Consider the following 104,135-nt stretch of genomic DNA (forward strand, 5'->3'; position numbering starts at 1 on the left):
GGATGGTGTGAGGGCTCCAACGCATTCTCTGCCATCCTGCTCCTTCCTCTCAGCCACACTTGCCTTTGCATCACTTCCCAGCTAATTTACTTAGAGGTCATCATCTCTAGGTCTGTTTTGCTCACCACTCCCAGTGCCCACCTCAGAATCTACACTTAGTAGATGCTCATTAAATAGTGGTTCAATAGGACAGACATGAAGTGATGTGATCCTGGGGACACAGGTGCAAAGTAGCAGGACCAAAATCCAAATCCTAAAGTGTCTCACTCCGAAGACCCTCTGTCAGCCACGGCTGTGCTTCTGGCCCACAGATGTGATGGCCGGAGCACCTGCAGGCATCTTGGACCATGAGGCAGCAACAGTGGAGGTGGAATCCATGTGGAATCCAAAGCAGAAAGGTGGAAGGCATTATTTGTCCAAAATGTCATAGCTGGTAAGTACAAGAGGCAGGATATACCTTCAGGCAGTGGCCACTGAAAGCTTCTGAACAGGACTGTTTTTTTAAAAAAAAAAAAAATTTTTTTTTTTTTTAAATTCATGTCAGAGAGGATGGGAGAGGGAGAGAGGAATAGAAACATCTATGATGAGAGAGAATCACGGATCGGCTGTCTCCTGCATGCCCCCTACTGGGAATGGAGCCCACAACCTGGGCATGTGCCCTGACCAGGAATTGAATCAATAACCTCTTGGTTCCTAGGTGGGTCGACGCTCAACTGCTGAGCCACATCAGCCGGGCTCTCCCATGCTGACCTTTAACCCCAGCGCTGGCTTTCCTGGGCATGCCAGGGAATTCTGCCAGGTTCACAGGGCCCAACTCAACACCCCTCCACCCCCATCTCCTCTCCAGCCCCCTGAGATCAGGTGGGGACAGACCTCATTTATAACTTTTATAGGAATTACATGCTAACATGGAACTATTTTAGATATATTCGGTTACAGAAAATATTATGAAAATCAATTTCACATATGGATCCTCTTAGTACTCTGAGTTAGAGGCATTCCCAGGCCTGGGACCGCTGGCTGGAAGAGGATGTAAATTTAATTTTACAGGCTGTTGCCAGGTTGCTTTCAAACAAATGCCACAACAGTTCACATTTCAGCAACAATTTTCAGAAAGCCCCATATTGGTACTTATTTTTATCAATCCGCTAGGTATAAAGTGATAGGCTGTTTCTTAAATTTGCATTTTTCTAACTACTAACAAGTTTAAGGGCTTTTTTGTGTCGATCATTTCGATTTGCTCCTCTGTGAACTGCTGTGTTAACTGGATTAGGTTTAACTGAATATAGCAGAAAACCCCAAACTAGCAGAGACCATGTTTGTTGTCCTCAGCCCTCGTGTGCCAAGACGGCTGCCATAGCGCCAAGCATCACATCCTCATTCCAAGCAGCAGGCGAGAGGCAGGCACAAAGGCGAGCACACTGCCTCCCTTTAAGGAGACTTCTTGGACATTACACGTAATATTTCTGCTCGCGTACATTGAGTCAGGACACATGCCTGGATTGCAGGCTTCATCCCCGGTAGGGGGCACCTGATCGATGTTTCTCTCTCATCGATATTTCTCTCTATCCTTTTCCCCTCCTCTCTTTCTAAAATCAATAAAAGTCCAACATCCTTTCATGATAAACACATTTGACAAACTAGGAATAGAAGGGAACTTTCTCAACCTGATATATGACATGAATGGAAACCCCCAAGCTCACATCATACTTAACGAAGAAAGACTAAAAGCGTTCCCCTTAAAATTGGGGACAAGACAAGGATATCTGCTCTTGTCACTTCTATTCAACATTGTAGTGCAGGTTCTGACTGGGGCAGTTCGGCAAGAAAATAAAATAAAAAACATTTAGATGGGAAATAGAGAAATTCATCTCTTTTGCAGATGACATAATATATGCAGAAAATCCCCTGCCAAATCCATAAGAAACTATTAGAGCTAACAGATGAGTTAAGCAAGGTCGCATAAAACACACTTCTATATAGGAAAGAAATCTCGGATGAATGGGCGAGCCATAAAAGAAATATTCCACATATAGCAATGAACAGTCTGAAAATAAAATTCCGAAATAATTATACTTACAATAGTAACAAAAGAGAATAACATACTTAGGAAGACATTTAACAAAAGAAGTGGCAGACTTGTATACTGAAATCTAAGGAATTTAAAAGGACCCCAATAAATGGAACGACACCTCACATTCATAATAATTTAATGTTATGATGGCAATTCTCCCCAAATTGATTTACAGATTCAGTTTAGTACCTCTCACAATTCCAACTATCTTTTTATTACAGATATCGACTAGCTCATCTTATAATTCATACAGAAATATGAAGGACCCAGAGGAGCCAAAACAATTTTGAAAAGCAAGGACAAGATGGGAGGACTCAAAATTTCCAATCTCACGCCTTCCTACAAAGCAACAATAATCAAAATGGCCTTAAGAAGAGACGTTCAGAGGAACGGAATAGAACCGGCAGCCCAGGAAAATCCACACGTTAAAAGGCAATGGTTTTGGACAAGGGTGTCGAGACCCTTCAATGGACACGAACACAGTCTTTTCCACAAATGCCACAGGACAACAGAATATCCACATTATAAAAAAACTTGCATCACTATTGCATGTCATTAAAGCAGCGGTTCTCAACCTGTGGGTCGCGACCCCTTTGGGGGCCAAACGACCCTTTCACAGGGGTCGCCTAAGACCATCGGAAAACACATATATAATTACATATTGTTTTTGTGATTAATCACTATGCTTTAATGATGTTCAATTTGTAACAATGAAAATACATCCTGCATATCAGATATTTACGTGACGATTCATAACAGTAGCAAAATGACAGTGATGAAGTAGCAACGAAAATAATGTTATGGTTGGGGGTCCCCACAACACGAGGAACTGTATGAAAGGGTCGGGGCATTAGGAAGGTTGAGAACCACTGTATTAAAACATTAACTGAAGCCCGGTCGGCGTGGCTCAGTGGTGGAGTGTTGACCTATGAACCAGGAGGTCACAGGTTCGATTCCTGGTCAGGGCACATGCCCCAGTTGCAGGCTCGATCCCCAGTGCGGGGCGTGCAATGATTCTCTCTCATCATTGATGTTTCTATCTCCCTCTCCCTCTCCCTTCTTCTCTGAAATCAATAAAAATATATTTTTAAAAAATAACTGACAATGAGTAAAATCTAAATCTAAGAGCTAAAACTAAAAAAATCCTTAGAAGCAAACATGGGCCTGAAAATGAGTGACCTTGGGTGAGGCAGGTTTTCTTGGATGTGACACGGAAAGCACAAGCAATCAAAGGAAAAACAAAGTGGATTTCGTCGCAAGTACAAACGCTGCCCGTGCAATAGCGTTTGCAAGGACGTGAAAGGACAGCCCGCCCACGTGGTCCAAGAAGATCATCGAAAATCATCTCTCTGACAAGCATCTAACCTCCAGACTATACAAAGAGTTCATACGACTCAACAATAAACAGACAACCCCTTAAAAATGGACAAAGAATTTGAGTAGACATTTCTCCAAAAAAGACATAGAAATTAGCAGTAATCGTTAAGCACATGTAAAGATGTTTAATATCCCTGCTGACCATTTGGGGTTGAATGCACGACATTGTAGATAAACAAACAAACAAAACAAAACAACACCGAGAAAACGGCACAGGTCATTTGAGGCTCTGACTTATCACACCTGCATTTTTCTGCAGGCAGCGAGGCCGGAGACAGAGGGAGGGCGCCCGGCCAGCAGGGGGCACTGTGACGCCATCGTGGGTCCAGCCTTGGGCTTTCCCTCCAGATCGCACAGCTGGGGAGGGGCAGAGCTGGGATTTAAAGTCCTGTCTCTTTAATGCCAAAGCGCATGGTTTTCCTACTGTCAATCACCCAAGATCACGGTGCCGGGAGGGATGTGAGTGCAGGGATGGATGGGGCCCTCCTTCTGCCTTGCCAATGACTACCTTCTCCCTGTACCCTCACAGGTAGAAGATATATATATATATTACGTATATATGACATATGCACGTGTATATATATGTATGTATATGTTTATGTATACGTATATTTGTATGTGTGCATACAACACACACACACACATCTCACCAAGAGAACCCCCCGCTAATTACCTCCAATCGCCCTATCGGGGGTTAGGGCTTCCACATACGAATCCTATAGGGACGCGACCTTTCCTCCCAGCGCCAACGCCTTCGACATTCACTGACCTGTGCAGTGCCCTCCGCCAGCGCCCTGCGTCTTCGTGCGGATGCACGTCGCCTTGCCGCCCTCCTCTTCTGCTTCCCTGTTCCTTCCTCTTCACTAAGGCATCTTCTCTCTGCGCTGTGCCAGGCATCCTTTATTCCATCCTGTGGGCCTGTGAGGGTGTCACTCCCTGTCTGTGCAACCGGGGACCTCTGCCGCCTCCCAAGGTCACGGTGCCCAGGCCGAGCCCCAGAGCGTCCTGAAGGCATCTCTTTCCTGAGCTACAGGAACAACATCCACTTGGGGAGAAACTGACTTTCCAAATGCACCGTATGCTGTTGCTTCTCTCTAGGAGGCTGGGGCAGTAGCCTCTACCTTGTCCGAGTAACAACCTCTACTGCACAGAGGTAGCCACCATTCAAGAAAGCAGTTGTGCCAGCCGGTGTGGCCCAGTGGTTGAGCATTGACCCATGAAGTAGGAGGTCACGGTTCCATTCCCGGTCAGGGCACATGCCCGGGTTGCGGGCTCCATCCCCAGGAGGGGGTGTGCAGGAGGCAGCCAATCCATGATTCTCTCTCCTCATGGATGTTTCTGTCTCTCTCCCTCTCCCTTCCTCTCTGAAATCAATAAAAAAAATAAAAATAGAAGAGAAAGCAGTTGTCCCCTGGGGCAGATGGTGGGCGCCAGGAGGGATGCTGTAAGTCAGGGTAGACTTAGTAATGGGTTTCTGGTCGGAGGAGACCACCAGGGCTGCCCATTAACACCACATTAGTCAGGCCATTGTTCACGAACAAATCAATCACGAATCAGAGCTTGAGCCACGCATGATTAATGGGTGGCGCGGTGTCACCATGAATCACGCCCCGGAGTGCTGAGGAAAGCCCGAATCGCGAGAAGGTGAGGGTTTGGGGTTTCCTGAAACAAAGCTCAGTCAGTGATATTCATGAGCGGATGACGTACTGTGCTAACCAGGCCTTGTTATTAGTCCAACCCCATTAGGGATCCCAGGGGCTGCAGGGCTGCCCAGCTGCTGAGCTTTCTGGAAGAGAGGGATTCGTATGCAGCCTGTGTCTGGGGAGAAACCATATACAGCCCATCGTGTGTTTTCAGAGCTCGACGTGGAGAGCAAACGAGAAAGGAGAGGTTTAAGATTTCCAATTAAATTCAAACGTCGCATGAGGCCGGGGAGAGGCCAGATGTCCTTGCAGTTGGGGACGCAGGTCCTCAGAGCCCCATAGGACTGGAAGCCGACCCCAACGTGAGGGTCAACTTTGGTGGAGCAAGACGCAAAGCAAGCTGGGAGTTGCACACTGCTAAGGCGCTTTTAAAAAATATATATTTTTATTGATTTTATTATTATTACTTTTTAATCATGGACACGATGCTTGTGTCTGCTGTCAAGCATACCCCCTCAATGTTTAAAAAAATATTTGTAGTGATTTCAGAGAGGGAGAGAGAGATAGATACTTCAGTGATGAGAGAGAATCACTGATCAGCTGCCTCCTGCACGTCCCCCACTGGGGATCGAGCCCGCAACCCAGGCATGTGCCCTGACCAGGGAATCGAACTGTGACCTCCTGGTTCATAGGTCAATGCTCAACCACTGAGCCACGCTGGCCAAGCTATTTTTATTGATTTTAGAGAGAGGAAGGGAGAGGGAGAGACAGCTAGAAACATCAATGATGAGAGAGAACCACTGACTGGCTGCCTCCTGCATGGCCCACACTGGGGATCCAGCCACAACACGGGCAGGTACCCTGACCAGGAATCTAACAGTGACCTTCTGGTTCATGGGCCAGCGCTCAACTAAGATGCTTTTTCATGCTATTGGTCTAGCTCCTATTATTGTCACGAGCGAGAATAATACCAGCTGCCATCTCTTGGACCAACTGTGTGCCAGGCTCTGCCTCAGGTGCTCGGTAGACACGAACATACGTAGCTCTGTGTTGGGAGACAAGAAGGCTGTGTACCTGCGATGTCGAGCACACAGAATCCCGGGGTGTGGAGGCTCCGGAACCGTCTTATTGCTCTGCTTGCTTGTCCGGTACGTCCACTCTGTGGGCCGGGTCTCCCCTGTCCGTGGATGACAGCTGTGGCCCATGAATTCCCTGTTCCCTCCTGGGTAAGAAAAGCAATTCCCTGGTCACTTTCTCAGGTCAATTTCAGTTGCAAGCTATGATCTCTATTCAGCAATAACTAGTTCCATTAAAGGATCTAAATTCTGAGCTTATTTTAAAAATTGATATATATATATTTCATATACATTATACAAAAAATATATTTATGTATATTCTATATATCAGTTTCAGAGCAGACGGAAGGGAAAGAGAGATGGAAACATCCATGATGAGAGAGAATCATGGCTCGGCTGCCTCCTGCACGCCCCCGCTACTGGGGATCCAGCCCGAAACCCGGGCATGTACCCTGACCGGGAATCGAACCGTGACCTCCTGGTTCAAAGGTCAATGCTCAACCACTGAGCCAGGCCGGTCGGGTCAAACTCTGACCTTATTTAAATTTGAGACCACTGCTCCTTCTTTGGCTGAAGCAGGAAACCTGCTTGGGAAAGGGGTCCCTGATGAGCCTCTTTTGGGTTTTCCCCACCATGGCCTTCTTCCTCCTCCTGGACAGGGTGGACAGGAAAGGGGAGCACGGACGTTCTGAGCTGCCAGCTACTATCGGGTACAGGCACCGCTTCAGCCCTTTCATAGGTTGTTTGAAGACAGACCCGCCCCCAACCCACCCTGTCATGTGCTGGGGGCTCTCACCTGGAAGGCTGACACGGGCGACATGCTTCCCTCCACTGTGGTCGCGGCTCCTTCTGCAGCTCCTGGGATCATGGCTGATCACGGCTGGACCCTGGCTGTGGTCCCCTCCGAACACAGTCCTCTCAGATGGTGACCCAAGCCCCCTCCATTGGCTCCCTCTCAGAGAGCCCACACATTGGAACACAGGTCATCCTGGGGCAGTCACCGCCCCTTTGTTCTGCCAACAAAGCACCCAGGCAGCCAGCTAGGGACTGAATTGAGCCCCCCTGGTCAACATGTTGCAGTGCTAAGCCACAATGTTACTGTATTTGGAGACAGGGCCTGTAAGGAGGTAAAGAAGGTTAAATGAGGTTGTAGCGGTGGGGCCCTGATCCAAGAGGATTAGTGTCCTTGTAAGACACCAGAGTTTTCTCTCTCTGGGACACCAGCTTTCTAGCACCAGAATGAGGGGTTGGGAATGTCATAAAGATTCGGGGGTCTCTAGGAGGGGTTGAGGAGGTCTGCTGGGTGAAGGGAGCCTCCATGGGGTACAGCCAGGAAATTCCCAGGGGGATGGCCCAGGCCCATTTGCACGGGGGTCCAGCTGACATCTCTCCCTGTTTTGTTCCAGACATACCTGAGACATCTGCTTTCCTGTAATCCCACCTGGTCCCCAAAGGAGGTACTCACCGGAGGATGGAACCACAACCACATTGCTGCCAGCAGGCGGCAGACATCGGAGGGAGCCGCTACCATATCTCAGCTGCTGAAGGAGGGGAGCCATGCCCAGGGCCCAGGTGCAGACAGGGCCTCAGTCCATGGTTTGGTAGATCAACCCTGGCCCTTGACCCCAGCAGAAAAAAAAAATGCGAGAAACATGGATCGGCTGCCCCCTACTGGGGATCGAGCTCGCAACCTGGGCATGTGCCCTGACTGGGCATCGAACCGTGGCCTTCTGGTTCACGTGTGGGTTGATGCTCAACCACTGAGCCACGCCAGCTGGGCGACCCAGTGTTTTGTTTTCATCTCAATGACTCTGTCAATGCTGAATTGCCTTGCTGGCCCTTTTTCCTATTTACTTGATTTTGTGTCAAGATTTCCTGTTCGTTTACAAATATTTGCTCCTCCTAGATTTGCCTTTTGCCGTCCCCAAACAGCTGTGAGAATCCAGCTCATACCTGAAAACGGCTGTGTGCAGACGGACACACGTCCATCAGCCTGCATGCAGGACCGTTCAATGAGGTCCGACCCATGGACCCACTTGGAAAGCACAGGTGATGTCATTATGATGTGACATTGGTGATCACTGTGGGAGGCCCAGGATTCACTGGAGGCTGCTAGGGGGTGGTACTCAAACGTTGAGAACTTGGCTTTGCTGAGTCCCAGCCACCGCAAAGCCAGCAGATCCTATTCCCCCCCCCCGGGCAGAAGTGTGTTTATCCTGACTCCGGAGCCAACAGCCCTATTAGTTTTGAGCTGACTTAAATATTTTTCCACATTTGGGCAGAGCCACTGTGAGCCAAGAGAAGGGCATGGCCACATATTGTTAAGATTCTCTGAGGATGGGGACTGTGCCTGGTTTATCCTTCCTTCCACCCTGCATCCACCGCTTGGCTCAACAAATGCTTACTCCCCTGGCTGGTGTGGCTCAGTGAGTAGAGCATCGGCCTGCAGACTGAAGGGTCCTGGGTTCGATTCTGGTCAAGGGCACGTACCTTGGTTGGAGGCTCAATCCTGGGCCCTGGTTGGGGTGCGTATGGGAGGCAACCCATCGATGTGTCTCTCCCCCTCCCTTCCACTCTCTCTAAAAAATAAATCAATGGAAAAATATCCTCGGGAAAGGACTGACAGCAACAAGAGCAAATGTTTACGGGCTCACACTGTAAAATGGTCATTTAACAGGAGTCATGATATGAAGGACAGCCCGGCCGGTGTGGCTGAATGGTTGAGTGTGGACCTATGAACCGGGAGGTCATGGTTCAATTCCCGGTCAGGATACATGCCCGGGCTGCAGACCTGATCCCCAGTAGGGGGCGTGCAGGAGGCAGCCCGTTGATGGTTCTCTCTCATCATGGATGTCTCTCTCCCTCTCTCTCCTTCTTCACCTCTAAAGTCAATAAAATATATATTAAAAAGAAAAGAAACATCAATGATGAGAGAGAACTATTGATCGGCTGCCTCCTGCACGCCCACAGTGGGGATCGAGCCTGCAACCTGGACATGTGCCCTGACCGGGAATCGAACCACGACCTCCTGGTTCATAGGTTGACGCTCAAACACTGAGCCACGCCGGCCGGGCCCCATCCAGGGTTTGCAACCACACAGGGAGGAGGCCCAGGACGGAATGGTTGGTTAGCACTTGCTCACTGGGGGAGACACGGCCAGAACCGCATGGACCAGCGCCCCCTGACACTGTCCACAGCTGGCCGGCAGCCCCCAGCTCCCCGCAGACAAGCCCCGCGACACCCCGGGAGAAAGGCACACCGCCTCCCTCTTTCAGCCTTGAGGACTGGCTTTGTCTCTTGCTGTACAGACAGCTCACGACTGTTACAGGAAAAACACTTTATTGAACATATTCAGCTCGCTTCCAATGAAATGATCAATCTTTCATGTACAGTGGTGTCCAATGTGTGTCTTCTATTGTATTTCTTTTCTATTTTTTCTCTGCTTCTTCTTCTTTTGAAAACCAGCACCAAAAAAGTCACACAGAATAACCCGGGGACAGAACGCAAAGTGAGTTAACTAATGGGAACTATATACATTTGACTCCGGAGAGAACAAGACATGGTATTACTGCCACTGAGATTGTGCCCTGTGGGCAGAGGTGGCCAAGCCATGGTCAGCCGAGAGGGTTGCATTTGCACCAATGAAAACAGCACCATGAGCCTGGCCGGTGTGGCTCAGTGGTTGAGCGTCAACCTATGAACCAGGAGGTCACGGTTCGATTCCTGGTCAGGCTCGATCCCCAGTAAGGGGCGTGCAGGAGGCCGATCAATGATTCTCTCTCATCATTGATGCTTCTATCTCTCTCCCCCCCATCCCTCCCTCCCTCTCTGAAATCAATAAAAATATATTTTAAACAAATAGCACCATGAGATCCTAAGACGGTAGTTAGCCGCGCATGTGTGCGACCGCGTAGGGACAGCACTTGAATGACAGTACAGGGTGTTGTTAACCATTAAGACACGCCGCTGCCGCTGTGGCCATCACGGGGTATTCGTGTCTTCTGAACAAAGTGGGGCGATGGCTGCACCGAGGTTAGTCGTTGCTGGTGAATTGCAGATCACCAGTGCCACGTGAGTGGAAGGAGCACCTTAGGGAAGCAATGGGGTGTTTCTTAACAACCGAATCAGCCGTTTGCACTCTGAGGGTGTGGGGCCCTTGCCAGGGGCGCGCAGTTGACACAGAGGTGACAGGGAAAGGGCTCAGCCAGGAGCCCAGGCTGCGACCCATGCAGGCGTGCAAGCTAAGCTGCCCCGGCTTCCTTAGCTGGCCTCCCCTCGCCAACCCCCCTGCTCCGCGCCCCCGGCTTTGTCCATCTGTGATGACCTACAGAACATTTGGGGCTGAGGAAAAACGAAATCCTAGTGCCCCAAGATTTAAGAATGTTGTGGGTACAAGAGCCGGGGGGGGGGGGGTGACATTAGAGGATGGGCAGCCCCATCCTGGCATTCTGTCCCTTCTCTCTGCAGAGCACCGGGCGCTGAGCACCAAAGGAGGGTTCTCCACTCCTCACTGATTCCAGGGGCTGGGGGTAGGGGCAGCTGCCAAGGGGCTGCAGCAAGTCCCGGCCACCCCCCTCCACTTCCCCCATCCCTGGAGCAGGCTTGAGAGAGCAGAGGGATTTGTTGTTTGTCATTGTGATTGAAGCTGACCTGAAAGTCGTGACATCCACAACACAAACACAGACCACAGACACAGCGCCAGTAAGCGAAAAAGCACCCGGAGAAGACCCCATGCACATCCTCTGGGCTAACGGAGGAGATGGTGGGGTCTTCATGGCAACGTCCTTGAACATGAGCACCAACCCAACTGCCACCACGCTGGCCAGGGAAACGGACATCTTGGCATCCAGGGCCCGTTCCCAGGCTGGGGTCCCTTCCTCCCAGCTCCTGGGAGGTGAGCGGTGAGCGGCCTGTGCGCCAGCAGTGCTGTGGGTTGGAGGATCCTGGCTGCAGGACTGTTGCGCCCTGTTGTCAGGACTCATCTGTGCCCTCAGAGGGGTCCCCTCCCCGGGCTCCAGAGAGGGCACAGCTCTGTGTTGAGGGGCGAAGAGACTGAAGGTGGGAAAGACCCTCTTCATGCTTTTCTGAGTGTCCTTCTTGCCCCACTGGGAAGATGGTCAACAGGGACATGACAAGGTCTGCGCTACAGGAAGGCTGGATGGCCGGGCAGTGGTCCCTGGTCCCGGCCAGGCAGCTCTCCTCCACTAGGTGGAGTGTTCCCTGGAGGAAATCTGCCCATGATGGACGAAGCGGCCAGGCTTGAGCCTGAATCTTCTGAGGTTCTGGAGATAATCAACTTCAGGCAGGTGGCCAAGGTCACTGGGAAGCCATCTACAGGTGCCAAAGTTATGAAGTCCTGGCTAGAATAGAGGCCCCCCCCCCCCCCCTGCTAAGTAGAGTAGAGGGCTCCAGAAGGCAGAGAGGAGCCCCCACGACCCTGACAAGGCTGTCCTGGGCTCCCCCGTCTGCCAGGAAGCGATCCCAGAGCTGCTCACAGCACCTGGAAGAGAGGGTCTTCCATTTCCCTGGGTGGACAGCAGAGATCTGACAATTAAGCACCTCCCCAAACCTAAACCTTCCAGAATCTTCTCCCCAACACAGCTGATGCAATGCGGCGTGGCCCCGGTCTCCCATGGGTTCACGCAGATCCAGCCTTGCAGAGGGAAGTCCTCCAGGCCAGGCCCAGGGTCCAGAGAACCTGCTCTCAGCGCTGGGCAGACGGCAAAGTTCCTGTGCTGTCGCGAGGCCCCTCCGGAGAGGCCGCCGGCATCTGTCCTTCCACCCAGGGTGCCGCTGGCTTTCAGAATAAAGCCCGATTCCATGTCCACGGTCCCGTTTGGGCTACTCCACCCCGTGATACACGAAGCACCGGGAATTCGGACGTCAGAAGAAAGCCGAGGCAGAGGCGGCCGACGACGTCTTGCTCTGCTGTCGGTTGTCAGAGGTGCCCCCGTCGAGGTCCAGAGAACCTTCGAGACTGCCGATTCTGTGGCTCAGGCCTATTTCCCCTTACTGCAGAAAGCCATCCAGTGGCTCTGAACAATATATTAAGTATAAAAGCACCAAGGGCAAAGGTCAAGTCCACACTTGAGTTCTACGGGGACTGGATTCTTGGGACGGCCTGTGGGGGAGGGCGCTGTGCTTTGGAGGATCCTGGCTGCAGGACTGCTGTGCCCTCAGATGGGGGGGTGCTCAGCTGGCCCTGGAGTGTGGCGGGACTGCGGGAGCGCGTGTCATGAGCTTGGTGAGGGTGGGGGCAGCGGCCGGCGCATCTTGTTGGCGTAGAAGTCCCTGCATGTCTGGCAGCAACGCTGGTACCACCGCATGTCCTGGCAAAGGTTCTTTTCCCGGATGACCCGACAGTACACGGTCCACTGGTCCCGCGTGCACTTATAGGTCAGGGCAGCTACGGGGACAGTGGAGAGAGAAGGCCTGGGGGTTACGGATGGCAGGGGGTGATTGTGGCACACGCCGGGAGGTGGCCCATGGCCCGACCCACACTGGGCCGCCCTTACCGTTGCCCCGTGGAGCCTGGTGGAGACTGAGGAGGTATGTCCCCTGCTGGGGACACTGTGGCTGCTGCTTTCTTCTACGGGGGACGCACCCCTGTGTCCAACGTGACCACGTGGCAGAGTCTGGTGGCCTGGCTGCCTCCTTGGGATGGGGGCACTGCCCACCCTGCTTCTGAGCTAAGTGGCGCTCACTGTTATTTTGTGGCAGGAGACCTCGTCACTATGGGCATTTATGAAACATGAGGACATGGGGCGCTGCAGATCAAAGGGCCCACACAGCTCAAGGTCACAGCACAAACAAGGGTCATGGTTCTGCAGAGAGGAGGCCCTGCCTGAGAGACAACCCTGGGGGACTCCGTGGGGCTGGTGCATACAACAGCCTGGGGTGCACTTCCATAAGCTCACTCACCCTCGCCCCACCCAGCGCAGCCACAGAGAAACGCCCTTCATTCCGGTGCCTTCCAAGCGTCAGGGAAAGGGCTGTGGGTGGGACATATTCCCTGGGGATGTCTATTTGGGCGCCAGTGGACCAGTGTTCAGTGTTTCTCACCTTGCACCCCTGCTGGCCCGGGGCCATGCCCGCTAATGGCCGAGTTTGGAGCCTGTGGGGCCAAGCTGCTCACACAGAAGGTCCCCGTTGAACGAAAGACCAAACCCACTAATACCTCTCCCGTTTTCTCGAGCTCGGCTTGAGGAACATCCCGTGCAGACGTCCCTGAGGATTCACGAATGGCGCCCCCACCGCCTCCATTTGCCCCGCCCCACCTAGGAACCCTAGAACATTTGGAGGGATTCCCTCATGTTCCCCAGGGGTGGGCAGGGGGGTCAGCGGGACACTGTGTTTGAGACGGAAGTCAGCCAACAGCTTTCTCATGACAAGGACTGGAATCCCACCTCTGATCTGCTACAGAGGTGGCCCACGTCGGCCTCTCCGGGGGCGGTGGGGGGGTGGGGGGGGCTGGGGGCAGGGAACTCACCGAGGCGAGGGGAGGTGATGGTGTTCACATTGATCTTGTCGTTGCAGACCTCCTGGTGGCACTGCCTGTAGGCCGCGGGCTTCGAGAGGGTGGGGCACTCGTTGCCATGGCGCCCGGTGACCTTGTGCATGCACTGCACCACGCGGGACTGCAGGCCCTTCCCGCAGGTGGAGGAGCACTGTGGCGGGGGAGAGGGGGGGACAGGGCAGCCTGAGCAGCCACGCCAGGCTGGGCGCCGGGAGGGGCCAGGTGGCATCTGGACCACGTGCCTCCCGTCTCTTCCCGGCAGGCCTGCCCCAGGCGTCACCAGGCACAAGCACCGTGGCACCCAAGTGGGTGCCCTCTGCTCCCAAGGGCTGTGTGCGCGAGGTGGGTACCTCTACTTCTAGATGGACAAGCAGGATCATGGGGTTTTTGTTTATGTTTTTAAATAAATATTTTTATTGATTTCAGAGAGGAAGGGAGAGGGAGAGCAAGAGAGAGAAACATCGATGATGAGAGAGAATCATGGATCAGCTGCCTCCTGCACGCCCCCCACTGGGGATCGAGCCTGCAACCCGGGCATGTGCCCTGACTGGGAATTGAACCGTGACCTTCTGGTTCATAGGTGGACGTTCAACCACTGAGCCACACAGCCAGGCTTGTTTTTTTTGTTGTTGTTTTTTTCCCACTTTAGAGGGATAAAGGGACACAGAGACCATGGTGCTGTGGAGGGCCCCGTCTTTTCGAGTCACAAAAGAAGCGGAAACCCCCCAGCGACCCCTCTGTGGGCCTGGCCTGCTCAACCCAGAGGGGCCGCCTCCAGGAGCCTAGGCCCCGCTGTGCGCCCTGTGCCACATCCCATCTCCCGGCCCAGGGCCCTGATGCAAAGCGAAATCCTGTGAACACAGAACACAGTCATGCCAACGTCCAGCCACAGCAACACAGAGCAGTCGCGCCAACACGGGGCAAAGTCATGACAACAGAGCAAAGCCATGCCAACGCAGTGCAAGGTTATGCCAATGGGTGCAATCCTATGCCAGCGTGGACCATCTGATGCCAGTGCAGTGCAAGGCTATGCCACTGGGTGCAATCCTATCCAACATGGACCATCTGATGCCAACACAGTGCAAGGCTATGCCAACGGGTGCAATCCTATCCAACATGGACCATCTGATGCCAACACAGTGCAAGGCTATGCCAACAGGTGCAATCCTATCCAACATGGACCATCTGATGCCAACACAGTGCAAGGCTATGCCAACGGGTGCAATCCTATCCAACATGGACCATCTGATGCCAGTGCAGTGCAAGGCTATGCCAATGGGTGCAATCCTATCCAACATGGACCATCTGATGCCAACACAGTGCAAGGCTATGCCAATGGGTGCGATCCTATCCAACATGGACCATCTGATGCCAACACAGTGCAAGGCTATGCCAATGGGTGCGATCCTATCCAACATGGACCATCTGATGCCAACGCAGTGCAAGGCTATGCCAATGGGTGCAATCCTATCCAACATGGACCATCTGATGCCAGTGCAGTGCAAGGCTATGCCAATGGGTGCAATCCTATCCAACATGGACCATCTGATGCCAACACAGTGCAAGGCTATGCCAATGGGTGCGATCCTATCCAACATGGACCATCTGATGCCAACACAGTGCAAGGCTATGCCAATGGGTGCGATCCTATCCAACATGGACCATCTGATGCCAACGCAGTGCAAGGCTATGCCAATGGGTGCAATCCTATCCAACATGGACCATCTGATGCCAGTGCAGTGCAAGGCTATGCCAATGGGTGCAATCCTATCCAACATGGACCATCTGATGCCAGTGCAGTGCAAGGCTATGCCAATGGGTGCGATCCTATCCAACATGGACCATCTGATGCCAACACAGTGCAAGGCTATGCCAATGGGTGCGATCCTATCCAACATGGACCATCTGATGCCAACACAGTGCAAGGCTATGCCAATGGGTGCAATCCTATCCAACATGGACCATCTGATGCCAGCGCAGTGCAAGGCTATGCCATGGCCTATGAGTGAATCGCCAAAGACAGCAGCACAAACACATTCAGAAACAGGCGGCACTCCATGGGCTCAGCTGGCAGTGCCTGGGCACAGCCTGGCGAACGGAATGGCGGCGCAGGAAGGGGGGTGATGAGGGCACAGGCAGACACCGCCATGGTCAGGCTGCCCCTTACGGAAGCGCTGCTCTCCCACCGGTTCTGACCCCTGGCCCCGCATGAGCGGCAGTGTTATCCGGCCCAACGTTATCGTGCCTGTGAGACCGGACACGGCATTATTTCTAATGTAAACCTATGGCTTTAACTGTGAACGCGGAACTTCGTGAATGAATGACGGGTTTTCAGCTGGCGTTTGACGAGCCCCCCTATGCTATTAAAGACCTTTATGTCTAAATTGGTCATAAAATAAAACAAAAACCCTGCTGCCTGAGAAAGCGGGGTTTCCATGTGCTTGAGGGCCTGTTTCTGTGACCATGCAGCACGGACAAGACCGATGAGGAGAGACAGGGACCCAGCAGCGCCCCAACATCCTCCCTTTCTCATCGGATCTGGACTCGGACCTGGGGCCTGGCACCACCTCCTGCACGGGACACGCCCAGAGGAAGAGCAAGGTTGTCTGTTGTTGGTGGTCCTCAACCAAGGATACTTTTCCAGTGATTTTTAGAGAGAGTGGAAGGGAGGGAGGGGGGGAGGGAGGACGGGCAGAGAGAGAGAGAAACATCGAAGTGAGAGAGACACATCGACTGGTTGCCTCCCGCATGTGCCCAGACCAGGGCCAGGGATGGAGCCTGCAACCCAGGTATGTGCCCTGGACCCAAATCGAACCTGGGACCCTTCAGTCTGTGGGCCGAAGCTCTATCCACTGAACCAGACCAGCTACGGCTTAAAAAAAAAAAAAGTTTATTGATTTAGAGAGAAAGGGAAAGGAGAGATAAAAACATCCATGTTGAGAATCATGGATCAGCTGCCTCCCACACGCCCCCTACTGGGATGGACCCCTCACGTGGAATCGGAGGGTGACCTACTGGTTCAGAGGTTGATGCTCAATCACTGAGCCACAGCGTCCGGGCAAGAGCTAGGTATCTCCCTAGGTCAGTGATGGCGAACCTATGACATGCGTGTCAGAGGTGACACGCGAACTCATTTTTTTGGTTGATTTTTCTTTGGTAAATGGCATTTAAATATATAAAATAAATATTTAAAAAAAGTCTTTGTTTTACTATGGTTGCAAATATCAAAAAATTTCTATATGTGACACGGCACCAGAGTGAAGTTAGGGTTTTTCAAAATGCTGACACGCCGAGCTCAAAACGTTCGCCATCACTGCCCTAGGCCCTTCTTGGAGGGATATGGGGCAGGTGGCAGCTGGGTTTCTAAGTCCCTAGGAGACTGCACCGGCTGACGGAGAAGTCGCCGCAGTATGCCTGCCTTACTCCCATGGCGCCCCTGCCACCAGGTAGCCGGGCCCTGCCAGCCGGGCAGTGGCCTGCCTAAGTCACTTCCGGGCCAGGAGTGCCAGCAAGGGTTTCCCTGTCTTGTGCAGGTATGGTTATGAGGCCTGTGAGAAACCAGGCGAGGCCTCCATCCTGTGGGCCTAGCAAAGCCAAGTGCAACATTGACAAGGTCTCTGCCCAGAAACGATCAAGGGCCCTCGTAAGACTTAGCTTCCACCTGGGAACCAGGTTCGATTCCTGGTCAGGGCACATGCCCGGGTTGCAGACTCGATGCCCAGTGTGGGGCGTACAGAGGTGACTGGCTGCCTCCTGCACCCCGCCTACTGGGGATGGAGCCTGTAACCCAGGCATGTGCCCTTGACCAGAATGAAATCTGGGACCTTCACTCGCAGACTGCTGCTCTGTCCACTGAGCCACACCAGCTGGGCCAGCAGCGCTATTATTATTAACATCAGCGGAGGGCAGGGCTGACGGGGAGTCTCTGGCCTATTGTTCAGCGCCCCCAGGTGGCCGGGCCCGGCCTCTGCAGGCAGGTGTGGCCGGCACTGACCTGCTGACCTGGCGGCTCAGTCAGGTGGCCTCCGGGGCACAGAGGCCGAGATGGCCCTGGTGACGGACACGATTCCAGACAGGTGTGCGGCTCGCTTTTGCACGGCCTCCTCCTGTCACCTGAGCTCCCCACAGTAAGGACGACAGAGACTCAGGCAAGGAATTCCATCTCCGTCCTTCCCCCTCCCCCCGCACCCCGCACCCTATCCCACCGGCCTTGGCTTTAATTGAACAGCGAGGAGGCTGCCCACCCGTGCAGCCTGATAGCATCGGATCAGCACCAAGCACAGGAGGGAAGCCATTTTTCAGGCTTTTAAAACGCAAGCAAACGGATCTATAAAAGACAAAGGAACGGATCTGGTCTTGTCTGAAGCCCTCCTTCCCTGCTGGGTGGTTTTCTCAAGTCGCTCGTTACACGAACATTTCATGGGGCTCCCCAGACACCGGAAACTGAGCAGCCAGGGAGAGGCCCTAAATCCACCCAACAGCTCCTTGCCTGGGGCTTGGAGGCTGTGCCAGCCCCTCGTGCTCCCTCCCAGCACACAGGGCCTGGTGACCTGCCACCCCTCCCAGGGGCCCGCCCCCAGCCAGGAGGGGGCGCCAAGACATTTGGGGTGTGAACTCCACAGGAAAAGCAATCTATATATATAAAAGGCTAATACGCAGTGTCCCCTCAGGAATTCGACGTGTGCTGACTACCAGGTGGCAGCGTAGAAGGAAGGCAGGCCCTGGCCAGCAGCCGGAAGGAAGGCTCCGATCGGCCCCGATCGCTGGCCATGCCTAGGGACCCTACCTGTGCACAAATTTCGTGCACCGGGCCTCTAGCATTGAAATAAAATAACTTGCCCTTGCCAGTGTGGTTCAGTGGTTGAGCATAGATCTATGAACCAGGAGGTCATGGTACGATTTCTGGTCAGCGCACATGCCTGGGGTTGCTGGCTTGATCCCCAGTAGGGGGCGCGCAGGAGGCAGCCGACTCATGATTCTCTCTCATCATGGATGTTTCTCTCTCTCTCCCTCTCCCTTCCCCTCTCTGAAATCAATAAGAACACATTTTGGGGGAAAAAATGGTAATAGCTACAGGGCCCAACTTCTGCCTGCCTACTGTGAGCGAGGACCAGGCCTAGTCCTCTCTAATCCTTACACGAACAGCCACGGTGGCATGCATGGCTGCGAGCACAGTAGGTGCACAATAAACGCGCACCAAATGCATGAATGGTGCCCCGAGGGGCGGAACGTGAGGCTCAGGGCCTGCGTGACGGGGCCTCCCACCCGGGCCTGCCCTCCCTGAGGCCCCCACTTCTCCCAGCCACACACACCCCTCCCCCCAGCTGGGAGGGACCAGGTCTCTGTCATCACACGGAGCCCAGACCCTAACGACAGGCTCCACTAGGGCGAGACGCCGTCTCTCCGGCCTGTAAAGTCACGACTATAAAGAACTCCAGATCCCAGAGGGATGTTTTGAGAATTAGCGAAAGGAGGTTGTAAAAGTCTCGGAAGAGGGACTCGCTGCAGGAATGTTACAGCTGTGCGTGCGTGAGCCCGGGTTCCGGGCTCTGGGGGAGCAGGGGACTAGGTGGGGGTGACAGGACGCGAGGTGGACCCTCACTGCCCAGCGTCACCCCCGTGTGGTCACTGGGCCATTCTCTGAGGGGCCAGTCTGCCTGGGGCAGGTTTGGGTAACAAAGAATGAGAGAGAGAGAAAGGAAGGGAGGTGGGGAAAGGGAGGGAGAGAGGGAGAGAGAGGGAGAGAGAGAGAGAGAGAGAGAGAGAGAGAGAGATGGGGGAGAGAATACCCTACAGTAACTCTTTCTTCTGTTTGTGCCTGGAAGGCACTTGCCTGGGAAAATGTCAAAAGCATGTGTGACAGATTCCCCCTGACTTGGCATGAGCACCACAGCCTCGGAAGCTGCTGGAACCTGAGCCAGCAGGTTTAAGCAAGAACGAAAATCCCCTGTCCCGGCTCCAGCCCGAGACAGCAGATGCTATCTTAGACGCCCCCACACACAGCCCCCCACACCCCAACACACACACACACACACACACACCTACACACACACACACCACACACACACACACACACACACACCACACACACATACACAGTCCCCCAACACACACACCCTCACACACAGTCCCCCACACCCCAACACACACACACACAGCCACCCATACCCCCACACACATCTACACCTACATACACAGTCCCCCAACACACACACCTACACACACACACACCACACACACACACAGGCCACCCACACACCAACACACACATACACAGTCCCCCAACACACACACCTACACACACACACACCACACACACACACAGGCCACCCACACACCAACACACACATACACAGTCCCCCAACACACACACCTACACACACACACACACACACACATACAAACCTACCCCCCACACACACACACACAAACCCACCTACATACATCCCCCCACATCCAGCCATCTCCCCCACCCCCGGTCTCTCTGAGTTGCAGACTCCGGTTGGGACATGGCAGCTGGGGAAGCAGAGAGCTAGGGTGACCCCAGATGGGATTCTGGTTGGCGAGCAGGGAGCCAGGAGCATGGGGGCTTGCAGGGGGCGCTCTCCCCGTCTCTCTAGTTTGGTAACTGACCTCGTCACCAGGACAGTTCCAAATCCCCTGCACCCCTGTAAGAGCCTCCTTGAGCTTCTACCCCAGGGACAGGGGCCCGCCCGGCCTGGGGCGGGAGGGGCAGGGCACAGCACAGAGGAACAGAGCCAGGCGCCGCCAGACCAGAGCTGCCCGCACCTCAGCCCACTTCCTGCTGGCCACTGTGGCCATGGGACCCGCTCTTCCGTACTGCGTGCGGCCTCTGCCGCTTGGTCCCACCCACACCTGCACATCGGCCTCCAGATGACGTCATTGTGCCTGTCGGACAGGCCCCCTCTATGTCCTCAGCGACCCGTCGGGCACCACGGGCACTCCCAGGGAGACGGAGGTGAGTTGCCACCAGTTTGAGTTCTGATCAGAAAACAACCACAGCCCGGCCGGCGTGGCTCAGTGGTTGAGTGTAGACCTAGGAACCAGAAGGCCACGGTTCGATTCCCATTCAGGGCACAGGCCCGGGTTGCGGGCTGGATCCCCAGTAGGGGGCGTGCAGGAGGCAGCCGATCCATGGTTCTCTCTCATCATGGATGTTTCTATCTCTCTCTCCCTCTCCCTTCCTCTCTCTGAAATCAATAAAAAAATAAATACATAAGCAAATAAATAAAAACATTGGTGAGGGTTCTGTGGCAGGACTGTCAAAAGCCACGGGCTCGAGGTGGAAAAGGGGCTGTCCCTTTCCAATGGCGCACGGGGTGGGGTCACCGGCGGGCGCAGCGTTTGCAAAGAAAGGGCGTTTGCCTGGTCACGCAGGGCCCGCCTGGGTGACAGCGGCCGGGCGGCCGGGAGTGCGGGCGCCGGGCTCACCTTGGACCAGTCCCCGGTCCTCCACGCGTAGCAGCCGGAGTAGTCCTCGCACGCCTCCTCCGCGCGGGGCCGGGTGGACGCGTCGCACTTCCCTTGGGAGTTGGTGCAGGTCACGGTGCGCTTCTGCGTGCCGTGGCCACAGCTGGCGGAACACTGCAAAACACGGCTGGTGCTGAGGCCGGGCAGCGCCATGCGAGTCCCCCCACGCCCAGGGAGGCCCCACCCAGGGCCAGGCCCGGTGCCGAGGATGCAGGGACCAGGGGCCAGGCTTCTTGTTTTTTGTTTGTTTGTTTTTTAATATATTTTATTGATTTCAGAGAGGAAGGGAGAGGGAGAGAGAGAAACATCAACGATGAGAGAGAATCACGGATCGCCTGCCTCCTGCACGCCCCACACTGGGAACCGAGCCTGCAACCCGGGGACGTGCCCTGACCGGGAATCGAACCGTGACCTCTTGGTTCACAGGTCAACGCTCAACCACTGAGCCACACCACCCCGGCCCTAACTTCCTTTTTCATAGTTGCTTGATTTACCTAAAATAAGGGGACGATAACAGTGATGTTCTTCAGCTACAACAAAGCTGACTTCGGCAAGAATGCACAGAGGACACATGCTATTCTTTGCATTTCTGTCCTTGACATTTACCCCCAAATGCTATCTAGCCTTATTTTTCCGAGGCATGCAGTTTAGCTCTCTGTCTGAAGATCTCAGGAGGTTGTCTTTCTCTTGCTTTTGGAAACTGAGGTAGACCCGCTTGTTTTAGCAGAAATCCACGGGCCGTGGCGTCACTCGGGTGTGGGGGGGCGGTGTTTGTGACCTGCCTGTGAGGTGAGCGGCTGGTTTCAGGGGACGCCAGGGTCAGGCTAAGGCGGGCTAGGCCCACAGGGCGGCCCGGGCAGGCGGGTGGCTGCAGGGAGCCCTGGGTGACTGTGCTGAGGGGTGGTCCCCTGCTCTTCCGAACGGCCATGGTCCCCCCATCATTTCAACTCCGGCAACCTGTCAATAACCCATCTGAACACAAGTGTTTCCAGGGGAAGAAATGTCAGAGGGCTTCGGCACGGGGCAACGTGGTAGAAATACGTCGGGGCCCGGCCGGTGTGGTTCAGTGGTTGAGCACTGACCTATGAATCAGGAAGTCATGGTTCACTTCCCGGGCAGAGCACATGCCCGGGTTGCGGGCTCGATCTCCAGTGTGGGGCGTGCAGGAGGCAGCCGGTCGATGACTCTCTCTCATCACCGATGTTTCTCTCTGTCTCTCCCCCTCTCCCTTCCTCTTGGAAATCAATAAAAAATACTTTTAAAAAGAAATAAGGAAGAAAGACGCACTCAGCTCAAGCCTGGGCTGCGCCCTGGGGGATGGGTGGGTGCGGATAGGGTTTCTGGAGGCGGCTCGGGCGTGATGGGGCCCATAGATGGATGGAGACGGAGATGGAGATGCCTCTATAAATCTCGTCTCCGCTGGCTCACGCCTCCCGAGATGGTGCTCTTGAATCCGATGCTGACAGCTGATAATGTCAGGCTGGGGTATTTTGGGAAAGAGCATGTCTATTTCTTCCATATAAGAAAGAATCTGAATGGAAAATGTATGGTTTTGATCTGATTAAAGTATAAATCTTGTTTGGATCAAGACCCAGGTGATTAAGGCCCTATGGCTCCTGGGAGGTGGGGGAGGGGAGAGAGACTACTTACCTGCCCCTACTATCCCTGCAACAAGTACCGCCCCCCCTCCCCCCGCCCCCGAAAAAGGTCCCTGGGATGTTAAACGTACAAACCTAAGTCCATCTTAATAAAAAAAAATCAAGCAAAATCTTTAAACTCTTGGCCTGGTCGGCATGGCTCAGTGGTTGAGTGTCGACCTAGGAACCAGGAGGTCACGGTTTGATTCCCATTCAGGGCACATGCCTGGGTTGAGGGCTGAATCCCCAGTAGGGGGCGTGCAGGAGGCAGCCGATCCATGATTTTCTCTCATCATGGATGTTTCTTTCTCTCTCCCTCTCCCTTCGCTCTGAAATCAATACAAACATATTTTAAGACAATTTAAATTCTCTTCTTTTCTTAAAATATCATAAAGGGTAGGTTCCACACGGAGGCCCTTCAATGGGTACACGTCAAGGTCTGTCTGAAAAGGAAGCTTCGTTTTAGAACAGCCCTGGGCAGACTTTTCATTCATTAAGAATGGGCCGAATGCTTTCTTATTCTAAATAATTCCAACTGTTTGGCAATAAAGAGGAACTTTAAAAATATTTTCCACACTGAACAGTGTCTTGGACGGAGCCCTCTGACTTTCCTAGAGCACATCTCAAGGGGGACCCGGAGGAAGCTGGCCCTTCATCCAGCGAGTTTGCTGTTTTGCAGCCAAACAATCAAAATCGTGAAGCTTCAAAGAATGCTGTTACCGAAGAGAAAGCGACATGGGCACGAGCAGCCTTCAGAGTCAAACACCGAGGGCTTCACTGACCTCTTTCCAAAGTGGCGATGGCACGAGAGGCAGGACCTGGACAAGCTCAGCGAACGTGGGCCCTCCCAGCAGCCGCCTGCCGCTGGGACGCACAGCCTGCCTCGGGGCTGAAGGGAAGCTTGTGAAACCTCCTTCCCAGTCTGACACGAAGTTCAAATATGCCCCAAGGGTATTAAAGGCAGGCCTGCACATCTATGATCTATCTGTGGGTGTATCTTTGTATCTACCTATGTATCTACCTATGTATCTATTTATGTCTATGTATGTATCTATGTATGTACGTATGTATCTAAGTATCTACGTATCTATGTATATACCTATGTATTTATCTATGTATATATTTATGTAACTATGTACTTATTATCTATGTATTTATGTATCTATGTACCTACGTATCTATCTATGTGTTTATGTATCATCTATGTATCCATGTATCTATTTATACTAGAGGCCTGGTGCACAAAATTTTGTACACTGGGGGGGGAGGGGATCCCTCAGCCCGGCCTGTGCTCTCTCACAGTCTGGGAGCCCTGCAATCAATCACCCCAAAGAGGTAGGCCCCGCCCACCCGGCCAGGGCTCCACGATGAATGGCCCCTGCAGAGGGAGGCCCAGGCTACCTGCTGCACTGCCGCCGGCCGGATAGCCTGGGCCTCCCTCTTTGGGGCGATGGTGGAGCCCCCCAATTGATCGATCACCCCACCGGCCGGGGCCTGGGCCTCCCTCTTCAGGGCGATCATGGGGCGATGGCTGGGCCCCCGTCCAATCGCATCGCACCCACGTTGGCTGGCCTGGCGCCAGTGGGTGTCACAGTGTGGTCGTCCAGATGGTCATCTGGATGGTTGCTCCACTGTTCAGCAGTCTGGTCGATTTGCATATTACACTTTCATTATTATAGATATCCATCTATGTATCTATGTATTTATCTATGTATCTATCTATGTATCTTCCTATCTACCTATTTACTTATCTATTTCTCTGTCTCTCTCTCTCTATTCATGTGTCCATCCATCTCTATCTACATGAGAATTTTCACAGGAAATGGGACGTAAAAGTAGTGTGGTATATGTTATCAGAAAGCAACTATCCATGATCAGTAACACGTTCCCCATGTGTTTTAGCCACGTTGGTATCTCGGATGGACGTGAAGAGCATGTGAGCGCCCAGACAGCTCTGAGTTGCTTGGGGGGCTGGCGAGGACTGTGACACATGAAGCTGTGTCATGAACACGACGCAGGAAAAGGGACCAGGCGGAGGTCCCTGTGGACAAGGGCCAGCGGCCCTGGTGGCGGCCCGGGCACCCACCTGTGACCACTCGGACGCTTCCCAGATGGACAGGCAGTCCTGGCCCTCGCAGCTCTGCACGGGCGCGGGCCGGGCGCCCTGGCAGTAGAGGGGCCGCGTGGTGACGTGGGTGCCGTTCTGCAGCTGGTACACGCAGGTCACCTCCCGCTGCTGGACGCCCTTCTCGCAGGTCGCTGAGCAGGGGCTCCACGGGCCGGCCACCCACCTGGCCGGGAGGAGGAGAGACGGTGAGAGGAGATGCGGGCGGAGAGGCCAGCCTCCCCGAGGGCCCTGCCCCCGGACCATGGAGCCTGGGGCCTTCGGGACACAGGGGGGAGGCAGAGCAGAGAGCTCTGCGTGGACTCTGTCTTTTGTCCTTGTTAATTCTCACCCGAGGATATTTTCCCATTGATGTTTAGAGAGAGTGGAAGGGAGAGGGAGAGACAGAGACAGAGAGACACATCGATGTGAGAGAGACACATCGATTGGCTGCCCCCCCCACACATCGAGCCTAAGCCTGCAACCGAGGGACGTGCCCTTGACCAGAATCGAACCGGAAACCCTTCAGTCCACAGGCCAACACTCTATCCACTGAGCCACACCGGCCGGGCGCCCTCCTGATTTTAACATGTTGGCCATGAACTCCAAACCTTAGACACCTCTGTGGGCCCAGCCGGGTCTGCTGTGGAATTCAGCTCCACACCTCCAGTCTGGGACTTCACGCTTTCACATTTGGGCGGTGGGGGGGCAGCTGTGCCAGACCTGAACCGACGTCCAAGTGGCCATGTGTGTATTTTCCTCTCGCTCTCGCCTACAGAAGCCATTACTGGGCACCAGCGCTTGTCACATGGGCACCTCAGGCATTGCTTTCTCCTCCGCTTTGGTCCCCACACCCCTGTTGCACACACACGCATATGCACACATGTGCACAGACCCACACGCATGTACACGTGTGCACACACATGCTAGCCCGTCTTTTGGTCGCCTTCACAGATGCGTCCCAAGCATCTTGTCTTCAGACAATGAGAAAGAAAAGGCTGCTCCAGGGGAGTAACATGGCGTGGTTCTCCCGAGACCCCAGCGTGAGTGGGACCAGCCCCAGGCACCCCTCCGTCCGCGACCACGCGGCTGCTGCGGAGAACACAGGGGCTTAACGAGCACCAGCAGGCGCCCGCCCGCTCCCCGCCGCCCAGCCCCACCGTCATTCCAGGTGAAACGGCGCCAGCAGGCCTCCCTGCCACGCCGCCCGGTGCCCCGCGCTGGCTAGGAAAAGGCTCGGGATTTCTCAGGGCCCTGCCTGCGGACCGTTCCCAGGGGAGGGACCCAGGGCCGAGCGAGCCAGCCGGCCTCTTCGGGAAAGTGTGCGGAGGGGACGGGCTGCACGGGCCTGAGTGTTCGGAGGCCCAGGCACAGGGCTCCCTCAGGGACCAGCCGGGAGCTGGCTGCCTGCGCCCGAGCTCGCCCGCCCTGCGAGGCTCTGGCACGCGGCTTTACGAGTAGGCAGTTTGCAGTTCTGCCTGCTCCCACCCGTGACTACCTTTATTATTATTATTATTTAATATATTTTCACTGATTTCAGAGAGGAAGGGAGAGGGAGAGAGATAGAAACATCCATGATGAGAGAGAATCAAGGATCGGCTGCCTCCTGCACACCCCCTACTGGGGATCGAGCCTACAACCAGAGCATGTGCCCTGACCGGGAATCGAACCCAGGACCGCTCGGTCCCTGGGGCAATGCTCAGTCCACAGAGCCACACCAGCCGGGCTTAGCCGCATCTTGCCAAGGCCGCCCACCTCCTCCTTGGGGGTGGGTCTCCCCGAGGCAGCGTGTTCCGAGGACACTGCAGACCTCGGCTCTGGCACGTTGGGGAGACACCGCGCATTAACACCGCAGGCGAAAGAAACCTGGGAGTTTCCTATAAAACGTTACAGCGGGATCCGTCACCGAAAGATACTCATGCCCTTCCGTTCACGTCCCAGATGATCCAGGCATCCCGAGCACATGGTGTCACAGCAGATGCTGGGCAGATGCTCCTCTGGGAACAGAGACAATAATTAGTCTCAATTAAGTTCCCAATAAATTATGGAGCGGGGGCGGGGGGGGGCCCTTTGGCGGCTCAGCCCTGTGTGGCTTGTTGGGCTCAAGTCAGTGAACCTGGTCCAAGTCTGTTAGAAACTCTGATGGCTCTGGCTAATTCACGTTCAGAGTAAACTGCATACAAGTCTTGGCATGAGAGGGAATAATGAATCCCATAACCACTTGCAATTGGAAATAATAATTTGTTAATAATTTTAATAGCTAATGAGCTACAGAAACCATGTCCAGGAGTCCTGCAAGTAGAAGGGAAAGAGATCCGTTTTATTTCTGGCTTCCTTTCCCTTCAAATATATTTTATTGATTTTGAGAGAGAAGAAGGGAGAGGGAGGGAGAGAGAAACATCGATTGGCTGCCTCCTGCACGCCCCCTAGTGGGGATCGACCTGGAAAACCAGGCGGGAATGGAACCGTGCCCTCCTGGTTCATAGGTCGACGCTCAACCACTACACGTGTACCGGTTAATAATGCACATGGTAAGCCACGCCAACTGGGCAAAAACTCTTACTTGTTTAAAAATATTTCTCTAAAGCCTCGATACTTGAAGGACAGTTTTGCTAGATATAAAACCCCCGGTTGCACAGTCTCCCTCCTGGTCTCTGCTGTTGTGTAAGGACGCCCCTCACACCCACGTGACGACGGGGACCTGGGAGTCAGGGTGGCAGTCACAGAAACCACCAGGAGCGTGTGGGCACTGGAAGGGAGGAAGAGCAGAGGGGGTGCCCCAGTTCTCGAGGGGCTCCGAACCTTCACAGCCATGAGTTTGCCTGGAGCCTGCTGATTCCGTGGCCGCCCCACCATGGAGCCTGCCCAAAGCTGTCAGGACTGGAGGGTGACAAACTCCACGGGCAGAGCTGCAGTCAGACCCCCCGGAGGCCTCCCTGGACAGGATCACAGGCGACCTGGGTCTCGCTGCCACTCCATGGTAATGGGCCATGGGACTGCTTTTTGTTATTGTTCGTTTGTTTTTTAAACAAACCCATTTTTATTGATTTTAGAGAGGAAGGGAGAGGGAGAGAGAGAAACATCAATGATGAGAGAGAATCATGGATCGGCTGCCTCCTGCACGCCCCCCACTAGGGGTGGAGCCCACAACCCAGGCATGTGCCCTGACCGGGAATTGAACCATGACTTCCTGGTTCACAGGTTGACACTCAATCACTGAGCCACACTGGCCGGGCCCATTGGATTGTTTTCCAGCTCAATTAGTAGAAATACCACCGACACTTGCCAAGTGCCGCTGATCTACTGTCATCAAGGCCACAGTCAAGTGTGACGAGGGGAAGGAAGGGAGAGCTTCCTGCAGGAGCTGATGCTGAGAGCGTGGGAAGAGGAGGGCTCCTGGGCAGGGGCAGGGTGGAGCCAAAGCCAGAGTAACAAATGCACCGCTTCTATTTCAGCGGGAAGCAGGAAAGAGGAGCTTCACGGGTCAGACTACCTAGAAACGGACGCGATCATGGCATCTTTTCAGATTTTGGCTGTGCCTAAGGATCCACATGTTCTACACTTAATTCTTAAGTCATGATCACACGCATGCACACACACGGACACACACACATGCATGCAATACTCATGCATATATGCACACATGCATGTGGAATATGCTGCCATAAAAATAGAAGGGATTTCACTCAATCTTAACCCCAAACCAGGCGAACCTGGTTAAGATATCTCAGCAAAGAGGACACATTTCAACTCCAAACTCACTTCCTCACAGATGACTATTCGGGGTGCTTGCCAGGAAGATATTTCATGTTCTTCTCTGAATCCCCCAAATTCAACACGCAGCACAGTATGTGCCGCCTGGAAGGGGTCCAAGCCGTAACGACTCTGGGGGAATAGCTAATAGCTTGGCAGTAACTTCTCAAGTGGCCAATAAGCTCTAAAGGGCTGAAGAGACATGAGCTCGGTGACGCTGAGCTGCTGGTCCCAGCAGGCGCCCAGGTCCCTCCCTGTCATACCCCCTCCTCGCTCCAGGACGACGTGGGACTGGGCCATGAGGGACAGGCTCGCCCCTTCGCTGCCAGGTGACGGCAGGGCCTCTGTCCTGTGGACAGCAGTCAGCACGGGGAAGGCCGCTGGCCGCAGCCATGGCAGCTGAGCGGATCTGCAATTTCTGCCTCGCCTGCCAGCGTCGGGGCCAGGTTCGCCGATGTGTTTGTGTTGGTGCGGGAGGCTGGAGGGAGACCATCTGCTGTGTGTGTCAGATTCCAGATTCCAGATGGTTAGGGCGGGGTTTGGGAGCGGTACCCACGGGGCGGGGGGCGGGGGGGGGCAGGGTTAGAATAAGGAGGTGCGAATGGCGTGCAGTCTGGGAGGGAAAGGCAGCTTGCTGGGACCTGGATGGGAAAAGAGGGCTGAAGAAAATGGAAGGGGGGGCCGGGGAAATCGAGGAAAACATTCGGGATAAAGACAACCATCCCCCCGCCCCCCTTTTGAATTGATTTTTAGAGAAAGAGGAAGGGAGAGGGAGAGAGAGAGAGAAACATCAATGATGAGAGAGAATCATGGATCGGCCGCCTCCTGCACGCCCCCTACTGAGGATCCAGCCCACAACCTGGGCATGTGCCCTCCGTGGAATCCAGCTGTGACCTCCTGGTTCCTAGGTCGATGCTCACCCCCTGAGCCACGCCCGCCTGATGGATTGAACATTTCCATCCCAGTTCCGGCTTAGCAGCCAGAGGTCCAGTATTCCCAGCACACAGACGCCTCAGCAGCGAGGGAAGGCGGCAGAGTGGCCTGTACCGACTGTATTGCCGCGCCCCCGAGGGCCGGCGCCGGAGATGCCAGCTCCTTACCGTGCCTGGCATGGGTGTGAGTTGCACCTTCGGACCTGGGGCTCCGGGCGGCTCGCTGGGGGGCAGTCGCTGTCATTCACCAGCGTCGTGGTCTTGTTCACGATGCGCGTGCAGGACACGATGGTCCTGCGTTCCCCTGGAAACCAGCGCACAGGGAGCTGAGAGGCTGTGGCTGCCACCTCGGGAGGGGCTTGAGGTCCCGCTATGGAGGGGCCTGCAGGGGTGTCTTCTCATCGGAGAGTCATTAACTGACTGCAGTCAGGGCAGGAGAACTATCAGCTCGGCCAGGAGGGTGTGCAAGACATGGGCAGGGCAGTGCGGGGCAGGAGAAAAATTCTAGACTAGGACCAGAAAGAGGCAACTGCTGCCCGGCCGGTGTGGCTCAGTGGTTGGGCGTCAGTGGTCCGGGCTCGATCCCCAGTAGGGGGCGTGCAGGGGGCAGCAGATCCATGATTCTCTCTCTCATCGATGTTTCTCTCTCTCCCTTCGTCTCTGAAATGAACAAACACTGGTTATGTGCCCAGCCTGTCCCCCTCTGTGCCCTGACCACAGAGTGTCCGGAATCCACGCCTCCTTCCTTCAACAAAACCCCGCACCCGTGGGCCGGGACCCCGGGGCTCACCTCCTCCACACTGCACGCTGCACCCCTCCCAGCCACTGTGGGTCCAGATGAACAAGGAGTCGTGGGGTTTCTCGGGCTCGCTCTGATTCTCAGCCGTGGCGTTTACGGGGATGGTGTACTCATAGTGAATTCCGTAATTCTGGTCATGAAATAACAACACCTGGGCAGGAGGCAAAAGAGGCTGCTTTGAAACCACGCAATAGCCCGAGGAGAGCCTCGCTGTGGGGTCTCCCTCCCAGTGGGCACGGGCTTTTAAAATAGCTTCGACCTGCCCAGCCGGGATGGCTCCTGGTTGAGTGTCGACCCAAGAACCAGGAGGTCAGGGTTCCATTCCCGGTCAGGGCGCGTGCATGTCAGTGTTGTGGCTCGACCCCCAGTGGGGGGCGTGCAGGCGGCAGCCGATCCATGATCCCCTCTCCTCATTGATGTTTCTCTCTCGCTCTCCCTCTCCCTTCCTCTCTCTCTAAAAATCAAACAAAAAAAAAACAACCCATATTCAACTTAACGTTGCAAAACAAGGCTTCATGTAGGACTTTCCAGTGGCCTGGCTGTGGGGGGGGGGGTGTCCTCAGGGCAGGCCTAACACCAGTGGGTCCTCCCCGGGTCGAAGCCACCAGCAAGTTCACTTCCAGGCCGGGAGCTCCAGGAGAGGTGCCATCGGGAGCTCCAGGCAGACCATGCATGGCCCACCTGCCTAGACGGGGGTGGGGGGGGGGGTAGGTCAGGTGGCAAGTGCCTGAGACGGAAGCCTCCTCCTCCCTCCCCGGGGCTCCCCCTCCCCCGAGGGCTTGAGTGGGTGGGGGGTGGGGGTGGGGCGCCCCAGCAGCATAAACATCCACTTCTCCAAGGAACGCATTTGGAAACCTGCCTAGGGTGGAAAAGAAAGTAAAAAAAAAAAAAAAAAAAAACCTCTTTAAAAGAGATCTTTATTATCTCAGTCTGGGAATATAAGACTGGTGAATGGGGGATCCATCTGAAACCAATTTCATGCAATTTCGCAGCCACGTATACTTTGTGGGCAGGTCCCCGTGGCTCCCCAGTGCGTGCGTCCTGGTTTGGGGGACAGTGGCTTCTATGGACAGCCAGAGGGGCACCTCTTGTTTCTAATTTGCAAACTGGAAGTAACCGTCATCGTTCGCGAGAGAGAAGCGATTCACATTAACGAGGGCTGGGCCCGGGGCTGCAGCTCGCTCTCTCTCTCTCTCTCTCTCTCTCTCTCTCCTCTCTCTCCTCTCTCTCTGAGTTTTGTTTCTCGTGGTCGGAATGGATCCCGGCTGTGCCTCGGCCTGAACGGGCTGGCGATGCGCTCGGGCCATGAAAGCTTTGAGAAGAGATGGGAAATAAACCCATCCTGGCGCCTGCTACAGGGAGCAAATGCAAGGGCGGCCGGGTGACCTGAGGGTGTCCTTGGCTTCCTCTTCCAGGCCCTCTGCATAACTGCTTTTATTTCATTATGATCATCATTACTTTTAATCCTCACCCGAGAATGTTTTTCCCATTGATTTCTAGAGAGAGTGGAAGGGAGAGATAGAGAGAGAGAGAGAGAAACATCGGCCTGAGAGAGACACATCGATTGGTTGCCTCCTGCACATGCCCCTACCGGGGCTAGGAAACCTGCAGTTTAGGTATGTGCCCTTGACCCGCGACCATTTGGTCTGCAGGTGGATACTCTCACCACTGACCAAACCGGCCAGGGCTGCGTTTATTTTGTTTTATTTTATTTTATACATTTTTGTTGCATTCAGGGCTCACAGGCAGAGCTGTCCCTGCAGTGCTTTGATATTCTTAAAAAGGATGCATCAGCCTAGCCGGTTTGGCTCAGTGGGCAGCGCGTCAGGCACAGACTGAAGGGTTGCGGGTTTGGTTCCGGTCAAGGGCATGGATCTCAGTTGCAGGCTCCATGCCCAGCCCTGGTTGGGGCATGTGTGGGAAGGAAACAATCAAAGTGTCTCTCTCACATCGATGTTTCTCTCTCTCTCTCTCTCTCTCTCTCTCTCTCTCTCTCTCTCTCTCTCCCCTCCCCCCTCCCTTCCATTCTCCCTAAAAAAATCAATGGAAAAAATCTGCAGGTGAGGATTAACCAAAATAAAAGGATGCATCCGCAGGTGGTCCGCGGGTTGAGTGACATCCTCCCCGACAGGTAAGACAGGACCCCACAGGTGTCTGAGACCACCCGGGGAGTCGACATTCCCGGAGAACCTGGGCCTCCCCCACCCCCAGTTCCCGGATGCCTGTTGCAAGGCGAGCTTGGAAAATCTGAGCACTGCTGGTTTGGAAGGAAGCGGAGTCAACAGCTCCTTTCCAAAAGGTAATTTCCAGTGCGGACACACACCGAGGGGCGGACCGGTGCCGTCTGATGGGAAAACACAGACTTCGCGCGGCCGGCTGCTGAACGGGCCAAGTCTCCCTGGCGGCCCCAGGGCTGCGCGGCTCCTTCCTGGAGGCAGTTCCCTTTAAGAAGAGGTGGGAGTCCTGCCAGCGAGGAGCAGGGCGACGGTTCTGAGAGGGGGGAAATCCGAAGCATGCCCAAAGGGATGAGATAAGAAAAGATGGAGGCCGGCCGGTGTGGCTCAGTGGTTGAGCGTCGACCCAATGAACCAGGAGGCCACGGTTTGATTCCCGGTCAGGGCACATGCCCGGGTTGTGGGCTTGATCCCAATAGGGGGTGTGCAGGAGGCAGCTGATCCCTGATTCTCTCTCCCTCTCTCTCTCTCTGTCTCCCTTCCTCTCTGAAATCAATAAAAATATATTTAAAAAGAAAAGAGAAGATCAAGGGCGAGCCTGGAGCTGCAGGGGGCCAGGTAAGCCACCAGGAGCCGGTACACCTGCCCGCCACCCACACCCCCAGGAAGAAGTAGACTGGGGATCCTCTCCGAGCCTTACCATCAAGTGCAGGGGGATTTTGGTCGGTCCCTTGGCAGAAATCTTCTCCCACAGGCCCCTGCGGACGTAGCGGACCGTGGTGCCGGCGATCTGGAACTCTCCGGGGAGCTCGATCTTCCAGTCGCTGTTGATGGACCTCCGGCTGGAGTCCTTGAGGGCTGGCAAGAGAACGGGACAGCATGGAGCCGAGGCCACGCAGAACACCTGTACAGAGCAACCCGCCGACCCAGCCTTCCCTCTCCTGGGTACGGATCCCCCCAAAATTCCCAAACGAAAAAAAGTCAATAAAAACATTAAAGAAAAAGAACACAGGGAATTCTGGAGGGACCTGGTTCTGTCTGTGATGGATGTCTGAGGCTCTGATTGGCTGGGAAGAACAATTTCATTTTCAGGCTCCGCCGGGGTCAGAGGTCAGACGTTTGATTTGTATTTATTTTTTAAATATGTTTTTATTGATTTCAGAGAGGAAGGAAGAGGGAGAGACTGAAACATCAATGATGAGAATCATGATCGGCTGCCTCCTGCACGCCCCTTACTGGGGACTGAGTCTGTAACCCAGGCATGTGCCCTGACCGGAATAGAATCTGGGCCCTTCAGTCCCCAGGCCTCCGCTCTATCCACTGAGCAAACCAGCCGGGGCAGGTCGGATGTTTTAAATCGCTGCCTGAAACACAGCAGGGCCTTTGTGTATTTTGCTGAGGAGCCATTAGGAGCCTCTGAATGGGGAGAGGAACTTCCCACAGAAGGGAGGGTGGGTCCCTGCTCTCCTCACCGCCCTGGCAGGGCAGACAAAACCTCCTCCAGGGCCGAGAACCTGAGGTCACGTGATGCATGTCTGTTCCCAAACCGGGCCCTCCTTTCTCCGTGCAGATATTTACATGTTGTCCGTGGACGCCGGGCACGGAGGGAAAGCTTGTGAGCCATGCTGGGCAGTGTGGAGGGGCATCCCTGGCCGGGAGGGCAGGCTCCTGGTTAGCGCTGGCTGCAGGCCCATGTGGGGGTCTGACCCCGTCCCCAGGCCACACCCCCCGCACCCGTGGGGCTGTGCAGGAGCGGGCTCCTCGGGTCTCTCCCCGCCTGGGTTGCACTGGGAAGACTTGACCCGCAGTCAACCCACTTCTAATCCTGGCGCCGCGTCAGCGCCTTTTATTTCCACCCGGAGGCCCGCCAGGGCTGTTCTGAGCCGTGGATGCGAACTGCAGAGGCATTTCCTGTTCCAGGTGGTTTCGAGCCGCGAGCCAGGCGGCGTGGGCTGGAGGTAGGTGGGGTGGAATTCCTCGGGAATCGCTCCCAGCAAATGCGAGGGGAGCTCAGGGCTCCACGGGCTTAACTTCCAGAGCGCCCGGCCCTGGTGCCAACATGGCTGGGTTGCACTAAACTTTGGAAACGTCACGAGCGTGGACCACCTCCGGGCTTGCCCAAGTGCATACCCCAGGCCCTGGAATCCTGGGGTTCTGATTGGCAGAGGAGATGAGGGGACCAAGGCAGGCCAGGCCGGTGTGGCTCAGTGGTTGAGCACTGACCTATGAACCAGGAGGTCACAGTTTGATTCCCGGTCTGGGCACATGTCCGGGGTGCGGGCTCCATCCCGTGTGGGGTGTGCAGGAGGCAGCCGATCCATGATTCTCTGTCATCGCTGATGTCTCTCTCTCTCTCCCTCTCCCTTCCTCTCTGACATCAATAAAAGTATATATTTTTGAAAGTCCATTTCATGTGGGAATTAGAAGCTGAGCGATCTAGTGGACCCTGACATCCTGCTGCCCTTTTCACGTTTCCAGGGAAAAGCAGAGATAATGTCCCCCATGTTGCTCGCTACCCGGGGCTGGGGTCAGCTGCGCGATGGCGCTGGGAAGTCCCGGCAGCCAGAACCATGAGTCTTTCTATCACGACACCTAAGGTATGAGTTTGACACCGATGTCCTGGGAGAATGCTGCTGACCCGATGACCGGCCCGCCCCGTCCTCCGCCTCCATCCTCAGAACAGACATCGCGAGTCAGATCATTGTTTTGGCGTTACCTAGGAAACTGTGGGCGGGTTTGTCCTCCACCACGCGGATCCTCCGAGCTCCGGCGGGAATGACAGCGGCTTCGATATAGCCTGTGGTGACGGATAACATGGGTGAACCACTCTTGCCCCATCTCCCACCAAAGTCCCCTCGCCCCTCCTCCCCCATAGAGATTTCAGAGCTGGTGGGAGGTACAGCTATGGCAAGTGTCAATCACAGAGCGTTCTTGTATGGCCACAGCCCCTGGGCTGCCGAATTCCAGAGCAGCACTTACTTATTTGCACGAGGGATGGGTTGAACCGTATCCCGCCCCCCACCCCCCAATTCACTGGTTAAAGTCCTAACCCCCGGGACTCAGAATGCGACCTGATTTGGATTCGCGTCACCGAAGATGCAATTAGTTCAGATGAGGTCTTTGTTATATTTTTAAAAACAGAATAGACTGTTTAAGAAGGTTTCTCTTTCAGAACAAAACGCAAAGGGGTGCAGAGCTCATGGGTCACCGTGGGGGGTTCCCGTGGACACCAGTCGCTGGCGCTAAGGCCAGTGCGGACTAAAGGCCATAACGTCAAAACGGCGATTTAATGAATGAAGTGAAAGCCTCGTACCGAGAGCTTCCAAAACACCCCATTCAAACCACTTCGCTGTGCCAACTCCACCGAAGGCTGAGCCCACCCCTGAGGAAAGCAGTGTGATGGCCAATTCGAGCCAATTCCTTCACAGATGAGTTGCCCGGGGCCTTGATCGGTTCAAGGCTGGGAGGCGACAGGCCAGAGGGTCATACTACCTCCACGCAGCCCTCCAGGACACGAGAGGAAGGCATCCAGGAGGACATAGACGCTGTCCCCGTGGGGGGCTGCTCAGAATTCCCAGCTTCAGTATTGAAGGTAAGAGGACCCAGAGGAGGTCAGACAGGGGTCAGGATTTCTCAGAACTGGGCAGAAAGCCTGCGTCCGATCGCTTTTCATCTCCGGGATGGTATTTCTCTGTGATAGTCACCCTCGAGGGTGATAACATTCCTCCTGGGCGCTGGGCAGAGATGAAAGGTGCCTCCCTATCAGAGCTGACAGAATCGGCCGGTCTTTCAGCCACACTTGGCGCCACGGAGATGTCACATGACCTGGGGGAATCATACTATTTCGAAGTTGGGTTCCTCCTTCAACCTGAAATGCCCTGCCCCACCCCCACAGACAGTTAATCTCTAGTCGCCCTTTTTAAAAAAAAAAAAAAAAAAATTATTGATTTCAGAGAGGAAAGGAGAGGGAGAGAGAGACAGAAGCATCAGTGATGAGAGAGAATCATGGATCAGCTGCCTCCTGCACGCCCCCTAGTGGGGATCAAGCCTGCAACCCGGGCCTGTGCCCTGACTGGGAATCGAACCGTGGCCTCCTGGTTCATAGGTTGACGCTCAACCACTGAGGCACACTGCCTGGACCACCTCTCCTTGTTCTTTAGGGCGTAGGGGTGCCCTCATCTGCCCGCAGCCCTGAGGGAGGCGCCCTGCAGCACCCCCGCTGAGCTGCCTCCCCCTCATACATGCACTCAGGCTGTTTGCCGGGTTCCCCTCCCCTGGACTTGGTGACAGCTGCATTTTCCTTCTGCAAACCTCCTGCCTCTAACATCGTCGTCACGCTGAATCAATGTGCACTGGATGAAAGGCTCATGGGCGACTGTGGCTCAGTGGTGGAGCATCAACCTATGAACCAGGAGTCACGGTTCGATTTCCAGTCAGGACACATGCCCGGGCTGCGGGCTCCATCCCCAGTAGGCGGTGTACAGGAGGAAGCCGATCCAGGAGTCTCTGTCCTCACTGATGTTTCTCTCCCTTTCCCTTTCCCTCTCCCTCTCCCTCTCCTTTCCTCTCTCTGAAATCAATAAAAACATATTTTTGGGAAAAAAAATCAATGGAAAAAATGTCCTTGGGTCCCGAGGATTCACAACAATAAAAACATCTGAAGCGGCTCAGTGGCCAGTGGCTATGAGACTGGACGGAGCCGCCTGGATTCTCACACAAGCCGCCTGCCTGACAGACTGGACGCCTGCGTCACTGTGGATAAGACGCCTTTCTCTGCCTTGCAGAAGCTGTGACTCTGAGTCCCAGGTCACCCTCTCAATGGCCCACCAGCCCTTCCATACGAAACGCAGGGAGGGCACGCGATCGCTGGCTTGGGGGCCAGGGAAGTAAGACGTCCGTAAAGCACAGGCTTGCGCCCCGCGCTCACCTGTCCCCCGGGAGTGGCTGAAGTCGCCCTTGACCACGCGGCAGGTCTTGCCGTCCCCGCTGCACACCCCGCACCGGTCCTCCTTGGCCGCCGACCCGATGATGCCGTCGCAGCCGATTTTCTAGAAGACCAGAGAGCTGGGTTAGCCTGGGCTCCCGTCTCACAAAGGTCTGTCACGTGACGCTGGGGCCCCCATACTTTCAGAGGCCCGAGCAAATAGGCTAATTTATTTTAAGACCAGAAGATCAAAGAATGAATGGGAGCCAGCTTGCGTTATGTTCGGCAGGATAACCACCTCACGGCCGAATACAATCTTTCGTGTCTGACAGAGAGAAGGGGGCCCAGGAAGGCAGCAGTGTTCCCAGCCTGGCCGGCGAGGCTCAGTGGGCTTCATTTTTCTGGCTGGGAGGGAGAACACGTGCTTTCTGTAACGTAACAGCCATCTTGCAATGACAGCCGCGTTCTCTCTTCCATCAGAGGGACGCCGCCGACTCCTTACTTTCATTTGGACTAAAGACTTTCAGGCCGGCGGCACCAGCCCTCGACCCGGCATTTTCTGGGCTCCCGGTTAGTTCTAACAATTCACAGCCCTCGCCTGTTTTTTTTTAATGTATATTTTTATTGATTTCAGAGAGGAAAAGAGAGGGAGAGAAAGAGAGAGAGAAACAACAATGATGAGAGAGACTATGGATCGGCTGCCTCCTGCACGCCCCCTACAAGGGATCGAGCCCGCAACCTGGGCCTGTGCCCTGACCGGGAATCGAACCGTGACCTCCTGGTTCATAGGTCGACACTCAACCACTGAGCCCGGCCGGCTGGGCTCGCCTTCCCCTTCTCGACTTTCCCCTTGTTTGGTTAAAGGCCACGCCATCTCTCCGAGAACGGGCGCCTGGAAAAGAACATTTCTGAGTTCTCCCGTATCTCAACGTTCCTTTATTTTGCTCCCACGCTTGGTTGCTGACTTGGCAGCAGAATTCTAGAATCCTGCAGGAGTCTATAATTATCTCCCCTTCTTCTGCCAGGGTGCGTTTTCCTGTGTGTTTTTCTTGGTCTTTCTCGGGCCGGCTGCTGCTTTTCTTCTAACAGCAGGTCATCTCTGGTTGACCGCTCGCATTTGAGAAGGAGGCACACAGGAAGACCAACCCGGGGAGCTAGACTTGAGGGCGGGGGTGTCGCATGGGGGGCTTCCACTCAGGTGAGTGCCGTGCTCAAGCGCTGAGCCCCGCGGGCCGGGCCCTCCCTCCTTTCTCTTTCTTTGTCTCCTTCCGTGGCATTTATCACTGTTCCAGTGAGTCACAGACATGCAACATCAGGATGGGTTTGGGGACTATATCCCAGTGGGTGGGGCAAGTCCCCAAAAGCCAGGCATCGGTACCCCTGGGGTACCATTTGCCAAAGGCACCAGCTTCGTTCTGTATCTTTTGTCTCGAACCAGAGTAGAGCTTGTCCAAAAACATACGCTCACCTACACCTCCCACCCTCACCTGGGCATCACTCTTCCCTTTGTCATCACGTCTCAGGTTGTTCAAACATTTTTGAACATTTAAACACTACGAGACACCTACTCTTTCAGCCACCTCGACTCCTAGGTGGTAGCCAGGTGAGCCTGCAGGAGCGGGTACCAGTCTGAAGGTGGGAGGCAGCACCCTGGCACCTTCTTAAGAAAACCCATTCCTCTGCCCGGCTGGCGTGGCTCAGTGGTTGAGCAGAGCGGTCGACCCATGAACCAGGAGGTCACGGTTGGATTCCTGGTCAGGGCACACACCCAGGTGGCGGGCTCCATCGCCAGTGTGGGGCATGCAGGAGGCAGCCGACCCATCAATCGATGTTTCTCATTGCTGTTTCTGTCTCTCTCCCTCTCTCTTCCATGCTCTCTAAAATCAAGAAAATATATATTTTTAATCCTCACCAGAGGATATTTTCCCAGTGATTTTAGAGAGAGTGGGAGAGAGAGTAAGACAGAGAGAAATATTGATGTGAGAGGGACACATCGATTGATTGCCTGCTGCACACTCCTTGACCAGGGCTGGGGAGGAACCTGCAACCGAGGTACGTGACCTTGACCGGAATCGAACCCGGGACCCTTCGGTCTGCAGGCCGACGCTCTATCCACTGAGCCACACCGGCCAGGGCAATAAAAAAACATATTTTTTAAAAAAAGAAAACCCACTCCCCCAGGTCTCCCCGGGCCTCCGCCCACGCCGAGCCCCTCTGAGGCGAGCCGCCCCGCCAAGGACACAGAGAGCACACGTCACCTGGCACCTGCCGTGCACGCAGAGGTCGGTCTCGTAGGGCCCGCAGGGCGTGCCGTCCAGGACCCTGTCGGCCACCAGCAGCGGGGACTCCTTCCCCAGGGGCGAGCAGTACAGCTCACACGGCTTATCTGGGGAGGGAAGGGGTGAACGTTGGCGTGAGGAGGGCCATGCGGGGCGCGGGGAATTGCTTTGCAAAGGGACCGCGAGAGGAACATGGATGCCTGCGTGCTCTCTCCACCAGAGTCTCCCTAGGGGGCCTCCCGGGGGCCTGGGAGCGAGGGTGGAACTGACGGGGCCACAGAGGACTGGACACTGAGCTGGAGGGTTCCTGCTACAGCAGATACGCTTGCACCAGCGCCCGGGCTTTCGTGAACGAGTGACGGTCACTGAACGACCACTATGCTCAGCTGCTTTCCGTGGCTGGTGTCCCGTGGCACCCTGATCCACGCCCCAGTGGGAAGGCTTGTCTTAGGAGGCTAGAGGGGAGTGTCCTAAGGTTATAAGGAAGAGTCCTTTGGCTAAAGCAGTTTGAAAACAGTGAATTTTAATTTTTTTTTTTAATTTTTATTACTTCCAGAGATAGGAAGGGAGAGGGAGAGAGAGAGAGAAACATCAATGATGAGAGAGAATCATGGACCGGCTGCCTCCTGCAAGCCCCCTACTGGGGATCGAGCCTGCAACTCGGGCATGTGTGCTGACTGGGAATCGAACCGTGACCTCCTGGTTGATAGGTTGCAGCTCAACCACTGAGCCACACCGGCCGGCGGGCAAATTCTCTCTGTTTTGTTAAGCAGCTCCAGCTGGCTTCACTGAGCTGGAGTGACAGAGCCCTCACCATCACACCCGCCCGGTCCCCTGCAGGGGCTCCGACCCGGAGGGGGTCAGCCGTGCCGGGGAGACGGAGCTGGAATGTGCCTCTCGGCCTGTGCCAAGCCCTCCGACGCCTCGGCGGGCGCGTGGCCTGCTGGCCCGGCCGGGGACGCCTGAACTCTGCAAGGTCTGCGCTGCGATGAGATTCCACGGGGAAGGCAGAGACGGGGTGGGCTGGGCCCCGGGCCACGTCCACGGTTCTGTGTGAAGGCTTTTCCACGGAGAAGCCGTTTCTAAGGAGAGTCTTTGTCTCCTGCGGGAGGCGGGAAGGGCTGTGGTCCCAAGTCCTCCCTTGGAAAATCTACCTCTGCAAGAATTTCCTTGTTTTCTTTTTCCTTCGTTCAAGAAGAGAAAATAGAAAAAAAATACAGCTTCTCCCTCCCTGAACTGTGCGTCACCGGCCAAAGAATTCCGCCGCGATAGCAGAGCTATGAATAGGGCGGTCAGGACGGGCTCCGCAGAGCCGGGGCCGGGCCGGGCCCTGTGGAAAGCGGCTTTGGAGAGGAACGCTGACACGCTGCCCTCCCTCCCTGCTCTGGGTCGGCCATTGAGGAGTTGGTCTTTCTCCTCTGAAACGCTCCTCTACCAAGGGCTGGCTCCTGCTTCTGTCTGAGAAGGAAATGAAACCGAGTCTGCGGGAAGGCCTGAGAGTCCCCCCCACAGGGGAGGCGGCCCCCGCAAAGCCCTGAGCCCCAGGTCTCTCTGTCCAAGGCGAAATGCTGACTGTACCCTGCCTGGCTTCCTTATCCAAGACGGTGGCCTTTTTAGCGCCCGGCCAGCATGGCTCAGTGGTTGAGTGTTGACCTAGGGACCAGGAGGTCACGGTTCGAATCCCTGTCAGGGCACAGGCCCGGGTTGCGGGCTCCATCCCCAGTGTGGGGCGTGCAGGAGGCAGCCGATCCATGATCCTCTCTCATCATTGATGTTTCTCTCTCTCTCTCTCCCTTCCTCTCTGAAATCAATACAAATATATTAAAATCAATAAATACGGCGGCCCCTTTCAGGTCATAGGCGAAGGCACTCATCACTTCTTACTTTGGGAGAAAAAACACCAAAAAGCGAGTAGGTGGAACCGTCCGAAGGCAATGAGCTTCCCCGAGGAGCCCCTGCGAGGCCCCCGGAGGGGGTGTGGGCAGAGGTGGCTCCCAGCCCCTGCGACAACTCGAAGGCCGCTGAGGAGGTCAGCCCTCCAGCAGCGGTTAGAAGTGAAGCGGGAGTGTGATCGGGACTTGGAGAAATGGGTGGAAAAACAGACATTTCAGTGGGATTTCTGCGTTTGCAGAAACGAGGCCGGAGAACTGCAAACCAAAGCAAGAGGCAAAGGAGAGGAAAACACAAACCCGTGCGCATAGCGGAGTGGAACGGAGGGCGGGGCGAGCCCCTCGGACGTGACCTCCTCTTGCTCCCGGGGAGCGGGAGAGGCCCGGCCCGGCCTCGGAGTCCTGGCCGATCTGTGGGCCTGGCTGAAGGTTTGCGAGCCCGGCCTCCCTCCGGACTAGGGATCCAGTGCACCCGGGGCTGCTGGGAGCCTCCTGTGTGCCAGGCACGGCCAGGCCGAGGGCGGTGAGAGTCTGTGCATGCAGCTGCCCACACCCTCCCGGGAAGGCGGGCTCCCCTCCCCCTTGACTGCAGGGGAAGCCAAGGTACAAAGGCTCCACGGGGTTGGCCCTGGCTGGTCTGGCTCAGTGGGTTGAGCGTTGGCCTGCGGGCTGAAGGGTCCAGGGTTCGATTCCACGCCCGGGTTTCAGGCTCAATCCCCAGTAGGGGGCGTGCAGGAGGCAGCCGATCCATGATTCTCTCTCATCATTGATGTTTCTCTCTCTCTCTCCCACTCCCTTCCTCTCTGAAATCAATAAAAATAAAAAATTTACAAAAAGGCTAAAAACCAACCCAAAATGACCCAGGAAATTGCAAGGCAGCGCCAACACTGGAAAGGGAGGCAGCAGACGCCCACTGTCCCGGCCCCGCACAGCCTCCCTCTCCACACGGTTGGCCCTGGGCCCTGGAAGCAGGCAGCAGGCTGCTGGTACTCCTCCCTCCACCCCCACCCCCCACTCCCGCTTGCTGCAAATGGGGGTGCGGGAGGCTCTGGGCTGCTGCCTGCCTCGCAGCTGCTCTCGGGAAATGGCACAGAGCTATGTCGTCCAAGGCCAACCCCAGGCTCAAGCCGTGGGTCCCTCCCAGGCTGACTGGGCCACCCTTCGGGGAGGACTACGGGTGGGGGCGCCCTCTGGGTTTCCCCGGGAGGCGTGAGGTTCCTGGGGAAGCGATGGAGGGAAAGGACGCGCCATGTTCCTCACCGTCCACCACCACCGCCGTCAGCAGGCCCTTCTTCTTGCTGCTCAGCCGGTCATGCGTCTGGCACTGCTGGTCCCGGAAGCTGGGCAGGCCCTTGGGGCAGGGGGGGTTCTCGCAGACCGCGTGCTCCACGCTGGCGCCCAGGCAGTGCGAGCCTCCGGGCCCAGGGCTGGAGGGGAGAGACCGGCCCCCCGAGTTAGCCAGACCCAGCCGGTGCTCCGTGTCCGCCTCCTTCCCAGGAGTGGGAGGGGCCGGGTCAGGCCTCCCAGCACCCCCTCTGCTCACATACCTCCCATCTCAGCAGCCCCAGCCCCACATGGACGGCGAGTGTGAGTGAGCCCTCAGGGAAACGCATCCTGAGGCTGCAAGGTCATCTGGACACGCAATGTGGTGAGTATGGGTTAGCAAGATCCACCCACTGTGCCTTCATCTGCACTTAAAACTTAGCCATCAGGCCCAGCCGGCGTGGCTCAGTGGTTGAGCATCGACCTGCGAACCAGGAGGTCATGGTTCGATTCCCGGTCAGGGCACATGCCTGGGTTGTGGGCTCGATCCCCAGTAGGGAGTGTGCAGGAGGCAGCCAATCCATGATTCTCTCATCATGAATGTTTCTCTCTCTCTCTCCCTCTCCTTTCCTCTCTGACATCTATAAAAATAAATTTAAAAAATAAAAACCATCCATGTGGACACCAGGTCGCTGGCGAGTGGAAAGGGCACATTTGGGGTCTCCCTGTGGGAGCAAAAGCCGTGACAGGTGCATGACGTCACTCCCGCCCTCCAGGGGCCTTAGCAAGCAGGCTGCTTCCCCTCCTGATGCTCCTGGGGGACCCCACCCCGGTGACCTGCCGCCTTCCTGGCTCCACGTCCCTTCCTCCTTGGGCTCAGACAGAGCTGGCTCTTCACCTGAGAGCGTCCGAGCCGTTGCACCCCTCCCTCCCCCAAACACCCGCCCTGCGATGCAGGGGGCACCGGCATTTGAATCAGAGGTGACCTTCCTACCCCGCAGGCTTTTGGCGGAAACTCCCACCAAGAAGGACACAAATCAGGGCAGGGAAACATGAGCCCAGGAGGCTGCAGCCAAGACACGGCTGACCCCCAAGGCCTGGAGGTCAGCTGGCAAGAAGCGCAAATTCCAATAGCTGGAAAGACCAAGACCAGAGAGAGAGAAAAGGGGGCGAAGGGAGGGACTCTCTTGCCAGTGTGCTTGGACAGCGAATAAACCAGCTGTAGGAGACGGGAAAGGGGCCAGGACTGAAGGGAAGGGGGCGGGGGGGTGGGAAGGCTCCGAAGCCAGGCCGGGATGCGCAGAGCAGGGAGGTTTGCACATCCTGGGAAATCGCAAGGCCGCCAGCCTGGTGCGCTGAGGGCTGAGCGGGAGGGAATGCTGTTGGGTCAGCGCTTGGCGCTGGGCCCCATCAGCTGTGTTTTGTAACAATCACCACATCAGGTCCTTCTGCAAAAGCGGCTGACGGCGGCCTGGGCCTCATACAGCTCCCCAGAGGGAGGCGCCCGGCGGCGGCTGGAACAGCCCCCAGGCCGGCCCCTTCGCTTCCCATTCACCTGCGGAATATCCCTGACGGGAGGAAAAGGGCCTGCCACTGCTCTTTAGGACAGGAATCTGGTGTTTTTTAAAAATATACATATTTGTGTTGATTTCAGAGAGGAAGGGGGGGGGAGAGAAACATCAGTGATGAGAGAATCATGGACCGGCTGCCTCCTGCACACCCCACACTGGGGATCAAGCCCAAAACCCGGGCAAGTGCCCTGACTGGGAGTTGAACCCAGACCTCCTGGCTCATAGGTCAACCTCAACCACGGAGCCACGCGGGCCGGGCAGGAAGATCGGACAGAGCTCCAAGGTGTAAATATTACCAGAGCAAAACCAGATTGCTGGGCTCCCTCGGAATAAACCAGGCTGGGTCAGAGCTTAGAGCTGGTCCCAAGAGGCCACGGTGCACCCTATCTGTGGGCGACAGTCTCGCGGGCACAGGGCGGGCACCAGTGAAGATGGCCCTCATGTGCAGGGGGACTGGCCCCGCTCCCTGGCTGCCCATAGTGGTTGGGGGGCCTCAGTGAAGCAGACGGTCCAAGGCCCGCCTGACCCACCTCTTTGGCACAATCCTTTGCAATAAGCTCAGTGTTTCAGGGAAACAACATGAGGTGTGTGCCCGGGGGGCACTGGAAATGCACAGGGTCACTGACTCTGAGCGAGCGGGCAGCCAGGCAGTGGGGGTGGGGGGGGGGCGCAGCACAGATGATGGAGGGCTGTACTGAGTGGTGCCCAAACAGGGGTGGCTCTATCATCTATCTATCATCTACCATCTATCTATCATCTATCCATCTGTCTACCTATCTATCACCTATCTATCTGTTATCTATTATCTATCATCTATCTAGCTTCTATTTATCTATCCATCTATCATGTATCTATTATCTATCATCTACCTATCATCCTATCTAATAACAGGCAAACATGGTAATTGACCGTACCTTCGCTACGCCTCCCACTGGCTAATCAACGAGATATGCAAATTAACCGCCAACAAAGATGGCGGTTAATTTGCATACGTAGGCGTGAAGCGGCGGATTGAAGACTGAAGGCGGCTCCGGCCAGAGCAGTGAAGGCTTGAAGGCAGCTCCGGCTGGAGCAAAGGCCTGAGTCCCGGGTGCCGGAGGAAAACCGGGGCCGGCAGCCAGGGGAAGGGAAGGCCTATTGCATGAATCTTTTGGTGCAACAAGCCTCTAGTCTATCTATATTCTACCATCTATCTATATTCTATCTATCATCTATCTAATTATAATCTATTTTATATATCTCCTGTCACCTATCTATCTGTTATCTATCTATCTATCTATCTATCTATCTATCTATCTATCATCTAGCTATCTATTACCCATCATCTATCTACCTATCATCTACTTATCTATCTGTCTGTCTGTCTATCTGTCTATCTTTCTATCTCCTATTGGTTCTCTTCCTCTGGGAAACCTTATACACCATCAATGCTCTTAATGAAATAGCCATTCCTAAAGCACTGAACACCTCCTGCGAGCCCGGCACTCTGTCGGGTTCCAGGGGAAAGGTTTCAGTGAGACACAATATGCAGCACCGATTCCCTTAGCACTACCAGAAGGGACAAGGTGTCCCTGGCATGGGCTGAACTGCGAGCATACACTTCACTGTAACCGGGGCCTCCACGCTGGCCAGGGGAACGACCCGAGAGAGTCAGCGCCTCTGCCCCGGCCCCCGGAGCGTGTGATTTATGGGGCTGGGACCCCGCCAGGGCCGCGGGGTTTTGCACACAAGGGGGATTTGCTAATTCTTCATCAACATGACTTAATTGTGGATAAAAAAGCCTTTCGGGTGAGTCATCATTCATAACGCGCTCCTTTACGACATTAATGGGATGCAGCTGAGGGCCCAGGAGACGAAAACGGGCCCTTTTAAGAAACAGTGAAAAGGGGGAGTTTCGAGAGAAGATCAAAACCCACGCGGCGAGGGCAGCGTGACTGGGCGCACACCTAGCCCCACGCATTCCGAACCGACGTGCAAACATGGACCAAAGAAAGACGGCCCCTGAGGGAGACAACCTGAAAACCACGGTTCCCAGCCAAACAGCTCCAGGAGGGCGGCTTCTGATACGCAGGTGAGCTCGGCAGCCACCCCAGCGCCTCCCCTGACGCCGTGGCCGGCAGGCAGCTTCCACAGCAGCCAGCAGCCGCCTGAGCTTGGCCGCCGCCTCCCGCCTACCGGCTTCCCTGGAATGACCTCCACTGAGCAGCGAGAGAGGCCCACCGGCCCCAAGCGTCTGTCCTCCCGCTGTCCCTGGGAGCCTTTTTAAAAAATCTTTTATTTCTATTGATTTTGTGGTTGTAATACCCCAAGGACATTTTCTGCACTGATTTTTAGAGGGAGTGGAAGAGGGAGAGGCAGAGAGAGACATCGATGTGAGAGAGACACACGGCTTGGCTGCCTCCTGCAATGCACCTCGCTGGGACAGGGGATGGAGCCTGAAATCAAGGTACGTGCCCTTGACCGGAATCGAACCTGCGACCTTTCAGTCTGCAGGCCAACACTTTATCCAAGGAGCCACGCCGGCTGGGGGTTATTGATCTGAGAGAGAGAGGAAGCAGAAGGAGAGAGAGAAACATCCATGATGAGAGAGAATCATGGATCGGCTGCCTCCTGCACGCCCCCTACTGGGGATGGAGCTTGCAACCCGGGCCTGTGCCCTGACCAGGAATGGAAGCATGACCTCCTGGTTCCTGGGTGGACGCTCAGCCACCGGGCCACGCCGGCCGGGCTCTGGAAGCCTTTGGATGGGGGTCCGGGCGAGGAACAGCGGCTCTGTTCCCCAGAAAGAGCTGGGCCGAGGAGGCCCCCTGACACGTGTCCCGCCCCGGACCTCGTGTATTTCAGTCCTTGCGCCTCCTTGTGAGACAAACCCTGTCCAGGGCAGTGAGACCCGCAGGTCGGGGAGCTGATGGAGGTGCGGGGCGGCGGGGCAGGGCACTCACGGGGGGTTGTCGCATTTCCTCTGCCGGAAGCGGGCTCCGGTCCCGCACGTGCGGCTGCACATGCCCCAGGCGCCCCAGGGGCTCCAGTCTCCGTCCACGTGCTCCGGGATGGGCGTCTTGCTCACGCACTCGCCCGCGCGGCACCACTGCAACACAGCAGGCCTCCCACGTGATGGGGTGCCCCCCCTTCTCCCCCCGCCCCCCATGGGTCCGATTGCGCTACCTAACTTAGGTCCCAGCAGCCTACGCTGGGGGCAGGGGGGCGTGCTTGCTACCTCTGCGGCCTTCCTCACTCAGCTCGGCCTGACACCCATGTCCCTCGGGGCTGGGGTTTCGCCCTAAACGTCCACGTGGATGTGCTCCGTGCGGGTTTGCTAAGTGCCCAGCACAGGGGTGGATCCACGCGGCGCATGGAGACCTGGGCTTCTGCGAACGGGGCTGCATGAGGGAGACCCTGACCCCGAGGGCAGCGTGGCCCCACTCTGGGGTTTAGAACGTCAGGGTTGGGTTTGCTGCTTGGAGAGGACAAGCTGGCCCCACGTGGGTGACGCTGGCTTCCCTCTGAGGACAAGAGCAAGCCCGCCCCTAAAACAGACCTTCCCAGCGTGAGTGGCACGAAGCCTGGAGGGGGAGAGCTGATGTGCTGGGTGCCAATCACAGCATCTCCTTCGGTCTCGCCGTGCGACTAAGGAGGAAGGCTGGCCCTGGACACCTCTCTTTTCTATTTTTTAAAAAATACAGTTTATTAATTTCAGAGAGGAAGGGAGAGAGAGAGAGAGAAACATCCATGATGAGAGAGAATCATGGATCGGCTGCCTCCTGCACGCCCCCTACTGGGGGTGGAGCCCACAACCCGGGCATGTGCCCTGATGGGGAATCAAACCGTGACCTCCTGGTTCCTAGGTCGGTGCTCAACCCTGAGCCACACCAGCCAGGCGACACCTCTCTTCTCTAACGCTCATCCATCCCCCCTGCTAAGGAAGACCAGGCAGCAGGCTCGCTCTCTTAACCCTGACCTAGCACGGAACAGCTGCTCTCATTAAATCTCTTTCACCATAGCCTTTCCTGTGAGGCAAGCGATCCTGCTTTCCCACTTATGGTCTATTGATGCAACAGTTTGCAAGTAAATCCACTTGTATGACACACAGCGTTAATTTAACAAAAATAATATGCAGCCCGGCCGACATGGCTCAGTTCAACTCCCGGTCAGGGCACATGCCCGGGTTGCGGGCTCCATCCCCAGTAGGGGCCGTGCAGGAGGCAGCCGACCCACGATGCTCTCTCATCATTGATGTTTTTCCCTCTCTCTCCCTCTCCCTTTCTCTCTGAAATCAATAAAAAAAATATTAAAAAAATAAGAATAAGCAAGAGATTCTTGTGTCTTATAAGAAAAAAAAAGGGAGTAATGGAATTGGCCCTCTGCCCAGAGTGGGCTCCGTGGGCATTTCTGGGGAGGCCAGGAGATTCCCCGGGGGTGCCTGAGAACAGTGCCCAATGCCCAGGGGACGGGGGCTGCCCACGGGGATTGGCGGGGGCGGGTACCTTGTCGGCCCCACACTCGGTGCCGTCCAGGGGCGGGTCCAGCTTCGTCTTGCAGGAGGCGTCTCCTTCCACCAGGCACCACAGCCCCGCGCACATCAGATGCTGTGACAAAGAGAAGCAACATGACTGCGGAGGACACGGTGTGCGGGTCACAGCGGGGTCGCCGGAGGGCCCGGCGAGGGGTTTGGATCTCCCTTCCTCTCTGAAAGCAATAAAAATGTATTTTAAAAATAAAACAACAACAAAAAAAGAACCAAAGGGGAAAAATCCTCACCTGAGGAGGTGAGGATTGACGAGAAAAGAGACACGTGGAAGGGACAAAGATCAAGGAGAAAAAGACAGGGGGTGAGCATCGTCTCATGTACCAATAAAAATATATTTTTTAAAGACTGTCTTCTTTTAAAAAAAAATCTGTATCTACATCTATATATACTGACTTCAGAGAGGAAGGGAGAGGGACAGAGACATGGAAACATCACTGAGGACAGAGAGTCATGGGTCGGCTGCCTCCTGCACGCCCCACACTGGGGACCGAGTCTGCAACCTGGGCCTGTGCCCTTGACCGGAATCGAACCGTGACCTCCTGGTTCACTGGTAGGTGCTCAACCACTGAGCCACACCGGCCGGGCAGTGCACCTCTCTGACTCCTCTCTCCTCCCACTACCCGCCCCCCGCCCCCCCACCCAGAGCTTCCAGGGATCACCTCCCAGATAAACTACTTGCACCCAAATCCCCGTCTCGCGGTCGGAAAATTGAGGCCAGATGTACTTGGGGCTCTTTTAAGAGACAGTGTTTCCTTGAGGCCAAATCCAATCCATGACAAAAAATGCCTGAGCTGGAGTGGGGGCACGTCCCCTCCAGGGCAAGGCCAGGGCAGTCACCGCGGGGCTCGCCAAGGGTGTGCCGGGCTCAGTTCCCAGGCATCTCAAACATCTGCACGTTGGGCAGCGTGAGCGTCGGGGTCCCTGCGCACAGCTCGGGGCGGTCCAACATCTGCACGGAAAATAGGCGCTGTCCACGCTGCTAATGTCAGAGCACACCCAGGAGGGGAAGGGGCAGCCCTGGCCGGTTTGGCTCAGTGGATAGAGCATCGGCCCGAGGACTGAAGGGTCCCAGGTTCGATTCCCGGGCAAGGGCACGGAGCTGGATTGCAGGCTCGATCCCCGGCCGTGGTCGGGGCACATACAGGAGGCAACCAATCAATGTGTCTCTCTCACACTGATGTTTCTCTATCTCTTCCCCTCCCTTCCACTCTCTCTAAGAATCAATGGAAAAATGCCCGGCTGGCGTGCCTCAGCGGTTGAGGTTGACCTATGAACCAGGAGGTCACGGTTTGACTCCCTGTCAGGGCACAGGCCTGGGTTGCAGGCTCCATCCCCAGTGTGGGCCGTGCAGGAGGCAGCCGATGCATGATTCTCTCTCATCATGGATGTTTCTATCTCTCTCTCTCCCTCTCCCTTCCTCTCTGAACCCAATAAAAATATATTTTAAAAAATAAATAAAACAACGAAACAAGAACCAATAGAAAAATATCCTCAGGTGAGGATTGACGAGAAAAGAGATGTGGACGGGACAAAGATGAAGGAGAAAAAGGCAGGAAAGCAGCGCCCGAGGGTGTGGACAGAGCGAAGTACAGCCCCAGGCCTCTTAGTTTCCAAGGATGCGGAGCTGCTCTGGGCCGAGAGAAGTTGATGACTCAGGCGGAATACTGCGCACTTGGGATCAGGGAAGCCCCACGGCCCCACGTGAGCGGGGAAAAGGTGAGGGCCTTGAGCACAGCACCAGCTGGTCCCGTAAAGCACGACCGGCGGCACCTCATTACGCGGCTGGTTCCGCGCACTCTGACCCGAGAGCTCTGGGGGACAGCGGTGGCGGTGGGGACATGTGTCCCGGGGACAAGGCTGAGCCAGGAGGAATGTATGGGGCAGGGGGCTGGGGTTAGGAGACATAACGGGCCTTCAGGAGAGGGAGGAAGAAGGCGGCCTGACCGTTTATTATGCATTTTATAGACAGCGCTTTCCCATAAAACTTTCCTAATCATCAAAAAAAAAAAAAGGGAGAATGAGGTCAGGCAAAGATGTCTTCAATAGAACACAAAACGTCTGAACTATAAAGGGAAACACACTAATAAATTATATTATATTAAAATGAAGAACTTCTGCCCGGCTGGCCTGGCTTAGTGATTGAGTGTCAACCTATGAACCAGGAGGTCAGGGTTCGATTCCCGGTCAGGGCACATGCCGGGGGTGCAAGCTCCATATCCAGTAGGGGGTGTGCAGGAGGCAGCCAGTCCATGAGTCTCTCATCATTGATGTTTCTATCTTTCTCTCTTCCTTCCTCTCTAAAATCAGTGAAAAAATATATATAAACACACACACACACACACACACACACACACACACACACACAAAAGCCTAGTATGCAAAATGTCCCCTCGCGAGTTCAACCGACCAGTTCGATCGCTCGCTATGACGTGTGCTGACCACCAGAGGGCAGCGCGGAACAAAGGGAGGCCCTGGCCAGCAACCACTAGGGACCCTACCTGTGCACAAATTTGGTGCACTGGGCCTCTAGTGTTTATATATAAAATGCACATTAAAACAGTTTCTGCAGATAAAGGTGCAGTCAGTCAAGCGAATCAGGGGTGGGGTGCCCAGGGTCCCCCAACTCCCCGCCCTAGGAGCAGTCCTTAAGTAGCAGCGGGATGCCACTGACCGGGCACAAAGCGTCAGGGAAATGAAACTGCTCCCTGGTCCTAGCATCTGTTCCCTCACCGGCTGCCTTTAATGTTTGCCGTGTGAACGTCATGTCAAGTGCACTGTGCTGCAAAGGCCCTCGAGATGCTGCGTAACAAACACGCCCGGTGCAAGCTGCCTTCCCTGGGACGCTGTGGCACTGTGGGGAGGTGTGGGTCCCTCGGAAGAAGGACACCACTGCTCGTGCGTTCGAGGCTTCACCGTGTTTCTCTTAACCCGCCGTGCCCCTCTGAGGTCCCCTCCGGGTGGTCTCAATCCCCTTCCTCACTCGGCACTGCTGAGCGCCTGGAGAGACGCTCTGACGCAACACAGTGCCGAAGGGAAGGGTTATGTAAAAAACCCTCAGAAATGTGCTGCTGATAACACCAGCCAAGAGGGAGATAAAATGAAATGCTAAGCGCTGGATGTGAAAGTGACTAATCCACATTTTCCACACAGACTCCTGCAGTTTGAAGCCCTTTCCCGCACCGGCATGCCAGGCCTGCTTCTGGAAGGTTCCGTGAGTCCCGGGTTTGGTCCCTCCTTGCATGTTCCTACAGGTTGTGGCAGAGACCACCATCACCTGGCTGGGGCCACCTGGTGCGGTGGGGGGAGGGGGGGAAGAGACACATGCTTGGGGGCGGGCAGGGCCAGGGGAACGAGGCAAGGGGAGAGGCAGGGCGGAGAGCACTCCGGGGAGGATGTCTGCTGTGCACGCTCGAACGCTGCTGGAAAATGGGGCCTTCTGCTGCCAAGCCCAATAGCTCTGAGAGGAGCTGCAGCTGCCGGGCAGGAAGCTGAGCCCAGGCAGGCGAGGCGGCACTCACCCTGGAGTCCGACCCAGCTTCCTACCGCACGGGCCCGTCCGTCTGAGGGGCAGGGCGGGGCTCCCGTCCGGCCAGCCGCCCACTCTGGCCAGGTGTGTCCGTGGGTGTTAAAGGGGCCGGCTTCATTTAGATCGGTAGTTCCTAAATCGAGCTGAGTGTGACAACTCCGAGGAAGACATAGCAAATGAAATACCTGGACCGGCCAGTGTGGCTCAATGGTTGAGCATCGACCTATGAACCAGGAGGTCAGGGTTCGATTCCTGGTCAGGTCACATGCCCGGGTTGTGGGCTTGATCCTCAGTAGGGGGCGTGCAGAAGGCAGCCGATCCATGATTCTCTCTCCTCATTGATGTTTCTCTCTCTGTCTCCCTCTCCCTTCCTCTCTGAAATCAATAAAAACATATTTGTAAAAAATTACTTAAAAACAATCGGGGCCCGGAGGGGCCAATGTCACGCTGTCCCTTCCAGCTGTCACCACCCTCAGTCTCATTTTGACGGAGACTCTGCAGGGACTGCTGACAAGGACAGGAGTGACTTGTCAGCATAAAGAAAAAAGGCCAGACGGGGCTCATCGGTCAAGTTCCTCTCCCCTTTCTAATAAATATTTACTACCCGCTGTTTACAACGTGCAGGTTTGGACTTTCTTGAAATGCTTTCCTGAATTAAAAACATCACATTACCATTGGCTAAAAGAGGAGACGGCTCTATGTGCCAAGGATTTGCAACAAGTGCCAATTAGGCGATGCCAATTTTTTTTTTTGCACTTATTTCCATGGGCAGCTCTGAGACTCACAGCACCAGCCTTCTGCACACAAGAGAGACACAATGCTGGTGGTGGGGGGTCTCCGGGGTCCTAGGAGGGAGGACGGGCGGGGCTCTAGCTTTCCTTGGTCCTCTGCCCCGCAGGTGTTTCAGGAAGATGGACCTGGCGCACACTGGAAGCCAGGCTGCTCCCACGCCACCTGAAGTAGCGTTTTCCCAGAGTTCTTCACCCCATCCCTTTGAGCCAGGAAATGCTTTTTTAGGCTCCACATGGTGAATGCCAGAGGAAGAATGTACATGAGTGCAGTGGAAGGAGGTTCTGGATTCAAAACTTCACCTAAAGAATAACCCAGCCGGTGTGGCTCAGTGGTTGAGCATCGACCTATGAACCAGGAGGTCAGGGCACATGTCCGAGTTGTGAGGTCGACCCCCAGTGGGGGGCATGCAGGAGGCAGCCAAGCAATGATCCTCTCTCCTCATTGATGTTTCTACCTCCCTCTCCCTCTCCCTTTCTCTCTGAAATCAACAGAAATATATTTTAAAAAAAAAAGAAGGAGGGTAATAACTCACGCAAGCCGGCACATGCCACGGGGGACAGATGCTGGCCCGCCACTCCCGGGCACCCAGCACCTGGTCTCCCACGAGGAGGCCCCGGGTGGGAACTCTGAACCCCTTCTCAGAGTAATATCTGTCCATGCGTAATGACGAAGGACAGAAGTTTACCAAGGAAACAATTCAATGTAAATGTAATTCCAGATACAAAACAACTACAAACGCATACTCCAGCAATATGCGTTTCTTAGTGAACAGGTTACATAACAAAATCTGATTCTGAGTGTACGAGCATGTGTTTACGTGCACCCATGTGTGCACTCGGCTCTCGAGGCATGCACTGTGCAAATGCCCATGACGGTAGATGTATATGCAGGCCGGCTTGTGTATGTGCGTATACATGTGTGTAAATGCATACACACGTGTGTGTAAATGCATATACACGTGTGTGCGTGCACAGGTGCGTGGAGTGTGAATACCTGTGTCCTCCAGCAGAAGCCACATGCTCCTTCCTGGGCCGCCCCACCCCCCACCCCCCACCCGGGCCGCTTACCTCCATGTTTCTGCAGAAGGTGGCGTTGGTGCCAAACAGGATCTGGCACTGCTCGTTGGCGCTGTAGTGCATGCCAGGCAGCTTGTGGGGGAGGCGCACGGCGTGCTGGCTCCGGGGGTCCGTGACCAGCAAGCAGGTGCTGACTTTTGACCTGAAACGGACAAGAGGTCAGTCGACGCGCAAAAGCACTGCCCGGGACTTTGTTCTGATTTTGAGTCCCTGAGAAGGCTGCGTCTCCGCATTACTTATGGGCCGTGGCTGTGGTTGAGCGTCGACCTATGAACCAGGAGGTCACAGTCAGGGCACAGGCCCGGGTTGCGGGCTCCATCCCCAGTGGGGGACGTGCAGGAGGCAGCCGATCAATGATTCTCTCTCATCATGGATGTTTCTCTCTCCCTCTCCCTCCCTCACTCTAATCAGTGACGATATATTGAGCGAGCCCTTGTCCCTGGTGAAGGCGCGTCCCTATCACAGGGGAGTCTGAGCATGGAGACACCTCTGTTCTGCTGCCGCCACGGCCACCGACACGGCGGTGTCCGCTCATGGTCAAAACACGCAGAGAAATGAAGCGGCTCCAAAGCACGGTCACGGTGCTGACATTTCAATCAATCAACAAGGATTTATGAATATGAGCTGATTGCCCAACATCATAGCAGATGCATGCGCCACGCCGGGTACGCACGTCACACCTGGTGCACACGTCACACCCGGGGCACAGCCCACACCAGGTGAACATGGCACCCCAGGTACACACAGCATCCATCACACCAGGTGCACACATTGGAGAAAGCTTGGCAGATACGGGAGGTTCTGCACTGACCATGCTCTAGGGCAGCTGAGAATTCTGGGAGATCCATTCCCCTGCCCACACGTGCGGAGACCCCACGTTGCGTCTTCTGGGAGTACTTCCTATTGCAGGGAAGGCACAGAGGGACTCCAGGACTCACTTGAGGAAGTTTTCAAGGTCATCTCGGCTGCAGGAGGACCAGGAGAGGTCGCTGGGGTTCCGGCCTTTCACCCACTCCCCAGACATGATGTGGGACCTGCCGGCGCAGGACGCGTGGTCGTCGTCGTGGTTCATGCCCAAGCTGCCGAGGGAGGAAGAGGAGACAGGACACTTATCCTACAGGCTTCTCATCTCTGCTTCCAGGGTCTAGCATCCAATTCCTTTTTATTTTTTTTTAATTGATTTCAAAGAGGAAGGGAGAGGGAGAGAGACATAGAAAGATCAACGATGAGAGAGAATCATGGATCGGCTGCCTCCTGCATGCCCCCTACTGGAGATCAAGCCTGGAACTAGGGCCTGTGCCCTTGACCGTGACCTCCTGGTTCATAGGTCGATGCTCAACCACTGAGCCACACCGGCCAGGGCCCACTGATGTTATTTTCAAACCTACTTGTGTCAGTCATGCTTGCGACTTCACGGCTGAAAATGGTCAAACGCTAAGTCAGCGCCTGGTAAAGCTACCGTTTGGTGAACTTGCACTGGGGCTGGGAGGCGCGACGTTGGCATTTAAATGAAGGACTACTTGACTGAGAGGCCCGTGTTATTGTAGGTTTGCATCCCAGGGCGTCTCTTACTCTGACAGCATCACAGTTAACAGAAATGAGGCGTGTGAGGCCCACACTGTAATTTTACCGTCAAGTGGCTGTGGGACTCAGGACACAGACTGGCCTCTGTCACGTGTGGCCCAGATGCATCCCACACAATAACAACTCCAGGGCCGGAGTTTGATCGGACCTTGAGACAAGGAACACGCGGCTTCTCCCAGAATCTTACGTGTTTGAGGCGCTCTGGGAGTGGCAGTTTTAGGAGGCTCTCAGCCTGCCTGTCCCTCTCTCAGAAGGTTTGGGATTTTTTTTTTTTAATGTTTTTTATTGATTTTCAGGAAGGGAGAGAGAAAAACATCCATAATGAGAGAGAATCATGGATCGGCTTCCTCCTGCACGCCCCCTAGTGGTGACCGAGTGCAAGGCTTGGGCATGTGCCCTGACTGGGAATCGAACCAGCAACTTCTTGGTGCACAGGGTGATGCTCAACCACTGAGCCACCACAGTCGGGCCTGAATTCACTTTAGAGGCAAAGACCAAACCACTCTCCATAGAGATGCAGGGACGATGCCAACGACAAAGCTCGATATGACCGAATACTCGACGGAGAGCTTCTCATTCGAGCCCAGGGCTTCCTGCACTCTGGGAATAAAAGTCTTGCCCAGCCGGTGTGGCTCAGGGGCTGAGCATCCACCTATGAACCAGGAGGTCACGGTTCCGTTCCCGGTCAGGGTATGTGCCTGGGTTGCGGGCTCTGTCCCTGTGCAGGAGGCAGCCGATCGATGATTCTCTCTCATCATTGATGTTTCTCTCTCCCTCTCCCTTTCTCTCTGAAATCAATAAAATAAACAAAAAAAAATATTCCACAGCTTACTTACTTTCAACGTAAAAGAAATAATCAACTGTCAAAATACTTAGATGCCACACCGGCAAATGAAATGCATGGAAGAAACATCTGGATCCTTTAAAGCTCCCCGGGAAATCAGAATGCACCATTCCGGCGCGTCCAGGGAGTGCACCGCTGCTGGTGGGGTCTGGACCTGCACCAAGTTCAAGGCCCACGCGTCTCATCTACAGACTCGACCCTGAGGGTGGAGAGTCTAAGGAACGGAGGGAATTCAGAGGCAGTAACCGCCTCCTGCTAAATTATGAAACGCTCATCTGAGGGGCTTTCCATGAAGTGTCGTCTCTACAGACTCCCTGCTGCTTGCACACCGAGGATGTCTTTTTGAAATTTCCACACCGCTGAAACATTGGCGGCTTTGTTACTGCTCTTTCCTTTCCCATTTATTTATTTATTTAGCTATTTTGAGGCTCTTCCGAAGCAACCCTTTTTATCTTTAAAAAGCATCTTCACTTCCCCTCGTGCAAATTATAGGCTTCTTGCAGTAATCGCTCCTGCTTAAGATGGCATTCAAGGTGCCGGATAAAAACAGCTTCTCCTGGCCGCCTTAATGACGGCGTGTGCAGCTCTCAGCTCGTCCCGAAGCCCCTCTGAGTTCCGGCTCCGAGCAGCCATCCTGTGAAGGGGCGATGCCAGGAGCGGCGCCCAAGCGGTAATTGATATTTTCACTAGCGGCAACTTTGTAGCCAATGAGAGGTTATGCGAGCGGCAAGTCTGTCGCGGAGAGTAGGTTATTAAGACAGGGAAGGAGGTCCTCCCCGCAGAATCCCATCGGGGATGTGGAAGGAAAAGGGGTTCCGGACACAGGGCCTCTCAGTGTGTGGTTCCCCCAGAGACGCGAAGCCCCTCGTGTGGGTGTCTCCGAGCACAGGTGACGGCCAGGGAGGGCGGAAGAGATTCCAAAATCAGGGTGCGAAAGCTGTCCTAGCGACTCCCCCATGGAAAACACTTACGTATTTTAAATACTAGAGGCCCGGCGCATGAAATTCGTGCGCGGGTAAGGTCCCTAGGCCTGGCCTGCAATCAGGGCCATCTTCCCCAGCCGCCTGCAGCTGGCACTGCCCCCCCCTCCACCCACCCAGTTCCCCTTCCCCCGGCCATCGGGTGATCAGTCCCTGACGGCCGGGGGAAGGGACCAAGGGGTGGGTTGTTCCCTCTCGCTGGCCCCGCCCCTGCCACAGATGGCCATTGGGCGATCGGAGCCGATGGCCAGGAAAAGGGACCAAAAGGTGGTCGGTGCGCCTCACAGTGACTGGTCCAGCAGTTGTTCTGGTCATTCTGCTGTTAAGGTCAATTTGCATATTGCCCTTTTATTATATAGGATGTTTCCATTGATTGGCGGAAGAGAGAAAAAGAGAGGGAGAGGGAGAGAGAAACAACGAGAGAGAGAGAGAGATCCATGGATCGGCTGCCTCCTGCACGCCCCCACTGGGGATCGAGCCCACAACCTGGGCCAGTGCCCTGACCAGGAATCGAAACAACCAGGACCTCCTGGTTCATAGGTCAACGCTCAAGCATGGAGCCATGGGGGCTGGGCCAGAAGCAGTGTCCTTGCCTCGCCTTGGACTCTGCATCCTGGTAAGACTCCAAAGGAAATCTTGGTGATTTCCATGGGATTCCTGTTAATCCTGGGCAGTGGGAAATTCCCACTTAGGGCACAAAGGGCACTTGAGTGGGGCCACCAGCCAGAAGGTTCCTACGGCTCCAGAAGCTGCCCCTCCCGTTCAAAATCACCCCTCAGAGACGGGCAGAAGGAGAGTCTGCTTTTGTTGGTGTGGGAGAGGGAGGCGGGGGCTGTTAAGAAGAGAGGGGCTGGGCGCTGTGCTGGGTGCAGGGGGCCCTTGCGAGTCCCCAGGGGCCCCTCCTCGGAAGCCAGTCCTGCAACTCAGGGCAGACACAGGAGGAGGAGGAGGAGGAGGAGGAGGAGGAGGAGGAGGAGGAGGAGGAGGAGGAGGAGGGGGAGGAATGTGGCCATGGCAGACGGCAGGGGAGGACGGGACCGGGCTTGTCCATGATGCATGCGCAAGACCCTGCAACACTCAGCAGCACACTGAGAAAGTATCATCACAAGAGGACATGAGCCCCGAGTGATCTGTCTGGTTCAGGAAACTGGATCAGACAGACGGGCTGGGAGGACGCTCACACACAGACTTTGATCCGCTGATGGCCCTGGGAGCTGAGTAGAAATGGACAGCAGTACACAGGGGGCCAGGGAAGAGCCCATCCGACAACCCAGCCTGGATGGCCTGATGGAAAAGCAGACCCCAGCACCGTGCCTGCCTGCAGACCCTTCTTGGTCTGCAAGGAAGACCGACCCCGACCGTCTGGGATACAACAGCCCTAATTCCAACAAGGACACACCCCGGCTGGCGAGGCTCAGTGGTTGAGTGTCGAGCTGTGAACCAGGAGGTCACAGTTGGTTCAATTCCAGGTCAGGGCACATGCCCGGGTTGTGGGCTCGATCCCCAGTAGGGGGCCTGCAGGAAGCAGCTGATCCATGAGTCTCTCTCATCATTGATGTTTCTCTCTCTTCCTCTCCCTTCCTCTCTGAGATCAATAAAAATATATTTAAAAAAAAAAAAAAAAGGTTAAGGCACGGACGTTCTACCTTCAGAAACCTGCACTTGGGAACTGGCTGCAAAGGACGTAGGGAGGCAACCAGATGAACATAAATAAATCCCAGTACTTGAATGCTGGGTTGAGAGTGACTCAGAGATCATGCTGATCCCGGGAGAGAAATACAAGCAGAAGACACTGAGAAAAACCTCTTCACCTTCCAGCAGATGCTTTCAGAACAGACCCAAACCCCAAGTTAATAGTTCAACCCTCAGAGCCCGGCCGGCATGGCTCAGTGGTTGAGCATCAACCTATGAACCAGGAGGTCACAGTTCGAATCCTAGTCAGGGCACATGCCCGTGTTACGGGCCCCATCCCCAGCAGGGGGCGTGCAGGAGGGAGCGGATCCATGATTCTCTCTCATCATTGATGTTTCTCTCTCTCTCTCCCGCTCCCTTCCTCTCTGAAATCAATAAAAAATATATTTAAAACAAAAGATTCCGACCCTCCAAGCCTGTGGCTGGGCGAGCTCTGGGGTTCCCTGCAGGGCTGAGCCCAGGCTCGCTGGCCGGGTCCACGCTGTGGAAGAAGCAGAGGCGCGGACCAGCACGGACTCCGGGTGTGGGGAGCTCGGGTGCAGAGACACGTCCTCGGAGCGGAGTTTAAACACCCGAGTGGCCGACACTTACTTGTGGCCCAGCTCGTGGGCGATGGTGAAGGCGAGGTTGAGGCCGTTGTCCTCGGCGAGCACACACTTCCTCTTGGCGCTGCACACGCCTCCTAAGTAAGCAATCCCTGCAGCGGAGACAGACACAGCCTTCAGAATCCTGGGCCCTGACCTCGCCGGGAGGGTCCGGGCCGTCGCGTGGCGGAGAGTGGGGCAGACGGGGTGGTGAGGGGCACAGGGGTAGGCCTGCGCTTCCAGAGCTCACAGAGGGATCGGTGGGCACGCGACGCTTTGGATTCAGCCTAGTAAGAATAGTAGCCACAACAAATGCCGAGCAGGTATTTTTTTAAAAAAAATTTTAAATAATATTTTTATTGATTTCAGAGAGGAAGGGAGAAGGGGAGAGAGAGAGAGAGAGAGAGAGAGAGAGAAACATCAGTGATGAGAAAGAATCATGGATGGGCTGCCTCCTGCACGCCCCACACTGGGAATCCAGCCCACAACCTGGGCATGTGTCCTGACCGGGAATCGAACTGTGACCTCCTGGTTCCTAGGTTGATGTTCAACCACGGAGCCACGCCGGCCGGGTAACATCCTCTTTGTGGATCTCAACTTCACTCTGGGGTGGCCCTGAGCCACTCCCTCCTGCCCGATCCCTCCAACAGCCCCCGAGCTGCCCGCCCTGCACGGAGATGCGCTGGGACCCGGGCACCCTGAGCGGGCAGCTCACCGGGTGTCTACTTCCATTCAGAAACCACCAGCAGCTGGGCCAAGGGGGAGAGCGTTCCGATAAAAGGGACAAAGAATGGCTTCTGGCCTCGCAATGCTGGTTTGCTCATGGACATCCCAACCCAGCCGCGCAGACGACTGACCTCCAGCAAGGACGCCGTCCGGCTCCTCAGGGCCTTTGAGGCCATCTCTCTGGTTTTATTTTAAAATTTTTTTTTTTTTTTTTTTTTTTTTTTTTTTTTTTTGTGGCTTGTTGCGAAGTGGCCAGCAGCGAGCCAGAGGCACACTCCCACGCAGCCCTCCTGGTATGCACGTGCAGTGCACACACACACACACGCACACGCATGCACACACATGCACACATGGGTGCATGCACACACACACTCACGTGCACTTAAAGCCACACCCAGCAGCACCATCGCAGGCCCAGGCCAGGCCTCCGGGGCCAATAAATTAATTACAAACAATCCGACGAGCACGCCCGGGAGCAGCCGTCTGGCGAGGGGGTAAGGGCGGCGGCCAAGGCCAGCTGTGCGGAGCCTGCCGTCCCCGGGGCGTCTGCTGCCCCAGCAGACTCAACGCCACACGGACACGTCCCCAGCCTCGGGCGCGCTCCGGCCGGAGCAGGCGGTCCCCATCCCCGCTCTGATGAGGTAACGCACAGGCTGGGGAGTCGGCTCAGCACAGGGCCTTCCAGTAATTGCCTTTTAATCTGTCCAAGGCGCAGATGGTTCTGCAAAGCTAGAAACAAAGGCTCGATTTATTTACAAAAAAAAAAAAAAATGTTCTCACACGAGGGTGGGGGAAGGTCCAGGACTATTTTTTTTTTTTCAATTGACTTTTAAATAGAGAGGGAGAGGGAGAGAGAGAGAAGCATCCATGATGAGAGAGAATCATGGATCGGCTGCCTCCTGCACGCCCCCTACTGGGGATGGAGCCCACAACCTGGGCACGTGCCCTGATCACAAATGAACCGTGACCGCTTGGTGCATAGGACACGGCTCAATCCACTGAGCCTCACAGGCCGGGCAAGGACCAGTGCTTTTAATTTTTTTTATTTGTATTGATTTCAGAGAGAGGAAGGGAGAAGATACAGATAGAAACATCAATGATGAGAGAGAATCATTGTTCAGCTGCCCCCTGCACACCCCACATTGGGGATCAAGCCTACAACCCGGGCGTGTGCCCTTGACTGGAATCGAACCTGAGACCCTCCAGTCCGCAGGCCGACGCTCTATCCATTGAGCCAAACCAGCCAGGGCTGTCCAGTGCTTTCTGACGTTTCACTGCGACCATGAGCAGCCTGGTCCTCGAGCCGAGTGAGGGAAAGAGAAAGGAAAGGACCCGGACACACCCAAGTGCATTGACGAGCGACGGTGCGCAAGTGTGTGAACTCCCACAACCACGTCGGGAGGGAGGGGGGCGGGGGGGGGTCCCCGGTTGCAGTAAAAGAAAGGGCTGCAGGGACTAAATGGGCGTGAAGCGATGAGCTTCAGCGGGAAGCAAAGGCCACCGCTCTTCCACGTTCCCTGGGAGGAAATAGCCGTCCAGAGGGAGGGTGAGCTGGCGGCTCGCGGAGACCCCATCGCCTCCGGCTGCAAAGGCACCAACCGGCAAACACCCACCCAATCCCCACATCGGAGCTCGCCCACAAAAGAGGAAAACTGGGCCCGGCCGGCGTGTTTCTCCAGCACTCACGCTCCTCCAGGCAAACCCCAGGCCTCCCTCACCAACGCGCTGATAAACCAACGACAATGAATAATCTTCGCAGACTTAGAAGATTTCCCTAAACCTTGATGTGTTTATACAGAGACGTGGGTGGGATAGAGGAGAGGTTCCCCGTGGTCAAGTCCAAATGCTCTTAATCCTAAAGCTAAAAAGACTCACGGGATAGAGGCAATAATATTCACAGCAGTTACCTCCAAGATATGGTGAAGTCATTATAGTTCCTTTTAATTGTCTTCTTCTTTCTGTGAGAGGCTTAAACCTAACAGAACGAAGATGTACTTGCTACGGAGATTAAAGCTATTGGTTATATTTCATTTATCCCAGCAGACACGGAACAGAGGCAGAGGAGGTACACACACACACACACACACACACACACACACACACACACGAGTCCTCCAGGCCCGGCTGGCGTGGCTCAGGGGTTGAACGTCGACCTCTGAACCAGGAGGTCACGGTTCGATTCCCGGTCAGGGCGCACGCCCGGGTTGTGGGCTCGATCCCCAGTTGGGGGCGTGCAGGAGGCAGCCGATCAATGGTTCTCTCACCACTAATCTTTCTATCTCTTCCAATTCTCCCTTCCTCTCTGAAATCAATTAAAAAAAAAAGTGTATATATTTTTAAAGTCTCCTAGATTTTGATTCTGATAGGAAGTTCACGGTCAACACACAACTGAGTGTGTGCTTCTACCCCAGCTCCATCTCGCCGACACCCCTGGCAAAACACCTATTTTAAATGGGAGATGCTGAGGACAGGCGAGCAGGGCTGCGGCGAGTTTCTCTGACGCTGGAGAAGTCCATCTAATTCATCCCGACAGCGGTCGCGTCCCGGGAGCCGCCCGGCCTGTCCCCCAGCCGTGTCATCTCAGGGCAGACACCTCCCTCCGCCTCCCGCTTCCGCTTCTGGGAGGAGCACCCGCTTCGGTGAGGAAACTGGGGGCAAGGAGGCTTCATTGTTTTCTTTTTCAGTAGAAAACTGCACGGTGTCAGCACATAATTCTCACAGCCTTGCCAGGGGACTGTGGATCCAAGAAGTAAACAACACCGGACAGTGTAAACTCTGTTCAACCGGCAAACAGCCCCGGGGAAACAGTCCCAGCTGCTGGCCCGGCTGCCCACGTCTCGGACCATCCCGGGCTCCCACCAACCGTTCACGGTACCAGCACCATCCTGGTTGTCACTGGGATGCCATGTGCCAATGACAAGAAAGAAATTTACGTCTATTCACTGGCAATCACGGTGGTTAGGATCAAGTCCTGAGTTCCAGCTCATTCCCAAGTCCTTGTGCTCTCAGCGGTTCTCAACCTTCCTAATGCCGCGACCCTTTCATACAGTTCCTCATGTTGTGGTGACCCCCAACCATAAAATTATTTTCGTTGCCACTTCATCACTGTAATGTTGCTACTGTTATGAATCGTCATGTAAATATCTGATATGCAGGATGCATTTTCATTGTTACAAATTGAACATAATTAAAGCATAGTGATTAATCACAAAAACAATACATAATTATCTATGTGTTTTCCGATGGTCTTAGGCGACCCCTGTGAAAGGGTCATTCAACCCCCAAAGGGGTCGCGACCCACAGGTTGGCGGCCCACAGGTTGAGAACCGCTGCTCTAAGTGGATGGAGGTGTGATTTAAATTTGTGAACCAGCCCGGCAGCCGTGGCTCAGTGGTTGAGCCTCCACCTAGGAACCAGGAGGTCATGGTTCGATACCCAGTCAGGGCACATGCCTGGGTTCAATCCCCAGTAGGGGGCATGCAGGAGGCAGCTGATCCGTGATTCTCATCATTGATGTTTCTCTCTCCCTCTCCCTCTCCCTTCCTCTCAAAAATAAAAAAGTTAAAAAAATAAAAATAATACATTTGTGAACCACATTAAAAAGCAAATAGCTTTTTAACTGGCCAGTGTGGCTCAGTTGGTTGAGCATCATCCCGTGCACCAAAAGGTCGCCGGTTCGATTCCCGGGTGGGGCACATACCTGGGTTGCCGGAGCATCCCCAGTCAGGATGCCTATGGACCACATGAGCCGTGTCTATAATTTGCCTTGACTCTATTCCAAGGACCCATGCAATGGAATGCGCTAGAAAGTTGCCTGGGACGACCTTGACATACGGCTTCACTCCCTCTCACGCTAACAGCTCTATTTCCACAGGAAGCATAAAATACAAGGCCGCGCGCAGGAATGTGTGCCAAGTTAGCAGAGAAAAAAGAACCGTGCTCTCAGGATGATTAAGAAACCACACTTCTTGCGAATGCTTGGCCGAGCGAAGCCACCCTCTTGGGGATGAAAGGCGGAATTTAAAAGACCCAGGCTGAGGGTCGAGGGCAGCCCAAGGGGATTTCGATCTGTGCTTTGTTCTAGGCCCCTCGAGGGTGGGCCTGGTTCTTGGGCTGCGTGTGGGAGTGGGGCAGGGGTGGGGGGAGGGCAGGCCAGGCCAGAGGGCGGCTCTGGGCACCAGCTCCTGAGCAAAAGTCCATCAGCACTCCCCTGGCAAGGACATGCGAGCCCCTCAATAAAGAAGTGGTCCCCACACCCAACTCAGGAAGCTGGCTGTCATGTGGGTGCCGACTCAACATTCCGAGCTCAAGTCAACCTGCCCCGAGAAGCCCTCCCCTCCCATGCCCTGAGGAGGCCTGGGCGGGACTCCGTGCTGCTGACAGGATGCAAGAAGAACGACATTGCACCCGGCCGGTGTGGCTCAGTGGTTGAGCGTCGACCTAGGAACCAGGAGGTTGAGGTTCGATTCCCGGTCAGGGCACGTTCGATCCCCACTGTGGGGTGTGCAGGAGGCAGCCGATCCATGATTCTTTCTCATCATTGACGTTTCTGTCACTCTCTCCCTCTCCCTTCCTCTCCGCAATCAATAATAACATATATTTTTGAAATGGGTGTTGAATGCCCAAGAGAACCCGAATGGTCCTTATTTCATCGGACCTGACTCAGAAGCCACTGTTTACCACGCAGACATGGCACCGTTCTTAGGGACATAAACCGCGGCGTATCTCTCCTGGGCCAGCAGGGGCCCAGGTGGGCAGGCTCTGGTCTCGGGTGTGGGTCTGCCTCGCCCTCTGCCGTTTGCCACCTGGGTGATGATGGCGCCCGTGCCATCTCTCTAAGCCTTCCCCACCTCCCCCGCCCCCTGTTGGTAACATGAGACTGACACCCGCCTCCCGGGTGGAGGATTCAATCAATCATGCCAGGGGAGCACTTCTCACATAGGAAGCCCCGAACAGATATAATCTATCGCTGCAATTATTTCGAGCGAGTCCAAATAGAGGGGGGGGGGGGGTTGAACAGAAAGTATTTGTCAAGCAAAAGCTCTGCCAAGAAAGCGTGTAAGGATTTTGCAGGAGGGGCAGTGTTCGTGGCGGAGTCTCTCAAGGCTTTTATGTACATGACATCCGGGACGCTGAAGACAGAAGGGCAACTGGGGGCTTCGCCTACGTTTCTTTCCTTTTTTAAAAAAATAGGTTTTTATTTTCTTAGGGAGAGAGAGAGAGGGAGAGGGAGAGAGAGGGAAACGTCAATGATGAGAGAATCAGGGATCGGCTGCCTCCTGCATGCCCCCCACTGGGGATGGAGCCCGCAACCCAGGCATGTGCCCCGACCGGGAATCGAACCGTGACCTCCTGGTTCATAGGTCGATGCTCAACCACTGAGCCATACTGTCCGGACCTATGGTCCTTTTGAGATGAGAGAAGTACTGCCCTCAGGTAACAGACATCCCAACACACTGACATCTCCCCCTTTCATGTAACATATCAATTTTCACTCTTTCTGAAGCCAGTCAGGTACTGGGTCAGTCAGAACTATTTGCTGAAGACCCTGTATGTGTTCAAACCTCCACGCTGTTCTTGGGACATCCAAGCCCTTCTGGAATTTGCTTTAAAAGATGTGGAGCCCAGCCAGTGTGGCTCGGTGGTTGACCATCAACCTATGAACCAGGAGGTCACGGTTTGATTCCGGCCAGGGCACATGCCTGGGTTTCAGGCTTAATCCTCAGTATGGGGCATGCAGGAGGCAGCCGATCCATGATTCTCTCTCATCATTGATGTTTCTATCTCTCCCCCTCTCCCTTCCTCTCTGAAATCCATACAAATATATTGTAAGAAATCTTAAACGAGTGGGAAGCGTGCTCTGTGCGGGTGTGTGGGAAGGCCAGAGAGCTGGGGCGACACTGACCAGAACTCCGCTGACCGGCATCTCAGGCGCTCAGCTCCGAGCAGCAGGAATAAACGCCTTTGTTTCCTCCTGGGCGCAGGGCTGGCCTGGCCGAGAGGTGCCTTCAGCCCTAAGCTGGCACCTTTGCTGGTGGCTCGGGGACCCCAGCCCGGTGCTGGCGCCATCAGAGAGCCTGGGAGACGCTCTTGGCCACCACACAAGGGCCCAGTGCAGACCCTTGTACTGTGACCTAGTCAGCCAAGTGGGTTTGCACCCCAAATGGTCCTAGTTAACTACATTGCGCCTTGGCCCCCAGAGGGTTTGGGTGGCACTGACGGCACCACGGTGATCACCCAACAGTTTGCCCTTTGCCCCGCAGCTACTGTGGATGCATCCACCTGGAACAACGCCGACGGTGGCCTAAACACCAACACAGACGCCGGGAGGAAGCAGGCGGCCAGGTACGCACCGGGGAGGTGCCACTGTGGGCAGACAGTTCTCAGCTTTACGTCTGGGCGTCCGCCCGGCTTTGGCTCGCTCCTGAATGCCTCGCTGGCAGGCAGCTCGCCGGGATGAAAGGGAGCGTGGCACGTTGGAACAGAGGCGCGATAGGAACAACGGGGCTTTGTTCCGCTGGATCTTCTGCAAAGCCCGGCGCCCCGACAGGCGTGGGCGCTGAGCCAGGGGGCGCGGGTGGGGGCGACGTGCGCACCTGGGCGGCCTCTGAGCCTCCCCACACCGAGCGGGCGGCTGGGGTCCCAGCACTCGTGCCCGTGGCCATCCCAGAGCAAGACCACCCGTGGCCTGCCCCTTCTGGGAGGGCAGTGTTTGTCCACCCAAGGGGATGTGTGGAACTATCATTAGTGACCGTGACGGAGGGTTCACCTTCGGGAAGAGGTGAGAGAGGACAATTATGGGAGACACCCCAGCACAACGAAAATCAATTCTGCCCAGGCCGGTGTGGCTCAGTGGTTGAGCGTCGACCTAGGAACCAGGATGTCAGGGTTTGATTCCCTGTCAGGACACATGCCCGGGTGGCGGGCTCCATCCCTAGTGGGGGGTGGGGGAGGGGTGCAGGAGGCAGCTGATCCATGATTCTCTCTCATCACTGATGTTTCTATCTTTCTCTCCCTCTCCCTTCTCTAAAAAGATAAAATAAAGTTTGGAAAAAAAAAAAAAAGAACAAGTTGAAACACAGACATGGTTCCTCTGCCACAAATTACTCCGCCGTCACACATTCCAAGGAGGGGACTCAGCGGGATGCGATCTGGGAGAGAGAACGCTCGCCATTGTGCAGAGGCAAAAACGTCTTTCTTCCCCGGTCCCCGCCCTTCACCCCAAGTGCAAAGGCGGGGAAAGGGCGCTGTTTTCCCGGGGTCCCCTCTGACCTGCCTGAACCTTCTCCTGGACTCACATGTTCCGGAGCGGCCACAGGAGGACACAGAAAGCTCTTTGTCCGCACTGGCTGCCTTGGGCACTCACTTTCCTTTTATTTTTAAGTAAGTTTTTATTGATTTGAGAGCGGGAGGAAGGGAGAGGGAGATAGAAACATCAATGATGAAAGAGAATCACTGATCGGCTGCCTCCTGCACACGCCCTACAGGGGATCAAGCCCGCAACTGGGCATGTGCCCTGACCGGGAATCGAACCAGTGACCTCCTGGTTCATAGGTCAACGGTCAACCACTGCCAGGACAAACAAAAAATCTTAATACACACACACACACACACACACACACACACACACACACACGAGGGAACATATCTTGTGTTTCCTGACCCCCATGAAACACAGGTGCTCGGACTCTGCCTGGTGACCCACTTAGGAAGCCTTCCCTTTGTCTTGCAGCAGCGAGGGAACGAGAATGGTCTGTGGGGAGGAGGAGGAGGAGGAGAAAGAGGAGGAGGAGGAACTGACAAGGTAGGTCTTAGAAGGCAGCCCCTTCCCCATCCCCACCCCCGAATGGAAAGCAACGTTGGCACCAGGAGGCATTTTGCAGGCGGAAAACCTCCCTGTTGGAGCGCAGGTGCGAGCCCACACTTCTGAGGGGAGGGAGGGAGGATCGGAGGCCATCTTCAAGATCAGCACTTCCCTCAGGGATTCACGTGGCTCCGTGTCTCAGGACGGCGTGCCTCACTGGTCCAGCGCTGTGTTCCTGACCTCGGGCCTCGTAGCGAAGACCGTCCAATCCCAAGGGCACAGCTGCTTACCCTCAGACAAGCCAATGAAAAGTTTAATGGAGCGGCCGGTGGAAGGCCTCTTGCCAGGGACCCTCCGTCCAAGTGTCTGGGTCTTCTCATTCCATCAGAGGCATTTCCCGGGGCGCCTTGGCTCCCGACTCCATCCGCCCGCCACTGGAATTGCGCGGAAACTGGACACGGGCGTACAGGAGTGGCTGGCACCCTCGTCCGCTGGCCTGGCAGGGCCTGGAGGCGGGGACCGGGCCGTTGCTGACCGGGACCATGTGCAGCCCAACCACACCTTTCTACAGGCTTCCTGGCTGATCTCTTCCTTAGGATCAGATGGCCTGCACCGGAGCTGAGGTCACAGGATGAGTCATTTCCCAGCATGTCCGGGGCTTTCTCAGGGAAGGAGGCGTCTGGATCATAGTTTGGCTGCTCAGGTGCCTGGTGTTCCTGAACTCCCTAAATCTTGTCTCAAAGGGTCTTCTTTTTCTGCTTTCTCCTAAGTTTTTTTTTTAATAAATATACTTTTATTGATTTTAGAGAGTAGGGGAGAGGGAGAGAGAGAGAAACATCAATGATGAGAAATCAATAAAAATGTATTTATTTAAAAAAGGATCCACTGGCCCAGCCAGCATGGCTCAGTGGTTGAGCGTTGACCTATGAACCCAGAGATCACAGTTCGATTCCTGGTCAGGGCACATGCCTGATTGCGGGCTCGATCCCCAGTGAGGGGTGTGCAGGACGCAGCCGATCCATGAGTATCTCTCATCAATGATGTTCCTCTCTGCCCCCACCCCCTTCGTTCCTCTCTGAAATAAATTTTTTTTTTTTTTAAAAAAAGGGGTCAACTGTATTCTGAAGGTAGAGGGGGCAAGAATTGCTGATTGATTGGAAGTACCAGGTACCTTCTGAAACTAAGACCCTGCAAAGGGCGGTCAGCTTCGGGAAACGGCTAATAAAAATCACAGCCACCGTTTCCCACGGCGGTGGGCGCTGTGCCACACGCTGTCCATGTGCTTGTGTGCGCACTTCATCCTGACCTCACCGCAGGCACGCGGGGGTCGGGCCACGATGCCGCAGACAGGAGGTAAAGGGGACAGGCCCGAGGGCACACACTGGGGAGGAACTGCGCCAGCATCCCCGGCGCCCTTGCCAACATCCTTGCCTTCTCCACTCCCTCCGACGTTCGCACGCAGGCTGAGCAGATCCGGGTGTGGACACAAAGGGCTTCTTGGCCCGACACTTCCAGATTTATTTTTCCAAGATGAAAACCTCTGGGGGTTCCCACTTGATCTCCAAATGTATGTTTATCTTGGCAGCTGGCGCTCGATGGCAGGAGAAATGCTGCAACCGGCCCGTGAGGCCGGCCCCAGGGGCCCCCACCGGTCCCCTCGCCCTGTGGCTCCGGGAACCCTTCCATTTAATCAGTGGCTCGGCCAAGGTGGAGAGGAGAGGGCCGTGGCGCTCCCCAGCCCCCCTGGCACGGCCCACGCACAGCTGTTGGGTCCTGTTTGATTTTGTAACCATGGGGTCCAGGAGACAGGAGACAATAGAAAATATTGGAAGAGTATGAAACCGAACTAGAAAAAGGCAGTGGGAGCTTGGAGGAAGAAGTATTAAGTGGAATTGGCATTTCCCCCTGCAAAAAAATAGAAAGAAAAGAAAAACCACACCAAAAACACTAATCGTTTTCATGGAATCGACAGTGGAATACTGTGGGAAACGGGAAAGGGCCGCGGGTTGGACAGACTGCGCCCTTCGGAGAACTGGACGGTCCAACAGGCCCAATGAGAGAGGACAGAGAAGCTTCTCAGGGCGGATGGGGTAGGGGGACGGGAGGACGTGGGACTCGGGGGGTTTCTCCGCCAACTGGAATACAGCACATCCTCACAGCTCAGGGCAGAGATGAGGGTTATGTACTCAGAAGAGAATAAACAAAAGCCAGCTCTAAGTCATACAAGAGAAAACCATACAACCAGATGCATGCTGGTTGGACACACTGGAGTTCCTGCATATTCATTCATGCATTCATTCATTCATTCATTCATTCACTCATTCATTCAATCACTCATTTCTATTCATTCACTCATTCACTCATTCATTCAACAATTCAATCATTCATTCATTCCTAGTCATTGAATCATTCTCTCATCCATTCCATCAATCATTCATTCCTATTGAGTCATTCATTCATTCAATCATTCATTCATTCACTCACTCATCCAGTCATCATTCATTCATCAGCAGTGGGGACTAAGTCTTCCAAGCCCTGGGCCAGGCGCTGAGGGACACGACACACGGGTAAAGCCCGTGCCTGTGCAGTGCAGAGTCCTCTGAGGCACATGAGGCACCGGGGCCTCCATGGGGACAAGCTCTGTGAGCAGGAGGGTGGAGCAGAGACGGAGGAGCGGTGGCCGTCCACGCTGAGTCGTGGACACGGGAAGGACAGCCCCCGCCTGGGCAGCCCTGTCAGCGGACAGAGGTCAGCATGGGCTGGTCACCGACAGCCACAGCCAGACTGAGACGGGTGTCAGCGGTCCCTCTATCAAGACCGATGTCACACTGAAAAGTCTCATTATGGACCACTGAGCCAAACCTGCCAGGGCAAGGATTATGACGATTTAACCAAAATCTCTGGCTTGTACGCGGCAAAGCCAGAGAGAGGGATGGAGATGAGATGCGACGAGGACTCCAAGGGAAGCCCGGGTTTTGAACATGTGAATTCCAGGGCATACACTGCCCAGGCCTAGCCCGCGTTCCTACAATGCTAAGCACAGCAGGTTCAGCAGTTCGCACTCGGCGGCGCCGTACTGTGACCTCCTCAGGAACAGAGGTTTGGGCGATCGCTGACCTCACTGAAACCCCTCTAGGGGCCCCTGTGAACCTCGCAGTCTATTCCGATGCCCAAAGAATGGGTCAATCTGAAGGCTACGAGCAGCCAGGTACACCTGGGGAGGGGAGAGAGGAAATGGCGGGGGTGGGGAGCGAGGGGGGGGTGCAGAAGGGGAAGGAAGAGGAGGGAGGGAGGGGAAGGAAAATGTGTTTGTCCAGCAGCAAGGGCTGGTGGTAGCATTGCTATTTGACCGGAAAGCAAAGCCTGCTGCTGCCGGGGCTCACCCCGGTCACACCTCACCCAGGACGCACGGGGAAACCACCCGTGGGCACGAGAACAAACCAGTAAGCTCTGTCTCATGACAATCGCGTTAACTCAGGGGGGTCACCCCGACTCCGGCACTGGTGGCCGAGAGGCTCAGAGACAAATGCGCCCCAAACACAGTCACCTCGGGGTCCCCCCGTGGTCCCTCCCCCAGCTTAACATTTCCTATCTTCCTTATTAACCCTGTCTGGACGCCTCCTGCTGTAAGAACTGTCAACACTTTTCTGGAAAAATAAGCAGAATAAAGTCAAATGATCCATTTCTACAAGCAAAGAGGCGATGGAAAAGGCACGAAGTATCGAAGGGGATGTAGCGGCCCCTTCGAATATTATTTTAACTCGAAACTTACCGACGGTGTCGCACGGTTCGTCTTTGTGCACGCAGAAATCTGTCCTACAAAGAAAACGGAACAGCAGTCAGGTGCATGCAGAACCGGGGGGGAGGAGGGGAAGGGGGGGAGCACACACTTCCACGCTGAGAGTCATCCCGCCCATCGCGACGTCACTGCTCTACTTGTCACGGGAGACGATGAAGGGTTATGAACAGCAGGGCTTGCCCATAGCAGCCCATCTGCATTTCCCAGTGCAACCCCCACCTACCCACCCAGGACCCCCCTTTTCCCGCTAAACTCGTCCACACCGAACACTCGGTGGCTGGAGGGCCCCCTTCCAACAGCTGAAAGCATTTGGGGAGAAAACGCGTGCCAAGTCACGGGTCAGAAACAATTACTGGTCAATATGCTCAACCTACAGTGACTTCCCCAAGCGACTCTGCTTGGGCAGCCTCGGGGTTTAGATGCTGAAACCAGAAGGCAGCCCCGAAGCCATTCCTTTTCTTAAATGTATCTCTTTTTTTTATTTCAAAGAGGAAGGGAGAGAGAGAGAGACATGGAAACATCAATGATGGGAGAGAATCATGGATCGGCTGCCTCCTGCACGCCCCCTACTGGGGATCGAGCCTGAAACCCATGTGCCCTTGACTGGGAATTGAACCGTGACCTCCTGGTTCATAGGTCGATGCTCAACCCCTGAGCCACGTCGGCCAAAGCCATTCCTGAATATATTTCTTTAAAGCTCCCTGGTCCCCCCAGGTATGTGGTGGTGGAAAAGAGAAAGAGTGAAGCTACTCAAAACCTGACCCCATCCCCATCCTGCAGCTACAGAGACTCATCCTAGCCTCTGGCTGCTCTTGGGGGGACGGAGGGCTCGGGGCGTGGGGGGGAGACAGAGTCACAGGTAACGCCGGGTGAGGAGTGGACGCCTGGGTCCCAGTCCTCTGTCCCAGCCCCCGACTCGGTCCCCTCGGGGGTGCTCTGGCGCCCAGCCCTGGCCGCAGCTGCTGACAACCCAGCTCCCGCCGCTCCTGCTCAGTGGCTCCTGCTGGCCATGACTTCATTTGTGCTCCCTTCCCCGCGGCTGGCTGTCTGCAGGTTTGGTGGGCGTCCAGGGAAATACACGGCTCGGGCTCAGCCCATGAGGGACAGGGAGGGGGGACACAAAAGAGAAGAAACCTCGCCTGGGGCCCAGGACGCGGGGCTGCGTGGCCCTGGGCCGGATCACTCTGGGAGGAAGGAGCAGCTTCCCGGCGCAGCAGCGGCCTCACACCCAATTTCCGTGCGAAAACATCAGCCTGTTATTATCCAACCGGGGGAATTGCAGCTCTCAGCCTCTAATTATTAAACAATGCCTCTCGGCCAAGTTGGCGGCCGCCCCCACTCTCACACCGCCTCCCCCGGCTGCTGGGAGGTCTTTAATTTCACATCTGCGAGGGCATGGAGGACTTGACGGGGCGGGCAGACACCAGTCCTGCAGGCCCAGCAGCCCCGCAGCAGTGGGCGGCGTGGGTAGCTCAGGAGGTGCCAGCACCAAAGGGAGAAGGAGAAGGCCGGCCCTGGGCTGGCTGCAGGTCAGAGCCCTCGGCGGGCCTCGGCGGGCCCTGCCTGCGGCTGAAGAAAACTTGCCCTGGCCGGTGGCTCAGTGGTTAGAGTGACAGCCTGCACGCCGAAGGGTATTGGGTTCGATTCCCGGTCAAGGGCACGTACCTGGGCTGCAGGTTTGATCCCCAGCCCCAGTCAGGGTGTGTGCGGGAGGCAACCAATCGATGTGTCTCTCTCACATCGATGTTTCTCTCTCTCTCTGCCCCCCACTCCCCGTGTGCCCTTCCACAGCCTCTAAAAATCAATGGAAAAATATCCTCAGGTAAAGATTATGAAAAAGAAAAAGAAATCTTGCTTTTCTGACCTCCAGTCTCCTCCTTCCCCAGCACCCCCACTCAGAACCCCCCGCGTGCAATCGGCACCCCAGAATGTGCTCAGGTGGAAAGGACATTCTTAAGCAGGTTTACTTGTGGTTGAACACATCGAACACGAAATTCAGCATCTGCACCATTTTTTTTTCTTGTTTTGTTACTCTTCAACCCAAGGATATTTTCCATTGATTTTTGGAGAGAGTGGAGGGGAGGGGGAGAGAAAGAGAGAAACATCGACGTGAGAGAGACACCTTCTGTGTATCCGCTCACCCACTCATGGCCACGGGGTGGCTTCCACATTTTTGCTTTGATGCCCACTGCCCGGACGAGGAAACAGGCTCGCACAGGTGGCCAACGGTCCGATGGCCAAGCCTGAATTCCTAGCCAACGGCCCTCTTCCCTCTCCCACGGGAAACGGCTTCCCCCAAGCACGTTTGGGGGTGCAGGCCGCCCATGTTACCTGGTCACGAACACGGCGGCATCCACGGGGGGCGTGTCGTCCTTGCCTCCGGGCACCTGGTTGTTGCCGAGGTACCGGGCGCCTCCGTACTCCTCGTTCTGCCAGTGGCAGAAGCTCTCCAGGGACCGCTCTCCGTGGTGGCCAATGGACAGCTTGGCCTGGAAGAAATCGGGGGGTGGGGGGACATTGAGAGAAGCCAAGGCCCCAGGGAAGCCAGCATTGGTGCTCAGACTACAGTGTGAGGCGGACACAGCTGCCTGCTGGGTCGTCGTTCTGGACACGCTTCCCCGAATACAAACCTAACGCTGGGGGTGGACGCAGAGACGCAGGTAGAGGCCACTGTGGGTCTACGTATACGTTCAGATGGAGACTATGCTGTTTATTTTTGGTTAATCCTCCCCTGAAGATATTTTTCCACTGATTTTTAGGAGAGTGGGAGGGAGGGGGAGAGACAGAGAGAGAAACGTCGATGTGAGAGACACACATCGATTGGGTGCCTCCCACACGTGCCCCAACCAGGGCCGGGGATCGGGCCTGCCACCGAGGTACGTGCTCTTGACCGAAATCAAACCCGGGGCCCTTCAGTCTGCAGGCCGACGCTCTATCCACCGGCCAGGGCCAGACTATGTTATTAAAGAAAAGTGTTCTTTGTCCGACTGGTGTGGCTCAGTGGTAGAGCATCAGTCACCCCAGGAACCAAGAGGTTGCCAGTTCAATTCCTGGTCAGGGCACATGCCCAGGTTTCAGGCTCAATCCACAGCAGGGGGCGTGCAAGAGGCAGCCGATCGGCGATGTTCCTCTCTCATCGATGCTTCTCTCTCCCTACCCCTCTCCCTTCCTCTTTCTCTCAAAACCAATAAAAGACATTGATCTCTGAGATCAATAAAAATATGTTAAAAATAAAAAAAGGACAAGTGCTCTTTTCGGTAAACTGAACGGCATGCGCCCACCAAGCATCGGCCCCTCCCCGTCACCCTCCCTGCCTGGCCGTGGGAGTGTCCCAGGGAAGCACTCGACCAAAACACCCGAGGGCGATGCCACGGTGACTCCAAATACGTGCTGAAGCTCAGGGAGAGCGACAGGAGGGCGGCCGTGGTGCCAGAGACCTCGCCGCCACCACGGTCTGCTCTGCTGAGACGTGCCGGGCGGAGGAGGGGGGCGCTCAGGCCCCTGCTCAGGGTGTCCTCAAGATTCTAAGCGGACGGCTGCACCCCCAGCTTCCAGGAACGGCATGTGTCCTCCTCTCCCCGGACATCCGGGTCCCTGGCCCCGGGCACACTGATGCCACCTGCAGAGCCCGGGAGTCTGGATGAGCCAGACAACCCCCTGGGCTCCTACGGAGCTGCCAGACCCGGGACATTCCCTGTGTGCGGCGCTCAGGGACTCACAGGGCGCTGTCGCAGCAGCACGAGCTTGGTGACCTGGATGTTCACCTTGATCCCCAGGGTCTGGTGCTGGAACATATTGTAAACCTATCCAGAGAGAAAAGGAAAGAAAGAGGTCAATCTAAGCATTTTTTTAAAAATATCATGGTATCCCGGATGGGATCCTAGAACAGAGAAGAGCTATTAGGTAAAAACCATGGAAATCAGAGCCAACGATGGACTCTAGTGAATAATGGGACCCATATTGATCCTTTAGTTATAACCAACGCATTAGTACGTTGTTAGAAGTTAGTAACCGGTGAAACGTTATGGGAACCCTCTATGCGTTCAATTATTCTATAAAACTAAAACATAAAATGTAAATGAATAAACTATAAATTCATGTATTTATCCATCATAAAGTATAAGTTCTATTAATTAAAAAATATATTAATTAAAAGTTAATGGTTAGTCCAGCTGGTGTTGCTCAGTGATTGACCTTCGACCTAATGAACCAGGAGGTAATGATTGATTCCCGGTCAGGGCACATGCCCGGGTTTCAGGCTTGACCCCCAGTAGGGGGCTTGCAGGAGGCAGCCCATCCATGATTCTCTCTCATCATTGATGTTTCTCTCTCTCTCTCTCCCCCTCTCCCTTCCTCTCTGAAATCAAGAAAAAAATATTTAAAAAAAAAAAAAAACCCTCTAGGCCAGTGAACAGCTCCTCCCCAGGGGCCCCTGTCACCTGCTGCTTCTCCGTCCCCGTCTGCCCCTCCCTGGCCGTGTCCCCACGTCGCCCAGCTGGGCCCCCCCAGGCTGCCAAGGCAATGTGGCAGCTGCAGCCGGGCTCTGACCACTCGCCAGGGCGCAGCCGGCGTTGGGCGCCCGAGACAGAATTTCCAGACGCCGGGCGCGCTGTTCCCTGCCCGGCCAGGTGTCTCTCCAAACATCGCATGGACGCTGCCTCCAGACTTGTCCTGAGCAGGAATTTCCATGGGAAAAAACAGCCGGGAGACTCGGTTCCATGTCTCCGCGGCCCGCTGCTTTGTGTGTGGTGGCTGTTGTCCGATTTCCGTCTGGCGGACCGGCTGCCAGGACGGGCCTGTGCGTCGGCCCTGGACTCTGCTGGGCCTGTGGGAACGTGGGCAGCTCCCGCCAGGGGGCAGGCACATTAGCTGTGGTCGGGCTCCCACACCTGCTCTCCTGGACGGGGCACGCTGAGGGGAAATGTCTGCCTACAGACCTGATTTTTAAACATACGTTTTTTATTGATTTCAGAGAGAAAGGGAGAGGCAGAGAGAGAGAGAGAGAAATATCAATGATGAGAGAGAATCATGGATCGGCTGCCTCCTGCACACCCCCCTACTGGGCATCGAGCCTGTAACCCGGGCATGTGCCCTGACCGGGAATCGAACCGTGACCTCCTGGTTCACAGGTCGACGCTCAACCACTGAGCTACACCGGCCGGACCCAAGAGGGGTTTTCACAACAGCACCCCCTACCTGTGTGAATCAGGGCCTCCCCAGGGGCATCTGGGGACTGAGAGTGACACTCTGCAATTACGGCGCCATTCGGACCCCAAACAGGAGGGGGTGTTTCCTCCCACAGCACCTCTTGTGGGGTCCCTGGAGCAGCAGCCCCAGCATCACCTGGGGACTTGGAGCCCGGGCCAGGCCTATGGCTTGAGACCCTGGGCTGGGCCCCGCCGGCTGCATTTAACAAGCACCCCCTCCCCTCCGGGAGGCCGCAGGGTATGAGGACCAGGGGTACTCACACACCACGCTGACCTCTCTGGTTGCCAGAGAGAGGCCGCTTATCCATTCCGCCTGGTCACTGAGTAAAATTGATGTCATTTTCCCTCCGCGCGGAACCTGCCTGGAACGCGTCGGCGTCTCACTCTGCCGGTGGTTGTTAAGGAAGCTGAGAACAACTGACGCTCTGTCCAGGGGCCCATTTTCCAACGGGGCTGCCCAGACCCAGGCCTGCTGCTGTCGGCTCTCCGGCCCCGGCTAAGATTTGTTCTTTAGAATATCCCTGCTCCTGTGTCACCGCGCCCCGCCCCAACCGCAGGAAAAGCAAGTTACGTGTGGAAAAAGACACTAGGCAACATTTGGAAAACCGTGGGAAGCCGAAAGCCGGGGACACAGCACCCCCTCTCTCTGCGCTTCCCGCTGGGGGACCCCCAGGATGGCTGGCAAGAGGCTTCCCCTCTGCGTGGGCCTGGGCAGGTGATGGTTTGTTGGGGACACAGAGCTCAGAGCAGGTCCCTGGATAAGAGCCAGGCGGAGGGATCTTTTAAAACACAAAGCAGGCCCGGCAGCTTGGCTCAGTGGTTGAGCATCGACCTAGGAACCAGGAGGTGGAGGTTCGATTCCCGGTCGGGGCACATGCCCGGGGTTGCAGGTTCGATCCCCAGTGGGGGACATGCAGGAGGCAGCCGATCATTGATGTTTCTATTTCTCTCCCTGTCCCTTCCTCTCTGAAATCAATAAATATATTTTTTTTTTAAAAAAGAAAAATTATAAAAGAAACATAAAAATAGGAGCTTTGTCTTATGCCTACTTCCGTTGTTGTAATGAAGGTTTATTCCTTGCATTCGTGACCCAGACAATTTAAGAAGAAATAAATGAGATGAAATTATCTGCAGATGGAGGAGTCGGGAGCGGGGCCAGGCCCCCAGCCCGCTGTCTGGGCTTCCTCTGGGGGGACTAGAGGCCACAACCGGTCATTACCCAGCCACCAGGGCGACCAGGTTTCGGCACAGGAAAGACAGAACCCTTCTCAGAAACCAGGGCCGCGCAGCACGAGGAGTTAGCAAAAGCGATCCCACCGCTGGGCAAATCCCTAAAAGGAAACGGCGGCAGGGGCTCAGGCGGGTTATCTGCACGCCCACGTTCACCGCAGCCTCCTCCACAACCGCCTGAAGGTGGGAGCGACCCCAGGGTCCAGACACAAAAGGCAACACAGACAGGGAGACTCCACGCATCGGAGGACCCCGGCTTCCAGCCAGGCTTCGCTGCGCACAGCAGGACCTGTTTTTGTTGTTTTTGTAGCTGTTGCTGTTGTTTAACATATTTGTGTTGATTTCAGAGAGGAAGGGAGAGGGAGAGAGAGAGAAACATCAGTGATGAGACAGAATCATGGATCGGCTGCCTCCTGCACATCCCTTACTGGGGATGGAGCCTGCAACCTGGGCATGTGCCCTGACAGGGAATCGAACCGTGACCTCCTGGTTCGTAGGTCGATGCTCAACCACTGAGCCACACCAGCTGGGCAGGATCTGTTTTGCATTAAATTTTGATCTCGATTCCTCCTACTAGACTGGACTCCTCAGAGCAGGGAGTGCAGGGACAGGGCTCACTGGGCTCTTAATCCCAGGGGATGGGTCCCCCACACAGCAAGGGTCCTGGATGGCTTCCAAAAGGAGTGGTGGGCAGGGCCCCCTCACCATGCAGACCCAGGCGGTCAAACAGCGCCATCCACCATGGGCACACCCGCCAGCCCCCCAGGGATCACAGGCTGTGTGGGCCTGCCTCCCTCTGAACGGAGGAGATGAGGATGCAGGCTGCCTGGTTGGGGACCCACCAGGACTCACCATGTTCATGACAGTGAGGATGAACCTCTGGGCGGCCTCGGCCCCGTGGTACTGCACCATGTCGGCGTCGGCCACCACCAGGGTCTCCACTGTGTGCTCGTTGGTGAGCCGGATGGCGCTCCTCCGCTCCCGCCAGTCCGGCGACGGCCCGCCCTTCCCCGGCTTCTTCTTTTCTAGAAAACAAGGAAGGCGTGAGTGCAGTCCTTGGTGGCGGCGCGATTCCCAATCCCGAGCACGGAGCAGGCCTCCACGGAGCCTCCCTGCGAGAAAGGACACGCTCCACCGGCCAGTGAGGGGTCTGCACAGTCACAGGGGAGCCAGGCCCGCTCACCGGTGTGGGAGGGGGCCTAGCGAAGTCAGTGATGCGGATCTAGCCAGGCTTTTTTTTTTTTTTTAATATGTTTTTATTGATTTCAGAGAGGAAGAGAGAGAGAGAAATATCAGTGATGAGAGAGCATCATCGATGGGCTGCCCCCTGCATGCCCCCTACTGGGGACTGAGCTCACAACCCAGTCATGTGCCCTGACCGGGAATCGAACTGGTAACCTCCCGGTTCCTAGGTGGATCTCAACCACTGAGCCACGCAGGCCAGGCCCGAGATGATCTAAAAGCTGTCCCCTGCCTGGAAACGGTGTATTCCTGTGTCACATCCAGGTCGCCTGCCTTCGCTGAACAACAGAGATGGACGTTGCTAGGTCATCAGTTTCACTGCCTGGATGAGTAGACGCTGAGCCACACCGGCCGGGCTCTAGGTGGCGGGTTGAAGTTTGCACACACACACAGACTTACATAAAGTTCTCAGGCCTCCCAAATTCTTCTCTGATCACTGTTTTTCCCTTCAGCCAAAGCAAAGGGTCAGTTTGTAGAAAAACACCCTGTTTTCGCCTGGAAACGGTGGCTCCACGTGTTGGGAAGAGCTCCCAGCCAGGGGAACTTTCCGGCAGCTGCAGAAACCCTGCATCCTTGAGAGAGAACGGCCTTCTCTTCTCTTTTTCTTTTTTTTCAAAAAGGAAAAAAAAAATAAGTTTTGCTCTCCAAGGATGAATTCTTTAAATAACTTTGCCCAAGGCCAAGTCGTTTTCATAAAAGGCATCTTTTGCATGTAAATTCCTTACAAAGAAAGGTGCAAAATAAGAGTTTTGTGATTGTTTTGTTTTTTTGGGTTTTTTTGTGTGGTTTTTTTTTTTGTCTAGTTAAGATCCCAAATAAAGAACCGATCAATCTTGAAGTCCAAAATCAGCGCTTGCCATCAATGATTCTCATCACTGATGTTTCTTTCTCCCTTCCTCTCTGAAATCAATAAAAATATTTTTTTAAATATATTTTATTGATTTTTTACAGAGGAAGGGAGAGGGACAGAGAGTCAGAAACACCGATCAGCTGCCTCCTGCACGCCCCCCACTGGGTTTGTGCCCGCAAACAAGGTACATGCTCTTGACCGGAATCGAACCCGGGACCCTTGAGTCTGCAGACCGACGCTCTATCCATTGAGCCAAACCGGCCAGGGCAATAAAAATGTTTTTAAAAAATCAGCACTCACACTAGGCAGGAGGTATGACTCAGACCCCACCCTTGGCACTAGCAGGACCAGGGGCAGCAAAGCTGAGCTGGCCCCACCTGACCTTCCCACTCATGGTCATGGCCACAGAGGGACCAAGCAGCCAGGCACTGCTGCCTGTGGGGGAGGTGGAAAGAGAGCCCTTCAGCCAGCAAATACTAACTGAGAAGCACTGTGTGCGAGGCACTGCCCCAGTACAGGGGACCATCTGGACCAGGGGTGGGGAAGCTTGTTTCTGCCAAGAGCCATTTGAACGTTTATAACATCCTTTGTGGGCCATACAAAAGGAGCCACTGAAAAATTAGCCTGCTAGCCCGGCCAGTGTGGCTCAATGGCTGAGTATCGACCTATGAACCAGGAGGTCACGGTTCGATTCCCGGTCAGGGCGCATGCCCAGGTTGCAGAGGCTCCATTCCCTGTAGGGGGCTTGCAGGAGGCAGCTGATCCATGAGTCTCTCTCATCATCGATGTTTCTCTCTCTCTCTCTTCCTTCCTCTCTGAAATCAATAAAAAACATATTGTAAAAAAATTAGTCACCCCTAATGCCTTGGCAGGGCCTGACCAAATGAGTTGTCGGGCCTTATATGGCCTGCGGGTCCGACGTTCCCACGCCCGCCCCACCATGAGCAGGCCCTGGTTCCTCCCGTGTCCCAGGTAGGAAGGCGGCTGATCTGCTCCTCCCACCTCCACCTCAGACCAACGAGAGAGATTTCTGAGCAGGGCAGATCGAAGAAGAAGAAATCCTCCATTTCATTTCCATAAAGCAATAGAGACTCGACGGAAGGAAAAATAAATTTCCAGGGGGGGAAAAAAAACACCCCCAAAACGTAACCATACTTGAAGCCCACGTTTTAGGAAGGAGTGGAGCTAGTTATGCGTAGTCCGCTTTTCTGTGTTTTGCACGCCTTTGTCCAGTCAAGCACACGGTAGGCTGCTCTCGTGCGTTCCGTCTGGGCTAGAAACCCTTCCTTTTTTGGTATGCACAACAACTTTCCAGGGATAAAAGCATTTCAGAAAAACAGGCTGATGTATCTGCCAGACGCAAGCAACATCGTTTTTGACTCCTGGTTACATTTTGTTTGTTACCAGAACCTTCCCTCGTGGGAGTTCGCAGTTTCTATAGCCAGTCACAGAAGCACCAGGCTTCTCTGTAGCGAAGGTCGGCCGGTCTTTCTGACGCTCGTGGCCTGCGTGGCTTTGACCGACGGGGAGTCACAAAAGATTTGGCAAGCTGCTCTGCACGGATGGAAATCTTTCCCCGAGAACCCTTTAGCTATCGATGCACAACATTTGTTTTCAGAACAGATAATGCAACTTTACTGAAGTTAGAATAAGTCTTTAAGGAGGAAAGAAGTTTAAGTTTGTTCTGTGACAAATAATGTTCCCGTTTTTGGGACTGAAAGTAGAAGGCAGTACGCGAATGTTTAAGTGCTAGATAACTCATGTATATAAAATACTGCAAGCAGTCCGGCCAGCGTGGCTCAGTGGTTGAGCATCGACTTATGAACCGGGAGGTCACGGTTCAATTCCTGGTGAGGGCACACGCCCAGGTTGTGGGCTCCATCCCCAGTGTGGGGCGTGCAGGAGGCAGCCGATCCATGATTCTCGTCATCATTGATGTTTCTGTCTCTTCCTCTCCCTTCCTCTCTGAGATCAATAAAAATATATTTTAAAAATATATATTTAAAAAAGAACACCCGTGCTATTTCTGCCGACATTCAAGTGCAAAACCTCCGTCTTCATTAGGGGAAGGGCACCAGGGAGGGAAATGGAGGGAGATTTGGGGGCAGGCATTTCCCTGGAGGGTATGAAAGGCGAACGCTCACATCACCACAACAGCCAAGACCACTGAGAAGCGGCCATCTATACAGAAAAGGGCAGTTTTTCAAACTCAGAGGCCAAGCCAAGCAGGCCCCTGACAGAAATTAATTGAGGCCTCGGCCCCAGTGCGGCTCCAAACACTCAACACTGAAATGTGGTTAAGCCGTGCCCCAAAGGGAACCAACCCGCCGTCCAGATGTGGCTCAGAGGACCCCCTGCCCCCAGGGCAGAGCAGGCCTGACACCCAGACGCTTGGCCGGCCCCTGCCCACGGTCAGCCCCGCGCAAGGAAAGGCGCCCCCGAGTCAAAGCCAGGAGGTCCCCGACAGGCACAGGAGGTCAGAGGACTCCGCAGAGCAGTCGGAAAAGCAGCAGCATCCGGCCTTGGCGGGGATGCCTTAGAGCAGCGGTTCTCAACCTGTGGGTCGCGACCCCTTTGGCCGTCGAACGACCCTTTCACAGGGGTCGCCTCAGACCATCCTGCATATCAGATATTTACATGACGATTCATCACAGTAGCAACATGACAGTGATGAAGTAGCCACGAAAATAATGTTATGGTTGGGTCACAACATGAGGAACTTTATTTAAAGGGCCAGAAGGTTGAGAACCACTGGCTTAGAGTTTCTCTTCTGGGAGAAAGTGGTACTTCTTTAAACATTGGCACCAAGAACACTTGCTATGGCCAAAACCGGTTTGGCTCAGTGGATAGAGCGTCGTCCTGCGGACTTAAAGGTCCCGGGTTCGATTCCGGTCAAGGGCATGTACCTGGGTTGCGGGCACATCCCCAGTGGGAGATGTGCAGGAGGCAGCTGATCGATGTTTCTCTCTCGTTGATGTTTCTAACTCTCTATCCCTCTCCCTTCCTCTCTGTAAATATCAATAAAATATATTTAAAAAACAAACAAAAAAAACCACTTGCTATGTCTGCGAGGGCCCCGGAGGCCAAGTCCAGGCTCCATTAAGAGTTCCTGAGCTATGGCCTCTGAGTTCTGTCTCTAAATAACACCTGTCTCGCCCGGCCGGCGTGGCTCAATGGTTGAATGTCAGGCGACCTAGGAACCAGGAGGTCAGGGTTCGATTCCGGTCAGGGCACAGGCCCAGGTGGCGGGCTCGATCCCCAGTAGGGGGCGTGCCAGAGGCAGCCGATCTAGGATTCTCTCTCTCATCACTGATGCTTCTCTCTCCTACTCTCCCTTGCTCTCTGAAATCAATAAAAATGTCTTTTAAAATAATAATAACAATCAATAAATAACGGCGTCTCCTTGGGAAGAAGCAAAGCCCCGTTTCGCCTCCCCCACCCGAGTGTCCCTGAGCAGGGGTGTGGCGACGATGCCCATGGCGGGTTTGGGTGGGGTCTCCCGGTGTCCCCACCTGGGGGGCTTTGGCCCTTCCCAGCAGGTTCCCACCATGAAGGCGGTTCCAATCCCTGCCGACCACCAGTGACGCCTGATATTCCTGCCCCATTGGGCGGGCTTTAGTTCACCGTCTAGCTCTGACCCAACCCCCGAGACGCGGGATCTGATCCATGACTTGCTAATGGCCTGAGAAAGGTCTGGGCTGAAGGCAGAGTGTGCAACCCAATCCCCGTCGTGGCGAGCGAATTCCCCGTCTGGTCGGGCAGCAGACATCGCCCGCTGCCCTGGAGGGAGGCCTGCAGGGCGAACCACTGCCTTCCTGGCTGGAGGCCGCCCAAGAACACTGGGCAGCAGATGTCCTGACGAGCCTTTTTTTTTTTTTCCCTCCTGGGCGTTTCCATGAGAAATGAGTGGACTGAGCAAGCCAGACCGTTTGTGGTGGAGAAAGAAAAAAAAAGCAACCCGAAAGGCATTGCTTAGAAAGAGCAAAGCGTCTCACTGCTAACAGGGTGTCTGCTCCCTTCTCTTCCTCCGCGTGTCGGACCCTCCGGCCGTAGGCCTCCTGCTGGGAGGGAGGCGGGCAGGCTCCCCAGCCCAGGCCCTCATTCCCTCCAGCTCTCCCCCTCGGAGGGAGCGGGAAGGGGGCCGCCGCTGATTCAAAAATCAGACGCTTCTGCGGGAATTGGCAGGGGCCGCGCTCCACCCCCGCCGGCCCTGGAACACGAAGTCAGCACCTCGGCCACCCGGCCGGGGCCTGGCCTGTGCCTCCCGGGACCACGATTCCTCTTCCTCTCCTGCCTCAGGGCGGGTCGGGCTGCCAGGAGCTTCCTCCAGCCACCTGGACGGTCCCGGCCAGCGCGCACTTGAAATCATCAACTGCATTCTGGGCCCGTCTGCCCGCAGCTCCGAGAGAGATTTTCCTGTGGAAGCTGGAGGCCGGCTCTGCTTAGAGTTATTTGAGGGGGTGGAGGGAGGGGGGCATGGTGTTGCATAACAGCCCAGGAGAGGACTGGGAAAAGATAACACAGTTCGCGTCCAATTTCTCTGCTTGGGGGAACGGCAGTCTCTCTCTCTCTCTCTCTCTCTCTCTCTCTCTCTCTCTCTCTCTCTCACACACACACACTACACACACACACACACACACACACACACAGGGCTGGGTGTGCTTTTCCTTTCTGTCTCCACGCTTGAGTTTTCGATTTTCTTTCTCAATCAAGCAATGGGAATACTCCAGAAGAGGGCCAGGGTGCTTGCCCTAGACTGATTTTTTCTGTGTTCTCACGGAGAATACGCCCAAAAGACAACGGAAAGGGGAAAAACACAGGATTACGACGGAGTGACTGCGATCGCTCAGGCTTCTGGAGGAAACATCGTTATGAAATATGTGCCATAGGAGCCCGGCCGGCGTGGCTCCGTGGTTGAGCATCAACCTAGGAACCAGGAGGTCACGGTTCGATTCCCGGTCAGGGCACGTGCCCAGGTTGTGGGCTTGATACCCAGTGGGGGGCGTGCTGGAGGCAGCCGATCCATGGTTCTCTCTCATCACTGATGCTTCCTTCTCTCTCTCCCCCTCCCTCTCCCTTCCTCTCTGAAATCAATAAAAACATTAAAAAAAAAAAAAACACAAAAAAACCAACAGCTGCCAAGAAGCCCGGTCTGGCCAAGCCTTCCCTGAGCGCCAGCCTCAGTTCCGTGAGCCCGTGGCAGGATGTCATCAGTGTTGAAGCCAGTTTGATCTCTGTCATTTCCAACCACATGAATCTTAATGGATACAAAGCACAAGCTCCAACCGATTATTTACGACAGCGTACACACACACACACGCACGCACACGCACGCACACACACACACACGCAAATTCTTGCGTAAATCAGCAATATACAATCTCTCAACAGTCACTGTATTTCCTAGACACTGACTATAATCACTTGTTAATGCTATACATGGACCAGGCGATATTACAAAATAGCTGCATGTATTTAACAAGAACAATCAGGACAGAACTTAGATGGCTAAGGACCGTGATGCCTTCCTCTGAGGTTACCTTTGTCGGACGTGTTCTAATGAGCTCTCCACCACACAAAACATGTAGGAGTCCGGGGGTGTGTGTGTGTGAATCCTCGCCGGAGGGAGGATTCAATGGGAATCAATTTTTCCCATTGATTTTTAGGGAGAGTGGAAGGGAAGGGGGAGAGACAGAGAGAGAGAAACACTGATGTGAGAGAGAAGCATCGATGTGAGAGGGAGACTTCGACTGGTTACCTCCCACACTCGGGTTAAACCTGAAACCCAGGTAGGTGCCCTTGACCGGGAATCGAACCTGCCACCCTTTGGTGCGCGGGCCGACGCTCTAATCCAGCGGTTCTCAACCTGTGGGTCGCGACCCCTTTGGCAGTCGAGCAACCCTTTCACAGGGGTCGCCTAAGACCATCCTGCATATCAGATATTTACATGACGATTCATCACAGTAGCAACATTACAGTTATGAAATAGCCACGAAAATAATTTTATGTTTGGGTCACAACATGAGGAACTGTATTTAAAAGGCCAGAAGGTTGAGAACCACTGCTCTAATCACTGAGTCACAGGCCAGGGCAGGAGTCCTATGGTGATAGTGCCTCGTAGCATAAAGTGGTTTTATTATTTGAGTCTCTGGCTCTCCCATGACATGTCCCATCTACCAGGGTGGAGCAGGAGGAGACGGAATTCAGATGCTCGCGAGAGACCATGCGAAATGAAGACTCTACCCCAGATCTGAAAGGAGACATGAAAATAGCCACAGAAGACAGAGAGTTTTCAACTAAAAATAACCACGTAAAAAAAAAAAAAAATCAAAAAACATTTCCAAAGAGCCCAAGTCCCATTTCAGTTGTTGAGAGTGGCCAAAAAACCTTCAGAAACGCACGCTCTCACCCAAAGGGGGAAAAGGGCTCCCACAGACTCCACATTCTCATGCCAAGTCCCAACCTTCCAAACTGGAGTGATATTTTATGAATCGGTTTATAAGGCCCTAAAAATAAGGAGCTATAACCGAAATAGGATCAGCCTGTCTCCTCTCTGGGAGCCCCAAGGACTGCGAGAAATGCAAGCTCAGCCCGGCCGGCGTGGCTGAGTGGTTGAACGTCGACCTAGAAACCAGGAGGTCACGGTTCAATTCCCGGTCAGGGCACGTGCCCAGGTTGTGGGCTCGATCCCCAGTAGGGAGTGTGCAGGAGGCAGCCGATGCAGGATTCTCTCTCATCATGGATGTTTCTATCTCTCTCTCTCCCTCTCCCTCTCCCTTCCTCTCTGAAATTAGTAAAAATATCTTTAAAAAAAAAAAAGAAATGTAAGCTCAGTGGTTCCCTCCAGCTGGCCTTGACTGTATCAGCCCCTCTTTGCCCCTGGAGAGCATGGCGGCTTACCTGCCCCTACTCACAGGTCAATCCAGTGCTTCCTGGAGGAGGAAGACTTATCCGACCCCCTCACCGGCATGAGCCAGCTGGCCACCCCCACGCCATGGTCCCGGCTGGGGTAACACAGCCTTAAGGACCAGGCCCAGGGACATCCCTGGCCACCACGTGCAGCCATGAAGACCCCATTCCCGTGGGAAAAGCTGGGTCCCTCTGATTCACCCTTCCGGGAAACTCCAACAATGCCAGTCGCTGGCGCCTCAGTAATAAATCAATGTTCCCTGTTGCTAAACTCCCAAGGTTCGATGCTGATGATAAGCCTATTAATAGCGGCCATTGTCCTTCTCAACGGAGCAACCAAGTTCACCGAGACCCCGGGGCAAAGGAAGAAGGACCCAAAGCAAAACATGCACCTTTCTCCCTGGTCTGCGTTCCCCCCGGGGCAGGGCCTCCAATATGCCCGTCTCTCCGGCACGCACGGCGGAGCCCAGGGAGGTGAGACGTGGGGGAGGTTATTTTCCAAGCCACCTCAGGAATTGCTCTCTGCACCTTTGCATGACTGCTCTTGTTTTGCCTTGGTTTCCAGCACATCCTCCCCGCCCTGCTTTTGTGAATGGTTTCATTTCCTTTGTTGGAGGCTAAACAGAACATCCTCCAAAGGATGCCTCCACTCCAACCGCAGGGACAGAAATGCAAACGCCAGCGCAGTTTATCGTCTTGTCAGCGATCCTCGCGTCACGCCCCTGCCGAGGAGGGCAGCGGGCCAGCGGCCCAGCATCCCACGCGCAACGTGACCAGCCGTGGACGGTGTGGGTTTGAGGGGAGGGGAAAGGTTTCAACGGGCTTGCCCTAGGCCAGTGACGGCAAACCTTTTGAGCTCGGCGTGGCAGCATTTTGAAAAACCCTCACTTAACTCTGGTGCCGTGTCCCATATAGACATTTTTTGATATGTGCAACCAGAGTAAAACAAAGACTTATATTTTTGATATTTATTTTATAGATCTAAATGCCATTTAACCAAGAAAAATCAACCACAAAAATGAGTTCGCGTGTCACCTCTGACACGCGTGTCATAGGTTCGCCATCACTGCCCTAGGACATCATGGTACTTGGTAGTTTCCAGTGATTTTACCCTGAGGTCCAGCCTCCCTGCTTTTGTGAGCGTGTGGGAAGGATCAGAGCAAAGCCCTAATGCTTGGTGGCATTCTCTCTTCGTCCACCACTCGGAGCTCCCCGGGGTGGCAGGGATGACCTTGACCCAGCGCGGTCAGCTCCCGTGCCTCCTAGTCTAAGGGGGGGACCACCACCTGGCAGGGTCAGGACGGCTCCAAACGGCTGGGCGGAGCTGCAGGGCTCATTTCTAAATAACCAAGTCGCCCTCAAAGAGAGGCACAGCTCACGCGACTCCGCTGCAGGTGGGGACACACCGTGGGGGGTGGGTCAGGGGATGTGCGATGGCGCCAAATGGGAGTCGGTCGTCCCGTCTTCCAGACTCACCTGTTAGCACCTGGCAGAGCGGGCCCGGGGCCTGGGCCTGGGCGGAGGGGCTGGGTGCCAGGGACCATTTGCGCCTGAGCAGGTGTTCTCGGCCGCCGTGCGGGCCCCGGGAGCTGTTGAGGGGCTGGAGGAGCACCTGTTCCTGCCCCAGTTGGATGAGGCCGACCTGCCCGGAAAAAACACACAAAACACAGATGTCGGTCACCCTCGTTCACACTCGCCCGGGACCCAGCAGCCCAGGGGCAGCAAGGCCTGGTTCCCACAACTGGGCTTTCTCTTAGCAGGTGGCCCAGCGTCCGGAGCCCGCGGAGGAGCCTGTGTGTGCCTTGAGGCATCCCACCCGCAGCTGTGGGTGGTCCAAGCAATATTGCAGCAGCACCCATTTTCCAGGCGTGCTATGAAATATGTATTTATTAATATAAGCAAATTTGAAAAAAAACAAATATGATTTTTAAAAGATTTTTAGAGAGAAAGGAAGGGGAAGGGAGAGAGAGAGAGAGAGAGAGAGAGAGAGAGAAACATCTATGTGAGAGCAAACATTGATCGGCTGCCTCCTACACGCCCCCTACTGGGGATCACGCCCGCATACGCCCGCATGTGCCCTGACCGGGAATCGAACCAGCAACCTTCTGGTGCACAGGATGACAATCAACCAACTGAGCCACACTGGCCAGGCCAAACTTGATTTTTAAAATAATTTTTAAAACCATCCCCAAAAGTTTACCTGAGGAGGAGACCCCAAACGTGTTGGGAATGAATGACAATTCTGTCCTTAATGAGAAAATGGATCTCCCCCGTGGGGATATTTAGAATTAAATAGAGGACGGAATCGGTCACACATGTACCCTTCACCAGAATTGAACCTGCGACCCCTCCGTCTACAGGCCGATGCCCTGGCCACTGAGCCATGCCAGCCAGGGCCGAGGGCTTGTTTTTTAACCAAACAAAGAACCTAAAAATGAAACTGAATATGTTAGATTTCTAAACACAGTGTGAAGGGTAGAAAAGCTGTTAATCACCAAATTTGTAAGTGGGGCCCAAAATTCTTCAAAGCCCCCTAGAAAGGGGATTGCCAAGAGTTGCTGGATGATCAATGAAACAGGCTTTGTAAATTGAATGAAAAATGTAAGAACTAGGATTTTTTCATCAGTCGCTTTCATACAGTGGTTCTCAACCTTCTGGCCCTTTAAATACAGTTCCTCCTGTTGTGACCCAACCATAAAATTATTTTCGTTGCTACTTCAAAACTGTAATGTCGCTACTGTTATGAATCATCATGTAAATATCTGATACGCAGGATGGTCTTAGGCGGCCCCTGTGAAAGGGTCGTTCGACTGCCAAAGGGGACGCGACCCACAGGTTGAGAACCGCTGCTTTAATAGACTGAATATTAATTCACACACACACACACGATGTGTAGAACTGTTCCCCGAATTGGGACACACTCCTTCTCCAGGATCCTTCCTTCTCTCTGCCCCACCCCTTTGTCTAAAAGCAATGACACACTAAACTAGCGCGCCTCAAGCTCCAAAGTCCCCTGAACGTCTGGGTGGAACCCAGAACGTGCCCACCTGACAGGTCCCCAAGCGATACTGCCACTGCCATCGGGGGGACGACACTCTGAGACGCTCGGCCGCCCCCCACCACACAGCGATTCCTCCACGTCTCGAGCTGGGACCTCACTCCGGCCTCGCGAAGCAGACCCCTCCACCTTCCGCAAGGCAATCGGATCGCCCCACCCGATCGCCGACAACCTTCCGTCCTCAACGCACAGGGTGAGACCATATGGACGGCTCTGAGCAGATGTCAAGGTCTCTCATTCATTAGAACGTCTGCCAAGAACAACTCAGAGATTTTATGGCCCAAATAAAACTCTTATAGTTGGCGGTGCGTGACCCGCAGGGAAGCACGGCCTGCGTGCCTCTCCCCTGAAGTTGCAACTCGAGCGGGAGGTACTTCGGGGAGACCAGAGCAGCAGACGGGGGGAGGCAGCGGTGGGCTGCGGGGGGCCCACAGGTACAGAAAGCAGGTACGGCAGGGGCCATGGGATGGGTCCCGCCCGCACGAGCCCTGCACCCCCTGGAGGAGGCACTCAACTCTAACAAGGGGCTGGATGGACTCTTCCAGAAATGCTCAGGCGGCTGGAGGTCAAAGGTCGCCTGGGGTCTAGCCCTTTCCAAGCCAGGTCGGATCTGTTCTTCCCCGGGTTCTCCATTCACAAGGCCCGTGAGCAGGTAGTTCCAATGGAACTTGATACAGAGAGAATCTGACCTCGGTGAGAAATCCTACGGGTGCCAACACGCGGCCTAGCCCCGAGGGGAGGTTTTGCTTTAGAAGGTCTTTCTTTTTTAAAAATATATTTTTTTTATTGATTTCAGAGATGAAGGGACAGGGAGAGAGAGAGATCCACAGACCGGCTGCCTTCTGCAAGTCCCCTACTGGGGATCGAGCCCGCAACCCGGGCATATGCCCTGACCATGAATCGAACCGTGACCTCCTGGTTCATAGGTCGATGCTCAGCCATTGAGCCACACCTGCCCCGCTGCTTTATAAGGTCTTTTTGGAGGGTCCCACATCCTGGCTTGTTACCTTCTCTGCGTCCCCTCACGCCACTGCTATCACCAGAGACTCCCACGCCAATAGCCAGAAAGGCTCCTCCTTGCCCCAGGCAAGCGATCCCCCAAACGAGGTCCCAGGCCAGCAGCAGCACCTGGGACCCTGCCAGGAATTCCAGCTCTCGGGCGGGTTGGGGCCTCGCCACCAGGGAACAAGTCTTCCGGGGGAAGTCGGATGCCAGCGCCAGGATGAGAACCACGGCTCCTGGGTGAATTCCAAATGCCTCGGGTGGGCATCCAGGGCCCGGCCTCACCTACTCCACACACCTGTCCATTCCCCTCAGCTCCCACCATCTCCTAGAATAACCACCTCCCATCCCGATCCCACAGCCGACTCACGGGCCCTCATCTCGGGATGGGCCTGGCCTTCACCCGGTCTTAGAACCCGAGACCCACCCCCTTCAGCCCCAATCCTTGCCTGCAGGCTCCACCACACCTTTGTCCTGGGCGAACCTGGCCCACCCTCTGAGGAACGGCTGGCATCTCTCCCCCCCTCTCTCAGAGGCTGGATGGGAGCCGACCAGAGCGGCCTGCGCTTGGCAGGTGTGTGACAGTGAGCCGGTTGCTGTCAACAATGCTGGCTGCCTGGCTGATTTATAACTGGGAAGGCCTGGGAACGGCCTGTGGGGCAGGAGCAGAGACGTGTCTCCCAGGCCTGGCGGCCAGCTCTCACTCAATGATTGCACAGGCTTCGCCCACGGCCTCTCCACGAGCAGCTAAGGGACTCGCTCTCAGATCACAGCCCCTGACGGCCGGCCGTGCAGTCTCATTTCCTGAAGAACAGGAACGTGCCTTGGCCGGCGTGGCTCCGTGGGTGAGCATTGACCCATGAACCGGGAGGTCACGGTTCGATTCCTGGTCAGGGCGCATGCCCAGGTTGCGGGCTCCATCCCCAGTAGGGGGCGCGCAGGAGGCAGCCGGTCCATAATTCTCTCTCATCACTGATGCTTCTCTCCCTCTCCCTTCCTCTCTGAAATCAATAAAAATATTTTTTTTAAAAAAAAGAACAAGAACATGACTGCGCATCCGTGCGCAGGGAGAGGTTAACCGGTGGCTCTGCGAGGCCCTCTGAGGCTCTGGCTGCAAAAACCTCTCCCGCTGGACACATCCGAGGTCGGCCAGCTGCAGCGGCTCAGAGTTCAGGAAATGAACTCCAAGAATGCGATCCGTCTGCGATGCCTTCAGTTCATCATCCCGTCTCCAGCTCCGTTTTCTTTTCCAAGACGTTGCCAACAAAGCGAAAGTTCAAACGAGGGAATCTCATTACGTGCCCTGGGTGACGGTCACGGGCAGCCCGACGCCCCGGAGCGGTGGCGGGCGGACAAGGTCACTTCAAGGCCACGGGGGCGTCTTTGCAGAGAAAGCTTTGGATTCTCTGGTCCAAGTTCTTCCCTTTCTGTCCCTCCGTCCTTCCAAATTCCACAAACTGTCCTCTGCCTTCCTCTTCCGTTCCTTCGCCGCCACTCAACTATCTCTTTTCACGGAGCTTCCAACAATGGGCTTTGCGTCTTGCAAGTATGTTTATGCTGCCCGCAGGTAAGTAATCTTCATCAATGAGTCACCCGGGACGAGGCCCCTTCCCGACACCTGTACCAATATCACGGCGTGTGATCGTGCAGTTTGGTCTACTTGCTCCCTTCCAAATGGTCCCCGCACCATAGAGTTTTTGCCAAGACGAATTTCCGCTGCTGCTCTATTTGGCCATGTGGTGTTGCATGAAAAAGCAGGCAATTTTCTAAGCAATCCGGAGTCTGGTAACTTTTTGTTTGTTGTTATTAATCCTCACCCGAGGATATTTTCCCACTGATTTTTTTGAGAGAGAGACTGGGAGGGTGGGGGAAAGATAGGGAGAGAGAGACACATCGATGTGAGGGAGACACATCGATTGGTTGCCTCCTGCTCGTGCCCTGACCAGAGCTGGGGATCGAGCCTGCAACCAAGGTACATGCCCTTGACCGGAATCGAACCCTGGACCCTTCAGTCTGCAGGCCGACGCTCTAGCCACTGAGCCACACCCGCTAGGGCATGGGCCCAGCTTCTTAACCTCCCGCAGCCCAGAGCTCCCGGGTGTCCGGGCTGGTTCCAGCATCTCAAGCACAGCACGGCCCTGGCAGCCCAGCCTTGGCCACGAAGGAGGGGACAGAGCCTGACGCGTGGACTATCCAGTTTGTCAGCGTTCATCGGCAGCAGCAGGGTCACTGCTCGGCTGCCTGCCCCTGCAGGCAGGGCCCCCCCTCCTCCCACTGTGTCCTCACGGGCAGGGGTAGCAGTCCCCCCCTCTCTTCCCACAAGCGGCACAGACACTCAGTCCAACCTTGGAGTTCCGTCTCCGCTGCCAATCCCGGGAAGCTGAACCGGGTTCCGGCCCCGTTGGCATCCCGCGATCTGGTCCTCTTCACGGGCGGCGGCGGGTCCAAACTGACGTCAACTATTTGGGGCAGGAAATACCTTCCTCCCAGGCGCGAACGTCATGGCTTTGAAATGACACAGCTACAGACACGCTTCCAAAACCTTACGCCACCTCCGTGGACTCTCGGAAATGTAAATACAGCGGAGCCGCATAAACAGAAAACAGCGAAGACTTGAGCCGGGGGTCTCGGCAGCTCCAAGCAGCGCACACGGCTTGCCCAGCCTTCCGAAATGAGACGCAGAGAGAGGAGACACCACAGGCCCACACCTGTGCCCGCTGGCGAGCACAGAAGGTGGGGGGCAGGTTTACGCTTCAGGCCCCTAAACAATGAAGGGAGGATCTAGTCTCACTGTACCCCTCGCCGGTTTAGCTCAATGGGTAGAGCGTCGGCCCACAGACTGAAGGGTCCTGGGCCCGATTCGGGTCAAGGGCAGGGCAGGAACCTCGGTTGCAGGCTCTATCCCCAGTCCTGGTGGGGGCGCATGCAGGAGGCAACCAGTCAATGTGTCTCTCTCACGGCGATGTTTCCCTCTCTCTGTCTCTCCCGCTCCCTTCCACTCTCTCGAAGAATCAATGGAAAAATATCCTTGGGTGAGGATTAACAACAACAACAACAAAACGGCACAGGAGACAGACGGCACGGAGGAGTCCACACAGCAGAACAGGCCTGCGTCTCCCGCCCCTGCCCCCTGAGCCATTGCGGGGACGTTAGATGTGGCACCATTTCCTTGATACTCAACATCGTCCCATAAAGTTTTATTGACTCTCCATTTGTTTATTTACCCTCTGTGGTTGCTTTCTCGCTGAGTAGGTGCAACAGAGACCATGGGGCCCCGCAATCCCTAAAATAGTTGCTATTCGGCCTTTTACAGATGAAGTGGGCCAGCCCCGCTCTACCTGGTTCTATGGCCACCAAGATTTATCTGCATGGCATTGCCCATCTCCCACGCCTTGTCCTGACACATGCCATGCACACGTACACACATACATGCACACGCCAGGTCTCCACCTCCCAGTGCTTCCACCACGGTCAAGAGGGACTGTCAGGTGCCCACCCGCCTGGGCTGTCTCAAGCGCGGGGCGCCATGCACCCTTGGTCAGCCTACTCCCCACTTCTTTCCCTTCTCCGTGCGTCCGGACCACCTTGCAAACCAAGTCCTCAGGCTACTGTCCCCTCCAAGTCCTCAGGCTGTCCGTCCCCTCCTGCCTCCGGCCAGAGTGCACATCAGGAAGGAGGGCCCAGCATCCAGCTCACAGGGACGGGAGGAACAGGGCAGACTAAACAACAGAAGCGACGGCCGGGCAGGAATTTAGAATCTCTGGTCGAAGAGGTCCACCCGCCGCTGGCAGGGCCCAGCTCAGCCTGTTGGCCCTGTTCCTTTATCTAAAGCACAGCGCCCTCACATGGCGCCGGAGGGAAGGGCAGCCCCGAAAGCCTGGAGGACTGACATGAACTCTCATGGCTCAGATGCCATCTGTACAGGGCCCAGCGCGCTCCCTTGCTCCCTTGCTCGCTCGGTGGGGATTTAAACCGATGCGATCCAGATTTCCACCCCCGTCTCCTCCGCAGATAGCTAGCTACTCGCTGGAAACTTTACACCGAGAAGTCTAAACTCTGACCTCTACAGAAACTCACTAAACCGCAGCAAATGGGATTCAGATGTTTCCATGTACAGTACAGGGATGTGACCTAGACTTTAAACACTTTGGCAACAACAGCAAAAATGATGTGGGCCTTCCAGTCCCTCCCAGAACGTGATCCGGCCCTGACCCCAGGCCTACCGCGACCGGGGCCTTTCTCGCTCCGACTTAACCCTCCTCGCCCACAGCCCGCGTTCTCTGCCCCCTCCGCCGACGGTCCATTTTCCTGGTTGAACCCAAGAAATCAATTTCTCCTGGCTGAGTAAAAGGAGATCACATTCAGAGCAGGACACAGAAACATCCAGACTGGGGCACTGGCGAATGCCAGTCCTAGGACATTCCCCACCCCGGGGTCCCCGACATTGCTCAGAAGAAAACAGAATTTTCATAGGAACCTGGACCCCAGGCTGTCCGGCTTTGTGGCAGCGTGAGGAAGGGCGAGGGAATTCTAGAAGCTGCAACCAAATAAGCCCAAGGTGGGGGAAGCAGCTCCTTGTGCCTGGGAAGGGCAGCACACAACGATGTCAAAAACTGCTTCCCCGCCCAGCCCGTGTGGCGCAGTGATTGAGCATCAACCTATGAACTGTTCGATTCCTGGTCAGGGCACATGCCCGGGTTGCGGGCTCCATCCCCAGTAGGGGGCGTGCAGGAGGCAGACAATTGATGAGTCTCATCATTGATGTTTCTCTCTCTCTCTCTCTCCCTTCCTCTTGAAGTCCATAAAAAATAAATAAAAACAAGAAACTGCTTCCCCGGCAGCCAGGCATGGCAATAGACAGAGAAGCAGCTGTGTGGTTCATGCCCTGAGCCTCTGCCAGGCTTGCTGGGGGCAGCCCATCTGCCAGCCATGTGCACTCCTCGGGGCACCGAGAGCTGAGAAGCACATGGCTGGGCACCTGAGTCACCACTGGGTGTCCAGGCAGGTGCACAAGAACCTCCCATCCCCTTGGCGTACTGGTGCCTCCTGTGCAGCGGGGCGGCGTCTTGTGGACAGAGGAAGAGCTATGGCCACAGGAGACAGGGAGAATCTTATGTGCAAGGTCAGCACTCCTCGGGCCTGGCTCAGGGTGGATGCCCCACAAATGCCCACTTGTCGTGAACCAGGGTAGGAGCACCCTCTCCCTCCTGGTTCACAACTAATCAGAGTGGGTTAGTGGCCCGCCCGGGAGCCCCCAGACTCCCTCTTCCGTGCACAGAGGTCTCAAAGGAACAGAAGGGAGGGGAATGAGTGCCCACCACCCCATCCCCACAGCCAAGAAGAGGCAAGACAGACACCAGCAAGTGTGCCCCATGGAGTGCATACGTGCAGATAGCGCACTCGCTACACCTGGCCAAGTGCGCCTCTCTGTCTGGGGCCTGCCAGGTACTGCCAGGCGGGCTGAGACGCACCCCCCTGCGTCTGCGGTAGAGCAGCCCCACCCCACCCGAACCCCAGCCCTCCTGGAGGACCACCCCCTGCGCCTCGACAGACTGCGGGGCAGACGCGGAGGAGGGGGCAGTACCAGGCCGCCTGCAGCGCCGCAGGTGCTGACGGAGACCAGGGAGCCCGGGTGGCCCAGCACGCGGCCCGAGTAGAAGCACAGCTCGGCGGGGCGTCCCCGGCGCCAGGCCTCGCCGGCCTCCTCCACCTCGAAGCCGCGGGACAGGAAGCGCAGGTCGCGGCGCAGCTGCAGGTACAGGTCGCGCCCGAAGGCCGGCAGGTGCAGCAGCAGCGCGCGCTCGCCGGGCGGGGGGCGCGGGGCGGCTGGGGGCGCGCGGGGCCGCCGCCGCCGTCGGGGCCCGGGGACCCCGGGCTGCAGCGGCGGCAGGTGCACGTCGTCCGGGCGCACCCGCCGCGGGAGCACCACTTCCACGTCGGCCGCCGCGTCGCCGACAGCTGAGGGGGAGAGAGGAGACGTGTCAGCGCGGCGGGGCCCGCCCGCCCGCTCTCCCGCCGGCCACCCGTCGCGCACGGGTCCCGACAGCACCCGGACAGCGAGACCCCGAGCGGGCGCGCTCTGCCCGGCCCTCGCCTCGGCGCCTCCGTGCCCGCCAGCGCCTCCGCCCGGGCCCGACCACCCGGGGAAGGTCTCCCGCGCGGCCGCCCGGCTCGGAACCCCATCCTGCGGCTGCGGCTGCGGCCTGCGCCTCGTCGGCCTGGGCGCTGTCAGCCGATCGCCGCCCGAGCAGCGCTGCACGGGCGGGCGCGGGCCGCCGGGATGCCTCGGGAGGGCAGAAGCAAGGGGGTCGCGAGAGGCACCGGCGAAGGACGGCGGGAGAGGGGGCGCTACCTGTGCCCGGGTCCAGTCCCCAAACCAGCAGCAGCAGCAAGGGCAGGGCGAGGGGAGGCAGCAGGGCGCCGTCACACATGGTACTTGGGAGGAGCAACCCCCCGGATGGTCGCGGCGGAGCAGGAGCGCGCGAGGCGGCGGCGCCAGCCGGAGTGAAACCCTCCTCCTGCCTCTGGAAAAAGTAATTAGCGCTGCGGACAAACCCAACGTGGTAAACCCGAAGCCCCGCCCTCTCCTCAGAGAGCAGGAGGTGATTGGGCGCTTGCTTTCCCCGGCCCCGCCTCCCCCTCGCCTATTGGCTAGGACGGGTCCAAACCAGGGTGTGTTGTTAGGTTGTAAGCACTTTCTTACACGTGGTTTCTGGGCAGTGGCGGAGACCGGACGCCAGGTGGCGCGCGACCCCGGAGGACCCAGGAGGGGACACCTTGAGGGATCACCATGGGGAAGTCTCTAATCTTAAGAGTTTATCCTCATTTTTGAAATCCCCTGACCCTATCGCCCCAGTTGCACAAGACGACAGTCTGGAAAGCGTCCTGGCCAACCGTGTCACCCCTAAAAGCGCGTTTCTCTCTGCATCTGGATGGGGGCACTTTCTTGCACACCTGTGTTTGCACCTGACTGCTGCCTACATCCAACATACCAGTATTTATCCAAACCCTGCACACAACCCTTTGTCTTTATCCTCACAGAAGCCAGCGAACAGGTATGGCCACACCCTCTTACAGATGGAGAGATGTCATGGTGAGCTTTTTGGTGCAGCTTTTGTTGGCCAAAGAGCCACCTCAAAGGCCTGCCACTGAAAGCCGGTGAGTAGCAGCCAGGAGAACAAGTGCTTTTGCCACTGGAGTCAGGCTGAAGGAGTCATTGTCCACTAACAGACGCATGGAGACTAAAGCAACAACTAGACAGCAACCAGACTGCGCAAAAGTAAAGAGCTGGGAAACATCGCGAATCGGAGAGGACACGCTTGTGCCCATGGGTGGGAGTGTAAACTGGCGCAGCCACTTTAAAGAATAACTGGGCAATCGGTAGTAAAATTTAAAATGCATACACCCAGCAACTCTGTAATTCCCATCTGGTTAACTACCATGGAGAAGCAATGGCACAAGGGCAAGGATGGTCACCACAGCACACTATTCAGAGAAAAAGAAAAAGTTGCAAAAACCTGTATGCCCATCATCAGATACATGGCTAACAGAACACCAGGCATCAATGAACAAAAATGTAGTAATTTGGTGTTTATAACCACATGGAGAGACATCAAGACTAGTTGACAAAACTTTTTTTTTTTTAAATCAAGTTGCACCCAGCCGGCATGACTCAATGATGGAGTGTCGACCTATGAGGTCAGGGTTCCATTCCCAGCCAGGGCACATGCCCGGGTTGCAGGCTCGATCCCCAGTAGGGGGCGTGCAGGAGGCAGCCGATCAATGTTTCTCTCTCATCATTGGTATTTCTCTCTATCCCTCTCCCTTCTTCTCTAAAATCAATAAAAGCATATTTTCTAAAAAATCGCTATTTGCCATAATGGCATGTCATGTTTACACACTCAAATAGCCTTGTCTTAATTTTTTGGAAGGGCAGGGCTTAAACCCATTTCACAGATGGAGGAGTCAGGGGTCAGGGGGAGATGAATTCAAGACACGCAAGCCCACCGAAGCCCTACAGGTGGCAGCAGAGGCCTGAATGTGACATGGGGGCAGCTGGCCTTGGTTGGCTCTGGGTCGAAAGTTCCGTGCGCTCACTGTTGACAAAGCTCAACGGTGTGGCGTGTCCACCTGCGTTTTGTGAACAACTCTCTCCTGGTGGGCAGAGAGCTTTCCCATCATGCTGCTGGAACAGACACCAGCAGGTCGGTCAGGTGCCTCTCTTGGACGCTTCATGCCCGACAGTCAAGTCTGGGTGCTGACAGCCATCACCGTGCCTGTTACTATTGCTACTGGGAGCAGATGACCCCTGGGCAGTATAAAGAGGACTGCGGGGCCCTCGGCCCAAACTTGACCCTCGTTAGTCCCCCCTGACTTGGGCCTTTCTTGAGCTGGTGAGCTGGGTGCAGGCGCCTAGACCCGTGTGTAAGCTCCATCCGTGTGTAGGTGGGAGAAGACCCATGATCCTTCCGGAACCAACCGCCTAGACATTGGCCAGGGAGGAAGGTGAGGAGAGAGGGTGCGAGAGGGGGTTCCCATGACAAACTCTTAGAGACTAAATTCACTTGGTCCTTGAGCCACCCATCCAGCAGCAGCAGTAGCATCATCTACTTTGGTGGAAACCAGTAGCCACGGCAACCCAGTGGCAAAGCCTGTGTGTGCAGAGTCCCTCATGAAAAGGAAGCCAGCCTTCCAGAACCAGCTGACCAGCCCCTGGCCAGGGCGGGAGGTGAGGAGAGAGGGTGTCAGAGGGGATTCCTTTGAGTCTAAATTCACTTGGTCCTTGAGCCACCACCCATCCCTCCTCCTAGGAGCCCATGAGATGGCCCATGGCCTCCAGCAGGGGGCGCCTGGCATCAGTCCCCTCTTCCTTCTACAACCAGAACTGGTGTGAAATGCAAGCACAGGCTTGCTCTCCTCAGCTCCAAAGGCCTGGGTTCTTCTTCTTTGTTTTCTTTCTTTCTTTCTTTCTTTTTTTTTGTAGTTTTTTAATTTTTTTCCTGATTTTTATTTCGCCCTTTCCTTGTAAAGCCTGGAGTTGGCCCCAAATGCAGCTACTTGGCCAGCATCCTCATCCCCTCCGTGACTCCTGCCAACCTCTCCCTGTGGGGTCTGCATGCACCTCCCCACTTCCTGGGTCTGTTTCACCGTGAAGGGGTGCCCTAGCCACCCAGGCCATTCCTGCCTGACTCTGGGGATCACCATTGTCTGGAAATTTCGGCTCACCTAACCAGGCCCTGGTAGTGATATTGCGGAACAAGTCCAAGTTACTGCTCCTTAAAACATCGACTTAAAAAATTTTTAAATATTTTTAATAGATTCTTAGAGAGAAAGGAAGAGGGAGAAACATCGATGTGATTGTGAAACATCAATCGGCTGCCTCCTGCACGCCCCCTACTGGGGATCGAGCCCGCAACCTGGGCCTGTGCCCTGACCAGGAATCGAACTCCTAACCTCTTGGTGCAGGGGACAATGCCCAACCAACTGAGCCACACCAGCTGGGGCAAACCCTGCGGTTTTTTAGTCTAGCTATTGTTCTCTCGGGGTTTCTACTGATGTCTCCCTAGCCCTGCTCTTCCCTAACATCTTGAGTCACCCCCTCCCCAAAGACTGCCTTGGAGCTGAAGGTCCATGGCTTTCGAATGTCCGTGTTGAAAAGACAACTGTATCTTCATGTCCCTTCCAAAAGGGGGACGGGGGGAGGCAGCCTCTGACAAAGGGGACCTTGCACTCCTTTTTCTCTAAATGAGCAGGACAGGGGCTAGAGTGTGAGGCATGAGCACAGAGCGGCATCCCAGCCAGCCAACTCCCCTCCCTTACAGACGACGGAGCAAAGCACTGTATGTCCTGTCACTGAGCAGCACACCGGGCCCTCCTCGGCCAGCTTCCTCCCATCTCAGCACCGCCCTCCGGTCCCCGAGTCCCTTTCTCTCCCCGTTCTTTTCTTTGCTCCGGGAAAGCAGCTGGTCTGCTGAGCGAGGCTCGAATGTAATGCAAGGACGGGCGGAAGAAGGGAACTGACCCCGATTTATGTTTGATTTTAGGAAATGCCGATGGTGATGGCTCAACCTGGTCGAGTGACTGATGTTTTTCTCTCTCCCCCTCTCCCTTCCTCTCTCCAAAATCAATGAGTAGGTATTTTTAAAAACTCAGTCACTGCAGCTCACAGTATTAACAAGCTGATGGGATGGCCAAGGGACAGGAGGCCACGTCGGGGGGCTGAGGACTGTGTTGATTGCTGTGGTCGCTCACGAGTGGACCCCCATCAAAACTTACCCACTGGTGCGCTTCAAACACGGGCCGCGTGCCACACATTGCGTGTCAACTAGATCTCCATGAGGTTGTGGCAAAGGGCAGTGCTGAATTGACATCGTGAATCATTTGACACTATGTTTATGTGATGAAAGCTCACAACGACACCGTATTTCGAAGACAGACAGTGGACAAGGAAGACACACGTTAAACATACAGACTCGTCGCCTTCCTCTCTGGGGGGAATGGAAGGCGAGGAATTAAGAGGAAAAGAGCGTTCTGGGTGGCCCGTGAGGGTGCCATGCAGTGTGATCGGGTCCCATCTCAGTCCCGCTAAGACCCATCCTTGGGGGAGGGCAGGGGAGGAGAGCAAGAGAAAGCTGGAGGGAGGGAGGAAGAAACATAAAGGGGGAGGGGGGGGGAGGGGGAGGGGGAGGGGGAGGGGAGGGGAGGGGAGGGGGAGGGGGAGGGGTGTGGGGACAGACACTTAGAGCTGAGAGACAAATGCATTTTGTAGAAATGACTCTCCCATTCCGCTCTGCAAACGTGCCCCTGGCTAAGGGCCAGACGGCCGGCTATCTAAGGGTGCAGTTGCCTGGTTATCAAATTCCCCCTCCCCGAAGCCTTCTGGAAGTGGCTGCCAAGAACAGAAGGGGGAAATCCAGCCCTGCCCCTCTCTCTTTTTCCCTTGGACCTGATTTCACGGTTTCCTTGCTTTATTTCTCCCCGGGGATCCTCCGGCCCCCGCTGCAGGTGGGGTGGGTCGTGGGAGTTGGGTCAAGTGCTAGGGTTTCACAAGACGGCACGTGAGCCTGAAGGCGAGACGGATGCCAAGCCCCTGCTCAAAGCCACGGCCTTCAAGCCAGGTGTGGTGTCCCTGACCCTTGCCTTCCTCTTCCTCCCCGTCCTAAGGCAGCAGGAGAGGAGGCTGGGGCGGCCCTGGACCCTTCCCCGGGGGTCCCAGCCCTTCCAGCGCCCCAGCGTGTGGGTGTGGGGAGGGGCGGGGAAGGGGGATCTGCCTGCACCCCCCTCCTTTGCTCGTCTCTCTGTCACCCTCCTGCTGGCTTCTCCAGGTCCCAAGCACAGGAAGCTCACATCCCCAAGGCCACCCGCAGCCGCCTCTCCACTAAAGAGCCAAGGCCATGAATATTGGGGCTGCCCGTGGGGTGCTGGGAGCGAGAGGGGGTGAGGGAGGCAGGAGGGGCAGGCCTTAAACTTGGCTGGCGCTGGCGCGTGCTCTAGGAGGCATAGGCAGGTGCCACCCTCTTCAGCCTGGGAACATGTTATGCTGATAGAACAAGGTCCCCGGAACCAAAGCAGAGGTCCAACGGGTGGGTGGGCCGGTGGCCAGAGACACGTGGGTTCTTCAGATGGACAGGTGCGAGGCCACCAGCACACCCGGCTGTGGTCAAGTTCCACCCTGAGAAGGGTGGGGGGGGCAGGCAGGACAGGGTGTGGGGGTGAGGAGAGAGGAGAGGTGGAGGCTGGTGGGGATGGAGGGGCCATGCAGAGAGCGGGGTGCGGGAGAGTTAGGAGGAACCTGGGTAGGAGAAGGGAGAGGGGACCACTTCCTACTCTACTCAGACACCTGCTGGCTCTCAAGGGCTCTCTGCTTTCTGCTGGTTCCTTCACACCCCAGCACACCTCTCCCCCTCCCCCCCTTCTCTCTGGTTGGCTCTGCTGTTCTCCCTCCCTCCCCGTCCCTGTGTGTGCTTGCAGTCCCTGTCACACACACTGACTCCCAGGCCTGGGCTGTGCGCGCTGCGGGCAGGGGCCGCCGTGGGTGCTGGGAGGCTGAGCCGGCCCTGCAGGAGCCCACAGACTCCCCCACAGTGGACACAGGCCAGACGTGTCCCTGAGCAGCTCCAATCAGAGTGACCACACTGACCGCTGTGTTCTTGGATGTGCCTCCTGGACCCAAAGCCCATAATTTGACTTGGCTTATTAAA

At 55.4% G+C, this 104,135-nt stretch overlaps 1 protein-coding gene and 1 long non-coding RNA gene across 2 annotated transcripts; both read right to left on the reverse strand.

Annotated features, from left to right (window-relative positions):
- Positions 1-4,047: 4,047 nt before the first annotated feature.
- LOC118679165 lies at positions 4,048-8,690 on the reverse strand. Its single transcript, XR_004975154.1, has 3 exons — positions 6,967-8,690; positions 6,169-6,316; positions 4,048-4,369 (listed from the first exon to the last, which is right to left on the reverse strand). It is a non-coding gene; the product is annotated as an uncharacterized LOC118679165 (long non-coding RNA).
- Positions 8,691-9,180: 490 nt separating this feature from the next.
- On the reverse strand, positions 9,181-98,453 carry ADAMTS17 (ADAM metallopeptidase with thrombospondin type 1 motif 17). The gene is made up of 23 exons (XM_036355797.1): positions 98,288-98,453; positions 97,520-97,893; positions 89,352-89,517; positions 79,727-79,899; positions 76,157-76,240; positions 74,769-74,926; positions 72,411-72,454; positions 60,116-60,221; positions 55,363-55,503; positions 54,416-54,566; positions 48,987-49,088; positions 47,445-47,590; positions 42,929-43,095; positions 39,759-39,886; positions 37,504-37,624; positions 35,293-35,373; positions 33,277-33,434; positions 30,394-30,553; positions 29,772-29,907; positions 24,901-25,105; positions 21,139-21,291; positions 13,660-13,837; positions 9,181-12,576 (listed from the first exon to the last, which is right to left on the reverse strand). Exons 1-23 carry the CDS (start codon positions 98,364-98,366, stop codon positions 12,404-12,406), a joined length of 3,384 nt encoding a protein of 1,127 aa, XP_036211690.1. The 5' UTR covers positions 98,367-98,453; the 3' UTR covers positions 9,181-12,403.
- Between the last annotated feature and the right edge of the window lie 5,682 nt (positions 98,454-104,135).

This window comes from Myotis myotis, unplaced genomic scaffold (assembly GCF_014108235.1).
Source record: "Myotis myotis isolate mMyoMyo1 unplaced genomic scaffold, mMyoMyo1.p scaffold_m19_p_23, whole genome shotgun sequence".
NCBI classification, from domain to species: Eukaryota; Metazoa; Chordata; class Mammalia; order Chiroptera; family Vespertilionidae; genus Myotis; species Myotis myotis.

Coding starts and splice junctions, on each gene's coding strand:
- ADAMTS17 (XM_036355797.1), bottom strand. CDS start 98,366: ATGTGTGACGGCGCCCTGCTGCCTCCCCTCGCCCTGCCCTTGCTGCTG. Junction 89,518..97,519: donor GCGGCGCTGCAGGCGGCCTG/GTACTGCCCCCT, acceptor TTTTCCGGGCAG/GTCGGCCTCATCCAACTGGG. Junction 29,908..30,393: donor CAGCGTGCAGTGTGGAGGAG/GTGAGCCCCGGG, acceptor GCTGGTTTCCAG/GGGAACGCAGGACCATCGTG.